At 45.0% G+C, this 144,179-nt stretch overlaps 3 protein-coding genes across 4 annotated transcripts; 2 read left to right on the top strand and 1 right to left on the bottom strand.

Annotated features, from left to right (window-relative positions):
• The first annotated feature begins 2,042 nt into the window (after positions 1-2,042).
• On the top strand, positions 2,043-63,194 carry LOC309553880 (prenylcysteine oxidase 1-like). The gene is made up of 6 exons (XM_082255362.1): positions 2,043-2,257; positions 13,725-13,931; positions 15,807-15,981; positions 42,021-42,232; positions 49,973-50,125; positions 62,505-63,194. Exons 1-6 carry the CDS (start codon positions 2,125-2,127, stop codon positions 63,164-63,166), a joined length of 1,542 nt encoding a protein of 513 aa, XP_082111488.1. The 5' UTR covers positions 2,043-2,124; the 3' UTR covers positions 63,167-63,194.
• A 35,011-nt stretch (positions 63,195-98,205) lies between these two features.
• SNRPG (small nuclear ribonucleoprotein polypeptide G) lies at positions 98,206-109,825 on the bottom strand. 2 transcript variants are annotated; one of them, XM_082255373.1, is made up of 4 exons: positions 109,737-109,825; positions 106,936-106,958; positions 102,024-102,145; positions 98,206-98,388 (listed from the first exon to the last, which is right to left on the bottom strand). In XM_082255373.1, exons 2-4 carry the CDS (start codon positions 106,952-106,954, stop codon positions 98,338-98,340), a joined length of 192 nt encoding a protein of 63 aa, XP_082111499.1. In that variant the 5' UTR covers positions 106,955-106,958; positions 109,737-109,825; the 3' UTR covers positions 98,206-98,337. The 2 variants fall into 2 exon arrangements, with proteins under 2 accessions (XP_082111499.1, XP_082111498.1); XM_082255372.1 differs by lacking the exon at positions 109,737-109,825 and adding an exon at positions 109,375-109,486.
• Positions 109,746-123,236, top strand: FAM136A (family with sequence similarity 136 member A). The gene is made up of 3 exons (XM_082255371.1): positions 109,746-109,901; positions 120,003-120,143; positions 123,029-123,236. The coding sequence occupies exons 1-3, from the start codon at positions 109,815-109,817 to the stop codon at positions 123,224-123,226; spliced, it is 426 nt and encodes a 141-aa protein (XP_082111497.1). The 5' UTR covers positions 109,746-109,814; the 3' UTR covers positions 123,227-123,236.
• The last annotated feature ends 20,943 nt before the right edge of the window (positions 123,237-144,179 follow it).

The following is a 144,179-nucleotide window of genomic DNA, read 5'->3' on the forward strand; positions in this document are numbered from 1 at the left end:
CCCGATGTAGGTAGACCATCTAGTAGGGGCATCACAGTGTATCCGAGAAGTGACCCTGTCACATAGAACATCAGATTTGCCATGCCACGCCGTTCCTCTCACTCTGCTATATCGCTGTGCTGGATGACATCATTTGTCTTGTCTCCCTCCTCGCTCAGCGTCAGTATCTTTCAAAGTTCCCGCTAATGTCGTCCATGACGCGTGAGTGACGTCAACGCATTTCGCTACCTGCTTGCGTAGCTTCTATATGGGCACCCGAGCTGCAGCTCCTTGTGTCCATTAAGACACAGAGCTGCCGTTTGGCCCCACCCCTCTCTCTCCTTATTAGCTGATTTTAAATGACAGCCACGGAAGCCAATATGGCCACAGCGGTGTCTTAGCCAATCAGGAGAGAGAGTACCGGACGGCCGAGGGACTCGTGGACATCACTGGCTAGAGATGGGGCACAGGTAAGTATTAGGGGTGCTGGGAGGAGCTTCTACACACAGAAGGCTTTTTATCCTAACGCATAGAATGCATTACGATAAAAAACCTTCTGCCCTTGCAACTCCTTTAACCACTCCCGCCCCGCCTAACGTAGATTTACTGCGGCACTCTGCCGCTTACAGGCAAAGCGACGTAGACCTACATCGCTCACCCACGAGACTGTAGGGGGCGAGCGCCCGCTCGTTCCCTGGGGAGCCAGCGCGTGTGACCGGTGGCTCCGATGGCCGCCGGCCACTCGCGATCTCCCGCAGGAGAGGGAGAAAGAAAAATGGCTGATGTAAACACAGAGGCTATGTGATCCTGCTATATAGGATCGGATGTCTCTGTGGTTACTTCACTAGCCATGCCCCCTGACAGTTAGAATCACTCCCCTAAAAATACACTTAACCCCTTGATCACCAATAAAGTTAACCCCTTCCCTGCCAGTGTCATTTTTACAGTAACAGTGCATATTTATAGCACTGATTACTGTAGTAGTGTCACTGGTACCCCCAAAAGTGTCAAAAATGTCAGTCAGGGATCCGATCTGTCCGCCGCAATGTTGCAGTCCTGCAAAAAAAAATCGCAGATAGCCGACATTACTAATTAAAAAAAAAAAAAAAAAACAATAAAAATGACATAAATCTTTCCCGTAGTCAGTAAACGCAATAACTTTTGTGCAAACCAATCAAAATACGCTTATTGTGATTTGTTTTACCAAAAATATGTAGCAGAAAACAATTTGGCCTAAAATGTTAAAAAATTTAGATTTTTTTTGAGAATTTCATATAAAAAATATGAAAAATAAAAAATTGTTATTTTTTCAAAATTGTCGCATTTTTATGTTTATAGCGCAAAAAGTAAAAATCGCACAGGTGATCAAATACCACCAAAAGAAAGCTCTGTTTGTGGGAAAAAAAGGACGTAATTTTCATTTGGGTACAGCGTCGCACGACCGCGCAATTGTCCGTTAAATTCACGTAGTGCCGAATCGCAAAATAGGGCCTGGTCTTTGAGCAGCCAAATCCTCCGGGGCTTAAGTGGTTAAACCCAAAAGTGCCCTTTTTACCACTGCTATTCCTTTGAAATGTACAAATGTAGAAATGTAGACATTGGATGAAAGGTTTAGCACCAGAAAACACTTTTTGGAAGATAAAAGAGGCATTTTATATACAACTACTGTATATAGTTCAGACCAAAATGAGGAGGAAAGAGGGGCACAGGGACTTTGTTGCAAATCAGGGACAGTCCCTGGAAATCAGGGACAGTTGGCAGCTATGCACACCCTCCACATAGTTGTGTCTTTGGAGTATCGCTCAGTTCTTACAGCTACATAAAACAACAACCGTAGACTGGCTATTGAGGAACAGTGTCTAAAATGGTGTGCCGCCCTGGCTGTGTGCCCATAAACATGGAAGGACCTGGGCACATTTCCAGCAGCTGTCCAAAGGTTTTTTTTTATAGGACTCCACCCCCCCCCCCCCCAGAGACCTCATCTCATATCTATCTTTCCTGAATTTCTCTTCACTCCTTAGCCCAGTGCCCGGTCATTGTATGAGATCAGTATACAGTACCCCTATCCTCTCTCTCACACACACAGCATCGGCCTGTGTACAAACACCACAGAGACACACGCGGGAGGGAGAGAGAATACGGCGCATGCGCAGAAGAAGTGACCCGTGGAGCAGCATGTATGTCTCCGCTGCCGTCCGCTCTTTGCTGACCGGGCTCATACTGTGCAGCCTGAAGGTTGCAGCGACCCAGGAGCTCCGACACCCTCCGACCAGAATAGGTGAGAACCGGCCGGGCTGTCCTGGGGAAAAGGTAGACACTAGAACTGCTCCAGAGCTGGCATGGAGGTGGGCACTAGAACGGCACTGGAGCTGGGGTGGATGTTGACAGTGGAACTGGGGTAAAGGTAGGCACTAGAACTGCTCCGGAGCTAGGGTGTAGGTGGGCACCGGATCTTGGGTGTAGGTGGGCACGAACTTGGGCAAAAGGTAGGCACTAGAACTGCTCCTGAGCTGGGGTGGAGGTGGGCACTGGATCTGGGGTGTAGGTGGGTGCTAGAACGGCACTGGAGCTGGGGTGGAGGTGGGCACTAGAACAGCACTGGAGCTGGGGTGGAGGTGGGCACCAGAACTAAGGTAAAGGTAGGCACTAGAACTGGTCAGGAGCTGGGGTGGAGGCAGGCACCAGAACTGAGGTCGCACTAAAATTGCACTGGTGCTGGGGTAGAGGTAGGCACTAGAACTGCCTTGGAGCTGGGGTAGAGGTGGGCACCAGAACTTGGGTATAAGTGGGCACTGGAACTGGGGTAGAGGTAAGCACTAGAACTGCACCAGAGCTGGGATGGAGGTGGGCACTAGAACGGCACTGGAGCTGGGGTGGAGGTGGGCACTAGAACGGCACTGGAGCTGGGGTGGAGGTGGGCACTAGAACGGCACTGGAGCTGGGGTGGAGGTGGGCACCGGATCTGGGGTGGATGTAGGCACTAGAACGGCACTGGAACTGGGGTAAAGGTAGGCACTAGAACTGCTCTGATGTTAGGGTGTAGGTGGGCACTACAACTGCACTGGAGCTGTGGTGGAGGTGGGCACCGGAACTGGGGTAAAGGTAAGCACTAGAACTGCTCCGGTGTTAGGGTGGAGGTGGGCACTAGAACTGCTTCGGAGCTGGGGTGGAGGTAGGCACTAGAACTTCTTCGGCGCTGGGGTGGAGGTGGGCGCCGGATCTGGGGTGGAGGTAAGCACTAGAACTGCACCTGAGCTGGGGTGGAGGTGGGCACCAGAACTGGGGTTGAGGTAGGCACTAAAACTTCCCTGGAGCTGGGGTGAAGGTGGGCACTGGATCTGGGGTGGTGACAGGCACTAGAATGGCACTGGAGCTGGGGTAAATATAGGCACTGGAACTGCTCCGGAGCTGGGGTGGAGGTGGGCACCGGATCTGGGGTGGCAGTGGGCACTAGAACGGCACTGGAGCTGGGGTAGAGGTTGACACAGGAACTGGGGTAAAGGTAGGCACTAGAACTGCTCCAGGGCTGGGGTGGAGGTGGGGACCAGATCTGGGGTGGAGGTGGGCACTAGAATGGCACTGGAGCTGAGCCCTGAAACTGGGGTAAAGGTAGGCACTAGAACTTCTCCGGAGCTGGGGTGGAGGTGGGCACCGGATCTTGGGTGTAGGTGGGCATGAACTTGGGCAAAAGGTAGGCACTAGAACTGCTCCTGAGCTGGGGTGGAGGTGGGCACTGGATCTGAGGTGTAGGTGGGTACTAGAACGGCACTGGAGCTGGTGTGGAGGTGGGCACCGGAACTGGGGTAAAGGTAGGCACTAGAACTGGTCAGGAGCTGGGGTGGAGGTAGGCACCAGAACTGAGGTCACACTAAAATTGCACTGGAGCTGGGGTAGAGGTAGGCACTAGAACTGCCTTGGAGCTGGGGTAGAGGTGGGCATCAGAACTGGGGTATAAGTGGGCACTGGATCTGGGGTAGAGGTAAGCACTAGAACTGCACCAGAGCTGGGGTGGAGGTGGACACCAGAACTGGGGTGGAGGTAGGAACTAGAACTGCTTCGGAGCTGGGGTGGAGGTGGGCATGAGAACGGCACTGGAGCTAGGGTGGAGGAAGGCACTAGAACTTCTGTGGCGCTGGGGTAGAGGTAAGCATGAGTACTGCACCTGAGCTAGGGGTGGAGGTGGGCACCAGAACTGGGGTAAAGGTAGGCACTAAAACTTCCCTGCAGCTGGGGTGAAGTTGGGCACTGGACCTGGGGTGGAGGTAGGCACTAGAATGGCACTGGAGCTGGGGTGGAGGTGGGCACCAGAACTGGGGTAAAGGTAGGCACTTGAACTGCTCCGGGGCTGGGGTGGAGGTGGGCACCGGATCTGGGGTGTAGGTGGGCACTAGAACGGCACTGGAGCTGGGGTGGAAGTGGGCACCGGAACTGGGGTAAAGGTATGCACTAGAACTGCTCCGGAGCTGGGTACCGGATCTGGAATGGAGGTAGGCACTAGAACAACACTGGAGCTGGGGTGGAAGTGGGCACTGGAACTGGGGTAAAGATAGGCACTAGAACTGTTCCGGAGCTGGGGTGGAGGTGGGCACCAGAACTGAGGTCTTACTAGAATGGCACTGGAGCTGGGGTAGAGATAGGCACTATAACTGTACCGGAACTGGGGTAAAGGTGGGCACCAGAACTGGGGTATAAGTGGGCACTGGAACTGGGGGAGGTAAGGACTAAAAGGGAACCAGAGCTGGGGTGGAGGTGGACACCACAACTGGGGTAGAGGTAGGCACTAGAACTGCTTCGGAGCTGGGGTGGAGGTGGGTACGAGAACGGCACTGGAGCTAGGGTGGAGGTTGGCACCAGAACTGGGGTAGAGGTGTCACTAGATCTTCTCCGGAGCTGGGGTGGAGGTGGGCACTGGATCTAGAGTGGAGATAGGCACTAGAACGGCACTGGAGCTGGGGTGGAGGTGGACATCGGATCTGGGGTGGGGGTAAGCACTAGAACTGCACCTGAGCTGGGGTGGAGGTGGGCACCAGAACTGGGGTAGAGGTAGGCACTAGATCTTCCCTGGAGCTGAGGTGAAGGTGGGCACCAGAACTGAGGTCTCACTAGAATGGCACTGGATCTGGGGTAGAGGTAGGCACTAGAAGTGCCTTGGAGCTGGGTTAGAGGTGAGCACTGGAACTGGGTAGAGGTAAGCACTAGAACTGCACCAGAGCTGGGATGGAGGTAACACCAGAACTGGGGTAGAGGTAGGCACTAGATCTTCTCCGGAGCTTGGGTGGAGGTGGGCACTGGATCTGGGATGGGGGTAAGCACTAGAACTACACCTGAGCTGGGGTGGAGGTGGGCACCAGAAGTTGGGTAGAGGTAGGCACTAGAACTTCCCTGGAGCTGGAGTGAAGGTGGGCACCAGAACTGAGGTTGCACTAGAAGGGCACTGGATCTGGGGTAGAGGTAGGCACTAGAACTGCCTTGGAGCTGGGGTAGAGGTGGACACTGGAACTGGGCTAGAGGTAGGCACTAGAACTTCCCTGGAGCTGGGGTGAAGGTGGGCACCAGAACTGAGGTCGCACTAGAATGGCACTGGATCTGGGGTAGAGGTAGGCACTAGAACTGCCTTGGAGCTGGCGTAGAGGTGGATATTGGAACTGGGGTAGAGGTAAGCACTAGAACTGCACCAGAGCTGGGGTGGAGGTGACACCAGAACTGGGGTAGAGGTAGGCACTAGAACTGCTTCGGAGCTGGGGTGGAGGTGGGCACGGGAATGGCGCTGGAGCTAGGGAGGAGGTGGGAACTGGAGTAGAGGTAGGCACTAGATCTTCTCCGGAGCTGGGCACCGGATCTGGGATGGAGGTATGCACTAGAACTGCACCTGAGCTGGGGTGGGGGTGGGCACTAGAACTGGGGTAGAGGTAGGCACTAAAGCTTCCCTGGAGCTGGGGTTGAAGGTGGGCACTGGATCTGGGGTGGAGGTAAACACTAGAACTACACCTGTGCTGGGGTGGAGGTGGGCACCGGATCTGGGGTGGAGGTGCGCACTAGAATTGCTCTGGAGCTGGATTGGAGGTGGGCACCAGATATTGGGTGTAGGTGGGCACTAGAACGGCACTGGAGCTGGGGTGGAGGTGGGCACCGGAACTGGGGTGAAGGTAGGCACTAGAACTGCTCCGGAACTGGGGTGGAGGTGGGCACTAGAACGGCATTGAGGCTGGGGTGGAGGTGGGCACTGGAACTGGGGTAAAGGTAGGTACTGGAACTGCTCCAGAGCCAGGGTAGAGGTGGACACGAGAACTGGGGTATAAGTGGGCATTGCAACTGGGGAAGGTAAGGACTAAAAGTGCACCAGAGCTGGGGTGGAGGGGGACACCACAACTGGGGGAGAGGTGGGCACCAGAACTGAGGTCGCACTAGAATGGCCCTGGAGCTGGGGTAGAGGTGGGCAGTAGAACTGGGGTATAAGTGGGCACTGGAACTGGGGGAGGTAAGCACTAAAACTGCACCAGAGCTGGGGTGGAGGTGGACACAACAACTGGGGTAGAGGTAGGCACTAGAACTGCTTCGGAGCTAGGGTGGAGGTGGGCATGAGAACAGCAGTGGAGCTAGAGTGAAGGTGGGCACCAGAACTGGGGTAGAGGTAGGCACTAGAACTTCTTACGGAGCTGGGTTGAAGGTGGGCACTGGATCTGGGGTAGAGGTAAGCACTAGAACTGCGCTTGAGCTGGGGTGGAGGTGGGCACCGGATCTGGGTAAAGGTAGGAACTGGAACTGCTCCAAAGCTGGGGTGAATGTGGGCACCAGAACTGAGGTCGCACTAGAATGGCACTGGAGCTGGGGAAGAGGTAGGCACTAGAACTGTACCATGGCTAGGGTAGAGGTGGGCACTAGAACTGGGGTATAAATGGATGCTGGAACTTGGGGAGGTAAGCACTAGAAGTGCACCAGAGCTGGGGTGGAGGTGGACACCAGAACTTGGGTAGAGGTAGGCACTAGAACTGCTTCGGAGCTGGGGTGGAGGTGGGCACGAGAACGGCACTGGAGCTAGGGTGGAGGTGGACACCAGAACTGGGGTAGAGGTAGACACTAGAACTGGGGTAGAGGTAGACACTATAACTACTCCAGGGCTGGGTTGGGGGTAGGCACTAGAATGGCGCTGGGGTGGAGGTGGGCACCGGATCTGGGGTAGAAGTAAGCACTAGAACTGCCCTAGAGCTGGGGTGGAGGTGGGCACTAGATTGGCACTGGAGCTGGGGTGGAGCTGGGCACCAGAACTGAGGTAGGCACTAGAATGGCAAAGGAGCTGGGGTAGAGGTGGGCACTGGAACTGAGGTTGGCACTAGAACTACACCAGAGCTGGGGTAGAGGTAGGCACTAGAACTGCACCGGAGCTGGGGTAGAAGTGGGCATTGGAACTGGGGTAGAGGTAAGCACTGGAACTGCCCTGGAGCTAGGGTGGAGGTGGGCACCAGAACTGGGTTAGAGGTTGGCACTAGAACTGCTCTGGAGCTGGGGTGGAGGTGGGCACCAGAATTGAGGTAGGCACTAGAATGGCACTGGAGCTGGGGTAGAGGTGGGCCCCCGGAACTGAGGTAGGCACTAGAACTACATCAGAGCTGGGTAGAGGTGGGCACTGAAAGTGGGCACTGGAACTGGGGTAGAGGTAAGCACTAGAACTGCACCAGAGCTGGGGGTGGAGGTGGGCACCATACCTGAGATAGAGGTTGGCACTAGAACTGCTCCGGAGCTGGGGTGGAGATGGGCACTGGAGCTGGAGTGGAGGTGGACACCACAACTGGGGTAGAGGTAGGCACTAGAAGTGCTTTGGAGCTGGGGTGGAGGTAGAAACTTAAACAGCACTATAGCTGGGTAGAAGTGGGCACCGGAACTGGGATAGAAAGTAGACACTAGAACTGCATCGGAACAGAATCATGTCAGAAAAAGGTCAATGGCAATGATGTACGTTGCAGCTTGCGTCAGGTACCATCATTTAGAGCATTTAGGGGGTGCCTACATGACCCAACTTTTATCTCTGTGACTATAAACAAAGTCTCCATTGGTCTTTGGGCAAGTCTAGGCTTCAGCGGTCAGCAGGTAAAGAGTGGAATCATGTATAAAGTGGAACTAATGTGACCTGTGTTTTTTCTGCACAAAATAAACGCAGGTTACCGATAGCGCACGCAGAAAACAATTGCAGCATATCTACATTTTTCCACAACACATTGGGTGGTACCAAATGTCTCCGTGGTGCCATGCAGTAAAATTAATGAACTGTTACTATGTGATACTTCAAAGAAAGTTAAAAAAAAAAAAAAAAAAGAAGCAGTGTGATACACTGAATGCATACTCTGCGGGTGCATGGGTCCAAACCTACATTGTCTGCATTCGGGGCCATGATCCTGCACCTGCATGAATGTTAAAGTGGTTCTAAAGGCAGAGAGTTTTTTTTTTACCGTAATGCTTTTTGTGCATTAAAGCGGAGTTCCACCTAAAACAAAACAAAATACATAAAAATACCCCCGGGACAATCAGGGCTAGTGCATTCCACAATGGATAGCCTATGAACTGTCCCAGGTTGCACTTACCTTTTAGAAGAAATACTTACCTTGAAAATGTATTGTCCAGCGCTGCCATCTCAGGTGTGGGCAGCTGAAGCCAGCGCATGCCCAGAAGCTGTTTAGCAAGGTATGATGGCGCCTGCACCGGAACTGACGTCAGGGCCGGTGCAGGTGCATTGATTCCTGGGAGCGATAACGTTCAGCTCCCAGGAATCATTGCAGGCCAGGAAGTGACGACGGGCCATGGCCGCAGAGGAAGGAAGAGGAAGTAAGGTGAGTATATTTTCTTCTAAAACAAGGTAAGTAAAAAAAAAAAAAATTGCGATTATCCATTTGTTTTTCAGGTGATCCGGAGCAAGAAGATGGACCGAAGTTAAATTTTAGGGTGGAACTCCACTTTAAGGTAAAAAATCTTCTGGGTGCAGCTCCCCCCTTTTATATTTACCTGAGCCCCTTCTCGATCCAGCGATGTGCATGAGAGCTGTGACTCTCCCGGGTCTCTCTTTCCTCATTAGCTCACACAGCAGTGGGAGCCATTGGGTCCTGTTACTGTCAATCACAGCCAGTGAGCCAATGAGGAAAAAGCAGAGAACAGTGCCGAGCCACGCTCTGTGTGAATGGGCATTTCTCATTCACAGAAGTGCGGTTCGGGAGCCCCCATATGCTATTGGAGGCACTCAGCAGGAGGGGGGAGCCAGGACCACCATCGGGGGACCCAAAAAGAAGAGGATTGGGGCTGCTCTGAGCTTTGATATATATAATGAATTGTCTGCCCAGTCCCTGTCCTCAGAGCAGTGTGGAGTATCCGCACACCTACAGTGATTTCCCAATTCAGCCTTCAAGCTCACCAGTCATAAAGAAACCATGTAGGCTGCCATGTGACCATGTAACCATGTGAGCTCCTTCACAAAATGCTATTTTTCTGGCTGCATCTACAGTCAGAGTTTCTGAAGCAGGGATGAGATCTGGTGTGTTGGGATTCTAGCCCAGGGGTCAGGAACCTTTTTGGCTGAGAGAGCCATGAACACTACATATTTTCAAATGTAATTCCGTGAGAGCCATACACTGTATTTCAGGGGTCAGGAACCTTTATTTAATGTTCATATTCATGGGCCGCAGCTATACAGTGAGCAGATGGAGCTGTGTGAAAGTGCCTGGAGTCCGGTCGGGAAGAGAGCAGAGCAGGCAGGTATGCAATGAGGCCGGAGTGGTGAAGCGCCTGCAGGCCTGTGAGTGATGGAGGTGAGTATAAGCCCTGAGAAAATGGCGGCCGGCTGCTGAAGACCTCAGAAGTGGATGTTAGAGGCAGCTCCCGCGGGTCCCTGGGTGTCAGAGGGGAAGGAGATTGTGTCTGTCAGGGCACAGGGAGCGGATGGCAGGTCTCCTTACCAGGCAGTGATTGCCAAGGCCCTCAGATGCACAGCACACAAGCGGGCGGTGGTACCGCGAGTAGGCCATGGGGTCTGTAGCGCAGCAATCCGGTCACCCAGAGAAGAACTGAGGGTAGCTGTGGGTAGCCCACAAAGTGTACCGTCGATGGGTGCAGAAATCTCCTTGGCACTGGGTACAGCGGATGGCACTGAATTTAGTGGTAGACGAGGCGGAGCTCTGAAACTACACGTCCAGCGCGACTTACGCCCCCCTTTATTAAAGATTTGTCTGCGAGCCGGATGCAGCCATCAAAAGAGCCATGTCTGGCTCGCAAGCCATAGGTTCTTGCCTGTATTGGGCCAATCAAAAGCGGCTTCACGTATACACGCTCACTGTATACACGTTGCTGCAGGCAGGGGATGCCCCAGCCGCAGATAATTGGCCCAGTACTGGTGATGGCTTCTTGATGGGGCCGCTTAGGTGGGTTCGAACTCGGATCTCAACACTCCTGAGCTTGTCCCTATTCTGAAGCAATAAGCTTCAAAAAGAACAAGCATGTAACCGATGAAAGGAAAGAGAATGCCTTATCGCTATTCTTGTGTCGGCTACTGACTCAACAGGCAGCCAGGCAATGCTAATAGATGGGTTCAGCAAGGGCAGACTCTATATTGCTTTCATCACAGGTTTCCTAAAGCACCAGTCAAGCATCTAAATACACAGTTTAAATCAGTGTTTCTCAACCTTTTTTTTTCAGTCAAGGCACCCTTTAAAATGATGCACAATTTTGAGGCACTTTATTCTAAAATGTAAAAGAAACTAATCATTTTACATAATGCAGTGGCATTGACACACAGGACACTCAACATTAGAGATGACTTTTTTCATACACCTTTGTACACTGGTACTGACTAGTATTCCAGTGTTTTTCCTCTCCCTCAGTTTTCCTCCCTCATTCAGCTTATGTGACCCCGGTGCAGAAGAAGGGCAAACAAGGACATCCTCAGGCGCTCAATATCATACTTATCAATTTATGACATAATCATTTATTAGCATTGCAACAGCTGGATGGCATAGTGCCCAAGGTTGTAATGCTGCACAAATTAAAACCTGTGGCTTTGTGTAACAAATAAAAAATGCAGATGAGATCCACCTGCCAGCATGCTGACAATTTTGGGCAGTTTAAGGCAATTCTTTTGCATTTTTTAAGGCGCCCCCGAGGAGCCAAGAAGGCACCCTAGGGTGGCATGGCACCCTGGTTGAAAAAGGCTGGTTAAAATGCATCTGTTTATTGATATATAAAAGGCAGCCTGCCCCAGATTTGCAGTGTATTGAGGTGCACCTTAGCCTGTTCATTTAGAATGGGCTGTTTAATGCAGTGTTTGAAGCTTAGTGTTCTGGTGTTAAAGGTAAGACTATAAATTAAAAAAAAAATGTGCAAATTTTTTTTTTTTTTTTTTTTTTGCACAACTGTTGCAAGTAATCCATGTAATGTGTCTAATATGTCTGAAATGTGATTTTCTATTTACAGTATACTCTTGTTTGTCAGTGCCATCTAGTGGCCATAATGCAGCATTTTCCTAATTGCAATATTTAACCACTTCAATACCGGATACTTTCACCCTTTCCTGCCCAGGCATCTTTCAGCTTTTAGCACTCTTAAACTTTGAATGATCATTGCAACACTGTGCCCAATTTCATTTTTTTATCATGTCGTTCACACGAGATTTCTGTTGGTGGTATTAAATCATCACTGGGGATTTATTTTTTTCTAAATTAAAAAAGATAAAAAAATGTTAAAAATAAAAAGCCTTTTTCTTTAGTTCTGTTTTGCAAGTAAATCTTTCTTCAAAAACGTGGTCCAAAATTCATTCTTCTACATTTCTTTTGTACAAAGAACCCAAATCAGTGTATATTATTTAGTCTGTAGGAAATTTATAGAATCTATAAACAATGCTACATTATCTCACAAAAGTGAGTACACCCCTAACATTTTTGTAAATATTTTATAATATCTTTTCATGTGACAACACTGAGGAAATGACACTTTGCTACAATGTAAAGTAGTGAGTGTACAGCTTGTATAACAGTGTAAATTTGCTGCCCCCTCAAAATAACTCACACAGCCATTAATGTCTAAACTGCTGGCAACAAAAGTAAGTACACCCCTAAGTGAACATGTCCAAATTGGGCCCAGTTAGCCATTTCCCCTCCCCATGGTGTCATGTGACTCGTTAGTGTTACAAGGTCTCAGGTGTGAATAGGGAGGTGTGTGTTAAATTTGGTGTTATCGCTCTCACTCTCTCATACTGGTCACTGGAAGTTCAACATGGCACCTCATGGCAAAGAACTCTCTGAGGATCTGAAAAAAAAAATTGTTGCTCTACATAAAGATGGCCTAGGCTATAAGAAGGGTGCCAAGACCCTAAAACTGAGCTGCAGCACAGTGACCAAGATCATACAGCGGTTTAACACAGGACAGGCCTCGCCATGGGCGTCCAAAGAAGTTGAGTGCGCGTGCTCAGCGTCATATTCAGAGGTTGTCTTTGGGAAATAGACATATGAGTGCTGCTAGCATTGCTGCAGAGGTTGAAGGGGTGGGAGGTCAGCAAGTCAGTGCTCAGACCATACGCCACACACTGCATCAAATTGGTATGCATGGCTGTTGTCCCAGAAGAGGTCTTCTAAAGACGATGCACAAGAAAACCCACAAACAGTTTGTTGAAGACAAGCAGACTAAGGACATGGATTACTGGAACCATGTCCTGTGGTCTGCTGAGACCAAGATAAACTTATTTGGTTAAGATGGTGTCAAGCATTGTGTGGCGGCAACCAGGTGAGGAGTACAAAGACAAGTGTGTCTTGCCTACAGTCAAGCATGGAGGTGGGAGTGTCATGGCCTGGGGCTGCATTAGTGCTGCCGGCATTGAGGGATCCATGAATGCCAATACTGTGACATACTGAAGCAGAGCATGATACCCTCCCTTCGGAGACTGGGCCGCAGGGCAGTATTCCAACATGATAACAACCCCAAACACACCTTCAAAACGAACACTGCCTTGCTAAAGAAGCTGAGGGTAAAGGTGATGGACTTGCCAAGTATGTCTCCAGACCTAAACCCTATTGGGCATCTGTGGGGAATCCTCAAACGGAAGGTGGAGGAATGCAAGATCTCTAACATCCACAGCAGTGCAGTGTTTTTGTAGTGATAATCCAGAGGTCCATATGGTCTGAGCACTGACAGGCTGACCCTCCCCCCCTCACCCCTTTAACCTCTGCAGCAATGCTGGCAGCACTCATACGTCTATTTCCCAAAGACAAACTCTGGATATGACGCTGAGAGCACGTACACTCGACTTGTTTGGTTGACCATGGCAAGGCCTGTTCTGAATGGAGTTCTTTGCCATGAGGTGCCATGTTGAACTTCCTGTGACCAGTATGAGAGAGTGAGAGCGATAACAGCAAATTTAACACACCTGCTCCCCATTCACACCTGAGACCTTGTAACACTAACGAGTGGGAAAATGGCTAATTGGGCCCAATTTGGACATTTTCACTTAGGGGTGTACTCACTTTTGTTGCCAGCAGTTTAGACATTAATGGCTGTGTGTTGAGTTATTTTGAGGGGACAGCAAATTTACACTGTTATACAAGCTGTACACTCACTACTTTACATTGTAGCAAAGTGTCATTTCTTCAGTGTTGTCCCATGAAAAGATATAATAAAATATTTACAAAAATGTGAGGAGTGTACTCACTTATGTGAGATAATGTATGTGTGAAGTTATCTTTTTTGAGCCAAAATAATTATTTTTGTATGTTTCGTAGCGATTGTTGGAGCCGGAATTGGAGGAACATCGGCAGCCTATTTCTTACGTCAGAAGTTTGGGAAAGATGTCCACATTGATGTATTTGAGAAAGGTGTTGTGGGTGGCCGACTAGCTACGATCGAGATTGAAGGGAATCAGTATGAGGCTGGGGGGTCAGTGATACACCCCTTGAATCTCCATATGAAAACTTTTGTTAAAGATCTGGGTAAGTCCAGTGTAATTACTGCATGTGTTCTAGATTATTTTGAACATCATTAAAGAGTAAGTTCTTTGATTTTTATAGAAGAGCTTCTAAATACAAATAAGCCAATCTCCTAGAACTGGACACCTAGAATGATTCATTGATTGTGGCCATCCTGGCATTGAGATTAAAGTTGGGTATACACCAACCGTTGGTTTTGTTCTCCCTTGCTGCGCTATTGTATTCTGACATCATGGACTCCACCTTTGTCCGTATACACTGATCATCACTGCGGACATTGGCTGCATACACTGATCTCTCTCTTGTTCTCTCTTCTTCCTCCTCCTTTCTCTTCTCTTTCTCTCTCTCTCTCTCCCTCTCTCTCTTCCCCCTCTCTCTCTTCCCTCCTCTCTCTCTCTCTCTTCCCCCCTCTCTCTCTCTCTTCCCTCCCCTCTCTCTCTCTTGCCCTCTCTCTCTCCCTCCATCTCTCTCTCCCCCCCCTCTCTCTCTCCCCCCTCTCTCTCTTCCCCCGTCTCTCTCTTCCCCCCTCTCTCTCCCTTTCTCCCTCTATCTCCCTTTTCTCTCCTTTCTCTCTCCCCCCTCTCCTCCCCCCTCTCTCTCTCTCCCCCCTTCTCTCTCTTCCCCCCTCTCTCTCTTTTCCCCTCTCTCTTTCCCCCTCTCTCCCCCAACTCTCTCTTCCCCCCTCTCTCTCCCCCCTCCCTCCCTCTCTCTCGCCCTCTCTCTCTCTCTCTCTCGCTTTCTCCCCCCCTTCACTCTCTCTCTCTTCCCACTTCCCCCCTCTTTCTCTCTCTCCCCCCTCTTTCTCTCTCTTCCCCCTCTTTCTCTCTCTTCCCCCCTCTCTTCCCCCCTCTCTCCCTCCCCCTTCTCTCTCTCCTCCTCCTCTTTCTCTCTCCCATCCCCCCCCCTCTCTCTCTCCCCCCCTCTCTCTCTTCCCCCCCCTCTCTCTCCCCCTCTCTTCTCTCTCTCCCACTCTCTTCTCTCTCCTCCCTGCTCTCTCCCCCCTCTCACTCTCCCCCCTCTCTCCTCTCTCGGCCCCCCCTCTCTTCCCTCTCCTCTCTCTCTTCCCTCTCCTCTCTCTCCCCACCCTTTTTTCTCCCCCATCTCTCCCGCCCATCTCCCCCCTCTCTCTCCCCCCTCTCTCTCTCTCTCTCCACCCCCCCTCTCTCTCTCTCCCCCCTCTCTCTCCCCTCTCTCTCTGTTTGGGATCGTAGTTCCATCCCACTGCCAGGAAGCCAATACTACCAGTCATATGCATTGAGGCATTTTCTGGTCCGCAGCTGCACAGCCTGGGAAGTGCCTCACTGCCTACCATTGGCGGTGTGCAGTGTCGGATTCCTGGCGGGATTGCTCAGGTGGGTTAACACTACAATCCCGAACATACCTGAACCCATCACTACTGGGAACAGATGTTTTTGTTAGACTCCAGGTGCTGCATACAGGCAGCCAATAAGTCTATTAGGATGCAGCAACTGCACAGACAATGCCTCTTGTCCTAATGTGACAGACGTGCGGGGAAATGGCCCTGAACGTACATGGTCTGCTTTTTGGGGCCAATTACCCGCAACTGCAAGCTGGTCACATTATGATAATCCACTATGTCCATGTGGATGTTGCGTCCTAATAGACTTGAATGGGCTGCCTGCATACAGAGCCTGGCGTTTAGAGACACTGCAAAATGGTACATGAACGAGGCCTGTTCCTCTATAGACCAGAGTTATTCATGTCTCGCCTCAACAATTTCCCTTTGGCATTATTAAAGTATTCTGTGTGTATTCTATATTCTGCTTAACTGGTTCCATCAGTCACCAGACTGTACGAGATGTTTGCTCAAATACAGACTGCTACTTTCTTAGCTCTGACTCTCTGCATTTGTTACAGGTCTGAGTTCATGTACATTATCTGCAAATCTGCTGGGAATTTACAATGGGGACGAGTTCGTTTTTCAAGAGAGTGAATGGTTCCTTATAAATATTATTAAAATGCTGTGGAATTATGGGCTGAATTTCCTTCGAAAGTACTTATGGAAGGAAGATATTTTGGAGAAGTTCATGAGGTATGTGGTAATAATTACGCTTTGCTAGGTTCAATATCTGCATGCAGATTAATTATTGTTTTGTAAAGTGCTGCACAAACTGTTGGCACTATATAAATCCTGTATGACAATTGTACTATATATTATGGTGTCAGGAATCAGTAAGAATATTGAAATCCCTGCTTTTCTTCCATGTAGAATTTGGTAGGCTTGCCTATACACCTGCTTAGATCCTGTAATTGAATGTCACCTCATCATATTAGTGAGTTTAGTTTTACATTAAATACTTTTAGGCTGTTATTAAAAATGGCAGTCAGAGTAGTATTTTCTTTTGTTAAAGACTTGTCCAATCTGTGGTGTAGCAGTTGAGGCAAAAAATTGGTGGGGCGTGACAAATAAAACTTGGGTAAAACAAGCTTAAAATGTAAGGCCTCATTCTCACAGCCGATTACATCCATGCCCTGTGCAGGGTCATGTTTTACCTCCATGGGGATGTACAGGTGTTGCTTGCATGTCTGTACCCGCAGTCCCATTGATAACTATTGGGACATGTGGCTGCACAGACTCAGCCACTGCTCCCAATGTAACATCAGTGGGGATGAAGGGCCATGAACACACCCAGGGTAAGTTTGGGGACACCCACTCACCCCTGCACGGCTGTCTGTGCAGCTGTGTGTCCCAGTAGACATCTATGGGACTGTCAGCAGGGGTCTTGGAAGTAATCGGCTATGTGTATGAGGCCTGTTATTTATCTCTGGCCTAAATAGTAACCTATAGGCATTCTATAGAGAGAATGCAGTATCAAGTAAATCATTTATCCTGCATATAAGTGTATAATGCCATAGAAATACATTCAAAAAAGTGTTATTCTCCTCTGCCAGATTTCCAATACAGGCACCCCTGACAGACACTATACATGGCCCTGACCATTTATTTTTCTCCACCGCAGCCAGAATAGTAGAGCTTAGTTACAGAATATGTAAACCTTATCAATGAACTATTTTGCTCTCTTTTCTTCTGTCTAAAATACCGGTAAATGCATTAAGGTTTAACTGCTTCAAAAGTTCAAAAATATCTGTTGATCCTTCCAGACGTCTAGTAATATAACGCCCTGTGCTCTCTGTTTCAGCTTCATTATTATCAGTTAGCATTGGTCTCAGCTCAGTTCTCTCTGAAATACAGAACATCTTTCCCTGTGCTATGTAGATTGGAGAGGGGGTAATGCTCTGTAGTCCTAACTAGACATATGCCGGTTTTCGGTAATTCGATATATCGCGGTATTGCATAGCCACGGTATTGTTATTGTGGCATTTTTAAAATACCGAGTTTCTCTGTCAAGTCTGCCTGACTTGTGAATTGATACATTTCAGTGAGCTGGATGACTCATTCACTCACACAGCTAACCCCTTTCAGCATTAAGTCTCCTAACTATAAACAAAAATGATTACATTTGTATCTTTTCCTTCCCTCTGCCAGGGAGAAAGGAAGTTTAACCTCTTAAAGACTGGATCTTTTTCTGACACTTGCTGCTTGCAAGTTAAAATCAGTTTTTTTTTTGCTAGAAAAGTACTTAGAACCCCCAAACATTTTATATATTTTTTTAGCAGAGACCCTACAGAATAAAATGGCGATTGTTGTAATATTTTATGTCACACTGTATTTGCGCAGCAGTCTTTCAAACGCAATGATTAGACTTTAATGAATAATAAAAAAAAAAAAAACGTAACAGTAAAGTTATCCCAATTTTTTTTTTTTTGTTACACAGAGAATCGTGAGAGAATCGTGATCTTTATTCCAAGCTAAAAAATCGTGATTCTCATTTTGGCCAGAATCGTGCAGCTCTAATATATATATACATATACACACACACACGCCTAGCAGCCCACATTACATTATTATATAGCCATCAAGCAGTGTCTGGCCTACCTGGTGATGACTGGTCCTGGCGCTCTGATCCGATGGCCTGGTCTTTAAAGGGGCAAATCCTTGCGATCCAGAAGTGGTTAAACCTGCAGGAGGACCGGTGTTTTTATCTATTAATGACTTTACTATTGCTTTAGGCCTGGTTCACATGTATGCGGGTTGGCGGTTCACATGTATGCGGGTTGGCGGCCCACATTTGCACAGGCATAGCAGCCCATTGATTTGAACGGGCTGCTATGCCCTCATTTTCCGCAGAAAAAAGGTGCATGCAGCATTTTTTTTAAATTCAGTGGCCTTGAAATCCATCCTGCTTTTGCACCATGCGACTAACCTGCAGTTCCTGCTCTGGCAAGCTTTCTGCATTTTTTGTATACGTGGGCACGGCATTTAAAAATAAACAGTTTGCGTGTGCAGCAACGGCAGGTAAGTCGCATGGTGCAAAAGAAGGATGGATTTCATGGCCACTGCATTTTTTTAAATTCTGCATGCACCTTTTTTCAGCTGAAAACGCAGGCATAGCAGCTCAAGCCCATTCACATCAATGGGCTGCTATGCCTGTGCAAATGTGGGCCCCCAACCCACATACATGTGAACCACCAACCCTCATACATGTGAACCAGGCCTAAAGCAATAGTAAAGTCATTAATAGATAAAAACACCGGTCCTCCTGCAGGTTTAACCAATTAATGACTTTACTATTGCTTTAGGCCTGGTTCACATGTATGCGGGTTGGTGGTTCACATGTATGCGGGTTGGGGGCCCACATTTGCACAGGCATAGCAGCCCATTGATGTGAATGGGCTTGAGCTGCTATGCCTGCGTTTTCAGCTGAAAAAAGGTGCATGCAGAATTTAAAAAAATGCAGTGGCCATGAAATCCATCCTTCTTTTGCACCATGCGACTTACCTGCAGTTGCTGCACACGCAAACTGTTTTTAAATGCCGTGCCCACGTATACAAAAAATGCAGAAAGCTTGCCAGAGCAGGAACTGCAGGTTAGTCGCATGGTGCAAAAGCAGGATGGATTTCAAGGCCACTGAATTTTAAAAAAATGCTGCATGCACCTTTTTTCTGCGGAAAATGAGGGCATAGCAGCCCGTTCAAATCAATGAGCTGCTATGCCTGTGCAAATGTGGGCCGCCAACCCGCATACATGTGAACCGCCAACCCGCATACATGTGAACCGCCAACCCGCATACATGTGAACCAGGCCTAAAGCAATAGTAAAGTAATTTATAAACAACACCTCCTTCAGGTTTAACCACTTCTTGACCACAAGGATTTGCCCTCTTAATGACCAGGCCATCGGATCGGAGCCGAGCGCCAGGACCAGTTATCACCAGTTAGGCCAGACACTGCTTGATGACCTATTTTAGGCCTGGTTCACAGAGTCTGTACTGACTGACTATAATAATGTGCATAAGTGAACCAAAGCCCCTAAATTCAGAAATGAAATTGAAGTGAGGTGGAAATTTAATAATTTAAATTTAATAATTGAATACCGTGATAATACCGTATACCGTGGCAAAACCTTAATCAATTAATCGCAGCATGAAAATCTGATACCGTCACAAGCCTAGTCCTAACATACTTCCTGTTCTAGAGACAATATGCAATGTGATCTGAATTGCATTACATTCAGTGGAGCACAGGGGGAGACATCAACCCTGGATGTCTCATTAAAGAGAACCTATCACCAAAAAATCATCACACAGGGGACTTTGTCCCGTATGTGATGGAAAAAAAAAAGTTATGTAAAAAAAATTAACATCATTTCCTGTTTGTGTGATTGGCTCAGCTTTTTTTCCAAAAGTCTGCACAAAGATACAAGTCAGATGCACCCTCCTAAGACCAAAAAAAAAAAAAACTCTCTAGCAAATCACAAAAAACTGAGCATGTGCAGTGTGACTCCAAAGGTTCTGTCTAATCAGGAGATAGATTGGGGACAGTGGAAGAAGGGGAGGATCAGAGAAGATGTGATCAAACAGCCTGTTTACACAGTGCAGGGGATTAACCCCTTAGGTTCCACAGTGCGTATAACCAGCATTCTTTACTGCACATACAGACTGATTTTACTGTTGTGGGTTTAGTAACACTTTAAGGTACAGTGCTTATTGTAGACTGTGAGCCTTGTGAGCTGAGCTGAGATCCCAGAACACTTCCAGCTACTGACCGTTCCTCCTCTGTCCAACTCCTTTTTCCTGTGGTAGTCTTCAATCAAAGCCTGTCACAACTATACTGTATGTTTGCACTGGACCTCCCACCCCTCCTGTGTCCTGTTTCTCGGTGCTTCTTTATTCATGAGCAAGCACTGAGCTCCTCCTATCTCTTATGTAGCACCCTACAATGTAGGTGCTAGGCAAAGTATAGTGGGCCTTGGCTGCCTAACAGTAGGGCCATGATTTTCAGCTGGGCTGTCATGTCTCCCAGGTGTGCTATTGAGAATGGGGAGTCTCCCCACTGGCTCCATGAGAAGGGTTCTCATTGGGCAGTGGAGGAAACCCAATCAGTAGCACATTAAGGCCTGTATCTACCCCTAAAAGGCAGATTCTGCCGCACAGGATTCTGGGAGTGGGTATATGTTTGAGTGGAGCTCATGACGCAGCGTCTTTGGCGGGAAGCAGAGTCGCAGGAGGCAGAGTATGGCTGTCTCTCCTGACAGAAGGATCGGGTGTCTTGGGCGGCTTGCCTGAGGGTACAGAGAGAGCTTAGCTGAGCTGCAGAGAGGATCCGATGTGCCGAGGACCAGTGGAGTTGAGGGGGCCCAGTTTCAGGAAAGCATTCCAAGTTTGTGACTACTGTAACTGCCCCTGGGGGTCTGCCTAGCTGAGCGGGGACCACTCCGGTGAAGGTCCAAGGGACTAGCGGTAAAGGGGGTGCCTAGTGAGAGGACCCTGAAGAGTCCCAGCTGACGCCTAGTAAGGAGAAACACGTCGGGGGTGGCCGCCACGCCATTACGACACGTGGACCGCGCTGCAGGCTACCACGTTTTGCTACAGGAACCTTGTCTTATCCATTTGATGCCATGTAAGTGCAATATCGCATTTAAATAAAGTGTTTAATTAAGGGTAACGCACTATTGGCCATTTTTCCTTTCCATCTTGGGGGAGCTTCATTTGAGACAGCTATATCCAGCCTCGGTCCTTAAAGGAGATTGATACGCCCCTGGGAAGGGATAGACATCTATACCTTATGGTCAGGAGCTGACTTTGGATACTGTCCACACTACCCATATACCAACAGAGGTTCCAGGCCTATCCTCTTTAGAATTCTGGTAAGAAGCCACGCATACCACTTGGGTGACACCAGACAAGTTTTGTGCACAATTGGAGGTTATAGTTTATTTCACCTGGCTCTTGTTACCAGTCGGTAATGGGCCATCTTATTCACGTTTGTGTCACAGATTTGTCGTCTCACAGTGGTCTAATTGGAAGACACTTCTTTCTTTAAAAGACTCTTTATGTGTTATCACGCTTATGCATTCTTTTGAGAGATTTTTTTTTAAAATGGACTTTTGATGTATTTATTTTTTATGTTTTTTATCACCATTGTGTGGTTCAGTATCACTATATGATTTATTGTTTTGGTTGTATGGTTGTGTGCCACATTGTAAGTGCACTATTTAATTTTTTCACTGTGATTTTCACCTTTTCTAGTGCAGCTGCATATTATTTAGGTTAGCGCACCCCTATTCATTTTTTCAATTTACATTTTTTAGTTTAGGGGTGGTAAAACCCCATAGATAAGATGTGTTTTTACCACCTCTGTCATGCCGTGTCATGGTTGGTGGGTGTAGCACCTGTCAAACATGACCCATTCAAGTGAATGAGGCCACTCTGCAAAGGCCCTACAATCTTGTGCAGTACAACAAACAAGAATTAAAGCAGGCAGCTTTGTGTTGCTTTCTAACCACCTACTTTAACCCCTTTGACCCTGCAGAAGCATGCAGTTGTGGGGTGCTTGCAGAGAGGCCCAATTTTCTTGAATGGGTCCTGACTGGCAGGTAGCAGCACCCACCAAAAGCAACAGGGGGTTAAATGCCTGCTGTAGCATGTTTACACCTTTGGCTTCTTCCTCAGCAGCTAAAGGGGGTAGGAATTGCATGCAGTAAAATCACGACTCAACTGGAGGGTTTTACCACCCCCAACTTTGTGTGAATGTTGCTGCCGGATGCAACGAAGAGCTCATTTACAAGTGCAGCAACCATATTGTTCAGGTAGATCTTCACCTCTTTAAGTTACCCCTGGTGTAGATCCATTGTCAGTCACAATGACCTCCGCCACATCCGACCCTGAGGAAAAAAAAGAAAAAGAAAGAAAGGTCCACATCCGACATGGGCTTCTGCCGTGTAACATCTCTGCTGCTGAATAAACTAAGAAACGGGGCCACCCAGTGATGTCACCGGGTGACCTCGCCCCTTATTTTTTTTAGCGGCGGGGGGTGGCAGAGCTGTCAGCGGGAGCCAACGTAGGGTGGGGACCTCCTTAACTTTTTTTTTTTTTTTCGGGTTAGCGGTGACTGCGGCGGTCATCATGATTAACGATAGATTGGGAAATTTTTTTTTTTTTTAATTACAGACTTGTCAACACTTTCTGCCTGTTTTTATTTATATAAAATAAAGTGCAGTGCAATCCTATGTTTACACATTACACAGTAATGGTTATATGCATTGTATATTGTATGAATCACATATAAATGTGAAAAAGTCCTAAAAGGTGCAAGGTAATATACCAAAAAGGAGAAACAGTCCTTCTTTATAGGTGATGGAAACAGAGATCCCAATAACAAGCTGGTATGGACTCCACGATGATGTAAAATAAGGTGCTCAAAACTTTCCACCACCAGACATTCTCTGCCTCTCACCTCAGAACATAGACCCTGCAGGGCGAATCAGCATTAAGTATCCAGACCAATCTCCACTGATACCAAACCCGGGGCCAGTCAGCAATATTCAGAAATCAATAAGATCTCAGACTCTTCATCTTATTTAGATGGTCAGTCTGGAAATCACTTCTCAAAGGTTGGTAGGTCTGGTGACCATACATACTTATAGAAAAGGAAATACTGTCTTTCTCTAGTTCCTAGAGAGCCACTGTGTTCTGTTTAAGCGGCTGCCTGCCATCCAGGAGCTTGCCCCGGTGTTTGCCAGGGAGGTCTTCCGTTTACACGGGTTGCCTAAGGAGAATGTCTCAGACCGTGGGAGCCAGTTTGTCTCCAGGTTCTGGCGCGCCTTTTGCTCCCAGTTGGGTATTCGACTCTACTTCTCTTACCATCCGCAGTCCAATGGTGCCGCTGAGCATTCCAACCAAGCTCTGGAGCAATTTCTCCACTGCTATATCTCTGACCATCATAATAATTGGGTTGATCTACTACCCTGGGCAGAGTTTGCCAGGAACTCTGCCATCAACTCGTCTTCCTGAATATCTCCATTCATGGCCAACTATGGGTTCCAACCCGCTGTCGATACGGGACGATCTCGGCACAGGACACCCCGGGTGTGGAGGATCATCTTTGTGCTCTCCGTTGAGTGCAGATTCAAGAGTCTTTACAGGTCTCTGCACAGCGTCAGAAGCTGCAGGCTGACCGGAGAGGTTTATCTGCTCCTTCATAGCAGGTCGGGGAGAGGGTGTGGTTGTCGATCCATAATCTCAACCTCAGGGTGCTTACTCCAAAACTGGCACCCCATTTTGTTGGGCCTTATCGCATCCTCTGTAAGGTGAACCCGGTGGTCTATGCCCTTGATCTTTCCCCTGGCATGCGTATCTCCAATGTCTTTCACGTGTCACTTTTGAAGCCACTGGTTTGCAATCGCTATACTTCTTCACTTCCCTGTCCTCGTCCCATTCCTGTGGGCAATCTTGAGGAGTATAAGGCTAGCAGCATCTTGGATTCTCTTCTGTTGGGTCAGGTTCAATCCCTGGTGCACTGGAAGGGTTATGGTCCTGAGGGGCGCTCCTGGGTTCCTTTCACTGATGTTTATACTCCCGCCCTTCTCCGTGCTTTTCATGCTCGCTTTCCTCAGAAAACGTTTTTTGCTCCGCAAAGGAGGGGCCATTGAGGGGAGGGTACTGTCAAGGTCTTACCTTGCCCTACTGTTGGCAGCCATCTTGGACATGTGCAGACTGCTGTCTCTTATAGACTGATTGCATCATCACTTCCTGCTGCCTGGGCGTCACACGTTCATGATGTCACACACCTGACTATATCTATCACCTGCTGGGTTGCAGTCATTGCCCTTGTGTTTGTGCTCCAAGGTACATCTCTGCTTGCAGTCTTTGGTTTTCTGTGTTCCTCCGTGCATGACCTGGCTTGGCTGACGACTCTCGACCCGGCATCGGCTGATGACTCTCCTGGCTCTCGACCTGGCATCTGCAGATGACCCGGCTTTGGCAGATGACATGGCTTTGGCAGACTACCCGCTTCTAGATCTGACCCTGGCTTGGATTACTACCTGCTCCTGGACTTGACCCGGCTTGTTCCTGCTCTCATTATTATTATTGTTGTTCCTCCAACTGCTTCATTTTACCTGCATTCCCGTGTGGTCTGGTTTCCTGGCACCCTGACAGCGGTCCCTTCATCAGGAGGTGTCGTGTCTCCGGTGGGGCATCACAGAGATGAATCTGTTGGTGTCTCGGCTCAACAGAAAGGTGCAGAGGTTTGTGGCACAGGATCCTCTGGCGGACGCTAAAGATGCGCTGGTGGCCCTGTGGGGTCAGTATCGTCCGATTTTTCGCCTTCCCTCCTCTCAAGCTTCTGCCAAGACTTCTACGCAGGATCAAGGCAGAAGGGATTCCAGTCATATTAGTGGACTGACCTCGCTGGTCTGGTACTGCTGGTCGCCAAGGTTCCTAGGAAGCTTCCTCTCAGGGAGGATCTGCTGTCCCAAGGGCCAATCTTCCATCCTGCTTTACAGTCGCTGGCTTTGATGGTTGGACTGTGGAACACCGGGTGCTGAAGGATAGAGGTTTGTCTGAGTCGGTGATTCCAACGCTGTTAAAAGCTAGAAAATCTACTTCTAGGAAGATCTACCATCGTAAGTGGAAGACATACAGTACATTGGGTGGTGTGAGTCTCTTGGGGTTCATCCTCGCTCTTTTTCGGTGGCTTTGATCTTGACCTTCCTTCATTAGGGGGTTGAGCAGAAACTGGCCTTGAGTACTTGCAAGAGCCAGGTGTCAGCCTTGGTGGATTACTTTCAACGGCCCTTGGCCACACACTCCCTGGTGTGTACTTTCCTTCAGGGAGTTTGGCACTTGGTTCCTCCAGTGCAGTCTTCGTTATACCACCTTGGGACCTCAATTTGGTGCTCTCAGTCCTCCAAAAGCCTCCTTTTGAGAATCTGATTATGCTGTCCCAGAAGGTGGCCTTTTTGGTGGCTATCACCTCTGCACGTAGGGTGTCGAAATTGGCAGCGTTATCCTGTCATTCACCTCACTTAGTGATTCACAGAGATAAGGTGGTTCTTCGCCCCGTCCTTCGTTCCTTCCAAAGGTTGTCTCTGATTTTCGTTTGAATGAATACATTATGTTGCCTTCCCTGTGCCCCAGGCCAAAACATCCAAACTAATTTGCTTTGATTGAATTGGATGTTGTCCGGGCAATTAGGGTGTACCTGGCAGCTACGGAGTCTTTTAGGAAATCGGACTCGCTATTTGTGCTCATGGATGGGCCTCGGAAAGGGTTGTCCGCTTCCTCTGAAACCTTTTCCAGATGGATCAGACAGACGGTGGATTCAGGCCTATTCCATCAAGGGCCAGGTTCCTCCTTTCCCTGTCAAGGCGCACTCTAGTCGGGCGCTCAGTGCCTCCTGGGCCTTCCATCATCAGGCGTTTGTGACGCAGGTTTTCAAGGCGACCACCTGGTCGTCGGTGCACACTTTCACAAAGTTCTATAAAGTGGATGTGTTGGCATCTGCGGATGCTTCTTTTGGCCACAAGGTTTTGCAGGCTGCTGTTTAGAGGACCTGGTCCTCTTTGAGGGTGTATTGTTTTTTTTTTTAGGTGGGCTCCAGTTGTTTTGGTTGAGCTCCTGTTTACCTGGTTGGCTATAGTTAGCCTAGGGAATTTATTTTTCATTGTTCCCACCCTTTATGTTTAACACTGCTTTGGGATGTCCCAATAGTTAAGAAGATCAGGAGCTGTGTTCATCAATGAACGAAAGAGAAAATGGGAATTTTGACTTACCGTAAAATCCATTCCTCTAATGTTCATTGACGGAGACAGCACCCACCCCTAGGTGGAGTTGTAATTCTTCTGACACTGCTTGTAACAAAACAGTACCTATAGCAGAGAGAGAGGGAGTATACCCCCTGGGACTGCCCATAGGCATAGCCAGACTTTTTTTCTGCCTAGTGTCCTATTCCTGTAGGTGGCAATGTAACCCCCTGGTTAAGAAGATCAGGAGCTGTGTCCATCAATGAACATCAGAGAAATGGATTTTACGGTAAGTCAAAAATTGCATTTTTTTACCTTATGCTATAAAACATACCCAATAAAAAATGTAAATAAATCAAATTTCTTCATTAATTTAGGCCAATATGTATTCTGCTACATATTTTTGTTACAAAAAAAATCCCAGTAAGCGTATATTGATTGGTTTGCCCATAATTTATTGAATTTTAAATTTATTTTTTACTAGTAGTGGCAGTGAGCAGTGATTTTTAGCGGGACTGTGACATTGCGGTGGACAAATCTGACACAAAGTGACACTTTTTGGGCACCAGTGACACTTGCAGTGAAAATACAGTGATCAGTGCTAAAAAAAAATGCACTGTCACTGTACTAATGGCACTGGCAGGAAAGGGGTTAACATCAGGGGCAATCAAAGGGTTAAATTCGTGCTTTCTAAAAGTGTGGGGGATGCTTTGAATGGGGGGGGGGGGGAAGACAAAGATCCATGTTCCTGCTTAGCAGGAACACAAGATCTCCATCTTCCCCTCTTACAGACCGCCGTTCTGCCTCTCCTGAGAACAATCCGCATGTCCCGGCGCACATCGCGTCAGCCAGACCCGCTTATTGGCTCTTGCTGTGTCCAATCACATCGGGAGTGGGTCTCCGACTACGCACACGCGCACCCCAGACCCAGTGCACAAAATCACATACAGGTATATCTGCATGGGACGGTCCATAACAGGTTAAATACTGCATGCCTGAAGCAATAATTAATTATAGCATCTATTTAACCTCTTGCCGACCACCGGCCGCAGATATACTGTGGCAAGGTGACTCGGCTGCGCGAATCACCATACCCATACGTCGCTCCTAGGGAGCGAGCTTGGGGGGGGGGGGACGTGCGTCGATTCGCGAGAGGGGAAGCTGATCTGTGGGGCCACCGGCTGCGATTGCCACCGGGCACCAACGATCACTCCCCTGGATGACAGAACAGCGGTCTGCCATTATAAACCAGGCAGACCGCTGTTCTGTCAGCAATCAACACAGGGCTCCTGTGTAAGCCCATCCCTCTCACAGTTAGAAAACACTCCCTAGGCATATATTTAACCTTTTGATCGCCCCTGGTGTTAACCCCTTCCCTGTCAGTGTCATTAGTACAGTAACAGTGCATATTTTTAGTACTGATTACTGTAGTAATGACACTGGTCCCCCCCCCAAAAGTGTCACAAATGTCAGTTAGGTTTCCGATCTGTCCGCCGCAATGTCGCAGTCCCGCTATAAACAGCTGATTACCATTACTAGTAAAATAAATAAATAAATAAAATGTACATAAATCTTTCTCCTAGTTTTGTAGACGCAATAACTTTTGCGCAAACCAATCAATATACACTTATTGGGATTTTTTTTACCAAAAATATGTGGCAGAATAAAAAATTGGCCTAAAATGATGAAAAAAATTGATTTTTATTTTTATTGGGAATGTTATATAGCAGAAAGTAAAATGTATGTATTTTTATTTTTCAAAATTGTCGCTTTTTTTTTTTTATAGTGCAAAAAATTAAAATCGCAGATGTGATGAAATACCACCAAACAAAAACTCTATTTGTGGGGAAAAAAAGGACATCAATTTATTTAGGTACAGCATATCGAAATCGCGCAATTGTCAGTTAAAATAACACAGTGCCGAATCGCAAAAAATTGCCTAAAAATGGTTAATTAATTCCTTCTGTGAATTGAGTTTAACGCCTGTTAATGCCTAGTCAATTCAGCGTCAATTTCAGCATTTATAGTGAATTGACAGTTTCAGTATCTCATGCTGTGTTTAGATATTAGGGCAAAATGTGTCTGGACATCTAAATGCTGAATGCGAGATGATTTTAAGAATGAAGCCCAGTGTCACTTCTGGAAGTGATGTCACTGGCCCTCAGTAAACACGCCCACTGACTGCTCTGGGATTCAGAAGGGAGAAGGATTGAAGTCATGTGACCAGTACTGGTTACTGTAAAATAAATGTATAAAAACTGTTTGTTTGTTTTTTTCAGTTTTTATTTTGAGACCTAAAGCTGAGCTTTACATCAATGATTACATGCCTAGATGATCTAACACTACAAACATACAATATGAGGCTCAATGCACATGAAGTGGGTAGAATTTAAAGCGTTTGTTACCCCAACACTTCATATTCCTGATATGTGCCTGCTTTACCAAGTACTTATATGAGAAGGTATCTTGTTCTATTTGTATTGCTTCTTTTGTGTGAAATCCCTGGTGCTCCTGCTAGTCCCCCTGCTTTCCTATTAAAAACTGACCACACTAAAAAGGAGAGCACATCGTGGTCAGTTCTCTAGCTATGCTGGGAACACCATATTCTCTCCTCCAATGATCAGAGTTGTCCTGCCATGCCTATGTTGCAAAGCCGTTCACTGGAAATCTCAGTGTGCTGCTGCTTTTTCTTGCCCCCCTCCCCCCATATGCAGCTGAGAACAGAGGGAATGTAACCACATATAAAAGAGGGAAAAGGGTATTTATAATGGGGCTTTTTATGTGTATACAAAAATGTTTTGCATTTAATTTCCAATTTAAACTGAATGGGTTGTTTTACAAGGTGATCGTTTACAATCACTTTAAGTTTAGTACATATATCTGTAGTTTAATGCTTGTAGGATGATACAGTGCCTTGCGAAAGTATTCGGCCCCCTTGAACTTTTCGACCTTTTGCCACATTTCAGGCTTCAAACATAAAGATATAAAATTGTAATTTTTTTGAAGAATCAACAACAAGTGGGACACAATCATGAAGTGGAACAAAATTTATTGGAAATTTCAAACTTTTTTAACAAATAAAAAATTGTAAAACTGGGCGTGCAAAATTATTCAGCCCCTTTACTTTCAGTGCAGCAAACTCTCTCCAGAAGTTCAGTGAGGATCTCTGAATGATCCAATGTTGACCTAAATGACTAATGATGCTAAATAGAATCCACCTGTGTGTAATCAAGTCTCCGTATAAATGCACCTGCACTGTGATAGTCTCAGAGGTCCGTTTAAAGCGCAGAGAGCATCATGAAGAACAAGGAACACACCAGGCAGGTCCGAGATACTGTTGTGGAGAAGTTTAAAGCCGGATTTGGATACAAAAAGATTTCCCAAGCTTTAAACATCCCAAGGAGCACTGTGCAAGCGATAATATTGAAATGGAAGGAGTATCAGACCACTGCAAATCTACGAAGACCTGGCCGTCCCTCTAAACTTTCAGCTCATACAAGGAGAAGACTGATCAGAGATGCAGCCAAGAGGCCCATGATCACTCTGGATGAACTGCAGAGATCTACAGCTGAGGTGGGAGACTCTGTCCATAGGACAACAATCAGTCGTATACTGCACAAATCTGGCCATTATGGAAGAGTGGCAAGAAGAAAGACATTTCTTAAAGATATCCATAAAAAGTGTTGTTTAAAGTTTGCTACAAGCCACCTGGGAGACACACCAAACATGTGGAAGAAGGTGCTCTGGTCAGATGAAACCAAAATCGAACTTTTTGGCAACAATGCAAAACGTTATGTTTGGCGTAAAAGCAACACAGCTCATCACCCTGAATACACCATCCCCACTGTCAAACATGGTGGTGGCAGCATCATGGTTTGGGCCTGCTTTTCTTCAGCAGGGACAGGAAAGATGGTTAAAATTGATGGGAAGATGGATGGAGCCAAATACAGGAACATTCTGGAAGAAAACCTGATGGAGTCTGCAAAAGACCTGAGACTGGGCGGAGATTTGACTTCCAACAAGAGAATGATCCAAAACATAAAGCAAAATCTACAATGGAATGGTTCACAAATAAACATATCCAGGTGCTAGAATGGCCAAGTCAAAGTCCAGACTTGAATCCAATCGAGAATCTGTGTAAAGAACTGAAAACTGCTGTTCACAAACGCTCTCCATCCAACCTCACTGAGCTCGAGCTGTTTTGCAAGGAGGAATGGGCAAAAATTTCAGTTTCTCGATGTGCAAAACTGATAGAGACATACCCCAAGCGACTTACAGCTGTAATCGCAGCAAAAGGTGGCGCTACAAAGTATTAACTTAAGGGGGCTGAATAATTTTGCACGCCCAATTTTTCAGTTTTTTATTTGTTAAAAAAGTTTGAAATATCCAATACATTTCGTTCCACTTCATGATTGTGTCCCACTTGTTGATTCTTCAAAAAAATTACAGTTTTATATCTTTATGTTTGAAGCCTGAAATGTGGCAAAAGGTCGAAAAGTTCAAGAGGGCCGAATACTTTCGCAAGGTACTGTATATGTATTAGTATTAGCCACTTGTCCCTCTACCAATGTGAAAGCCCAGTTAAAACTTAATAGGATATAATCATTGTCATAAACACTTTTTTAAATATCCAAATGCCCCGAAAATCAATAATACTGTTTGTTTTACTTATTTGTTCTGCTTGATTAAGTAAATAACTGCTTAGAAAATCACCTAATCATGCTGACACAAATATGTACTTTGAAATCTTATGTCACAAAACAATATACTTTGCTGAACTTTGAAATGCCGCTTTGCAAAGAATAGTCATCCAGAGTAAAGGAAAATATCATTATTAAAAAATTAGTGTTACTAAACCCACATAAAAGAAAAAAAAACTATCAAATGCTGTATTACATGCCTTGCATACTTGCTTACTTACTATGAGATTTGTTTTTTGTATTCTTCAAAAAACCTGGTTGATTCTGCTGTTCTTTCTCCAACTTCTGTCCAAGTCCCCAATTCAGCTAGGGATTTTGCAGAGCAGTGTTGGCTGTTCTGCAAATGCTCAGTTTTCAGTGATTTTCTATGCTGAGCATTTCCTCCCTACCACACCTGAGCAGCCCATGTGATTATAGTGTCACATTTGGGTGGTAAATGACGGCCCACTCCCTCCCTCTTTCTCCATGACCACTAAGTAGCCAAACACTGGGGGGGGGGGATATTACATCTTGATTGATGGTGGCTTCACCTCCCTATTATTCTAAGACACAGGCTGGAGGGGTGTGACACAGCCTGTGACTGACAGAAATCCGACCACACCATGTTGCCAAAAAATAATAAATATTTGATATCTAGTACATATTTGTATGGCTATTTAAAACAGTTTTTTTTATATTTTTACTCTGTATTTAAAAGGCTGTTTTTTTATTTTGAAATTGTGACCAGCAGCAGAGGACTCGAAGCTCCTCCTGCATATGTTTCCCTGCAGACAGGCTGGGAAAGAGCTGGGTCATATGACCGCTGTATATCGAATTAGGAAAAAAGTACTTTGATGTTTTTTTTAATTAAAATGATTACAGTGTCATCATCTACAGTACCTTGCGAAAGTATTCAGCCCCCTTGAACTTTGTGAACTTTTGCCACATTTCAGGCTTCAAACATAAAGATATAAAACTGTAATTTTTTGTGAAGAATCAACAACAAGTGGGGCACAATCATGAAGTGGAACGAAATTTATTGGATATTTCAAACTTTTTTAACAAATAAAAAACTGAAAAATTGGGCGTGCAAAATCATCCAGCCCCCTTAAGTTAATACTTTGTAGCGCCACCTTTTGCTGCGATTACAGCTGTAAATCGCTTGGGGTATGTCTCTATCAGTTTTGCACATCGAGAGATTGAAATTTTTGCCCATTCCTCCTTGCAAAACAGCTCGAGCTCAGTGAGGTTGGATGGAGAGCGTTTGTGAACAGCAGTTTTCAGTTCTTTACACAGATTCTCGATTGGATTCAGGTCTGGACTTTGACTTGGCCATTCTAACACCTGGATGTGTTTATTTGTGAACCATTCCATTGTAGATTTCGCTTTATGTTTTGGATCATTGTCTTGTTGGAAGACAAATCTCCGTCCCAGTCTCAGGTCTTTTGCAGACTCCATCAGGTTTTCTTCCAGAATGGTCCTGTATTTGGCTCCATCCATCTTCCCCTCAATTTTAACCATCTTCCCTGTCCCTGCTGAATAAAAGCAGGCCCAAACCATGATGCTGCCACCACCATGTTTGACAGTGGGGATGGTGTGTTCAGGGTGATGAGCTGTGTTGCTTTTACGTCAAACATAACATTTTGCATTGTTGCCAAAAAGTTAAATTTTGGTTTCATCTGACCAGAGCACCTTCTTCCACATGTTTGGTGTGTCTCCCAGGTGGCTTGTGGCAAACTTTAAACGACACTTTTTATGGATATCTTTAAGAAATGGCTTTCTTCTTGCCACTCTTCCATAAAGGCCAGATTTGTGCAGTATACGACTGATTGTTGTCCTATGGACAGAGTCTCCCTCCTCAGCTGTAGATCTCTGCAGTTCATCCACAGTGATCATGGGCCTCTTGGCTGCATCCCTGATCAGTCTTCTCCTTGTATGATCTGAAAGTTTAGAGGGACGGCCAGGTCTTCGTAGATTTGCAGTGGTCTGATACTCCTTCCATTTCAATATTATCGCTTGCACAGTGCTCCTTGGGAAGCTTGGGAAATCTTTTTGTATCCAAATCTGGCTTTAAACTTCTCCACAACAGTATCTTGGACCTGCCTGGTGTGTTCTTTGCATGCGGTAAAAAAAAAGATTATTCAGTATGTAACGCAAAATAAAAAATGTGCCGGTAAATATCCTAAAAAAAAAGGTGGAAAGCTGGCAAGAACAATTCACAAACAGAACAGAAAGTAAAAAAAATGCAATAGTTATCACTAGGGTTTTGCTGGCGGTATCACATGCGGTATTGCTCAGATCCAGCATGGGTGGTCCCCCACTGCTGCTTGTTAACTACTTCCAGACCGCCCGCCGCAGTTTTACTGCGGCAGGCAGCCCCTCCTGCGCGAACCGACGTTGGTCTACATCGGTCGCGTGCCTTCAGCCAGAGGGTGAGCGTCCCGCTCCCACTTGTCAGCCTTGACTCTGATACACAGGGCGGCGACTGGGATTGCTGCCTGCCACCCGTGATCGCTCCCTGCTGAGAGAGAGAAGAGCGGTCAGCTGTTGTAAACACAGCTGACCGTTCTATCTGGAATGATCACAGAGTGCCTGTGTTCCTTCTATGTAGGATCACAGGTGTCTGTGTTCATTTCACAAGCCCCGCCCCCATACATTTAGAAACGCGCCCCTAGGTACACATTTAACCCCTTGATCACTTACTGTTAACCCCCTTCCCTGCCAGTGTCATTTTTACAGTAACAGTGCATCATTTTAGTGCTGATTACTGTAGTAATGTCACTGGTCCCCCCCCAAAAGTGTCAAAAATGTCAGTTAGGGGTCCGATCTGTCCGCCGCAATGTCGCAGTCCCGCAAAAAATCGCAGATCGCCGCCATTACTAGTAAAAAATAAACAATAAAAATGACGTAAATCTTTCCCGTAGTTAGTAGACGCAATAACTTTTGCGCAAACCAATCAAAATATGCTTATTGCGTTTTGGTTTTTTTTTACCCAAAATATGTAGCAGAAAATAAATTGGCATAAATATTAAAAATTAATTTTTTTTTTCAGACTTGTCGCTTTTTTTTTTGTTTATAGCGCAAAAAATAAAAATTGTACAGGTGATCAAATACCACCAAAAGAAAGCTCTATTTGTGGGGAAAAAAGGACATCAATTTTATTTAGGTACAGAGTCTCCTCATCTATACCTTCTCTCCGCTCAAGCTCAGGTTTGAGATTCCTGTCTTTCTTGTGGTCCCAGACTGGCCTCACCATCCTGGGTATGCCAATGTGGTATTACTGGTTATGAATGCAGCTTGGTGGTTACCTCTACCTTGGTGTTTATAGAGTCAAAGAGTTGTTAGGCTCGATGAATCCTTCCATGCTGAAGACCTGTAATTCTATCTCTCAGAAGATTATTGTCTCAATTGGTAGGCTTACATCTCATGGTGCAAGGCTGTATAGCTATGTTCGTATTCCCTTTTCAGTGGCTCGAATTTTGGCCATTCTTCATCAGGGTATTGATTAATAGGCTTGCCTTAAATGGAAACCTCTGTCAAAAATGAAATTTTTCCTATTAATAGTATGTTAAATATCTTTATCTTTGATATTATTCATTTTCTACCTAGCTGCTTGAGTAGCTTAGGAAGTCTTATTTAAGCTGGACAAACAGCTTTTTCCTGTTCTTCACTGACAACTCTATTTCCTGTTATCTGAACTTTTGCTAAGGTGTATTTTACTTCCTGATAAGGTAGTCGGTCTTAGACAACCTTATCAGGAAGAGGCCTAGACCTGCCCAGCCCCACCCCCATCCCTCCTATCCTTCACCATGATCTCCTCCTGTCTTCATTGCCTTGTTTATACTAACAGCTTCTCCTGAGAGAGAGGGGGAGGGGGTTACGTGACCGGCACAATATATGAAAGAAAAAAGGTACAAAGGAACATTTGTGAAAGTTTAGAAGGATACAGATCCATTTCTATTCCTCATTACATGTCAGTAATGAGTTGTAGGCTCCGTTTCCACTAGTGCCACTTGTTATGCATTAAGTCGCATGAAAAATACCAGCCTATTGACTTCAATGGCACCTGTTCCCATCTATGCTACTTTGTATATGTGCCTGCACTACCTTGATGCCACTTTGATCCAGAGAGTGTAAAGTTGGATCGAAGCTGCACTCAGTCGCACTTTAAATCACACAACTTAAGAGTCGCACTAGTGGAAACATAGCCACTAGGCTAGAGTGTGACTTGTGAGTGCAACTTTGATCCAACTTTACACTCTCTGGATCAAACAAAAGTTGCATCAAAGTAGTGCAGGTACCTTTTCAAGGTCACTGATTTTCTAAGTCGCATAGATGGGAACGGGTGCCATTGAAATGAATGGGCTCTGACTTTTCATGCGACTTTGTCCAAAGTCGCATGACAGGTCGCACTAGTGGAAACTGAGCTTTAGTCTATGTTTCCACTATTGCGATTTAAAGTGCGACTTTGATGCGACTTCGATCCAACTTTACACTCTCTGGATCAAAGTTGCATCAAAGTAGTCAGGTACCTTCAAAGTCGCTGATTTTCAAAGTCGCATAGCTGGGAACAGGTGCTGTTGAAATGAATGGGTGGTGACTTGTCATGCGACTGTGTGTCTCCAAAGTTGCATGATAAGTCGCACTAGTGGAAACTGAGCTTTAGTCTACGTTTCCACTATTGGAATTTAGAGTGCGACTTTGATGCAACTTTGATGTAACTATACACTCTCTGGATCAAAGTTGTATCAAAGTAGTGCAGGTACCTTTTCAAAGTCGCTGATTTTCAAGGTCCTGTAGATGGTAACAGGTTTCATTAATTAGTTGCACTAGTGGAAATGGAGCTTAACCACCCTGGCGGTATGATTCTTTCGGATTTTAGGTGCTGAAAGCGGTACCATTATTTTGCATGTAATTCTTGAGAATGAGCAGCCCAAACCAGCTATTTACATTTTTTTTTTTTTTACTGTGCGTTCTTCTTTATAACATCTCGGGTATGATAAAGTTTGAGACACAAAATCATAAATTATAATATAATAAAAAACTATAAATAAGTTTATGTATGTATGTATATATATATATATATATATATATATATATATATATATATATACACGTGTGTATATATATATATATATATATATATACGTGTGTGTGTATATATATATATGTATATATATATATATATACAGTGGGTACGGAAAGTATTCAGACCCCCATACATTTTTCACTCTTTGTTATATTGCAGCCATTTGCTAAAATCATTTAGGTTCATTCTTCTTCCTCATGAATGTACACATAGCACCCCATACTGACAGAAAAACACAGAATTGTTGACATTGTTGCAGATTTATTAAAAAAGAAAAACTGAAATATCACATGGTCCTAAGTATTCAGACCCTTTGCTCAGTATTTAGTAGAAGCCCCCTTTTGATCTAATACAGCCAGGAGTCTTTTTGGGAAAGATGCAACAAGTCTTTCACACCTGGATTTGGGGATCCTCTGCCATTCCTCCTTGCAGATCCTCTCCAGTTCTGTCAGGTTGGATGGTAAACGTTGGTGGACAGCCATTTTTAGGTCTCTCCAGAGATGCTCAATTGGGTTTAAGTCAGGGCTCTGGCTGGGCCATTCAAGAACAGTCACGGAGTTGTTGTGAAGCCACTCCTTCGTTATTTTTTGCTGTGTGCTTAGGGTCATTGTCTTGTTGGAAGGTAAACCTTCGGCCCAGTCTGAGGTCCAGAGCACTCTGGAGAATGTTTTTGTCCAGGATATCCCTGTACTTGGCCGCATTCATCTTTCCCTCGATTGCAACCAGTCGTCCTGTCCCTGCATATTTACAGAGAATAGCGCACACATGCAAAAGAAATGACTATCAAATATAAAGGCAAAAAATGTCCCTGCAGCTGAAAAACACCCCCACAGCATGATGCTGCCACCACCATGCTTCACTGTTGGGACTGTATTGGACAGGTGATGAGCAGTGCCTGGTTTTCTCCACACATACCGCTTAGAATTAAGTCCAAAAAGTTCTATTTTGGTCTCATCAGACCAGAGAATCTTATTTCTCACCATCTTGGAGTCCTTCAGGTGTTTTTTAACAAACTCCATGCGGGCTTTCATGTGTCTTACACTGAGGAGAGGCTTCCGTCGGGCCACTTTGCCATAAAGCCCCGACTGGTGGAGGGCTGCAGTGATGGTTGACTTTCTACAACTTTCTCCCATCTCCTGACTGCATCTCTGGAGCTCAGCCACAGTGATCTTTGGGTTCTTCTTTACCTCTCTCACCAAGGCTCTTCTCCCCCGATAGCTCAGTTTCTGGTCGTCCCAAACGTCTTCCATTTGAGGATTATGGAGGCCACTGTGCTCTTAGGAACCTTAAGTGCAGCAGAAATCTTTTTGTTTTTGCCAGATCTGTGCCTTGCCACAATTCCGTCTCTGAGCTCTTCAGGCAGTTCCTTTGACCTCATGATTCTCATTTGCTCTGACATGCATTGTGATCTGGAAGGTCTTATATAGACAGGTGTGTGGCTTTCCTAATCAAGTCCAATCAGTATAATCAAACACAGCTGGACTCAAATGAAAGTGTAGAACCATCTCAAGGATGATCAGAAGAAATGGAAAGCACCTGAGTTAAATATATGAGTGTCACAGCAAAGGGTCTGAATACTTAGGACCATGTGATATTTCAGTTTTTCTTTTTTAATAAATCTGCAACAATGTCAACAATTCTGTGTTTTTCTGTCAGTATGGGGTGCTATGTGTACATTCATGAGGAAGAAGAATGAACTTAAATGATTTTAGCAAATGGCTGCAATATAACAAAGAGTGAAAAATTTAAGGGGGTCTGAATACTTTCCGTACCCACTGTATATATATACAAACATAAAAGTACAGTAAAACTGCAGGAAAGGGCACTGGGGGGCAATGTAATGTGAATTTATTTTATTTTGAATGGTATTAGTGTGTTTTACATTTGAATTTGCCGCCGGTTCCACCCCCCTGCGAATGTCACGTCACAGGAGACGGAAGCCGGGGCACAGAGAGGATCGGGAGGAAGATCCGCCGCCGCATACCGCTGAGATACATCGCTGGATCCCGGTGACAAGGTAAGAAACCTCTTTTACAGGATCCAGCGATGCTTCTGGCGGTACCCCGAGTGTGGCTCGGGGTTACCGCTTTTGGCTCTGAAATTTAACCCCGAGCCATGCTCGGGAATACCGCTAAGAAGGTTAAGGCCCTTTTCACACTTGTGCGGCCTAGAAGTCGCGCGATTTTGCTACGATTTTGACTGGACTTGAAGCAGTGCAGATGTCTTTGGACCTCAAAACGCATCAAAGTCAGACCAAAGTAGTGCAGGGACTTTTTTTGAAGTCGTTGCAACTTGAATTCACACAGATATGAACGGTACTCATTGGAAATCATGGAGTATGACTTGTCATGCGACTTTGCAGTCCCAAATTGCAGGACAAGTCACACAAGTGTGAAAGGGGCCTTAGTCGACTTTGATGCAAATTTGATCCACCTTTATACTCTCTGGATCAAAGTCGCATCAAAAGTTGCATCAAAGTAGTTAAGGTACGTTTTCAAAGTCACTGATTTTCAAGGTCACATAGATGGGAACGGGTGCCATTGAAATCAATAGGCTGTGTCTTTTCATGTGACTTTGTGTGTCCAAAGACTTAGTGTGGTTGCCTGTACTATGATCATTGTAGACTGTGAGCTGAGACCCCTGAGCACTTCCCCTCCCCCACCGTGTCCAGCTTCCTTCTCCTATGGGAGTCTTCATTCAAACCCCAGCACAGCTATACTGTGTATGTGCCCCCCCCCCCCCCCCCCCGGTGTCCTGTGTGAATTATTTCTTAATTTTCTCATGAATTAGGATGTACAATGCATCATTACTGATGAGTGAACACTGGGCGGGAACCTATATTCAGCTCCTCCCATTCTGTATACATCCACCGGCTACACAGGAACAATGCCCCTCCCTGGAATTGATGTCACTGGCTTTCAGTAACCACACCCACTTGCTTCTCTTGAAATCAGCAGGAAGTGGAATTGAAGTCATGTGACAGAATTCAGTTAAAAAAAACCTGGGATTTCTCTATTGTTCATCGACAGACGCAGCTCCATATCTTCTTAGACCATTGGGTTATGCTCCTCCCATCAGGAAAAGGGAACACTAGGCAGGAAAAAGCTTTACCACGCCTATGTGGGCAGTCCCTGCAGGCATAACCCCACACACTCTGCTACAGCCTCTAGTTTGTTTCTGCCTAGTTTAGAAATAGGACCTAGTTCCCTGCTGGGACTTCGGTCTTCGCTATTAAAAGGGGGCTTCTATGCAGGGTAGATAGAGGTGGAATGGATTCCGCGCATTCTGGTGGCTACAGACTGGCCTCGTCAGTCTTGATACGCAGACCTAGTAAGGTTGGTCGCCGATGCTCCTTGGAGACTTCCTCTCAGGGAAGATCTGCTGTCTCAAGGTCCAATCTTCCATCCTGCTTTACAGTCACTGGCTTTAACAACATGGTTGTTGAAAGCCAGGTGTTGAGGGATAGAGATGCACCCACGCTTGTTTTCAGTAGCTAGGGTTTTGGCCTTTCTGCTGAAAGGGGTTGAACAGTAGTTGACTTTGGGCACTATCAAAGGCCAAGTGTCGGCTTTGTTTATATATTTTCAACGCCTGTTAGCTACGCATGCCTTAATTTGTATCTTCATTCAGGGAGTGCGCCATATGGCTCCTCCGAGACGGTCCCCGCTACCTCCATAGGATCTAAATATGGTATTATCTGTTCTTCAAAAGCCTCCTTTTGAGAACATTTGGGAGATTCCTCTGCCTTCATTGTCTCAGAAGGTTGCCTTTTTGGTTGCTATCACTTCTGCCCGCAGAGTATCTGAATTGGCGGTGTTGTCATGCCACTCACCTTATTTGGTGGTCCACAGAGATAAAGTGGTACTCCGAGCAAATCTTTTCTTCCTAAGGTGGTTTCTGATTTTAATTTGAATGAAGACATTGTGCTGCCTTCACTCTGTCCCAAGCCCAGGCATCCCAAGGAAATTGCCTTGCATTCTTTAGATGTGATTCGGGCGATCAGGGTTTACCTGGGGGCCACTGAGTCTGTCAGAAAATCGGATGCTCATTTTGTCCTTACCGAGGGACCTTGTAAAGGATTGGCTGCGTCTGCTGTAAACATTTCCACCTGGATCAGGCAGACGGTTGTTCAGGCTTATTCACTGAAGGGTTATGTTCCTCTTCCTTTCCCAGTGAAGGTGCATTCTACTAGAGCACTGAGTGCCTCTTGGGCTTTTGCCATCAGGCGTCAGTGATGCAAGTTTGCAAGGTGGCAACTTGGTCGTCTGTGCATACGTTCACAAAATTCTACAAAACTGATGTTTTGGCATCTTCGGATGCCTCCTTTGGCCGCAAGGTTTTACAGGCTGCTGTTTAAAGAGAATCTTTATTTGTTCTCTTTGAGGGTGTATGTTTTTTCTAGGTGAGCTCCTGTTGTTTTTGGTTGAGCTCCATATTACCTGGTCGGCTAGGTTTAGCCTTTGGGGAGTTACGTTCTTCTTTGCGTTGTCTGCCCACCCCTCATGTAAATACTGCTTTGGGACATCCCAATGGTCTAAGAAGATATGGAGTTGCGTCTGATGATGAACGATAGAGAAAACTGGATTTTTGTACTTACTGTAAAATCCTTTTCTCTGAAGATCATCGACAGACATAGCACCCGCCCCTCTGCTTCTGAGTGAATGGGGTTTTTTGTCTTCTAAACAGTGCTTGCAACGAAACTAGAGGCTGTAGCAGAGTGTGTGGGGTTATGCCTGCAGGGGCAGCCCCCATAGGCCATAGGTGTGGTAAAGCTTTTTCTTGCCAAGTGTCTTATTTCTGATGGGAGGAGCATAACCCATTGGTCTAAGAAGATATGGAGCTGCGTCTGTCGATGAACTTTAATGAAAAGGATTTTACGGTAAGTACAAAAATCTATTTTTTTTTTTATTTTGACACATAAGGCTGAACTCCGCTCACATTAACGATTGCAGGGGAGAATTTAAGGTATTAGGCTGTACTTTTGCTTTAAGTCCTGTTACATGTCAGGTTTTTGTCCTGGTGATGATTTTTCACCGTCCTTTGACTACTTGCTCCTTGGTTGTTTATCTGAAGGGTTTTGGCAGGGTCTTGAACTTGGTTCTTTTGGTTCTTTAAAAGCCTCAGCTTGAGAATGTTAGCAATGTGCCTTTCCTATGTTTTATCTGAAGGTTGCCTTCTTGGTTGTCACTTTGGTGCATCGAGTGTCGGAGTTAGCCGCCTTGTCCTGTGCCTACCCCTATCTAGTTCTGTGCGGGGTATGGTGGTTATCCGTCCATGCCCCTCCTTCCTGCTGTAGGTTGTAACTGTTTTCACCTGAAACGTATCTTCCTTATGTCCACACCCTGAGGCGGTTGCGTTAGATTCCTTGGTTTGAGAGGTTTGAGTGTGCCTGTCTGCTACGGCTTTCTTCTGGGAGTTGCATTTTCTGTTTATGATGGCGGATGGTCCACAAAAAGGCCTGACGGCCTTCTCTGCCTCCAGTTTTCATGGGATCAGGCAGACTGTTTCGGCTTATGCCATCAGGGGTCGGGCTCATCCCTTCTCTGATATGGCACCCTCTATCAGGGCGCTTTGGGCTTATCTTGCATTCCAACATCTGGGGCCTGTGTCTCAATGGCCCTTAGGTTGTTTGTGCATACCTGTGTTGATGTCTTTGCATTTTTGAAAGCTTGTTTTGCAAGCTACTGTTTGACAATTCCGCTTCCCTTTGCAAAATGTTTCTTGGTGGTTACGTGGTTTGCCGGTATTACTTCTGCCCCCCCCCCCCCCCCCCATTGGGATACTGCTTTGGGATGTTCCTATGGTCCGGATTTATAAGAACCGTGTCCATCAGTGAATTCAAGAGAAAACTGGATTTTTTGTTACTCACCATAAAATTATTTTCATAGACACAGAACCAGCCCCTCTTGTGGGTTTATTTTTTTTTTGTACTGCTTTATTACTAGGATGCCTATAGCAGAGAGGGTTTATACCAGCTAGGACTGCCCATAGGCGGTGCTGAGTTATTTTTTGGCCTAATGTCCACTCTTGTAGGTGGCGCTATAACCCTATGGTTTAGATTTAGACACACTGTGTCTGTCAATGAACTCAGAGAGAGTGATTTTATGGTGAGAAACAAAAAATCCCGCTTTTCCCCAGCTCTACAGAGTAGCTCTATAAGTAAAATGTGATTGGGTGTAGCATCGTCTTTACTAAGTTTTGCTTTTTTTCGTTGGCAGGATTTACCGCTATCAGACGTTCGATTATTCTTTCTCCACCACGGAATCCTTACTGCATGCCATGGCTGGGGATGACTTTGTATCAAAGCTGAACATGTCCATGGGGGAAGATCTGCAGAAATATGGCTTCACACAGAAGTTTATTGATGAAATGGTGGTCCCAGCTATGAGATTCAACTACGGGCAAGGAGTTGAGATTAATGCCTTCGTTGGTAAGAATCTGTTATGCTGATGAATGATTTTTCTGATTGTTTTCTGTACAAAGCTAGGGAGATGTAAAGAAGGAACAGTTGACTGGAATGTTTCCCTTGACTGATATGGTGAAAGGGAAATTCTAATAGTTTTCTATACAATTATATATTTTAAAAGCTTATAATTTTTTAAAACTATTTATACCTTACAAAAAAAACATTTGGTAAAGGCGGCACCTGATGCCACTGTTGTCATCTGGAATTATTAGGTTTCTCTATTGTTCATTGACGGACGCATTCTCTGTTCTGCATAACAGTAGGGTTATACTGCCCCCTACAGGAGCAGGACACTAGGCAGAAAAAAAGTTCTGGCTACCCCTATGGGCAGTCCCAGGGGGTATACCCCCTTTCTCTGCTATAGGATGTCAGTTTTAATCTGCCTAGTCAGGAGTAAGGACCTAGTTCCTTGCTGGGATCTCTGGTCCTGGCAAAAGTTTTTTTTCTAGTTAGTCTTTAGCTTTTTCTCCAGATTTTTTTCCTGTGAGATCTACAAGCAACTAAGCCGGATCTGGGCGACGGGCTGGTTATATAGATCCAGTGGTCACCCCAGCCTGCCAGCGCGCGCGCCTAGACCCCAGCTTCACGCTAGGTCAGCCGTGACATAGTCCCAGTGGACGGCGACTGGCCCTGTGAGTTGAACGTCTCGCCAGGTCGCATTTGACTGAGTCTAGGCCCGAGTCGCAGCGTTCCTATTGGCCGACAGCTGCCCACTTCAGCAGAGAGGGGTTCTGTCAGGAGATGGCACCCGCCTGTTCCAGGTATGGTAAGGAAATGTTCACCCCTGGTGGGTTTTGGGGTGGACGCCCCAAATGCTCCCTCCCTCCATGCTCCCCCGGGTTCTCCTCTGTCCTGTCATGCACCTCCCCTTACCTGTCCCCCCTCCTCCCCTCACTACTGGGGCTATAGGACGCTTAAAGCTGCTCCTGGGGGCTGGGACTGGGCTTCAGGCCGACGGTGGGGGCAGGGGGGGTGCGCCGCCAGCGACCGGACGATCGATCGTGCGAGGGGGGATTCACTTGTCACTTCAAGGGCCCCCTTTCATGTCGATCCCGTCCAGGAGGCAGGGGGGTCCCCTCGAAGGCCCCCAGAAGCTCCGTAGGCCGCACGGGGCCGCCATTTTCTTGTAGCCCATATGCTATTGAAGATCGACGGCCATGTTTGTGTAGCCCTGTGGCCATTGTGCGGTGGAACCCCATTGAAAATCAATGGCGGTAATTCTTTTGGAGTCCCTAGAGGCATTTTATTGGTGGTGGAGCCCCTCCCTATACCCTAGCGCTGACACTTAGGTTGTTTTCTTCTGATCAGGATCGCTGCATGTACATGCTGTATAGACATCCTGGGCCTTCCTGGTGCGGATGGTGAGTCTGGGGGGTCTATCTCTCTCTGCTGGGGGGTCTTCAGTGCATTGTGCCTGACCTCTTGGGGGCGCTTTAGAGCGGTGAGACGTTCTTAAAAAAAAAAAGAAAAATAAATATTTTTTTCAACTTTTTGCTGTGGGTTCCCCTGGTGCAACATGGACCCTGTGGAACACATTTCCCCATCTGACCCCCTCTTGGAGGCCGCAGGGCCCTCCTAATAATCCCAGCCACCCATAGATGCACTGTAGGCGGTCCTGAAATGCTTTGTGTCCCGGGTGGAGGCAGCCTTTATGGGGCAAAGTGCCAAAAAACGCCCTCCGCCTACCCCTGCCTCAACTGAGGGGTCACATTCTGAATCTGATTCAGCCACCGCAGACGTGGGTCTCCCTGCTGGGTCTACTACCTTGCACCCTGTCTCCTCTGATAGTGAGGATGACAACTCTCCCTCCGCCACCGTGAAAGAAAAGGCGCTGGTGGGCGCACTGGTTGTATCTGTGCGTGAGACCCTAAAGATGGAGAACGCAGCTACGACTGCGGCTGAGGCACATGTTACTTTTGGCACTCAGAAGCCATCCAGAGCGGCAAAGGTTTTCCCCTTTCCCGCGTATTTTGACAACATGGTCAAAAAAGAGTGGGACCGCCTAAAGCGTCCCCCTGGTGTGCTTAAGCAGATTGCTAGACGCTGCCCCTTTGAGGAGTCCCTTGTTAAAAAATAGACTGTGCCACCTACAATGGACCCTCCAGTCTCCAGACTGAATAAAGCTACCATGATTCCAGTGGAGAATTCCCTGTCCTTTAAGGATCCGGCAGATAGAAAGGCAATATGTACTCCCTGGCGGGGTCTGCATTAAGACCATTGTTTACTGCTGACCTTGTGTCACAAACCTTGACTGAATGGGCTAAGTTACTCTGCCATGACCTTGGGGGGAAACAACTCCCCTCTGCCTTTGCGGAGCTGACGGACCAGTTGGTTGGGGTGCTGCAATTCCTTCGCGATACCTCGTTGGATGCGGTTCCACTAGTGGCCCGACTGTTGGTTTCGACAGTGGTCCTCCGGCGTATACTTTGGCTAAAATACTGGTCTGCGGATCAGACCTCAAAGAAGGCCTTGACTGATCTACCTTTTCAAGGTGATCGCTTGTTAGGGGCTACCCTTGATGACATTATCAAAGGTCTTACAGGGGGTAAGAGTACCTTTCTCCCGCAGGCTAACAAGGGTAAGAACCCTCGTCATAGACGGGGTCCCTCCTTTTCAGTACACAAAAGGTTTTTTCTTCCCTCAGGGATAAGTAATAAAGGCTCAAAGTCCTTCAAGGCCTCCTCTGGTGGCTCCAAGCGACCCTGGTCTGGCAAAAAGAAATCTGGTTTCTCAGGATCTGCGGATAAGACCCCTTCAGCCTGAAGGTGCGCCCTCACCCGTATCTGGGGTGGGGGGGGGGAGGGGCGTCTTTGCTGGTTCCCAGGCCTGTGGCTATCCCGGATACAAGACAAGTGGGTTCACGAGGTGATACGGACCGGTTACAAGATCGATTTTCGATCTGTCCCCTGCCAGTAAGGTTTTTCCTTTCCAATGTACAACTGTCCCCAGATCGCTCTTTGGGGCGGTACAGGACCTATTAAAACAAGGAGTAATAGTTCCGGTTCCATACTCTGAACGTTTTCAGGGCTTTTACTCAATTTGTCCCAAGGAAGGAGGGCAAGGTGCGTCCAATTCTGGACCTAAAGGTACTGAATTGCTTAGTGCGAGTTAAAAAATTCAAGATGGAATCCGTTTGCACGGTGGTGGCCTCCCTACACCAGGGGGATTTCTTGGCCTCCACAGACACCAAAGATGCCTACCTTCACATCCCGATATGTGCAGGACATCAATGGTTTCTCAATTTTGCCGTGGGGAGAGGATCACTATCAGTTTGTGGTGTTACCCTTTGGTCTCGCCTCTGCTCCTCGGGTCTTCACAAAGGTGTTGGCTCCGGTCCTGGCATTGTTATGCCAGCAAGGGATATCGTTACTGGGTTACCTGGACAAAATGCTTCTCCGTGCAGAGTCTCCCACGGTGCTGGTGACAAACTTAGAGATCACCATGAGAACTCTGGGGGAGTTGGGGTGGATTCTGAACCTTCAGAAGTCATCCCTGGTTCCTTCCATGAGACTGGACTATCTGGGCCTGACTTTGAATTCGTCCTCAGCCAGGGTTTTTCTTCCTCCGGACAAACTTCAAAAGCTCCAGACTGCGATTCAGCTATTGCTGTCCAGCAAATGGTCGTCCCTTCAGACTTGTATGAGAGTTCTGGGGCTGATGGTGTCGTCCTTCGAGGCGGTCTCTTTCGCTCAGTGCCACACGAGAATCCTCCAGAAGGAAATTCTTCTCAAATGGAACAAATATCCAAATTCTCTGGACAACCAGATCCAGCTCAGCCAGGTGACCAGGGGGTCCCTGATATTGTGGCTTCGGTCCCCGATGCTCAAACAAGGACAATTTTCCTCCCCCTATATTGGCCAGTTGTCACCACAGATGCCAGTCTGTCTGGGTGGGGAGGTATTCTCGGCAAGCTTTCTGCTCAAGGGGTCTGGTCCCTGGAAGAATCCAGGTTACCGATCAATGTTCTGGAGTTGAGAGAGATCAGACTTTGTCTAGTCCATTAGACAGAGTACCTACAAGGCTGTCCAGTGTGCATTCAATCAGACAATGCCACGGCCGTGTCTTATGTCAGTCACCAAGGGGGCACCAGGAGCATCCTTGCGGCCTTAGAGGTGGCAAGCTACCTTTGATGGGCGAAAACGCTTTGTTCCAGCTCTTTCCACCATTCATATTTCATGAGTTGAAAATTGGCAGGCGGATTACCTCAGTCGGCAGACTATGGATCAAGGGGAATGGTCTCTCCACCCAGAGGTGTTCCAGCAGTTGTGCCTTCGTTGGGGCACTCCAGAAGTAGATCTGTTGGCGTCTCGGATCAACAGGAAAGTGCAGAGGTTTGTGACCCAATCTCGGGATCCTCTGGCAGACACCACAGACGCCCTGGTGGCTCTGTGGGGTCAGTATCAGCTGATGTATGCTTTTCCCCCTCCAAGTTGCTGCCAAGACTTCTACGCAGGATCGCGGCGGAACGGATTCCGGTCATCCTGTTGGCTCCAGGCTGGCCTCGCCAAGCTTGGTATGCCGACCTTGTCAGGCTAGTCACAGACGATAATTGGAGGCTTCCTCTCAGGGAGGATCTACTGTCTCAAGGGTTGATCTTCCATCCTGCTTTACAGCCGCTGGCTTTGACGGCTTGGCTGTTGAAAGCCAGGTGCTGAAGGACAGGGGATTGTCTGCTTTAGTGATTCCCACTTTGCCTAAAGCGAGGAAAGCGACTTCTAGAAAGATCTACCATTGTACATGGAAGTCGTATATTGCGCGGTGTAAGTCTATTGGGGTTCCCCCTCGCTCTTACTCGGGGCTCGGATCTTGGCCTTCTTTCAACGGGGAGTTGATCAAAAATTTACCTTTGGTACTATAAAGGGTCAGGTTATGGCATTGGCAATTTTCTTCCAGAGGCCACTAGCCACCCATTCCCTGGTGCGTAACTTTATCCAGGGGGTGCGACCCCCGTTGCCGCCTTGGGACCTTAATTTGGTGCTGTCGGTTCTCCAGAAACCTCCCTTCGAAAATATTTGGGAGATTTCCCTGCTTACCTTATCCTAGAAGGTGGCCTTTTTGGTGGCTATTACTTCTGCGGGTAGGGTGTCAGAACTGGCGGCGTTGTCCTGTCATTCTCCCTATCTGGTGGTTCACAGGGATAAAGTAGTACTTCGTCTGGATCCGTCCTTCCTTCCGATGGTGGTTTCCAGTTTCCACTTAAATGAGGACATTGTGTTGCCCTTCTTGTGTCCTAAGCCTCAACATCCCAATAAATTTGTACTGCATACTTTGTATGTGGTTCGGTCAATTAGGGTGTGCTTGGCGACGAGTCTTTTCTTAAGTCAGATTCGCTCTTTGTACTCACGGATGGACCAAAGAAAGGGCTGTCTGTGTTTCTGCTGTGACTCTTTCCAGACAGATGGTTGTGCAGGCTTATTCAATTAAGGGTCAGGTTCCAGCTTTCCCTTAATAAAAAACAAATTTATGCAGCGCTAGCATCAATATGATAATCAGGTGAAAAATGAACAATGTTATATATTAAATACAACACACAAAAAATTGACTCTAAAGGTGATCAATAAGTGCTCAAGTGCTGTAATCTTTCAAGGAAATTTCTCCATAAAGCCTCCAACAGATACAAATGGAGAAATTTCCTTGAAAGATCCGAACAAACAAGGGCTACTGTGCAATAATTCTTAAGGCTTCTATATATTGGCAATTTGGTGAGTGGGGAACCGAGAGGGGCACCTATCACTTTTGGAGCACTTTATGTATTTGGCACTTCAGCACCTTATCTTGGATCACGTTTAAGGACTATATATATTTGTAATTTTTTACATGGCATCAATTATTCATATGGACTTATTATGATATTTTACAGCACTTGAGCACTTTTATTGATCACCTTTAGAGTAAATTTTTTGTGTGTTGTATTTAATATATAACATTGTTCATTTTTCACCTGATTATCATATTGATGCTAGCGCTGCATAAATTTGTTTTTTATTGTTTTACCTAAGATTTACTTAGTGTTGCAGCAGCTGCATATATTTTTTTTTTTTTATATCACATTTTTATATCAAATTTAATATTTAATCACTTATTTATTCAGTAGCGTGGGTTTAAATTAGTTTTATCCAGCTTTCCCTGTTGAGGTGCATTCTACTCGGGCGCTTAGTGCTTCCTGGGCTTTTCGCCATCAGGCATCTGTGGTTCAGGTTTGCAAGGCGGCTACCTGGTCGTCTGTTTATACCTTCACAATATTTTATAAGGTGGATGTGCTGGCATCTGCAGATGCCTCCTCTGGCCGCAAAGTTTTGCAGGCTGCTGTTTAAGGGTGTTTTTAGTCTCCCTTGAGGGTGTTTAATGTTTTTCAGGTGGGTCTCATCTTGTTGTTTTGATGAGCTCTATGTTGCCTAGTTGGCTGTGTTTCAGCCTTGGGGAATTATTTTCTTCTGTTCCCACCCCTCATGCTTTATGGCACTGCTTTGGGACATCCCTAGTCCTACTGTTAAAGAACAGAGACTGTGTCCGTCAATGAACTATAGAGAAAATTGGATTTTTGTCTTTCCGTAAAATCCTTTTCTCTGAAGTTCATTGACGGACGCAGGACCCGCCCATCTATTTTGAGTTGGGTGGTATTGTTTTCTCTGACACTGCTTTGATACAAAACTGACATCCTATAGCAGAGAGAGGGGGTATACCCCCTGGAACTGCCCATAGGCATAGCCAGAACTTTTTTTCTGCCTAGTGTCCTACTCCTGTAGGGGGCAGTATAACCCTACTGTTATGAAGAACAGAGACTGCGTCCGTCAATGAACTTCAGAGAAAATCCAGTTTTTGTAAGGGGAGTGTAGAGCAGAAGCTGTTTGTTTTTCAGATTGTCACTGTACTTCAAGGACTGACTTACAATGGGTGGGGGAAGGGGAGTTGTGCCATTTCCTTGAATAAATTTGCATTTTTTTTTAAATACTATTATAACTAATATTTTAACCACTCCAAATGCATTTTTGTAGATGTTTTTTATTGTGCTACTTGGAAGTAAGTGAAAGAGCAGTGGCCGGTTGCACAGTGCTAATAAATCACTGCTCCTTGCAGCTTTAAGATTACACCCAGGATAAAGTAATTGATCTGGGGGGATGAGTATGCATGTTCATTTTGGAATGGAAAGGCTGGAATCAGAGACAGATGGGCAAACTTTTATATGAGGAGGACATCATTGGCTAAAGGGTACTATTTTAGTTTGGTTTTCTTTGACTTTTATGTTAATCTGTCCACCTTTCTGACAATATCTGTAAGGGTTGCACTGATACAATTCGTGTCCAATTCACATGCAGTTTCTCGCACCACTTCTGTGTGAACCCAGGGTGAAGTCACTATGACATTCCTGGGTTCACACAGGAGCAGTGGGAGAAACTGCATGTGATTCAGACAGGAATGCCACCGCAATCCTGTATAAATCACATGTGATTCTTTCCAGTGCAATTTGAGCCTATTCATTTTGTATGGGCTCAGATCGCACCGCAAAAGGTATCGATTTCCTGTATCGGAGTACTCGTGCAAATGTTTAGTATCGGCATCAATATTGGTGCAACCCTAATATCTGTACATATCCATTGTTAGGAAAGATGCCTAGGGTCGGAGCCATGAGACTAGATTGTGTTTAGCCCAATGATAATTTCTGTCACACTGACACTGTTCATAGTGCATCATTTTTTTTCCTAGGTGCTATCTCTTATGCTTGGATTGACCCTGGAGTGTGGGCAGTGGCAGGTGGGAATAAACTGGTTTGTAATGGCCTTTTACATGCTGCAAAAGCCCAGCTAATTCAGGGAACTGTCACTTCTGTGCAGGAGAAAGTTCACTCCACAAAGCCTGGTGAGTGTGACTGGCATGACTTCTGATCTACAGAGTCCAGATAACACTGTTCATCTGCTTTATACTTCAATATTTTTCATGTTACAGCAAGCTGGCATGAGATCAGAAATGCTATAAATGTGTAATTCTGTGTCCCAGTGACCCCTAATCCCTGGCTCAGGAACAAAATGTGGTTCTCAATTACTTTGATCGTGCACATAACATATGTCAAGTACATGTCCAGTTTTGAATTAGTGATATACTATACACTTGATTTAATTGTAAACCTGCACAAATAATATTCAGTTGAAATAATTATCATTATCATTAAAGAGGTTCTTTTACTTTGCCCTTTTAGAGCAAATTGGCAAAGTCTCTTGAAAGCGCTGACACCTCTACCCCACTTTCAGAGTCACTTGTATTCGCCTTGACTACTATCTCAAGTTGTTGAGCCCAGACCCTTAATAAGCACATTCTAACTGACTGATCTTGGGGTATAGCGAATAGTGGTGTTGGATTTTTATGTGATTGCCAATTTCCGATGGGAAAGCCTGAGAAGATAAGTGCTAGAGGTATATTTGTTTTCCTACCCACCTGCATAGCACCCAACATACATGCATAGGTGATCTAATTGTGCATGTTATGTGACAATACACAAAACCGTCACGTGTCCAACAACTCTCTTAATGTCTGTGGTCAGCTAACAAGTGATTATAAACCCCATAAGCTTAAATAAAGTGTGGAAATTGCCTAAAATCATTGTGCATGCGCAACTCCAGAAAGGCAGGGGGATTGGACAATTGAATGCATGGCTAAAGACCTAGTGTAAGAAGGAAGGAATTGAGTTTCTAGAGCACTGGACTGACTTTTCATTGGGGTACAACCTATATGCTAAAGATGGTCTGCACCTAAATGGAAGGGGGTCAGCTGTGCTGGTGTGAGAGGTTTATGGGAAGGCTGAAGGAGTATTTAAACTAGGTTTGAGGGAGGAGGAAAAATTAGATTACAATGGGGTAGATAGGTCAGACAGGGGTCACTCCCTATTGGTGGGTGGGATGGGGGGGGGGGTATGACAGGTGATGAGAAGGTTTCCATGTTACAAACAACCATTGGAAATGGTAGTATTTGGAATACAATAAAAAATATACAAAATACTTGTACAAAATGTGACAACCTATTAAAGTTATATTGAAGTCTGCCAAGTAAAATAGGTTAGTTAGAAGCTTTGGTGCATGAAGAAAACTATGATTTAACTGATTTTGCTGAATCCTTGCTTCATTCTTCACACGACTGGGCTATAAAAATGTATGGCTATACTCCCTTTTGGAGAGACAGGGTAAGATAGAAAGGTGGTGGTATCTGTCTCTATGTGTGAAGTGAACTCAAAGTGAGTGTGAGGGTCCATTCACACTAACGCGACTTGTCAGGCTGACAAGTCGCGGTCGGTCGCCTGCCATTGATTAGCACAGGACCTGTTCTAATAGGAGCGACACAAGTCGCTCCGACTTAGAAAAAGGGTCCTTTACTACTTTGGGGCGACCTGGAGGCGACTTGAATTGACTTCAATTATATGAAGTCCGTGCATGTCGCGCCGAGGTCGCTGTGCACTTCACAGGTCGCCCCAGCAAGTCGTGTCGCCCCTGTCTGAATGGGCTCTAAAAGAGGACCTAGTTGATGGAGAGTCTGATGAGTCTGAAGCATTATGGGTGGAACTGTACATGGGTGTGCCTACTACAATGGTAATTATTGGAGTTTGTTTATACACCACCCAATGGTAATGAGGAGGTAGAGACCCAACTCCTTGCACAGATTGAAAGGGCTGGCACAGTGATTATAATCAGAGATTTACCGGGACTTCCTGGAAATTGACTGGAGTAATGGCACTACAGGAACAGTTAAAGGGCAAAAATGTTTAAACCTATTACAAGACAATTTTATGGTACATTTCATAGAGAACCCGACTAGGAATTATGCTCTGCTGAAGCAGTTAATCTCAAACCATGCAGAGGTTTTTACTAATGTTCATATAAAAGAACTGCAAATAAAAACAAAGAAAAGGGCGCACCAGCCTAGCACATTATCCTCAATGGGCTTTTATTAAAAAAGTGTTAAAATTCAGCTACTCACAAACATGCGGTATATTCCAGCATATCAATTCCATAGAGCAACGTCCTTGTTATAAGTCCAATATCTTGTGAAGACTAAGGACTGACGCATTTCGAGGCCATGCCTCTTCCTCAGAGCATCTGGGTAGCAGTGACCATAACATGATTTCATTTATTGTTAGCTGTAAACAACAAACACACACTGGAAAAATAAAAACACTTAGAGCCCATTCAGACCAGCGCGACTTGTCAGGCGACTTGTCAGCCTGACAAGTCGCGGTAGGTCGAGGTCCATTGAGTAGTACAGGACCCGTTCTAATAGGAGCGACACAAGTCGATCCGACTTAGAAAAAGGGTCCTGTACTACTTTGGGGCGACCTGGGAGCGACTTGCATAGACTTCCATTATGTGAAGTCCCTGAAAGTCGCGGTGCACAGCGGTGCACGCGACTTCACAGGTCGCCCCCCGAAGTCGGATCGCCTCAGTGTGAACAGGCTCTTAACTTTTAAGCCCCTTTCACACAGGGGAGTCCGTCGGCGGACTCCATTTTTCTCAGTGGGGGATCGATCCGCCGATCCCCCGCTAAGCAGCTGTGTCTCCGCGCTGTGTGGGGAGACACAGCTGTCAGGTCCCGCTGTTCTCTATGGGGGGATCGGATGGGAACGGACCATCTGTTCATTCTCATCCGATCCGCTAGACGGATGGAAAATAGGGTTTCCATCAGTCCAGATTTGACGGATCGGATGTCAGCAGACATGTCTCCATAGAGATGCATGGGGCATCCGTTCAGATCTGCCAAAAAAATGGACAGGCGGATCTGAATGGTCCGCCTGTGTGAAAGGGGCCTAAGAGAGCAAATTTTCAAGGGCTGAGGGCTGCTTTCCTAGACTTAGACTGGGAGGGAATATTGGCATCGAAGAACGCAGAACAGAAATGAGAATTCTTCAAAATGACTGTATGCAAACTTACTGCAAAGTATATTCCCATGGGCAATATGTTTAAAAAGCTATAAAAAAAAAGGGCTTTTAAAAAAATATAAAAAATAATTGTTTAAATGTTACAAAGAATATATCAGAATACTGCAATACCTTGGTTTGTGAGCATAATTCGTTCCAGCAGCATGCTTGTAATCCTAAGCACTCATATATCAAAGCAAATTTTCGCATAAGAAATAATAGAAACTCAGATGATTCGTTTCACAAACATTTTTGGTATAAATAAAGATATGCTGCTATCATAATCTAAAGTACAGTATAAGCATGCCATCCACTCTGATAAATAACATTGTAAAGTACTGTACAGTATAAGCATGCCATCCACTCTGATAAATAACATTGTGTCCCTCTGTCTGTACTGTATATAAAAGATGCTGATTTCTACTGTATCAGAGCGTCTCCCGGTGCTCACGTGACTCTTTGGCTCTCTGCTTCTCTCCTCCTACCCGGATGACATCAGCGGGAGTGCTCGGCCCAGCCCGCTGGGGAGAGCAGTGAGACGAGGAGTCACATGAGTGCAGGGAGATACCCTGATGCAGTAGAAATCAGCATCTTTTATATACAGTACAGGGACACATAATGTTATGTAACAGAGGGGATGGCATGTTTATACTGTACTAAACCACTTTAGCATTGCTAAACCACTTTAACATTGTGAGTCTAATACTGCTCGTATATCAAGATTGCGATCGCATAGCAAGGCAAAATTTTTCAAAAAATGTTGCTAGTCTTTCAAAACGCTCGTAAATCAGGTTACTTGCAATCCAAGGTATTACTGTACGTAAAATGGAAATCAAGGCTGCAAAAATTCATAACGAACGACAGATTTCAAAAGATAGTAGGACAAACCCCCAAAAATTCTTCAACTGTATTAATAGTAAAAAGGTCAGGTCTGAGCATGTAGGCCCTTTACAAAATAATCTGGAGTGGGTGACTGAGGACAAAGACAATGCAAATTGATTTAATACCTTTTTCAGCTCTGTGTATTCAAAGGAGCATGGGGGAGCTCCTGTCCATAATGGAGATGGTATTAACACAGCCCCAAATGATCCACAATGGCTCAAAATTGATACGGTCCAGAAATATTTAGACAGAATAAAGGTGGATAAAGCACCTGGAACAGATGATATACACCCACGGATTGTAAAAGAATTGAGCTCTGTCATTTCAAAGCCTTTGTTTCTAACTTTTAGGGACTCTTTAAGGACTGGAATAGTACCACTGGATTAGCGTAAGGTCAATGTGCTGCCTATATTTAAAAAGGGATCAAAGTCTTTACCAAGAAACTATAGACCTGTTAGTTTAACTTCTATAGTTGGAAAGATACTGGAGAGTTTATTAAAAGACCACATGGATGAGTTCTTGCTGGAAAAAAATATTTTAAGCAACAGACAGCATGGATTCATGAAAGACAGAAGTTGTCAAACAAATCTGATTTCTTTTTATGAGGAGGTAAGTAAAACCTTGGACAGAGGGGTGGCTGTGAACATAGTATACTTGCATTTTGCTAAAGCGTTTGACACAGTTCCCCACACACGGCTAATGTGTAAGGTAAAGTCTACTGGCTTAGAAAATCCAGTTTGTAAATAGATAGAAAACTGTCTAAAAGACTGAATTCAGAGAGTGGTGGTTAATTATTCTTACTCTGAATGGTCTAGGGTTGTTTGTGTTGTACCCCAAGGTTCAGGGTTGGGACCTTTGCTTTTTAATATATTTATACATGATTTATGGTCTGGGATTAAAAGTACCATTTCAGTCTTTGCAGATGACACCAAGCTATGCAGTTGAATAAAAACCTTTCAGGATTTTTCAAACTTACAAGCTGACCTCAATGCACTGTTTAATTGGACAGCTATGTGACAAATGAGGTTTAATGTTGATAAATGTAAAGTTATGCACTTGGGGGCTAAGAATATGCATGCATCATACATACTAGGTGGAGTAAAACTGGAGGAATCAATGGTGGAGAAGGATCTGGATGTTTTGGTAGATAATAAGATTAATAATAGCATGCAATGCCAAGCTGTGGTTTCCAAATCAAGCAGGGTACTTTTTTGTATTAAGAGAGGTATGGACTCCGGGGGGAGAGATAGATATATTTTTCCCCTGTACAAGTCATTAGTAAGACCTCATCTGGAATATGCAGTTCAGTTTTGGACACCAGTTCACAAAAAGGATATTAGGGGAACTGGAGAAAGTGAAGAGAAGAGCAACCAAACTGATAAGAGGCATGGAGGAGCTCAGCCATGAGGAAAGATTGAGGAACAGAATTTATTCTCTCTTTAGAAGAGGAGATTTAGGGAGAATATGTTCAACATGTATACATACATAAGGTGTCCATATAGTGAACTTGGTGTTGTTATTCATTTTAAGGTCATCACAGAGGACAAGGGGGTACTCTTTACATCTGGAGAAAAAGAGATTTAATCTCCAAATACGGAAAGGTTTCTTCACAGTAAGAGCTGTGAATGTGTATTAAATGTGTAATAAAATCCCTCCAGAGGTGGTTTTATCCAGCTCAGTAGATTGCTTTAAAAAAGGCCTGTATTCAACTGTAGGTTATTTATTTTTTACTTTTATTGGTTAAACTAGATCTATTTGTGTGTGTTTTTTTTTTTTCAACCAGAGCCATCTTCCCTAGACAATACAAAACTGTATAGAACCCTGGGAAAAAGAACACGGAAGAAAAATGGGTGTGCTTCAAGAACATACTAAATAAAAGTATTGACCAGTGCATTCCAATGGGAATACGTTTAAAAGAGCTAAAATAAACCCTGGGTGGCTAAACTCCAACATAAAAATGCACATTAAAACTAAAGAAAAGGCCTTCAAAATATACAAAGCTGAGGGCTCATTGGTAGTATTCCAACATTACAAAGAGTGCAATAAGAAAAGCAAGGGCGCAATCAAGGTGGCTAAAATAGAACACGAAAAGCGCATAGCGGAAGAGAGTAAAAAAAACAATCCAATAAATTCTATAAATAATAAGAAAGTGAGGCCAGAACACATTGGCCCTATAAGACAATGAAGGGAATCTGGCTACAAAGGACAGAGAGAAGGGGAAGGTGCTAAAAAAATTCTTCTCCTCAGTCTTCACAAAAGAATTGGGAGGCTACACTAACCCAGCTTGTACTGTTAAAACTATTACTACATCACAGGAAGCACCCTCATGGTTAACAGAAGACAGACTCAGAACTAGACTTGAAAAACTTAACATAAATAAGTCTTGCTTACACCCGAGGGTCCCTAACCACTTCCTTACCACTGGACGCCATATGACATCCAGGGATTTAAGTGGGGATATCTGAATGATGGCTGCAGCTGCAGGCATCATTCAGATATCATTTTTTTCAGCCAACGATTCCCTGCACCATAAAAACAATCATAGCGGCTGTTCAGCCGCTTGTTTATTCTTACAGGCAGTGGGAGGGGACATCCCCCCTTCCCACCGCCCTCCTGTGCTTCTACCGGCTCACCCGTGCAATCAGCGAGCCAAAGAAGGAATCCGCCGGCGGCGGAAGTACACCATAGAGACTGGCGAGGACCAGATGGTCTCCGGCAGTCTCTGACTCTTGGAAGCCCGGTCGCGACGTAAAAAAAAAAAAAAAATTATTATTATGTCAGGCACTATTTCTATTACAAGGGATGTTTACATTCCTTGTAATTGGAATAAAACTGATAAAAAAACATAAATAAATTAAAGGGAAAGTGTAAAAAAAAGAAAATAAATAAAAATAATATAAACAATAAAAAAAAAGTGCCCCCCGTCCCCGCGTGCTCGCACGCAGAAGCGAACGCATGCATACGTCGCGGCCACATATGTAAACGGCGTTCAATCCATACATGTGAGATATCGCCGCGATCGTTAAAGTGAGCGCAACAATTTTAGCCCAAGACCTCCTCTGTAACTATAAACAGGTTACCTGTAATATTTTTTAAAGCGTTGCCTATGGAGATTTTTAAATACCGAAGTTTGGCGTCATTCCACGTGTGTGCGCAATTTTAAAGTGTGACATGTTAGGTATCTATTTACTCGGCATAACGTCATCTTTCACATTATACAAAAAAATGGGGCTAACTTTAGTTTTGTTTTTTTTTTTTTTAATTCATAAAACTGTTTTTTTTTTCCAAAAAAAACACATTTGAAAAATTTCTGCTCAAATACTGTGTGACATAAAAAGTTGCAATGACCGCCATTTTATTCCCCAGGGTCTCTGCTAAAAAAAAAATATATAATGTTTGGGGGTTCTAAAAATTATGATTTTTACATGTAGGAGCAGAGTGCCAGAAATGGCCCAGTATGGAAGTGGTTAAAGAACTCAGCCAGGTGATAGCCAGACTAATGTTCCTAATTTTTATGGATAGTCTACTGACGGGAATGGTGCCAGCTGATTGGAAAAAAGCCAACGTGGTACCAATATTTAAAAAAGAGCCTAACCTCAGTAGTCTGCAAGATACTGGAGGGGATGATAAGGGACTATATACAAGAATTTAGTAGTGAAAACGGTATTATTAGTAGTAATCAGCATGGATTCATGAAGAATCGTTCTTGCCAAACCAATGTATTAACCTTCTATGAAGAAGTAGGCTGCCATCTAGATAAAGGAAGGCCTTTGGATGTGGTGTATCTGGACTTTGCAAAGGCATTTGATACAGTTCCCCACAAAAACGCTTACTATACAAACTAAGGTACCTAGGTATGGACCACAGGGTGAGTTTCTGGATTGAAAACTGGCTCCACCGGCAAGTCCAGAGGGTGGTGATAAATGGGGAGTACTCAGATTGGTCAGGTGTGGAAAGTGGGGTGCCCCAAGGATCTTTCCTGGGACCAATCCTGTTTAATTTATTCATAAACGACCTAGAAGGTGGGATAACCAGCACAATCTCAGTATTTGTGGATGATACTAAGCTAAGCAGGCCAATATCTTCTATACAAGACGTAGTAACCTCACAAGCGGTCGTGAACAAAATTATGGGGTGGGCAACTACATGGCAGATGAGGTTTAATATTGAAAAATGTGTGTCAGAAATACGAACGCAAGTTACTCACTAGGGGGTGAACCTCTGGGTGAATCTAAGATAGAAAAGGACCTAGGGGTCCTAGAAGACAACAAGCTTGGCAATGGCATGCAATGCTAAGCAGCTGCAAGCATAGCCAACAGAATACTGTCATGTATAAAAATGGGGATCCACTCCAGAGATAAAACGATTATTCTCCCGATCTACAAGACTCTGGTCGGCCACATCTCGAGTATGCCGTCCAGTTCTGGGCATCGGTCCTCAGAAAGGATATGTTGGAACTGGAGAGAGTTCAGAGAGTTCAGAGAAGGGCCACAAAGATAATTAGGGGAATGGAGGATCTCAGCTATGAGGAAAGACTACAAGCATTGAACTTATTCTCTCTGGAGAAGAGACTCTGGACTGGATTGGATAATAAACCACTTTTTTTTCTAAAATTAGGAAGCTTATCCTGCTGTGTTAGGCTTGTGAATTGGGATTGTGTTATTCTGAGATCAGGCATTTAGTGTAGCTCTCACTGATCTCTAACCCCAGAATACAGCCATCTTTGGACAGTGCAAGTTGGGGAAAATGTATACATTGCACACAGAAGCCTGCTTAGTTATAGTAAAGACTTTAGAAATGTTGACTTTTTTTTTTTACCATACTTAGAGTCACTGTGATCCTATTTTCATATAAATTCTCAGTCTAGATCATGAATTATATACAAGTGGAGTCCAAAGGTCCACAGGGTGCTCATATGAATATGTAGCTTCAATCGTGTGCTGTGCAGTGTGCTCAAAACAAACATGCAAATCCCCAATGCCAGCCCAAACGCTTCTCTCCTCTGTGGACCTCAGCACATTATTGGGGTCCCAGGCAATGTTCTATCTTCCTATGCAAGCATCATGTACATCCAGGGCCGCTGATAGGGGGGACCACCAGCCCTCTTGTAGGGGGCCCAAGCACACAGAGGGGCCCACACAGGGAGGGGGATTAGTGATGGACAACAAATACAGAAATCTTCCTCCAGCACCTGAATCTGATCTGTCCCTCTCCCTGCTATCAGCTTTTATCTGTTGAGAAAGAGACAGTTGTCCCTCACTAATCCCCCTCCATTGTGTGGGCCCCCCTCCCAGCACTTATCTCTGCTCAGGAGTTTATTTGTAAATTGTAACTTTGTTTCTCTCTCTCTGTCACTCTGATCACTGAGCTCCAACTGCCAAGCCTGTATATTTTTCTCATCTCATCTTCTTTTTTTTAACATAGTTTTTTTTTTAGATTTAGCAGGAATTATGCAAGTTATATTTGTGTCTGATAATAGTGATTTTGTTGTAATTTTAGCTAAATATATCTTTAATGTTTTCTTGGGGGGGGGGCCCTGCCAGGTAGTCTGTACGGGGCCCCGCGATTTCTAACAGCAGCCCTGTGTACATCAGCACATCCAGGGTTAAACAGGAGGAATCCTAATGCACCTCCCAGATTACATGTAATCCATAAACAAAACGCCCAAAAATGTGTGCTCTCTGAATTTATCAAAAAAAAAAAAAGCACACAACGCTTAACAACATTTACATAATCAAAAGACAGAAACCGCCAGAAGGTTTCATCCCATATGTGTTACGCCAAAAGGGCTTCTTCAGAGGGTGTATTACGTAAGTGACGGAGCCAGGGCTGGTGCAAAGATTTATGTCTACTTAGGCGATACCCTAAAAATATAATTTTTTGTTTATTTAAAGCAAACACCCTAGAGAAAAACATTTTGGTAGTTCTATTTTTGTAATGTTAAATGACATTAGCGCAACTGTTTAGGAAAGGCAGCATTTCAGTAAAAAATACATTAAAGTTAATTTCCGAACACAAATGTAATTTGTTACCTAATTTTTTGGGGTAAAATATAAAAGATGACGGTACCTTTTTTATAGTTGATATAACAAACATCATATTTTCATATAAAAGATGTAGTTGTATGAACTAAATTGATACCCATGTCAAAACCTTAAAATTGCATGCGCCCACAACATTTTAAAAGCCCCTACAGGACATCAAATTAAAATTACGCAGGAGCACTGGTGCTAAAATTATTGCTCTCATTCTGGGATGCGCGCTGATATATACCATGTGTAGGACAATTGCCGTTTTCATACAACGTTCCCCAACGCACATTTGTTTTGTGGGGGTGGCTCTAAAAAATGTTAATTTTTTTATGTCTCATATAATTAAAACGAACATTTTTGTTTTAATTTTTATTTATTTTTATGTAACTTTTATTGCTATCAGTAAAATAGCCAATAGCACCTATGTTATAGCATACAGGTGAGTATTATGGAGACACCCATGGTCTATTACACCCTTGATGTCTCCTCTCTAATCCACTGCAGCTGATGGAACACAGACCATGTTCAATCAGCTTATTCCCCCAGCACTGATCCCAGAGAATGACCGCTCTGGTCCAGGAAGTGACGTCATACACGTCACTTCCTGGTCTGTGTGCTGGAGGGAGGTTGAGCGGATGGAGGTCTGCTGAGCTCCCTTTGCCCTTCCCACCGACACCCACTAACACAGGGCCCGCAGGTGGGACAGCAGAGCCTGGTGAACATGGTGGGGGGTGGAAAATTGTGGTGGAAGTGATAGGTGGCCCCACAGCCACTTATATCACTTCCACAGGAAAGCCGACAGTTTATTAAAGTACACACGCTCCTGGCTGCTATAGCAGCTGTGAGTGTATAAACAAAACACATGTCTGCTGCAATGTAAAAATTAGAAGCAAGTGGCTGGGGGTTCAGGTTTTACCACCCCCTTCTATCCTGGCACCCTAAGGCCGCTGCTTAAACTGCCCTATATTGGCGCCGGCCCTGGACAGAGTATCACAGACGCTGTTACTCACCAATATCCTTCTGACTGTGGGACTCTGACGTTACTGGCACCTTTCAGATGACAAGCTCTGCAGTTAGCGACACCTTCTGGGCACGGGCAGTTTTTTTATATATTTTACAATGTTGATGCAGTGCAAAGGGACAGTGCCTCTGCATAGGGCATCCCCCAGGCTTCCTTATATATACTTGCCTACCTTATTCTCCCTCACCATTCCCTCCTCTGCAGCCAGCGCTGAAATTGGTGATGACAGTGACCCATGGGAGTGATGATGTCTCTCGCTTAGTCATCATGTGGAAGTGTTTGCGTCTACCAATTGGCTGCTAGCACCAGGACACTGCTGCTCAAAACCCAGAAGTTTTGAGCTCCTCCATGCCTCTTATCAACTTCTCTGCACTTTCTCCAGTTCCCCAATATCTTTTTTGTGAATTGGTGCCCAAAACTGAACTGCATATTCCACATAAGGTCTTACTAATGATTTGCACAGGGGCAAAATGATCTCTCTCTCTCTGCAGTCTATACCTCTTTTATACAAGAATGGATTTTGCTTGCTTTGGAAACCCCAGCTTGGCATTGCATGCTATTATTAAGCGTATGATCCACTAGAACAGCGTTTCTCAACTCCGGTCCTCAGGGCACACTAACAGGCCAGGTTTGCAAGAAAACTGAAATACATCACAGGTGATATAATTTGCTGCTCAGTGATTGCAGTATTCTAGTCTGCATCTCCCCAAGGTAATACTTAAAATCTGGCCCGTTAGTGTGCCCTGAGGACCGGAGTTGAGAAACACTGCACTAGAACACCCAGATCCTTCTCCACCATTGACTCCCCCAGTTTTACTCCCCCTATATTCATATTCTTAGCCCCCAAGTGCATAACTTGACATTTTTCAACTTTAAACCTCATTTGCCACATAGTTGCCCAATTAAACCTTGCATTGAGGTCAGCTTGTAAGTTGGAGACATCCTGTAAGGACGTTATTTCACTGCATTTCTTGGTGTCATCTGCAAATGGTACTTTTAATCCCAGACACTATATCATTTATAAATATATTAAAAAAACAAGGGTCCCAACACTGAACCTTGCGGTACACCTCTAACCACCCTAGACCACTCAGAGCAAGAATCATTAACCACTACTTTCTGAATACGGTCTTTTAGACCGTTTTTTATCCATTTACAAACCAAGTTTTCCAAGCATGTAAACTTTACCATACATAAGTACTATTGTATTGGAAATTAAACTTTTTCATGTGATCACTTTTTCAGATGGATTTTGGTGGAAATTCTATGAAGATTGATCTACCCTACTTTATTCAATTTTTTGGTCATTTGTATATCACAGTATTTGTTATGTACATTAAGGTTTAGGGAGGCACAATGGGATATATTTGTTTAATTTTTAATAAAGTTTTTTTTTAATTGCAGGAAATACAGTGAAGCTGTATGAAATAAGCTATGTAACAGACGCAGGACCTGGGTTGGACTTGTATGACATTGTAGTCATTGCAACACCACTGAACAAGAAACTTAGTAACATAGAGTTTTTGGGCTTTGACCCACCAATCGAAACCTTGTCCGAACCTTACCAGCAGATGGTGACCACATTTGTTCATGGACGGCTCAATGCTTCCTTCTTTGGATGCTCCAAACCATGTCAGTTACCATTATCAGATATATTAACTATGGAAAACCCCAATCTTTTTATTCACAGCATTTCAGGCGCGTCTCCGGTCAATCCAATCCCAGAATCTGACGCATCAAAAGCTTCAGGGCTCAGAGTCTGGAAAATCTTCTCCCCGGAAGTCCTAACCGATGAACAGTTGCATCAGCTGTTTGAATCTTACAATGCAGTTAAAGCGAGAAGTTGGTTGGCTTATCCAAGATACAGCCCACCAGAGAAAATACCACCAATAAAACTTCATCGCGCAATTTATTACCTGAATGGTATTGAATGGGCAGCCAGTGCCATGGAGTTGTGTGCCATCTCTGCCAAGAATGTGGCTCTTTTATCTTACCATCAGTGGTATGGAAAAGATGATCACATTGACCAGCAGGATTTAGCGGAACGTCTTAAGTCTGAGCTATAGATTTTTTTTATTTTTTATTTTTTTATTTTTTTTTGCCTGACATAATTATCAATGTTATAACACTACTGAAGACAAATCCACCTTATTTTGAGATATTTACTTTTTTCTTTTTTTTTTAAACATACCTAAAACCTTAGTGCAGTGGAGCCAGATTCTACTCCATTGCTGGGTCCCCTCCGAGAGTTGAAGGGTCAGGGTATACAGAAGAAACAGGAGCACCACACATCCAGAAAGGTATGTTTATTTCCTTATATTTTTTTAGGAAATAAACATATATTTTTGGGCTCCAGGTTTAGTTTCACTTTAGTTTGTTTAGGCCAATTTGGCTGAAATTCTTTCCTTTACTAAGTGATGCATCTGCTGTTAGTGTTGTGTAAACTGTATGTAGCTTTCACTACATACAATATACAGCTTTATGTTCTGGCACCAGTACGGGGACTTCCAGTCTGCTGCTGGAACAAAACTGGGTTGAGTGCTTCTCAGCCACTCACAGAAAGCCTCGTATTTTTAGCAGTGAATACAAAGCTTCCTTTGGTTGGCTGAGGTGGAGATCATGATGTCATGCGCCTGCCTCTCTACCTCAGCCTACCAGAGTAAACCTTGAAATTATTCTACAAAATACAAGTCTTATTTTGAATGGCTGAGAAGCACTCACCCTGACTCGATTGTGTTCTGACAGCAGATGGGAATTCCTTGTACTGCTGCTGAAACACAGCGCTGTATACTGTATGTAGTTAATGCTACATACAGTTTATGCAGTGCTGACAGCCGCAACATTTAGAGAAAGAAAATGGCCTAAACAAACAATTTAACGTGAAAGTAAACCTGCAGTTTTACCCTAACCACTTGCCGCCAAATCACGTACCTGTACGTCATTGGCTTCAAGTAGTTGTACTGGAGTGATGGCTGCAGCTGCAGGCATCACCCCGGTACCGTTTTTTAGAGCTGACGGCCGGCTCTATAGTAATAACCGATGTGGCTAATCTGCATAAGGTGGCACAGATGTCTATGCAAGTTGCACCTGATCCTATGGAAAGATACTTTTCTGCACACAGTTTACAGTATCTCACAAAAGTGAGTACACCCCTCACATTTTTTGTAAATATTTTATTATATCTTTTCATGTGACAACACTAAAGAAATGACACTTTTCTGCAATGTAAAGTAGTGAGTTTACAGCTTGTATAACAGTGTAAATTTGCTGACCCTTCAAAATAATTCAACACACAACCATTAATGTCTAAACCGCTGGCAACAAAAGTGAGTACACCCCTACGTGAAAATGTCAAAAATGGGTCCAATTAGCCATTTTCCCTTACCGGTTTCACGTGACTTGTTTGTGTTATAAGATTTCAGGTGTGAATGGGGAGAGTGTGTGGTAAATGTTCTGTTATCGCTCTCACTCTCTCATACTGGTCACTGGAGGTTCAACATGGCACCTCATGGCAAAGAACTCTCTGAGCATCTGAAAAAAAGAATTGTTTCTCTACATAAAGATGGCCAAGGCTATAAGAAGATTGCCAAGACCCTGAAACTAAGTTGCAGCTCGGTGGCCAAGACCAAACAGTTGTTTAACAGGACAGGATCCAATCAGAACAGGCCTCGCCATGGTCCACAAAAGAAGTTGAATGCATGTGCTCAGCGTCATATCCAGGGGTTGTCTTTGTGAAATAGACATATAAGTGCTGCCAGCATTGCTGCAGAGGTTGAAGGGATGGGAGGTCAGCCTGTCAGTGCTCAGACCATACGCCGCACACTGCATCAAATTGGTTTGCATGGCTGTCATCCGAGAAGAAAGCCTCTTCTAAAGATGATGCACAAGAAAGCCACAGTTTGCTGAAGACAAGCAGACTAAAGACATAGATTACAGGAATCGTGCCCTGTGGTCTGATGAGACCAAGATAAAAGTATTTGGTTCAGATAGTGTCAAGCGTTTGTGGCGGCAACCAGGTGAGGAGTACAAACACAAGTGTGTTTTGCCTACAGTCAAGCATGGTGTTGGGAGTGTCATGGTCTGCTGGCACTGGGGAGCTACAGTTCATTGAGGGAACCATGAATGCCAACATGTACTGTGACATACTGAAACAGAGCATGATCCCCTCCCTTCGGAGACTGGGCACAGGGCACTATTCCAACACGATAACGACCCAAAACACAACTCCAAGACGACCACTGCCTTGCTAAAGAAGCTAAGGGTAAAGGTAATGGACTGGCCAAGCATGTCTGCAGACCTAAACCCTATTGCATATCTGTGGGGCATCCTCAAAGGGAAGGTGGAGGAGCATGAGGTCTCTAACATCCACCAGCTCCGTGATGTCATCATGGAGAAGTGGGGGGAGGACTCTAGTGGCAACTTGTGAAGCTCTGGGGAACTCCATGCCTAAGAGGGTAAAGGCAGTGCTAGAAAATAATGGTGGCCGCACAAAATATTGACACTTTGGGCCCAATTTGGACATTTTCACTTAGGGGTGTACTCACTCTTGTTGCCAGCGGTTTAGACATTAATGGCTGTGTGTTGAGTTATTTTAAGGGGACAGCAAATTTACACTGTTATAGAAGCTGTACACTCACTACTTTACATTGTAGCAAAGTGTCATTTTTTTCAGTGTTGTCACATGAAAAGATAGAATAAAATATTTACAAAAATGTGAGGGATGTACTCACTTTTGTGAGATACTGTATATTCTTCACACAATCGCAGGACGCTATAGATGGCTTGATCCACCATGCATGCTCCTGTGCTTGGAAGGATGGCACCTGGATCCTAACTGGCAAACGCGTTTCAAGGGTAGTACCCTCTTCTTCAGAGCCAAACTGTTCAGATCCCTAAACATTACCCTGTATATCCAACTAAAGATGATATGAGAGCAACAGGAGTTGATTGAGGCCATCAAACAAAAGTCATTTGTGTCACATCAAGCCAGCCACTGTAGGGGAAGGAGCTAGGGCCTCTCATGTCATATAAAAAGTAATGTGTAGGGATCTGAACTGTTTGGCTCTAACAAAGGGGGTACTACCCTTAAAATTCGTACACCAGTTAGGATCCAAGTGACAGTTGCTCTTGCACTATTCTTTTTCTGATTTTTACTTTCAGTTAAATGTTGCCGAATCAGCTACTGTCACTTTTCCACTTTTGTTAATACCTACTGTATCACTAATTCTCAATAAAAAAATGACCACTATTATTTACAAAACTAATTTGAACATCTTTATTAGACTGGAAGATCTGAAAATTGGTTGATGCATGAAATAATGTAAAATTAATCATAGGCTTTAAGATGTACAACGTATTTACTTAAAACATTTTCACGGCTAAGATGCAAGATAAAACCAAAAAAAAAATGGCAGCTGGGTACTACCATTGGGGACACTTACTGCGCAAAAAAAAAAAAAAAAGTTTTTAAATGCAATACAGAGGTAAGAGTGGCCTTTTTAATGTGACTTTAAGGCCTCTATTAGGGCGTTGGGGAGAGGTAAAAGCGAGTAGTTGAGCTCCCTCCAAAAGCCTACCATAAAGCTGGAGGGGGCTGTTCACATGCTGCCAAATTGACCCCTCATTAGTCCTATGAAAAATTGACATTCTTCAGAAAACAAAATAGGCATTCAGGAAGCTGATGGATCACCTCCTGCATGCATGACAGAAGCTGCTTAGCCCCAGTCTGAAGAAGGGATCCACCACGGATTCAGGGAATCAGCAAATATGAACTTAGCCTAAGGGCAATAGGAAAAACACCAGTCCTTGAATTGACATGCTTGGGAGATGCCTTTCAGCCAACTGTACATGGTAATGTAACAGTACAATTTTCACAGTGACCTATATTCTGGCATCACGTTATGGATGTGTACCGTATATACTCGAGTATAAGCCGAGGCCCCTACTTTTACCACAAAAAGATGGGAAAAATGATTGACTCGAGTATAAGCCTAGGGTGAGAATGCAGGGTGGCGGGCATGGTACAGGAGAATGCAGGGTGGCAGGCATGGTACAGGAGAATGCAGGGTGGCAGGCATGGTACAGGAGAATGCAGGGTGGCTGGCATGGTACAGGAGAATGCAGGGTGGCAGGTATGGTACAGGAGAATGCAGGGTGGCTGGCATGGTACAGGAGAATGCAGGGTTGCTGGCATGGTACAGGAGAATGCAGGGTGGCTGGCATGGTACAGGAGAATGCAGGGTGGCAGGCATGGTACAGGAGAATGCAGGGTGGCAGGCATGGTACAGGAGAATGCAGTGTGGCTGGCATGGTACAGGAGAATGCAGTGTGGCTGGCATGTACAGGAGAATTCAGGATGGCAAGCATGGTACAGGAAAATGCAGTGTGGCTGGCATGTACAGGAGAATTCAGGGTGGCAAGCATGGTACAAGAGGATGCCCGGCCTGTCCCGAGCGGTGGCGGCGCATGCGCGGTGACATGTATACGCCGGGCGGCGCCATTTTTAAATCTTAAACACGACGGAGAGGCCGGGAACTTTTTTTTTTTTTTTGTTGACTCGAGTATAAGCCGAGGGGGACGTTTTCAGCACAAGAAAATGTGCTGAAAAACTCGGCTTATACTCGAGTATATACGGTAATTGATTTTTTAATATTTACTTGGCATAAAAAAAGTAGCAAGGCTGCAATTTTTTTTTTTTTTTTTTTTTTATATATACAGCAGTAATAGGCCTGAAAAAATGGTGAAAGTAGGAACCACAACAGATGTAAAAGCTATAGGAAACTTTACTCCTTTAATAAAAAAAAATATATATATATTAAAGCTAAAGCCCACAACTTCATACAAATTGGCCAGTTGCAAAAGAATTCAACATTATAGTTTGTGAACATTCTTTTTTTTTTTTGCAGTACCAAACTGTATTACCTTAAATGTTTAATAAAAATGTCAAAATGAAAATCACAAAAGCTGGATGATACTTAAAAGTTTAGTCTATAGGATCAGCAACAGGGCTTTTGTAGTCCTTTGTAATACAAAAATGGTTCATGTCAAACTGAGCCAGCCCATGCTGTTGAGGGACAGGCTGATTTTCCTCTCTCTAACAAAACCACCTGCTGTGCTGAAAGTAATGCCCTGTACACACTATCAGATTATCTGAAGACTTTTGTCTTCAGATTTACCTTTTCTATGTAGTGCAAGGGCCTGCCGGATTGCATACAAATTGAAAGTGTTTAGGTTTGACCTCATATTATATGGTTTTGGTAAGTCTGCAGACAAAAGTCTTCAGATAATCTGATAGTGTGTACAGGGCATAAACACACTGGCTGCAGGGCAAGCCAGAAGCTCCAGCGCATACTGTGCAAGCTCTGGCCAGTGGTTTAGCCTGGGCACCCAGTAATCCAATCCTCATTTCTTAGACTGCTTCAGCCTTTGACCCAATGTAGTTGGCAATCATATGGGTTGAGTGCTGCCGGCAGTCAGGCCTGGCTGCTATGGTTTAAAAAAAGCTTATAAAAGCACTCGCTGCCACTGCTGTATAGTACAGGATTCAGCACTGGTATTAATAGAGCATGGATTATGTGCAGGCTACTGCAGATAAATAGGACACTGGCAACGACCTTTTACTAGGGTCACCATTAGTGCATGCTCATACAACCTCACCAGCTCCATGACATTCCAGTTTTTCTTTTTTTTTTCTTTTTGTTTTTTAACAAGAAATAAAGGAGTGACCACAGGAAACAAAGAGGAGGGTCCTGTGCTGCTCTTCATGAAAAGGAATTTACAGGTAAATCCAAACTCCATTTATCCTAATTGCAGAGTGCAGGACACAAGGCTTGTAGTCCTTTTCCAGGGGACGTGCCAAAGCAATAAACTGAGGGGTGGGTAATACATAAAAAACAGAATTGCCAATAGGCCCACAAGCAAATGGGAAGGACCTGAAAAAAAAGTTTCACTTCAGCTGAGGCCTTAATATCTACCTGGTAAAACCTGAAGAATGTTTGCACAAAGGATCGGGTGGCAGCCTTGCAAATCTGAGATGGACATTGAAAAGGTCTTGGTCTCAAGACCACCTTGTCTCTGTACAATACAAAAAACTGCACTTTCCAAGAATGAGCCACTAGCTCAGCCACATGGCTAACAAACATAATTACCATTAGAAAAGAAACCCTACTTAAAGCGGAGTTCCGGCCACAAAATCAACATAGTCTATTTTGGCCCATCCGCTTGCTTTTGGTCACCTGTAAAAGAAATGGATAGTTACGATTTTTTTTGTTTACTTACCTTGTTATTGAAGAAAAATATACTCACCTTTCTTCCACTTCCTCCCTCTGCGGCCCGCGCCATCACTTCCTCTTTGCGATGATTCCTGGGAGCTGAACATCATCGCTCCCAGGAATCAATGCGCCGGCACCGGCCCCGCTCGTCACTTCCGGTGCGGCGCCGCATTCCCTGCTAAACAGCTGCTGGGCATGCTGTGGGAAGCTGTGGAGGAATGCGGCGCCGCACCAGAAGTGACGAGCGGGGCCGGTGCAGGCGCATTCTGGGAGAAGAGGACACGGAAGAGGACGCAGAAGAGGACGCGCTGGCTTCAGCTGCCCACATCCGAGATGGCAGCGCTAGAGAAGAAATTTTAAAGGTAGATATTTCTTCTTGCAGGTAAGTGCGACCCGGGACAGTTCAGAGGCTATCCATTGTGGAATGTACTAGCCCTGACTGTCCCGGGGGTATTTTTATTGAAAAATGTTTTTTTGTGGCCGGAACTCTGCTTTAATGTGATGTCTTCAAAAGGGATATCTCTAATCAGCTCAAGGGGGAGTCTCTAGAGTACAAGGAGCACCAGGTGACACAGAAGGTTGAATTGAGGGAAAAATATTAGCAACTCCCTGAAAAAAAGTCTTGAATAACCACTTGCCGTCCTGCCACAGTAGATTTACTGTAACTGGGCGGCAGAAACAGGCTCAGCAAAGTAAATAAATGTTGCAGTCTTGCTTCTGGGGCCCACTGCTGAACTGCATTGTGATTCGCTACAGCACATTTGTCAGCAGGTTCCAGCCAAGGATTTTGGCAATGAACCTACTGATCGACTGTAGCCAATCACAGCACAGAACTGTGTGGTGTTTGTAGACACAGACAGGTTCTGCACAGATTTTCTCACGCTGAGCCCTTTCGGGTCCAAGAGAAAAGATAGCCAGACGTATGTGAGTAGCAGCAGCACACTGGCATACACCTTGTTAGGCACAATTAAGCCTTAGATCTCCCTCCAGTTAACCTTTTGATTGCCCTGTCACCAGTGGCATTACTACAGTGTACAGAATATAGTCAATGTATTAGTGTCACTAGTGACCTAAAGATTGTGTCAGACTCAGCGCCAGATTGTCCGGTACACTATCCTTGATCACGAGTGAACTATACTAGTGTCCACAAAAATGCATTGTTAGGAGCAGCCCTGATAGCTGCCAGCATTTGTGTTTAGTACCCCCCCCCCCCCAAAAAAAAAATTATCGCAATGTCAGTATAATGTTTCTGATCACCGCCACCTCCAATATAGTGTCTTGAAAAAGTATTCACACCCCTTGAAAGTCTGCACATTTTGTCATGTTACAACCAAAAACATAAATGTATTTTATTGGACTTTTTTAGACCAACACAAGGTGGCACATAATTGTGAAGTGGAAGAAAAATGATAAATGGTTTCCAAATGTTTTTACAAATATCTGAAAAGTGTGGCGTGCATTTGTATTCAGCCCCAAGTCAATGCTTTGTTGTAGAACCATCTTTTGCTGCAATTATAGCTGCAAGTCTTTTTGAGTATGTCCTCACCAGCTTTGCACATCTAGAGAGTGACATTTTTGCCCATTCTTCTTTGCATTTCTTCTTCTTTTCTTTGCTCACGCTCTGTCAGATTGGATGGAGTGCATCTGTGAACAGCAATTTTCAAGTCTTGCGACAGATTCTCAATTGGATTTAGGTCTGAACTTTGACTGGGCCATTCTAACACATAAATATGCTTTCATCAAAACCATTCCATTGTAGCTCTGGCTGTAAGTTTAGGGTCGTTGTCCTGCTAGAAGATGAACCTCCGCCCCAGTCTCAAATCTTTTGCAGACTAACAGGTGTTCTTCTAAGATTGCCCTGTATTTAGCTCCATCCATCTTCCTATCAACTCTGACCAGCTTCCCTGGTCCTGTTTAAAAACCCCCACAGCACCATGTTTCACGGTGAGGATGGTGTGTTCAGGGTGATGTGCAGTGTTAGTTTTCCAGCCACACATAGCGTTTTGCATTTAGGCCAAAAAGTTACATTTTGGTCTCATCTGACCAGAGCACCTTCTTTCACGTTTGCTGTGTCCCCCACATGGCTTCTCGCATACTGCAAATGGGACTTCTTATGGCCTTCAACAATGGCTTTCTTCTTGTCACTCTTCCATAAAGGCTAGATTTGTGGAGGGCATGGTTAACAGTTGTCCTGTGGACAGATTCTCCCACCTGAGCTGTGGATCTCTGCAGCTCCTCCAGTTACCATGGGCCTCTTGGCTGCTTCTCTGATTAATGCTCTCCTTGCCTTAACTGTCAGTTTAGGTGGCCAGCCATGTCTTGGTAGGTTTGCATTTGTGCCATACTCTTTTTCATTTATGGTTGATGGATTGAACAGGACTCCGTGAGATGTTCAAAGCTTGGGAATTTTGTTTATAACCTAACCCTGCTATGACATTTTCCAACTTTATACCTGACCTGTCTGGTGTGTTCCTTGGCCTTGATGATGCTGTTTGGTCACTAAAGTTCTCTAACAAACCTCTGAGGGCTTCACAGAACAGCTGTATTTATAATGAGATTAAATTACACACAGGTGGACTCTATTTACTAATTAGGTGACTTCTGATTTTAGTTAGGGGAATCGGAGTAAATGGGCCTGAATACAAATGCATGCCACACTTTTCAGATATTTATTTGTACAAAATTTAAAAACCATTTTACCATTTTCCTTCCACTTCACAATTATGTGGCACTTTGTATTGGTCTATCACATAAAATCCCAATAAAATACCTTTACGTTTTTGGTTGTAACATGACAAAAATTGGATTTTTAACTTACCGTAAAATCCATTTCTCTGATATTCATTGATGGACACAGCTCCTGATATTTATAACCATTGGGTTATACTGCCCCCTACAGGAGTAGGACTCTAGGCAGAAAAGAATTCTGGCTACACCCATGGGCAGCCCCAGGGGGTATACTCCCTCTCTCTGCTATAGCAACTCCATTTTGTTACAAGCAGTGTCAGAAGAATTATAACTCCACAGAGGGGTGGGTGCTGAGTCCATCAATGAACATCAGCAAAATGGATTTTACGGTAAGTCAAAAATCCCATTTTCTTTCGTTCACTGACGGACACAGCTCCTGATATTCATAACCATTGGGACGTCCCAAAGCAGTGTTCAACATGAGGGGTGGGAACAACTACAAAAATTCCCAAGGCTAAACATTAGCCAACCAGGCAACAGGAGCTCAACCAAACAACTGGAGTCCACCTGGAAAAAAAGAAAACCCTCAAAGAGGATCAGGTCCTCTTAAACAGCAGCCTGCTAAACCTTGCGGCCAAAAGAAGCATCCACAGATGCCAACACATCCACTTTATAAAACTTTGTAAAAGTGTGAATGGACGACCAGGTGTCTGCCTTGCAAACCTGTGTCACTGACACTGGATGACAGAAAGCCCAGGAGGCCCTAAACGCCCTAGTAGAGTGCGCCTTGACAGAGAAAGGAGGAACTTGACCCCTAATGGAATAGGCCTGAACCACCATCTGTCTGATCCATCTGGAAATGGTCGCAGAGGAAGTGGACAACCCTTTTCGAGGTCCATCCGTGAGCACAGAGTCTGACTTCTTGAAAAACTCAGTAGCTGCCAGGTACACCCTAATTGCCCAGACCACATCAAAGGCATGCAAGGCAATTTCCTTCGGATGTTTAGGCCTGGGACACAGGGAAGGCAACACAATGTCTTCATTCAAATATAAATCAGAGACAACCTTTGGAAGGAACGACAGACAGAATCGAAGAACCACCTTATCCCTGTGAATCGCCAGGTATGGAGAACGACAGGATAACGCCTCCCTGATGTTCTTTAAATGACTGAACCACGCTCTTTGGGGGCCAGTATGGGTGATGAGAATGACTGTGGCCTTCTCCTTCTTGATTTTTTGGATGACCCCAGGGATCAGGATCGTTGGGGGGGGGGAAGCATAACATAGCGGGAACGACCAGTCTTGTGCCAGGGCACATACCCCCATGTTCCATCCCTTGGGGAGAGAGAAAAGAACCTCAGGAGCTTGATGCGAATTAGGTCCACCGAAGGTGTCCCCCAGATCTGCGCGATCCAATCAAAGGTTGCCTGGTCTAGGGACCATTCCGTGTGTCGCACCATGTTCCTGCTCAGGTAATCTGCTAGAACATTCTCTGTCCCTTTCAGGTGTATGGCGGATAACGACTCTAAGTTTGCTTCTGCCCACTTCAGGATTGTGTCTGCAGTAGACATGAGTTGAGGGGATCTGGTGACCCCCTGTCTATTTATGTATGCTACAGTTGTAGCCTTGTCTGTATTTGGACATGTTTGTCCTTGATCAGTGCTTGGAAAGGATTTTATTGCTAAATGTACTGCTTCCATTTCCCTCATATTCGATGAGGTAAGTACCTTGTCCTGCTAAGTGTGCTCCCCAGGCTGAGGAGCTGGCATCTGTGGTGATGCGGATCACATTTGTTTGTTTCCACGAGCACCCCTGGCTGTGTGTGTGTGGTTTTAGCCACCATTGCAGTGCCGATCTGATCTCTTGTGGGATTCTGATCCAGAATTCCATGGATTATGGGTTCCTGTCCCACTGCGCTAAAATTAAGTTCTATAATGGCCTTGTGTGCAGTTGTGCCCACGCTGTGGCCGGTATAGAAGACGTCATGAGGCCCACTACCCCCATGCTTTTTCTGATGGTGGCCGCATCGGGGAGACATAAGGTCTCGACCTCTTTCATTAACCTTACCATCTTTTCTTGAGGTAGAGAAATCTTTATTTTCTTCGCATCCAACACATACCCTAGGTAATTTACCTTTTGGCTGGGGTTTAGGTAGGATTTTTGTTAGTTCATTGTCCATCCTAAACATTTTAGATAATTGATACTTGAATAGCGGTTGTCTGTCAGGATTTCTTTTGTGCTGGCAAAAAAGAGGAGGTTGTCCAGGTAAGGTACGACTCCTATGCCTTTTAGCTTTAGGCCTCTGCCAGGATTTTGGTAAAAATTCTGGGTGATGATGAAATGCCGAATGGCAAGGAGGTGTACCGAAGTGCAGGGTAGCTTTTGGCCCTTGTATCACAAATCTTAGAAACCTGTGGGGCTCTCTCTTTATTGGTATGTGCAGGTAGGCATCCTGCAAGTCTACCGTTGCTATGAAGGCTTCCATCGGTAGCAAGTTTCTTACCGAATAGATGGACTTCCTGGCAAAGATGTGCGAGTAGAAACCTTCGCCTATTTCGTTCTCTAGGACCGCAACAATGACTTTCTGTGTTAGGAGGTTTTCCAGGGAGGACAGAAACCCCTCTGCCCTCGGTTTGACTTTGGAAAGTGAGGTCACTAAGAACCTGGTTGGGGGTGTTGGAGAATTCAATGTTGTAACCGTGTTCTACTTTGTGAAGGACAAACTTGTTTTTGGTGATTTCTCGCCATTGTGTGTAAATGAGGAGAGTCCGCCCCCACCTTCTGAACATCGTCTTTTGGTGTTGGACCCGGTAGGCTTACAGAAAAGGTCTTCCCTATTTTTTTCCCTTTGGAAAGGACCATCGCTTCCTGGTTTCCTTCTGCTTGAAACTTTTTCTCCCCTGCCGAAAGGGTGTCTTGCTTTGTTTATTTCTTCATCTGCAGAAACCCCTTTTTTCCTATCCGCTGACCTGTAAAGTACCTGCTCCAAACCTGGTCCAAAGAAAAAGTTGCCTGTGAAGGGGATACTACACAACTTGTTCTTGTAGGAGACATCCCCTGTCCACTCTTTAAGCCATAGGGCCTTCCTGGCAGAGTTTATCAGTGCCGTTGCCCTGGCTGAGGTTTTGACAGCCTCTGCCAAAGCATCTGCTACAAAAGCCGCCACCCTTACCAGGGTGGGCATGGTTTTTAGCAACTCTTCTCTGGGAGTATCCCCTTCTAAGAGTTTTTGCATTGCATGTGGATACAATTGCCGGGTTAAGATTTGATGATCCTGCTTACAATGCTCTCTTTAGCAGTGATTCCGCTTTCTTATCCATGGGGTCTTTGAAGGTACTGGAATCTTCTAAAGAAAGATCCGACTTGCTTGCTATTCTTCAAGTGATGCAACTACCTTGGGGCATTTAGCCCAGGTTTGCATGTCTTCTTCCGCAAACAGGTACCTGCGTTTTATTGCTGATAGTATGAACAATCTCCTCTCGGGTTCTTCCTTTATGATGTCTTTTAAGGATTAATGTACAGGGAATGTCCTGGGTTTCTTTGGTTGCAGTACCTTGTACATTTTCATCATGTAAAGACAATTCTGTTTTTTTGTTCTTTTATTCCTAGTGTGTCTGCAATTGCCCTCAATAATTGCCTAGGTGTCCTCTGTCGGAAAGAGTAAACTTTGAGAGTCTTCCTCTTCAGAATCTGAGCATAGTCCTAACTCTGGTTCAGAGGCAGAGGATTCTGAACTTTTTTCATGGTCAGACCTGCCTGGTTGTTCCTTGCTCGTGAATGGGGTGGCTGTCTGACTGGTGGCAGGGTTGCTCTGGCTGCTACTTTGGCGGGGTTTTGGAGGTTTTTAATCGCTGTGCGCAAGGGGTTAAAAGTGTCCCACATTTCCTTTTTGAAAGTTGACGTAAGGCTTTTATAGCACCCTGTGACTCTTTCGCTACCAGCTTGCTGATACATTTTTGGCAGAAGGGTTTCATCCAATTTGACGCTAATTTGTGATCGCATGAAGCGCATGCCTTACTACTGGTCCTGACTTTTCTCTCTTCTGGGGCTTTTGTCTGAGGGTAAGAAAAAAGGATCCAGCGTGAGGAAGGTGTAGCCTGCTGCATACCACTACAATGCCAAGGGCTAATAGTGGTTAGTAAAAACATAGGTGTCCTTGTGCATGCTCTGGTTTACCTTGGAGCGGTCCTGTCTCGCAGGATCTGCAGGGCAGGGTGATGCAGCTTCCGACATGATTAGCCCACAGAGCTTCCTCCAGGTGCTCTTTTTAAGGCTTCCCTGCCCCCCAGCCGCCCTGATAGAGGTATGGATGGACACATACCTCTCCATGTGTCTGTGTCCTGAAGAGATGTATCCAGGTTGCTGACCGTGACAGAGGTGCTTCATTGCTGTGCCTCATTTTGCTGTCCCCCTCCGTGTTCTAGTGTCCACAACAAAGATGGCGCCCGACGGAAGTGCGTCACTGGAAGGATCGCCCACAGGAATAGACATGCTCGGTGTCCCGAGCCGACGCCATCTTGCTACACCCCTCTTTACACCAGCAGGGTGAGGAGAGGGGAGAGTGGATGGTGGCCTGCAGATGCCCTGTGAGTTGCTGCACCCCAGAGGGGGACGCAGGGAGGCATTGTCGGCTGGGGGGGGGGCGGACGGTTGCTTACCCCCCCCAATGGGAGCAAAACCTTAGACAGACGGGATCTGTGTAGGTCCCTGGCCTGAATCGCCTGACCCCCTCAGAGGCAACTGAAGCCGACCGGCCAGGGAGTCCCCTGTAACTAGCACAGGGACTGGAGGTGTGCTGATCTTGTTGCTCTGGAGGAAACACAAGAACTGAGGCGGGCAGGTATGTGCAATCTTTTTATAATGGTGAACATTGTCTTTCCTGTTTACAGGTGGGAGGAGCCTCTCTCAGATGCTGCCCTGGAAGACGACTAGAGAAAAAAAAAAAAGAACATTACATGTATGCCCAACACCATTTTGGGAAAGGCAGCCATCTTAGGGACTCTGGTAACAACAATTTTAAGCCAGCAGCCATTTTAAAGTGGTAAATATACATTGCTGATTATGGTTTCCTATTGGTTATTGCTTTCCTTATATACTCTGAATCTTATGCTAAGGGTAACTAGATTACATTCCCAGTCGTATCAACCATAGTAGATTTTTCTCTAAAAACTGATTTTTGTTTTTCTACATTTTTTATTATTACCAATTTAGCGCAATATTAGCGATTTAGTCTCCTGTTTTGCATAGCCTATTCTCACTCCAACTGCAGCAGAGTGACTTGTTGGCTGCGTAATTCGCAGACAATTTTGGTCTGATATCCAGAACACTTGTCTATGGTTTTTACTATTCCTGGGAAAACGTAATCCTGATTTCTTATTTTTATCACTGAGCCAAATATCACATTTGCATTTATCGCTTACGTTTGTGTTTTACGTGAAGTTATCTTTTTTTTTTTTTTGTCACCCCACATCTATTTATTGTGAATACATGTCTTGTGAATAAATATACTTATACATTCTTTACTGTAGTCTGTATTCACTATGATTGGTATATGCTTTTAAAAAAATTGATTAAAAAATAAGTCGTTATATTCGTTCAGAATAATATTCTCAAACGTGTAATGCACTTAACACCCCACACACCCTGCTATCATCAAGCAGTTTAGTTGCAAGCAGTGTTTAGAATAGAAGAAACCCCATTCACTCAGAAGTAGAGGGGCGGGTGCTGCGTCTGTCAATGAACTTCACAGAAAATGATTTTACGGTAAGTTCTTACAAAATTCCAGTTTTCTCTATCGTTCATCGACAGACGCAGCTCCATCTAGTCAGACTATAGGGATGTCCCAAAGCAGTATACTCATGAGGGGTGGGAAGACAACACAAACGGAACTCCCCAAAGGCTAAACTTACCCAAAGGTAACATGGAGCTCAACCAGGAACAACTGGAGCTCACCCTGAAAACACAATACACCCTCAAAAAGGAAAAAAAAAACAGTTCTCTTTAAACAGCACCCTGCAAAACCTTGTGGCCAAAAGAAGCATCCGAAGATGCCAACACATCTACTTTGTAGAATTTTGTAAACGTATATGTACAGACAACCAGGTTGCCGCATTGCAAACTTGCAGCACCGACGCCTGATGGCAAAAAGACCAAGAGGCACTCAGCGCTCTCGTAGAATGCGTCTTCACCGGGAAAGGAGGAACCTGTTACCTGACCCTTCAGTGAATAAGCCTGAACTACCATCTGCCTGATCCATCTACATATGGTCGCCACAGAAGCAGCCAATCCCTTACGGGATCCTTCAGTAAGGATAAAAAGAGCGTCTGATATTCTAATAGACTCAGTGGTCTCCAGATAGACCCAGATCGCCCGAATCGCATCCAAAGAGGGCAACGCAAATTCCTTAGAATGTTTAAGCTTAGGGCAGAGTGAAGGCAACACAATGTCTTCATTCAGATGAAAACCTGAAACAACCTTAGGAAGAAATGACTGATTAGGTCGAAGTACCACTTTATCCCTGTGTATACCCAGATAAGGTGAGCGGCAGGAAAACGCCACCAGTTCAGATACTCTGCGAGCGGAAGTGATAGCCACCAAGAAGGCAACCTTCTGGGACCAGGAATGCAGAGAAATCTCCAGAATTTTCTAAAAAGGAGGCCTTTGAAGAACAGATAATAACAGATTGAGGTCCCACGGAGGTAGCGGGGACCTGCTTGGGGGAGCCATATGGCACTCTCACTGTATAAAATCAAATCATGCATAGCTAACGGGCGTTGGAAATATATAGCCAAAGCTGACAATTGGCCTTTGATAGCGCCGAAAACCAACCGCAGGAAGGCCAAGACCCTAGCTATTGAAAAAAAAAAATCGAGGGTGCAACTTCAATGATTCACACCATGAAATATACGGTTTCCACGTACGATGATATATCTTCTTAGAAGTTGACTTCCTAGCCTTCAATAGCATAGGAATCAGAGTCAGAAAGACCTCTATCCCTCAACACCTGGCTTTCAACAACCATGACGTTAAAGCCAGCGACTGTAAAGCCCCGTACACACGTACCGATCGTCGGCCGACAGAACGTCCTACAAATGTTCGCGGCTGGTGTGTTTGTTGTTTGTCTGTTGAAAAGTGCTCAAAACTTGCCCAGGACATTTGTCTTCCGACAGAAAATGATGTCACTACGTTCCACGCACGTTCGCCGCTACAAAAGAGGAAGTGAGTGTTTGGCCGTGACCCTTCTGGGCATCTCGCGCTGATTTCGGTAGCATTTGTTTGGTTGACGACATTTCGCTATTTTCCGAGACATCGTTCGAGAATTTATTATGGCGACCGTGAATTCGTCCGTTGCTGTCGTTAGTGTTGGAGTTTTGGCTCTGAGACGACGTACGAGCAATAGGAAGAAGAAGCGGACCTCCTGGACGAAAAATTGGTTGCTTAACCGTGATCAATTTTCTCATATGTCCTTGCTGAGGGAGCTCCAGGAAAATAATCCTGATGACTTCAGGAATTATTTGAGGATGACGGATCCCATCTTTTACCGTCTTTTTGCCCTGGTGTCCCCCTATATTCTGAAGCAGGATACTTGTATGCGGCTTGCAATTACTCCTGAGCAAAGGTTAATTGCGACGTTGAGGTATCTTGCAACAGGGAGAAGCCTGCAGGATCTGAAGTTCACCACAGGCATCTCCCCCCAAGCACTTGGTATCATCATCCCTGAGACCTGCTCTGCCATCATCAAGGTCTTGCAGAAGGACTATATCAAGGTATGTTTGATTTTTTACATTACATTACATGTATTACTAGTTTCACCCGAATTATGATGTTTTTGGATGTACAGCAATTGACACAGGCCATTATTTGTAAACTACCCTCTGTCCGCATGCACATAGTAGTAAAGATGTAGATTATCTTTAACCATTTGTAAAATTACCCACTAACCACCCCACCATTCTCTCCTATGTGTCCCTAAACGCATTGCCTGTTAACAGTATTTTGAATTTGGGTCATTTTATTGCTTTCCCTCAAACAATTATTCCTTGGCCAATGTTTTAGTACCTAGTTAATGATTTATCTAAAATACATCAGTCCATCCATTCCCACCTATGATTCTGTATGTTTATGTAATGATGTTAAAACCTTCACTGACCACAAGCCCTTATTGATGTATAAATGCCCAGTTTTACTTACCCATCCCCCACCCACATGCTAAATCTCAAAGTCAGCATATACCAAAGCTCAAGTTCAGAGGTCTTCAAACTATGGCCCACCAGTTGTTCACGAACTTCAATTTCCATCATGCCTAGTCATGTCTGTGAATGTCAGAGAATTACAAGGCCTCATGGGATGTGTAGTTCTGCAACAGCTGGATGGCCGTAGTTTGTAAATCTCAGCTCTAGCTGGTGAGTATAATGGGCCATACACACTAGAAGATTGTCAGAACAATTTATCCTTCCGATTTACCAAAACCAAATAATATGAGGTCCAACAAACACTTTCAAATCCTATGCAATCTGGTAGGCCCTTGCACTACATAGAAAAGGTAAATCTGCACGAAAAAGTCTTCAGAGAATCTTCTAGTGTGTATGGCCCTTTACAATATAAGAACAATAGGAGGTTGAAAATAAATGTATGTAGATGTTACATCCCCATATCCAAACCTTTGCCTTCCTGTTGTATATTTTTTTAGCAAGTTGCATAAGCATTTAACAGACAACTGTGTGTGTAATTAATAATGTGATGTGCTCAAGCACTAATTTTATTTTTTTTATTTTTTCCCCACAGTTTCCTTCAAACGCAGAGCAATGGCTGGAGATTTCTGATCAATTTCTGGAGAAGTGGAATTTTCCCAATTGTGGGGGTGCTATTGATGGGAAGCACGTCCGCATTGTCCCCCCTCCGAATTCTGGCACATTTTTTTATAATTATAAAGGTTTTTTTAGTATAGTCATGCTAGCCATAGTTAATGCAAACTATGAGTTTATTTTTTTGGATATTGGCAAAAATGGCCGCAATTCGGATGGGGGAGTTGTTGATCAGACGGAGTTCGCTCGTCGTCTAAAGAACGGCACTCTGAACCTGCCATCCAGGGAGCAAACTGTTGAGGGTATGAGCTTTGTGTTTATCGCAGATGAGGCTTTTGCGCTTGGGGAGCATCTCATGAAGCCCTACCCTCAGAGGAACCTCACCCCAGACCAAAGGATTTACAACTACCGGTTGTCCAGAGCTCGCAGAGTTGTGGAGAATGCCTTCGGGATAATGGCCAACCGGTTCCGGATATTCCTGACGTCCATAAACCTGGCACTGTACAAAGTGGATAATGTGGTCTTGTGTTGCTGCATTTTGCACAACTTCCTACGCAGGAATGCACAAAATTATGTATTGCAGCAACTGGATACTGACCCTGCTATGCCAGGTACAAGTGGAGAGGCCCAACCTTCTAACCAAGTGGAGTCCATGACGTCAATGGAAGTTGGACGGTCAGCATTGGCATCACACAGGGCCCGTCAGATCCGCCAGGAATATCTGGACTATTTCGTGGGGAGAGGAGCTGTGTCCTGGCAGCAATCACTGTCACACACCCATTAATCTTGTTAAAGATTGGACACACAAGATAAATGTCAGAGATATATTATTTTTCAACACATTAAACAAAAATTGCAATGATTCTGTATTGTGGATTATAATCATTTGGGCACATATGCCAAACACAATTATTTGGGTTAATCATGTGTTATATATGTGTGACTTTGGAAGGGTTAATACATTCATCAGTGTGTTTCTTGACTGTAGTCTCTCACCAGCTGATCCAAAGTGATGATGGCCATGTGTTATTTTTTAGCCAGTGGTGTAAATACAAGGGCCTTCTGCACCCCACAAAATGTACACAAACCCTGTCACATTGAGAACTAGGTCACACCCAAGGTTCATCTAATGTCACCTTACATTGGTGTTCATTGTCCAGAAGTTGCCCATACTATATATTTCATATAATACATTAGGGTATTAACAAAGTACCTACACCTGTTATGTTGTGTTCATTTATGACATCCTTCTCACTGCCCACCAATGTTAGGATATGTCAGTGTTATGTGAAACTTGATCATTGTTCATCTCAAAGTGTTATATATATAGGTAATGGAAAGTGAACTAGAGCAACGAACAAGCAATACACTATAGATTACACTGATCTCCCTACACTGATTGCTACTGGCAATATCAATGCCATATTGAATCCTAGGACTGCTAGTACCTTGAGTGTTGAGTCACACTTATGCGATGCGGGAAGTCTGCGACTTTGCAGCCTTCCAGCATTGCATAAGGGTGACCCGCCACTTACTTTTTGCACAGGATTGTATTCCACAAGTGTTAAGCACTGTGCGATCCAATCCAGATACATCAGAAATAAAGGGTCATGTGCGACTTGTATGCGTGTTCAGTGCGAATGTAGCCATACAAAGTGTATGTCTCAATTCACACTGCACATCTGATGGCATGTAATATCGTAGCGCACTGCTCCTTTATTACATGCGATCAGATGTTCATGCGAAAATCAGCTATACAGTTTGTATGGCTCAATTCGCACTGCACTCGCACAAAAGTCGCACATGATGCATTTATTCAGCCGCATCAGGATAGGATCGCACAGTCGTTCAAACTTGTGTGATCCGATCCTGTGTGAAATGTCAGATCGCACTGTGATATGCGTTAAAACTGGGGGTATCTTTAACATTTCATTGACACCTCCAGCAACTCGCATATGGCAGTGTCCAAAATGCTTTCATTAACATGTAAATATGGGAATAGGACAGCCATCATACATTTAGTGCTTCTTTACACAGCTTTAGACCTCGACCCCCCAACGAAAGTCTAATAAAGAATTGAACACACATTGTTGAATGTAAAAACGTTTTAGTATCAAACATTCACAGGGTTAGGGTTAGGGTTAGGGTGTTGTAAAGTGCTTTTCCCAAACTTGGGTACACTCTTTAACATCTGAGTGTATTTAAAATGCCATAAAACATTATAAAAAATTTGTAACATCAGGAACCAATACAAACATTAAAAACGTAGTAAAATTGTGGCTTAAAATTTGCCAATCATGTCCACAAAATTGCGCATTTTGATTTGTAATGCCGTTGCAGTCTCCTTTATTTGTTCCAGGTCTGCGCAGCATTGGAGAGCCTCACGGGTCAATTTGGCTAATGTGCAACTATGTAAAACATGGTCTGTAAAAAATAAAAAAAAATGAGTCAATGTGAATCACCTACATGAGGTCATAATAATAGAGAAACATTTGGTGTCCAGGTAATCTTAAATTCCTCTCGAGTTAATACCTACCCTGTTCTTATGCTCTTTTGCCCTAGGCTCTTCTTCTTCCTCCTGTCCTCCTCCGATGCTGTTGCTGATGATTCTGCCGGTCTCCTGAGCTTACTATAGATTTATTAGGGGTGTGAACGCATGATGACGTCATTGTGAGGGCATGGTCGTAATGTATATATATTAAGATGCAGAGACCAGAGACGGGCAGAATGCACGGCAACAGCATCGGAGGAGGACAGGAGGAAGAAGAAGAGCCTAGGGCAAAAGAGCAGACAACATAAGAGCAGAAGATTGGACAGCAGAAGAGTGGAGAGGAGAAGATCCAAAGAGCAGAGTGGAGAAGACCGGATGAAGATATTTAAGAACATTTCATAAACGTCTCCTGTCGTTATTCACATACACTTCCATTTATGTGGTTAATGTGTAGGGGTACTATGTACCCCATACCCATTCACATAGGGATTGGGGTCTGGGATCTGGGGGCCACCCTTTGTTAAAGGTTGCTTCCAAAGTCCTAGGAACCCCCTGGCCGCATGACCCCCCAAAACCACCAGACAGGGTTGTGGGGATGAGGCCCTTGTCCTCCTCTACATGGGAGCAAGGTGCTTTTGTGTGTGCGGTGCAGAGGCCCCCTGGCCCAAAGCAACAAAACCCCCCCATGTTGAGGGCATGTGTCCTGCTGTGGTCCAGGGGGTGTTTGGTCCGCTTGCTCGTTCTCTTTCCTGGCCTGACAAGCTGCATGCTTGGATAAGGGTCTGGTAGGGGTTTTGGGGGTAACCCACGCTGTCTTTTTGTTGTGGGCATACCCTCAAACTCAATACCACACACAAAAGGCCTGGTTGTAAACTTGGGGTGGACACCCACGGTGGGTTCTTCAATTTGTCTGTGTACTTCCCCCTCAAAAATCTTCACAGCGCAAGTGGCCCCGCAAGTCAGAGCATCCTGATCCGACTTACGGTGCCACTTCCATTCAAATAAAGAGGCTCCCATAGGGAACTAGTGTTGACAATTGGAGGCTAAAAAAACACTGATAAAAATCATTATGAAAAAACCTACGTGGGCACACAATTGGCTCTCTGACACTTGGTCCAGGATCGTCCACATTTTCGGAAGTGGCTTCCACGCTGCTTGGCAAGTTGCCAGGAGATCGGGGTTCTGACATGGCTGGGGATGCCACATCCTGGCATGATGCAACATCTGCAATGTAAATTTGTAAGGGAATACAAGAATATAAGGTTAAACAATCATTGCAAATACACATATTTCTATGATCCCACTACACAAAAATCTGTGCCTACAAACCTTCATGTTGCTCTGGTGTCTCATCACTTGTTGGCTCCACCAGAATAAGTTCAGGAATAATGTCTTCATCTACATAATACAAAACATTGGCCGTATCATAAAAGTCACAAGAGGTACATTTGTTAGGACATGGTGCCCTGCTTGATAGCTCTTTTAGTAACAAATATGAAGACATGTACATGGTTATCTACGAAAAATATGGTACATTAATGTTTGACAGTGCATAGGAACCAATTACCTTTAGTGGAATCTGTGCCACCTTCTGTGCCCATGTCCTCATCTTGTTCGGCAACTGCCGATGGAGCTGCCAGACCTCTCCTCCTCCTTTCCCATAGTTTGGCACGGAGTTTTCGTTTTTCTCCTATTTAAAGGTTTAAATAATAATCTGTGATTAATAGGAATGTTTGCTGAGAAGATTCGTGCAGGAAAGAACGTTCGTTGCAACACAATACATATATTTTTAACTATGGCTTCCTGACTTTTAATGTCATATACTAAAACATCATCAATAGATCGATCTAATCACGACATGACAGCTAAAATGAGTAATCTAACTTTTTACATAGACATTATAATCTAGACATGTTAATACAACATACACCAAATTATAAAAAACATATTGCATGATTAAAAAAAAATTAATAAATAAAACTTACTTTTTTTCAAAATCCGATGGATTTGGGAAAGCTGATCCTGCTCACGGTGTTTCAGGTCAGACCACCGTTTCCTAATCTGATCTTTCGATCGCTCCACAACGAATTTTTTTACCAAACAGGCCACCACCTTATCCATGATGCCATCTTTCCTGGCATTGGGCCGATCGTAATTTGCCAACTTGCCATCATAATCCATTTTTTCTAAAATGGAGACCATCTCCACCATTTCTGGCTTTGACATGGGTGTAGCCCTTGATTTTCTGGTGGCCCAATCACTTCGGCCCCCACTTGATGAACTCTGAGATCTTTCAGACATTCTTCTTGATTAAAAGATTGTTCCTCTGCTTCAGGTGTGAGTGTCGCATGTAGGCCTGATCTTCGGCACGTACACACCCCTGCACAAGCCCGCCACTGGAGGAGGAGTTGACGCCTGCGCTGTATTTAAAGGACGCCAGATCGTTCGGCCGACGATTCGCTAGCCGACATATCGAGAGTTGGAGCACGATCGAGCGGCGAATCACGACTTTTCCCCACAAACAAAGGTACGACTCTTTTAATAGAAAGTGTGTGTTTTGGGCCCTATACAGCTTTTATTAGGAATATCTTTATTATGTGCCAAAATACATGCTATTTTAATATGTTTTGTGTTGTTTTGTGTCTTGCAGGCATATACTGTCCTGCAATATGGTGGACAATTACACCACCCACAACTTTCTCATCAGTTTCATTGATGAGTTCAGGCAACTGCCGTGTTTGTGGCAAGTGAAGTCCGCAGATTATAAAAATAGAAAACTCAGAAAACAGGCCATGGAACATTTGGTGGCCTTCTACAAGCCCGTCTGTCCTGGGGCAAATTTTAATTATATCCGCAAAAAAATAAACAGTATTCGCACTGCCTACAGGCGGGAGTTAAAAAAAATAGAAGATTCCACCCAGTCTGGAGCAGGTGCACGGAATGTATATGTACCACGGCTGTGGTACTATGATAACATGCGGTTCCTGGCAGACACCTTGGAATCCAGGCCGTCAATTTCTACGCTGCCTTCGACTTCGGCAGAGGGCTCAGTGTCTGTAGATCCAAGCCAGGATGAGGATTTCCTGGAGGAGAGTTTTACTCAGGTATGGCATTTCACAATATATTGTCTGCTAAAATGTAATCATGTAACAAAATTATAAGCTAAACCATAATTGACCCTTTATGTAAACGGGCATAGCAAGGGGTTGGCATGACAGGCAACCGCCAGGGGCGCAGGCCAAGGGGGGTGGGTCACAAAAACATTGGCATTGTTTTATTGTTTATTTTAACAATCCACTCAGCCTGCACACCCCAGAACCCCCAGTTTGCAGGCGGATTCATGCAGGTGTAAAACATTGAGAGCTGCTTCATGCAGGTGTAAAACATTGAGAGCTGCTTCATGCAGGTGTAAAACATTGAGAGCTGCTTCATGCAGGTGTAAAACATTGAGAGCTGCTTCATGCAGGTGTAAAACATTGAGAGCAGCTGAGCCAAAAGACCAGGAGACTGAGACTGCCTCTCACTGCATCCCCAGCACACCTCTGGTCTTACAAACACTGCTGCATCCCCAGCACACCTCTGGTCTTACAAACACTGCTGCATCCCCAGCACACCTCTGGTCCTAACAAACACTGCTGTAGCCTCAGCATTCCTCTGGCTCAACCTTTTTTAATACAAAACTAACAGCTCCTGCAAATGATCCATCCATCCTTGCTTCCATGTCTCTGGTCTCTCACTCTGGGTCAGCAAGGCAGGTGGCTTCCTTATTCCTGTTTCCCTGCACTGCTTCACCCTCAATGCCCTACATCAAGCCCTCTGCAAGTTCAGGCCCCTCTCTCTCTGCAACCCCCTCCTCTCTCTCTCACACCCCCTCTTTCTCTCCCTCTCTCTATCTCTCAACCCTCTCTTTCTTTTTCACACCTGAGACAATGATTGCCCACTAGAGAGCTCTACACTGGGCAAACAAGGGGCAAATTAGAAACTTTTAATGCCCTTTAATTTTTTTTTGGGGGGGTGGGTTACAGTTTTACATTGATCTTGGGGGGGGGGGGGGGGTTGTTGCCAAATACAGCTCCTCAACAAGGGCACTGGAGACCCTAGATACGCCACTGTATGTAAAGTCTGCTATTTGTTCACAATAATATAACAAACATGACTTTTTATATACACTATAACATTCTAATCAATTGTTCATTTCATCAACAGGGAAGTGTCACTGAGGAGGAGCCAGGTTGCAGCCAGGAGCCTGGGGAGCCTGCGGAGCCTGAGGAGCCTGTGGAACTATTTCCACCACCACCTCCTCCTGCCAAACGGAGGCAAAAGAGGAAGCACGTGGATGATATCACAGACAAATTTATCCAGGAGGCCACCATAGCCCTACGTCGGAAACCGGAGGCCAATGAGTCCTTCGGCAACATGACGGCAAAAATTTTGGATAAGGTGGACCCCAGGCAGTGTCAGTATGCCAGAAAAATTATTCTTGATGTGCTGCAAAAGGCTGAAAACGGCATACTTACTGAGCACAGCCATGCATGCCAGGAGCACCCGTGCCCTCCACCTCCACCTCCACAACAGCCACCACCTCGCCAAATGCCACATGGCCAGTGGCAATATGGCCAGCAGGATCCAAACCTGCCCTCATGGCAACCTGATTACAGTTACCAGCAACTTTAATTTTTGTAACCCCCTATTATTTATTTTACCCCTGTTTGCCAGTTTCTAGTTTAATTTTGTCCAAATGGACCTTTTTTATGTTTAGTTTATTATACGGAAAGTATTGATGTTTGCTTTGGTTTTTTTTGCTGAGATACAAAAAATAAAGAAAATGAAAATAAAAAATGGCCTATCTGAATTTGTTAACATGTTTAATATTGTGCATAACCTGAAAAATATGTTTTAGACATTAATTCATACAAGAATAAAGGGTCATATCAATAGTTAGATCTTTGGTGTGAAAATACAAAAATAATGGTGAAGAGTTCTAATTATTTAATTATAAAATTTGATAGAACAGATAGAATAGACAAACATTATCTTCATCATAACAGAACACATGCCTTTTTATTAGAAAAGTATGGCATTATGAGCAGCATCTTCCTTCTTCTCACATTTATCAAGATGAGCATGTGCTCCGCATTTCACCTATTTCTTGGACTTCCGCGAGCCGAAAGTTCTTTCTGAATAAAATGTTGAGTTTACTAGAGAAAATTCTTCCGGGAACTCATTTGGTTTGATCATGCGTGTTGGGATTTGTAGCTGTGTGTCGGCCGAATTGTGTACTGACAGGCGAACAATCGTCCGTTCTGGTGTCGGCATACAAAAATTTTCATGTTTGCAAGAAAGACTTTTGTCCGCGGATTGTGCGCAGACATCTGTCGGAGGCACCATACTAACACGCGTACAATCGGCAGATCTTTCGTCCGCCGTTTGTATGCCGACGATCGGTACGTGTGTACGGGCCTTTAAGCAGGATGGAAAATTGGACCATGAGACAGCAGATCATCCCTGAGAGGAAATCTCCAACCTTACTAGGTCTGCTTACCAGGACCGGCGAGGCCAGTCTGGAGTCACCAGAATGACCGGAATCCCTTCTGCCTCTATCCTGCGCAGAAGCCTCGTCAGGAGTTAAAAAGGAGAAAAAGACATAAATTAGCCGATACTGACCCCAAGGAGCCACCAGGGAACCTGTGGCGTCGGCCAGAGGATCCCGAGACCTGGCTACGAACCTCTGAACCTTCTTATTGAGGCGAGAAGCAAACAGATCGACCTCGGGAGTCCCCCACCAAACACATACAGGAGATGAAACACCTCCGGGTGCAGAGACAATTCCCCTAAATCCAACACCGGACGGCTCAGGTAATCCGCTTGCCTGTTCTTCACACCCGGAATGTGTACCACAGAGAGGGCTGGAATAAGTTTTCTTGGCCATCTCCTTGGCTGCCAAGACACTCTTCATGCCCCCCTGGTGACTGATGTAAGCCACAGCAGTGGCGTTGTCTGAGTGAATCCGAACCGGACAATCCTGCAGACGAGTCGTCGAATGGCTCAGACAAAGCTTTATTCCTTTGAGCTCCAAAACATTTTTCGTTAGTTTCGACTCTTCCATCGTCCAGGTACCCTGGGCACAGAGCTTCCCCGACACCCTCCCCTAGCCCGATAGGCTGGCGCCTGTGGTCACCACCGTCCAAAACAACAGAAGGAAGGACTTGCTGTGGCATAGTGCTGCTGGAGACTGAATCCACCACAACAGAGCAGACTTTTTGTTGTGGCTTACCCGAATCAGAGTCCAAGGACTTTGGATCCTTGTTCCATTTGACAAGGATCTCCCTTTCTGGTATGGAACTGAGCAAACGGAACCGCCTCGAAGGTTCATACCATCAGGCCCAAGGCCTGCATGCAAACTCGAGAGGACAGATTGTTCACCAACAACAACCAAATCGCCTCCTGCAACTTTTTCCGGGGGAAGAAACACCTTGGCCAAGGCTGAATCCAGAGTCATGCCCAGATAATCCCGTCTCAAATTTCTTGAAATTGATGTTCCAACCGAAATCCTGCAGAGTTCTGACAGTGACCGTCAGATCCCCCAACAAGACTGAAGGGGAGTCCGTTCTCAACAGGAGATCGTCTAGGTACCCCAATCCCCCGCTAGCGCAGCAATGCCAATACTGGTGTCAAGACCTTGGTAAACACTCTGGGAGCTGAGACCAAAGGGTAGCGCCACAAATTGATAATGCTCCTCTGTGACCGCAAAGGAAAGAAACTGCTGGGGTCCAGTGTAAATGGGGATATGTAGATATGCGTCCTTGAGATCTATGGAGGCTAAGAAATCTCCCTGGTGTAGTGACGCCTCTAACGTGCAGATAGATTCCATCCGAAACTTATGTACCCGCACAAAGCGGTTCAGGGCCTTGAGATCCAGGAAGGGACGCATTTGCTTTCCTTCCTGGGCACAGTGAAGAGGTTTGAATAAAACCCCTGAAAACGTTCCTGAAAAGGAACAGGTACAATCACTCCTTGCAACAGCAGATTGTGAACTGTCCCTCGCAAGTCCCTTAACTGGACTGGGGATAGTTGAAGATTGGATGGGAAGAACCTGTCCGACGGGCGAGAACGGAATTCAATCTTGCACCCAGATAGGATCAGTTCGCAAACCCAATTGTCCTGAACCAAGGAGGTCCAAGGTTCCAGAAAGAAACGAAGACGTCCCCCTACCCGAGAATCGGGTGAGGGCGTCCCTTCATGTAGGCGAGGACTTCTCTGCAGGACCAGTTTGGCCGGTCTTTGCTTTCCCTGACCACGGCTTCTTGGAACCCCCAGAAGACCTGAATGATTTACCTTTCTTTTGCGACCCGAATGCACAAAAAAGACATTTATGAGCATTAAAGGACGAGGCGCCTTGCCCTTAGAGGATTGGGGAAGATGATGCTCTTATCCTCCGTGATACCTTTGATCAACTCGTCCAGAGAGGATCCAAACAGCCTCTCCCCTAAGAAGGGAAGATCAGTCAAGGCCTTTTTAGAAGCCTAGTCCACCGACCAGCTTTTTAGCCACACCATGCGCCTAATAGCAATCCCCACTGCCAACACCCTGGCCACCAACGGGGCTGAATACAGGGACGTAGCACACAGGAACACCAGGGCTTGAGCCAACTGGTCCAGTAGTTTCAACACTGCAGGGGGGAGCCTTTCAGCTTCCAAGTTACTTTTAAGTAACTTCACCCATTCCGTAGCAGTGTGCGCTACCAAAACATGCACAAAGGTAGTCTTTAATATGTGACCTGCTACCACGTGTAAATGGCAGGACAAGGATTCCGCCCGTCTATCCATGGGATCCGCAAAAGTTAGAGACTCTTCCCCCGGTACCAGAGTCGCTTTATTCAACCTGGACACCAGGGGATACACTTGGCGGTACAGTCCACCTAACAGACACTGCCTCCATAAAGGGGAAACGGCGTGCAAAACGCTTAGGCACCACCAACATGTGCTTAATGCGCCACCATTGTTCATCCACAATAGAATGAAACAATTCTGGCCAAGGGAACAGCTTGCCCAATTTACGGCATTTGCGGGAGCCAAAAGACACCTTCGTACCCGGCGCTGTGGATTCATCAGCCAAATTTAAAGTTTCCCGCACTGAAACTATCAGAGCTTCCACCAAAGCACGTTCCCGCACAGCGGCTGATGAGGACAGGTCCTCTTTACCGTCAGAATGTGACGACACCAGCCCTCAGGGTGGTCTGCGTCTGCCATGTCTATCCCAGAGTCCGGAGACCCTGCTGACGGAGGTGAGGGCGGAAGGCGTTTGCGGCTGGCAGCATTAGCAATGACAGAATCTATCTTCGACATAAAATTTTGCAAAAAAGCTGCAATCTCTGGCTGAGACTGAGAACCAGAAGGTCCCGCAATCGCTCCCAGGGGGTCTGCAGGTGAAATATTATCCTGGGACTCCATGGTACACTTTTTAAAATATTCGGCAGTGTCCCACCGCTATAAGTGCGGGCTCACAATTCCTGGTTATTATAAGATAATACAGTAAAACCTTGGTTTGAGAGTAACTTGGTTTGAGAGCGCTTTGCAAGACAAGCAAATTTTTTAAATAAATTTCGACTTGATATACAAACGATGTCTTGATATACAAGTAGCATCATGTCACAACTGGGTATAAAAGAGAAGAGAGGCGCCTCTAAGTGTAGCAATATGGTTACATTTAATGAAGGTTCAATATTTAGCAGCTCACATGGTTGATGATTAAAACATGCACATCTAAGTACGCAGGCATCCGGGGTAAAGCTGTGCACATAGACCATCCTTCGCACTACCATCTTCATCACACCCTTCCACGCTGCGCTCCATGAGCGATTCAAAGTCTCTCTTTCAGATCACTCTACTGCAGGGTAGTCTTCCCAATGACAATTGCAGACTGACATCGGTGAGAGCCAGTGGTTCAGAAGATGGTCTATGTGGACAGCTTTACCTCGGATGCCTGCATACTTAGATGTGCCTCTTAAATCCTCAACCATGTGAGTTGCTAAATGTTGTACCTTCATTAAATGTCCCCATACTGCTACACTTAGAGGCGCCTCTCTTCTCTTTTATACTCTGTAGCTCCTGCTGGATTTTGCTTCTAATGCCCTTGTGGAGGCACCATTTGTGGATGGACATTTTATGATGACACAACCTTGCTCTATTGCTATAATCTTTGTATATAGACTATAAACTGAAAGACTTATGAATAAATGGTTGTGGAACGAATCATCTGAGTTTCCATTATTTCTTATGGGAAAATTCGCTTTGATATAAGAGTGCTTTGGATTACAAGCATGTTTCCGGAACGAATTATGCTCGCAATCCAAGGTTTTACTGTAGTAGAGTGAATGAAAAAAACCCCACAGGGAACCCCAGGAAAAACGTTACCAGACCACAGAGGAGACGATCCATCTCGATCTGTGCAAAAATTAAACGGACACTGTATGTACAGGAAGAGGAAACGCAACCTCTATATGTTCAAAACCATGCTGCATGCCTGTCCAGCCTATGGACCTCAGTAAAATTGCCTTTCATGCATTCTCAATGGGGAATTATAGAAAATGGCTGCCCATATAATCTAATGGGAATATAAAATCATGATCCACAGCAAAATGGCGGCCCCCACGGCACGTCATACGGTCTCCAGGACCCGCAAAAGGGGTCCCAGAACAATAGGCATCAGGAGGTCCCTGCCTAGGGGCCCACACAGGACAGGACACCTCCCTCAAATAAGCACCACAACGGCCGCATTATCGCCCCCCCCCCCCCAAGGAAAAAACCTGCAAGGGGTAGGGGAATGCCGAGGGGTACACAGGACTAGTCCTCCGAGGTGCTAGTGGAACCGAGGGAGCCCCTAAGGTCTGACTATTCCAGGGAAGGACCCACGTCCGCTCCGAGACCACCAGGGGTTTATGAGGAGACAATTTACTCAATCTACCACAGTACCAGGTGGGCGCCATTCCGAAACAGATCACCTCCCACCTGGGATGGGTGTGCTGTCAGCCAAGGGGAAGCTGCAACTCAGGGCGTTCCAGGTCGTGTACATCCCAGCAAGGCGGTCCACTCACAGGCTCGCCTCTGTCCGTCGGGGCACTGTCGTGGCGAGGCCTAGTTCTGGACTATAACCTGCTCACGCTCGCTAGCCAGGCTGGGAGGCCTTAAGGATCTATATTATCCAGTGCGTAACCTCAGCGGGCTGTTACTTGTAGTTTCTCTGGATCTTGGTCCTCGGGAACTAACTAGTGAAAACAAAATATCACAAACTAACAAACTTTCCTATAATAGCTAAGGCCAAAGTCCCAGCAGGAAGCTAGGTCCTATTCCTTAAACTAGGCAGAAACAAACTGCTTGATGATAGCAGGGTGTGTGGGGTTATGCCTGCAGGGACAGACCCCATAGGTGTGGTTAAGCTTTTTTCCTGCCTAGTGCCTGCTCCTGATATGAGGAGCATAACCCTCTTACTATATGGAGCTGCGTCTGTTGATGAACGATAATTATTTTTTTCCTCTATCGTTCTTTGACGGATGCAGTCCTCTGATGCACATCAGTAGGGTTATACTGCCCCCTACAGAAGTAGGACACTAGGCAGAAAAAAAGTTCTGGCTACGCCTATGGGCAGCCCCAGGGGGTATACCCTCTCTTTTCCTGCATAGGATGTCAGTTTTAACCTTCCTAGTCAGGAGTAAGGACCGCGGTCTGTACTTACAGGGCCCACCTGCTGATCAATTACGTTGTGGAGTCTGGGGGGTCCCAGTGAGGGTCCTCGGATTCTCCGCCGCCATTTTCTTGTAGCTACATGTGCTGCAGAGATTGGTAGCCATCTTGGTACACCTGGTTCGGCCATTTTGCGGTGGATTCTCTGCTAGGAATCTGTATGGGAGTTCCTGGAGGCGTTGTTCTGTGGGTGGAGCCCCTCCCTTTACCCTGGGCAGTTTCTGAGCTCATTTCCTTTTGGAGAGCTACTGCTGACACGTGCAGACATTCTGGGCCAGCTGCTGCATTTTGGGACAGCGAGTCTGGCTCTCTCTCTCTGCTGGGGGTCTTCAGCGCATTGCCTGACCTTCGGTGGGGAGGTGTAGCACATTGGGGCGATGCAATTACGGCGGTTCTGGAAGCAATTGTGTCCCGCGTGGAGGTGGCCTTTAAGGGGCAAGGTGCTAAGAAACGCCCTCTGCCTACCCGACTCATCTGATGTCTCAGATTCGGAGTCTGACACAACCACCGCAGACACGGGTGTCCCTGCCAGGTCTGCTACCTCTGATAGTGAGGATGACATTTACCTCCTCCTGTCGCGCAAGATGAGGCGCTGGTGGACGCACTGGTTGTTTCTGTGCGTGAGACCCTGAAATTGCAGGACGCAGCTGCGGGTTACGTTTGGCACTCACAAGCCATCCTGGGTGGAAAAGATTTTTCCCTCTCCCGCTAGAATGGGACCGTCCAAGAGGATTGCTAGACGCTACCCTTTTGAAGAGTCTCTGGTAAAGAAGTGGACTGTGCCACCTAAGGTGGATCCACCGAGCTCCAGACTGAATAAAGCTGCCATTATTCCAGTGGAGGAATCCCCATCCTTTAAGAACCCAGTGGATAAGAAGGCAGAGGCTGTGGCCTGCAATATGTACTCCCTGGCAGGTACTGCACTGAGACTAGTGTTTACAATTGCCCTTGACACGCAGACGTTGACTGAATGGGCAAAGGTACTACGCCGTTGACTTTGGGGAGCTGTTGGACCAGCTGCAATTTGTTTGCGATGCCGCGCTAGACACTGCTCCCTTATTGGGCCAACTGTCGGTTTCCGCAGTGGTTATCTGGCGTATACTTTGGCTGAATTGTTGGTCTGCAGATCAAACTTCTAAGAAGGCTTGGACGGATCTCCCATTTCAAGGAGATCGCCTGTTTGGCACGACCCTGAATGACATCATTAAGCGTCTCACAGGGAGGGGGAAGAGTACTATTCTTCCTCAGGCTAACAAGGGTAAGGACCCTCGTTGCAGATGGGGGTCCCTCCTTTTCGGCTCGGGGTCAGTCGATAAGGCAAAGTCCTTCAAGACTCCCCTCAGGTGGTTCCAAGTTACCCTGCTCTGGCAAACAAGTCTTGTTTCTCCAGACCAGCAGACAAGGCCTCCTGGTGGGGGGCCCTCACCCGTGGGGGGGGGGGGGGGGAAGACGTCTTGGCCGGTTCTCAGACCTGTGGCTGGCCTGGATCCCAGACATAATGGGTTCAGGAGGCCATACGGTCCAAATACAAGATAGAGTTTTGATCCGTCCTTCAAAAGGTGGTTTCTAGTTTTCACTTAAACGAGGACATTATATTGCCATCTTTGTTTCCTAAGCCCAAACATCCTAAGGAATATGCTCTGCATACTCTGGATGTAGTTTGGGCAATCAAGGTGTACTTGGCAACTACCGAGTCTTTTCGTAAGTCAGATTCGCTCTTTGTGCTCACAGATGGCCCAAGGAAAGGGTTGCCTGCATCTGCTGTGACTATTTCCAGATGGATCTGACAGTGGTGCAGGCTTATTCAATTAAGGGCCAGGTTCCACCTTTCCCTGTTAAGGCGCATTCTACTCGGGCGCTTAGTGCTTCCTGGGCTTTTCACCATCAGGCATCTGTGCTTCAGGTTTGCAAGGCAGCTACCTGGTCGTCTGTTCACACCTTTACCAAATTTTATAAGATGGATGTGTTGGCATTGGCTGATGCCTCTTTTGGCCGCATAGTTTTGCAGGCTGCTGTTTAGGGGATTTTTGGCGTTCCTTGACGGTGTTTACTGTTTGTTTCAGGTGAGCCTCATCTTACTGTTCTGAGGAGTCCTGTGTTGCCTGGTTGGCTGTGTCTAGTATTGAGGACTTGTTTTTTTCTGGTGTTCCCACCCCTTTTTTTAGGATACTGCTTTGGGACGTCTACTGATATGCATCAGAGGACTGTGTCCGTCAATGAAGGATAGAGAAAACTGAATTTTTGACTTACTGTAAAATCCTTTTCTTTTAGGTTCATTGAAGGACGCAGTACCCGACTCTCTATTTTAATTCGGTATTGTTTTCTCTGACACTGCTTTGATACAAAACTGACATCCTATGCAGGAAGAGAGAGTATACCCCCTGGGACTGCCCACAGGCATAGCCAGAACTTTTTTTTTCTGCCTAGTTTCCTACTCCTGTAGAGGGCACTATAACCCTACTGATTTGCATCAGAGGACTGCGTCCGTCAATGAACCTAAGCTAAAAAGGATTTTACGGTAAGTCAAAAATCCATTTTTTTTTTTTAAAACAAACACAAAATTGTTATTTTAGATTTCTCACAAACGACATGTGTATATACGGAATTACACCCAAAACACATTCTGCTACTTCTCTTGAGTATGGGGATACCACATCAGACTTTGGCAGCCTAGCCATCTACAGAGGCCCAAACTCCAATGAGCACCTTCAGGCTTTCAAGGGGTGTTAATCACGCATTGGATTTCCTAACTACCCATCACATTTTCAGAGGCCCTGAAATGCCAGGATAGTACAAAATTACCCCTTTTTTGGAAAATAGGCACCCCAAGGTATTTTGAGGCAGGAGTTGTCCCATTACTGATAATTCTCACACGTGTCATGGTATACACCTCAAAACACATTCTAATTAAAGTTCTTAGGTAGGAGGATACCACGTGAGACCTTTTGGGAGCCTAGCCACGTACAGAGGCCCAGAATAAAATGAGCATCTTCAAAAGGCGTACCTTAAATATTTGATTGTCTGACTACTTATCACAGGTTCAGAGTCCTGAAAATGCCAGGATAGTACAAGCCCCTCCTAAATTGACCCTTTTCTGGAATGTAGGCACTCCAAGATATCTGCAGACCTTATTTGTTGCCACAAGTTTTTGGAAAATGAAAATAAATAAATACACATTTTTATTTGTTGTTTGTACCCATAGTAGGGTTAATAAAAATGGAGTGCATTTTTTTTATCCTGCCTAAAACAATTTAAAAAGGTTTTTTTTTTTTTTAATTCTACACAAAATATACTGACCTTTGACACTGACCCCAACACTAAACCTTGATCTTTTAATTTTTTTCTCTTTATTTACATCTTTCTCTCCTGCAAGAAGAGAAAAGATACAATGTATCTTTCTCTTCATTCAGAGGTGGAAGTACACACAGGGGAGGTCTTACAGCGAATGATCCTTGTAATAGCCAAGCAGGAGGATATCACAGCGATTAGGTGACCCAGAACCAAGAGTCCCTGGTCCCGGTCGTTTGTGAGAGCGCACTCCCAGCACAAAGATACAAATATATGCGGCCCCACGGGTAAGGCTGCATTCACACTTGAGCGTAGCGTTTTTTACCGCGATTTTTTCAGGCGTTTTTCATTGACATCTATCAAAAACGCTGGTAATCAGCCCAAAAAGAAGCTCATGTACTTTTTTCAGCTACAGGCGTTTTGCAAAACGCTCAGATGTGAACAGGGGCCATTTAAATGAATGGGGTTTTACTTGTTGGGCGTTTTGGAAGCATTTCTTTTGAGCGTTTTTGGAGCTGAAAACGCCCAGGTGTGAATGGAGCCTTAAGATCCTGTCACCACTTACCTTTCACCCTGGGAGAAAAAAAAAAAAAAAAAAAAAAAAAAAAACAGTACTCCAAGGGATGAAGAATGCGACTCATTCCCATTCCCCCCGTATAGGAGGGTGATTTGCTTGACAACTGGTTACTACCGAGAACTGTAGTATGGGGACTTGGGGAGGGGAAGTCCCTTGCGCTGCTAAAGTTTCAGGCTGCAATTTGAAGCCTACAAAGGGCTTCAGTAAAGCAGAGGCTCACTTTAAGAGACAGACAAGCAGTGTAAGTGAAAAACATTTTAATATAAAAGAAAAAAAAAAAAAAAATGAACAGCACAACAAATGGCAATGGGTATGAAACCAGTAGGATGACTAATTGAGGGTTGAGATCATGGGGAGGTTAGGCTCATCATATCCTAATACTATACTCGTTCCAAAGCTTCCAACATGATTATGCTGTTCCCTCGTATGACCTTGAGGGGAAAAAAAAAAAAAAAACTAATTAAAAATGACAATTCACAGTTCACATACCATTGTAGTTTTGCCCTCTGTGCAAAGATATCCAGTAATCATAAAACTATAAAGTAAATTGGGAGGCTGCCACATACAATACCGTGATAGATGGTATAAAGAATCTTTTTAAATAGAATATTGCAGTTCCACTTTAAATCATACCAAAATATTTACCAAACCATCAAAACATTGTGCAATAACTTCATTCACCCAACTCATGGGTTCCATACTTTTTGGTAAGGGTCAATTTTTGTTACAGAAAGGAACATGGAATGAAGCCAGGTCATGAATAAAGACTAAATTCAGCTTTGTGAAAAAATGCACATTTTTTTTTTTTTTTTTTTCTGCTAAAATAAGTGGTGCGCTTTTTTCTACAGGAGCCTGTAGAGCATTGTAATGTCAGGCTCCTGCAGACAAGCCCTACAGCTTTCTGTGCATAACTCGATACGGTCTGTCAGTCTGAAAGCTGCAGGACTTGTGAATGAACTACAAAAGACACTCATTACTACCCTCAGTTCGAGAACTACAAACCCATCTGCCACAGTGGCAGACGGGACTTGTAGTTTTCTCAATTAACAGACTGCATGTTGCACCCAAAATATGGATGTAAAATGTAACATGGTCTGGCGAACTTATTCTTTATTCACTACTTTCAAATTTGCTGATTTGGGACTTTGATATGTGAATAGGTTTTTAACATTCACTGAATTTATGCACAATGCCTGAAGATTTGGTGATCACATAGGTATGACTTTATAATAACAGGCCTATAGTCGTTTTGGTGAAAGAAATGCAAACCACCAAGGTCATCAGCTCAAGAGGTTGATATAGCTCCTTCACAGCTACATTTTGTTAGGTAGATGCAAAAAACTCCTAAGGAGTGTTCATAATTAAAATGTATTTCCCCTAACTGACCTGTCTAAAAGCACTGTGAAAATTTCTGAGCACACAAAAGTTAACGGATACTCAAAGTAAAACGTTTACATATTCTGCTTAGAAGCAGACATCAGAAAGTGCCTCCCTACATCTTTATTTGCTTAAAAATGTTCTTCTGTGCTCCTCTCTGAATTAGTTTCACTTTGCTACAAGGACCTGATCACAATCCTCCTGTCCAATGAGACTGTCCCAGTAAGAGCACTATCAATTGACAGTGAGAAGACAACTTACAAGAGTAGTTATAAAGTCAGGAACAGTAACAAAGGTAGACTAAATCAGGGAGAGGCACAATAGAGCCTTTTCTTGCACATACTAGGAGGAACGGGCATCTCAAGGTGTCCGCCCTCAGCAAGACTTTCAAAAACCTGAAATAAAGTACACTGCTCAAAAACAATTAAAGGAACACTTAATCAGCGTATAGCATCAAGTCAAGTAAACACCCGGGATATTGATCTGGTCAGTTAACCACTTAAGCCCCGGAAGATTTTACCCCCTTCCCGACCAGGGGGTATTTTGCGATTCGGCACTGCGTGACTTTAACGGACAATTGCGCGGTCGTGCGACGCTGTACCTAAACAAATTTGGCGTCCTTTTTTTCCCACAAACAGAGCTTTCTTTTGGTGGTATTTGATCACCTGTGCAATTTTTTGATCATGCGCTATAAACAAAAAAAGTGTAAATTTTGCAAAAATAGCAATATTTTTCACTTTTTTTTATATGAAATTCCCCCCAAAAAAAATGTAAAAATCAAAATTTTTTAACATTTTTCGGCCAATTTGTTTTATGCTACCTATGTTTGGTATATAAAAAAAAAAAATCGCAAAAAGCGTATTTTGATTGGTTTGCGTAAAAGTTATCGCGTTTACTAACAAAAGGGAAAGATTTTTGTCATTTTTGTGGTTTGTTTTTTTTAACGCGTAATGGCGGCGATCTGCGATTTTTTTTGCAGTACTGCGACATTGCGGCGGACAGATCGGACCCTTGACTGACATTTTTGGGGTTACCAGTGACATTACTGCAGTAATCAGTGCTATATATTTGCACTGTTACTGCAAAAATACACTGGTAGTGAAGGGGTTAACTTTATTTGAGAGGGAGGGGCTGTGTGTGTCCCTAGGGGCGTGCTTTCTACTGTGATTGGCTGTGGCTTGAGCTGTAAGGACACTGATCAACGGATCTACATAGTAGATCCGTGTGATCAGTGTCTTTACACCGAGGAGAATGACAGGCGGCTTGTTTACACAAGCTGCCTGACTTTCTCCCTCTCCCCCGCCAATCGCAGAGTGGCCGGCGGACATCGGGTCCGCCGGTCACACGCGCGGGGGGGGGGGTCCGTGACCACGCGGGAGTGCGCCTCCGGCGGCGCGCGCTTGCTCCCTAGACCCTCACAAGCAAGCGACGTAGCCCTACGTCACTTTGCCTGTGAGGGGCTGACCGCCGACGTAGATAGTCATGCGGCGGTCGGCAAGTGGTTAAGTAGCAAAAAGGGGGTTGTTAATCAGCCAATTTGGTTTTAAATGAAATTAACAGCAGTTGCAATTGATGGGCAACAATAAGTCGACCTCCAAAACAGTAATGGTTTTACAGGCGGAGGACACTTAAATTTCTTTTCCTACTCATCTTTTCTGACTATTTTTAAATAGTTTTGCATTTGGTTAGGGTCATTGTCACTACTGGTAGCATGAGGCGATACCTGGACCCTATAGAGGTTGCACAGGCAGTCCAACTCCTCCAGGACAGCACATCAATACGTGCCATTGCCAAAAGGTTTGCTGTGTCTCCCAGCACAGTCTCAAGAGCATGGAGAAGATTCCAAGAAACTGACAGTTACTCTAGGTTAGCTGGCCAGGGCAGTAGAAGGTCCTTTACCCATCAGCAGGACCGGTATCTGCTCCTTTGTGCACAGGATGAGCACTGCCAGAGCCCTACAAAATGAACTCCCAGCAGGCCTCTGGTATGTATGTCTCTGACCAAACCATCAGAAAGACTTCATGAGGGTTGTCCGACGTCCTATAGTGGGCCCTAAGCTTGATTGGCATTTGCCATTGAACACCAAAATTGGCAAGTCCGCTACTGTCGCCCTGTGCTTTTCACAGATGAGAGCAGTACCATTTTTAGATGCTGCCATTACATTTCAGTAAAATGGACTAGCCTGCTGCATCATTTTTCACTTTGATTTTTGGGGTTTTTTTTTTTTTTTAATTCAGCCCTCTGTAGGTTGATAATTTTCATTTCCATCAAACAATGTGGCATCCTTTCCTTCCTAACATTACCCAGTCCATATCCGTAAAGATATCCTGAATTATATTTTTCTCCATTGAGAGCTGATGTGTTTTCAAAGTGTTTCTTTAAATTTTTTTGAGCAGTGTATATTTACTTCAAGCAAATAGTATTATATACGTACTAATATAGTTGCCTTTACTAATCTAAAGATAGCCTTGTATTGTTGTAAAAGCAATGATCAAATTTACAAACCAAATTCACGTATGCTGACCATACAGAATGGATTTTCATTGGTTACTTAGGAAGGCAACATGTACATCAATAAATAAGTCACTGTTGGGAGGAAGAAAAAAAAATGCACCGGGGCACCTATCATTTACATTAAGAGGATGTTCAGCTTCAAAACAGACACTATATTCCTGATCTGCATACTTACCACCATGCCAATATTTTGCTGCCCACTTGGTGACACTTCTGTGCATTCATCTACCACAAGATTCATGAATGGGTCAAATCCTCGAAGTATTCCCTGAACATGTCTCCCTCCGTTTAACTTTACTAAAACACATCAAATTAGAGTTAATAAAGTGAAACACAAACAGTGTATAACACTTCTAAGTGTAAAATTTCTTAGAAACCCCAAATGTTATACATTTTGTATTTAATTTTGCAGAGGCCCTAGAGAATAAAATGGTGGTTGTTGCACACTGTTTTTTCTAGAGCATCTTTTTTTATTTTAAACATGCACTTTAATGAATTTTAAATGCAAAAAAGTATAGAATATATAACAATTTTTGGCAAAATATAAAAGATGTTACAGTGAGTAAATAGATACCCAACATGTCATGCTGTCATTGCACCCCAGTCTAAGGGCTTGTTCACACCAGGAGGTGCGTCCAAGCATAGGCGCTTTTTTGTGTGTTCATGCACGTTACAGTTTTTAACGGGTGCAAACATGCCTATTTTGCTAGATGCGTAGGGGTGTCAAATATTATTGACACCCAGGTGTGACTGCAAAAGGCAGCACATTTTTGTGCAGTACAGGGAAACATGCGATTTTGCACATTACCGCACTACACTTTGTGTAAACTAGCCCTTAAATGTAATCTGTGCAGCAGAGTTCAGTGATCTTAGGGTATATCTCCCCCCCCCCCCCAAAAGCCCTTCGCAGCATGGAAATCTGATACCGTCACATGCCTACTTCTAGCACAAATCCACCCCCCCCCCCCAGCACAAAACTCCACAAACTCCTCTTCCTAGCACAAACACCCTACTCCTATATCCTCACTCCTAGCTGCTCCCTACCCCCCAAATCCACTTTCCTACTGCCTGTACAGGAGCAGTGTGGGGAGGAAATAGGGGGCAGTAATCAAACCCTGCACTCTGATATATGTTAGTGTGACCCCCCCCAAGTTCATTCCCTTGCACAGAGGAGGGAGAGTGCAGCCCGCACCTCCTCCTCCCTGCTGATTTCTATATTATTGCCGGCAAAACAGAAAGCCGTGCAGACCACCTAACATGTCCTTTGCAACTGACAGTGTCATCTGTTGGTAGGACGGGGCAGGCGGCCCACACAGCTTTTTGTTTTGCCAGCAATGGTACAGAGAGGAGTTTCTGGGCAAGAGAGTCAACACAGGGCTGAGCTCCAGACCAGGATGTTGCCGCAGCACCCCAGTTAAAAAACACCGACTAAAGCCTGGTACATATTACTAGTTTTATTTAACTCAGCAGGTTGTACGGGGAAAAAAAAAAAAAAAAAAACTGACAGCTCAGGTCAGAGCCGCTGTACTAACAATCAGATGTTACTACAGCAATTTCCCCTGCTGAGCTTTTGTATTGTGAGGGGTAGCATGGTCAGCACTCTTAAGTCATTGACAGAGATAGATCGGGAGCCGGTCGTTAGACCTTTTTTGGTGATGATCCTTCAATAGAAGCCGGCTTCTCTCAGAACCAGCTGCTGTACACACGGGTCGAATGTCGGCTGGTTTCTTTTGAACAGGCCGATATTGCCTGACATCAAAACAGGTGTACTAGGCATTCGACTATACAGGGCTAAGTAAATCTTTTTAATGTCCATCCCAACCTATTTAGACTCTATGACTAAGCTCCTGACAGCATAACAGGAGCACTTTCCCTGTATTGGATGACATTAACCTTCCTTGCGGTATTCCCGAGTGTGGCTCGGGGTTATTATTCAGTGCCAAAAGCAGTAACCCTGGGCCACACTTGGGATTACCCCAGAATGATACTCCCCTTCCCCTGCGATCCCCGCTGTGTGTTTGGCCGATGCCGGCACCTTCTTCCGGTTCCCTTACCTACGAGCGCCTCATCGCAGCGGGTGGAAACGGCTGGAGATTCAAAAGAAAAAAAAAAATAAATGTAAAAATAATGACATGATACAGTGTAATCTGTTAGGATTACCATTTTGTATCATGCCATTTCACCTAGAGGCTTCTCCGATGCCCTGCCTGTACTTTGTGCCTGGAAAATTGATAACGTTCATGGCGTCCAAAAAGCGTTCTTTTAGCTCAAAAACGCTTTTGGACAAACTGGAAAACTGAGACGGTGAATCGGAAATATTTGAAGAACTGAGCGATAGCGATTCGTGCGAAAATGTGTCATCAGGTACTAAAAGTGACTACAGCGACGATTCTGCGACTGAGCTCAGCGATGTGCAGACTTGATGCTCTATTGACTGCGATACGGATCAGGCAGCGCCCCCCAAGATTCCCCCATTTACTGGAGCATCTGGTATGAAAGTTGACATGGACCAAGACAACCCCTTAGCATACCGACAATTATTTCTGACCGATGAGGTTATTGAAAAAATAGCTACTGAGACAAACCGGTACAAAGAGCAACAATTGGCTACGCATCGGAAGTTTGCATAATGCAGAAAGTGGAAACCACTGACCAAAGATGACATTTGTAAATTTCTGGGCCTTATAATTCTTCAGGGAGTGGTATTGGACAACCAATACATTACTTGCCACTCCATTCTCTGGCACAGTCATGTCAGAGTACAGATTCTCCCTCATAATGAAATATCTCCACTTCGAAAACAATGAAGAATTTTGATGAAAATGTATTATTACATTATAATTTATGATTTCGTGTTTCAAACTTTATCATATCCGGGATGTCTACTAGACTTGTTTGGACAGCTTTAAGCGAGTTATTCCTAAGAATTACAGGCCTAAAATATAAAAACCTATTTCCATGCAAAACAATGTACCGCTTTTAGCACAAAAATTTTGACAATCAGACCGCCAGGGAGGTTAAACATACAGTAATACCTTGGTTTGCGAGTATAATTCGTTCCAGCAGCTTGCTTGTAATCCAAAACACTTGTATATCAAAGCAAGTTTTCCCATAGAAAGCATTGAAACTCAGATGATTCGTTCCACAAGCATTTAATGGTATAAAAAGATATGCTGTTATATATAAAGTACATTCCTGTACAGTAAAAGTATGCCATCCCTGTGTCTGTATTGTATTTAACAGTTGCCAATTTATACTGTATTAGAGCTTGTCTGGCTGCTGTGTGACTCATCAGCCCTGCTTTGCTTCTCTCCTCCCCTCCTCCTCCTCAGAGGACGTCAGCAGGAGTGATCGGCCCCTCCCCCTGGGGAGAGCAGAGAGATACAGGGGGACGAGGAAACGTACACAGTAAGCACAGGGAAACACTCTGAAAAGTATACATCGGCATCTTTATATACAGTACAAGCACTGGGACACATAATGGTTGTGACAGAGGGCATTAACAGAGGGAATGGCATGCTTATAGAGTATAAAACTGCTTGTATATCAAGACAGATTTTTTAAAAAAAATGTTGCTCGTCTTTCAAAATGCTCGTAAACAAAGGTACTCGTAAACCAAGGTTTTACTGTACTCAAATTTTGAAAGCAGAGCCGCTACATCCTTGTTTGTAATTGATTTAGGCAGTTTCTGGAGCCTGCATCTTTAAAGCGGAGTTCCACCCAAAAGTGGAACTTCCGCTTTAGGTATTTTTACCATTTGGCATGTCATTTTTTTTGGGGGGGGGGAGCGGATACCTAGTTTTGACAGGTACCCGCTCCCACTTCCACTCGGAGCGCCGCGGCGCCCTGAACGGAAGTTCTCCTCTCCCCCTCCCTCCCTGCAATCTTCTGGGACATGTCAGAGGTCCCAGAAGATTGCCGGCCAATTTAAGACGCGCAGCGCGACTCGCGCATGCGCAGTGGGTACCCGGCTGTGAAGCCGCAAACTGTCACAGCCGGGTGCCCACAGCAGTGATGCCGGCACCGAGGGAGAGGATCGAGGCTTCGGGTGGCCGCATCGGTGGACCGTTGGACAGGTGAGTGAAATGGCTGGAACTCCGCTTTAATTAGTGGAGCGGTGAGAGGAGGCTTGTAGCAAAGTGGTTTGGATGATTTACATGCTCAAAAAAGTTTGTTTTAATGTTTACATTCATACAGCATTTGACGTAAATGTGCACTGCCTTAAAGACCAAGGGCACCAAGTTGCTGTAGCTACCCATGTCCTCATTTGCACGGTATGCATTTAAATGTTAGCACAAACATTGCATGCATACAGTTTAAAGACAAGATTTCACCTGGGATCTTAATGCCAAGATCCTGAGCAAATAAAGTGAAGTGTGGGTGCAGGCACTCCCCCCCCCCCCCCGAAAAAAAAAAACAAAACTTTTTTTTTTAGAAGTTAGCAGCTACAAATCCTAGACACTTACCTGTCTAAGGGCACACCATCCAATTATCGGATTGGCTCTCAGGTGCTGCTGCCGCCATTCCTTGCTTCACAGCTGGTTCCCTACTGTGCATGCACGAAGTGCGCTGCGCTTTCTAACTGGCCCGGTGGCAGAGGAAGGAGGCCGAACTTCCGAGGGACTTTCATGCAGTGGAGTCTCATGGAAGTGGGGACAGGTACCTGTCAAAATCAGGTACGCCCCCCCCCCCCCCGAAAGGTGCCAGATGTGGCACTAGAAGGGAGGGGAGGGGGGAGCAGACAAGTGGAGCTCCCACTTTTGGGTGGATCTCGGCTTTAAAATACAACCATGTAAGTGAGCTGTAATTATGTAACTCAAGTCAGAAGCAAGTGCCCTATTCACAAACCCTGACGGTTTTATTATGTTTATTTGACCTGCTATAGATACAAGTAATAATCTAGGGTTTTATGAAAGGAATATAAGAATCCTTGGTGAAAAAGCACAATTACAGTTTGAATTCTTGATAGTGCCTATGGCTTACTACACCTTTCACAATACTGCTCTCTTTATAGGTCACAAAATAAATTCAATTTAAAACCATCCATCTTATTACTCTCTTTATTATCATCATAGCTAAATACTTACAAGATAATTTTTTGTCCATGAACCTAAAAGGAAAAAAAAAAAAAGAAATATGTTAATTACCCCAAAATGATAGCCTGACCAGATTGTTCCCATTTCTCACTGATAGCAATAAACTTTTCTCACAGTGCAGAATTCTGGGTGCTAAGCATTATTTGTTTCTTATGTTTACATTAGTCAATAAAGATCAGCTTTCTAATGAATGGAATCTGAAATGTGCACTTTGTCATTCAAACCAGGGCATTTTGAAATTGTGGCGATTCTGCCCGCAAGTCAAAAACACCCAGGTGTGAGTGCAGCATCAAAACTGCTCCCACCCCCCTCCCAAAGGCCCTTTCACGTGGCGCATGTTCTATTCTAATCAGCAGGGGGGATCTGTGAGCTGAGCAGATGACAGCCGTGTCTACTAAGTTTATGCAGAACAGTGACGGACAGAACCCCGCTTTGCTCTATGGGCACCTGGGTGTAAATTGACTCTGCTGTCCATTTACACCTGGCTGCCTCTGATCCGGTCCACCCAAATGGAAGAGGATGAAGTCCTCCATTTTTTTTTTTTTTTGCAGGCCTGATTGGACCAGGAATTTAGCAGCTGAAGACAAGCCAGTTTACATCTGCCAGTCCCCAAGAATGCTTGGGCCTGCCAATCAGGTCTGTCTGAAAATCTGACAAGGGGACCTAATTAGATTGCCCGTGTGTAAGGGACCTAACTCCCATTCTAACTACCCTTAGGCTCCGTTCACATCTAGGTGTTCTGGACTGTGGAGTGGGGGGGGGGGGGGAATTGCCGCTATTCTGCCCGCGATCCCGAATAACCGCAAACTGCGGGACACACTTGCTTTCCCTGTAATTTCCAATGGCATCCCAAACGTGGCTTGATTTTGCCGCGATTGTCGCCCGACAATTAGCGGTAAAATCGTGCAAACCGAATCGCGGGACGCCTGTTGCTCAAAAGAAGTTCTGGAAGCTCTTTTGAGCAACAGGCACCTAGCAATTCTACTGTGATTCATCAGACAATTGCAGGAAAATCAAGCCACGATTGTGGTGCCACTGGAAAATGACAGGGAAAACACAAATTGCAGTGATTTGAGATCGCGGGCAGATCATGTCGATTCCATGGGCGATACAGGAAGCCTAGATGTGAATAAAGCCTAATATTTGCCTATGGTGAGTGCTCTGATCCGGTCACAATTGGTTCCCAGCACCGGCTCCAGTATAGAGAAGGGACAGCCAACGCAAGCGCATGGGCGATGTTACTGCAGCCGTTGTCGATCTCTTCTCTGAAGCTGGATGATGGGGAGATCATGGGATCCTGAGAATAGATACATACAATATACACACACATACAAATACAGTAATACCTTGGTTTGCGAGTAACCTGGTTTACAAGCGTTTTGAAAGACTAGCAAATTTTTTTTGTTAAATGTTGCCTTGATATGCAAGCGCTGTCCTAATATACGAGCAGTATTAGGCTCACAACGTTAAAGTGGTTTAGTATAGTATAATAAGCATGCAACCCTCTCTGTTACATTAACATTGTGTCCCTGTACTGTATATAAAAGATGCTGATTTCTACTGCATCAGAGCATCTCCCGGCGCTAACGTGACTCCTCGTCTCTCTGCTCTCCCTGGCGGACTAGGCCGAGCACTGCCGCTGATGTCCTCCAGGGAGATGCAGAGAGCCGAGGAGTCACGTGATCGCCGGGAGACGCTCTGATACAGTAGAAATCAGCATCTTTTATATACAGATACAGGGACACAATGGTATTCAACAGAGGGGATGGCATGCTTATCCTGTACAGTATTGTACTTAGATATGATAGCAGCATAACATTATTATTATACAGGATTTATATTGCGCAGCGCTTTACAATGTGAGGGAAGACAATACAGGAGGATTTAGAGATAACTTTATATCAATAAATGGTTGTGGAAGGAATCATCTGAGTTTCCATTATTTCTTATGGGAAAATTTGATTTGATATAGGAGTGCTTTGGATTACAAGCATGCTGCTGAAACAAATTATGCTCGCAAGCCAAGGTATAACTATATATATATATTCATCTGCAGGGTGGTTAGTATAGGAGTTATTAGGGGGGTGGAGCTGGTTTAGGCTTAGTTCTAGCCTGGATTTCCCCTTTAAACTCAGAGTCCATTGTATTCCAACCCGCCATATTCCTGCAGCTAGAAAGCGGTTTGGCTGGAGTTGTGCTGGAACCCCCATACTATACAATATACCCGTACACTGACTGAGTAAGAGGCTGCCCCAGCACACTGCAGCCCATCCCAGCATGTAACATGAAGCTCTATGCTGGGACTCTGCACAATGGAAGAAATGCAGGGAAGGCCGCAGCCCGATAGATATAAGTTCCCGGACTCGGCCCTATGAAAGCCCCTCCTGAACTCAGCCCGCCCCAATCCTCCACCCCCAGTCCCCGGCTCACTTCTTTAACTCAGGCGGGTGCGCTTTGCTCATGGTGAAGCCGTTCCTTCTATCCGCTCCGATCACACAACGTTCTTAGCACACGGTGCAGCGCGCTGAATCAATGGGAACCCACTGATGACGTTCTAAGTAGGCGGGACTTCCGCACGAACGCGGCCATCTTTGTGTAGGTCGAAGCTAATTTGAGCAAAATTCATTTCCCCACAGTGACTGTGTACTGTATATGAATGCGCTCAGAACTCGGTGAAGTTATTAATTACTAGGAAGCTGTCCTCTCTCTGATTTACATTTTACTAAAGTTAAGTCATATACATTACAGTACAGCTTGCCCAGGAGAAAGATGGCGTCCCAGGAAAGGCTTACCTGCTGTTCTGGAAATGACGTGCTAAGGGCGGAAGAAGAGTCTCATGCCCTTGGAGCGCATGCTGCTGAAGCGGAGAGATGGCAGAGGAAACTCAGACTCGGCTACAGAATGCGGTGGATGGGATGGTGAAGAACCTGGAGAGGGAGAACATCAGGAAAATGCAGGTGGGGCTGTGTGCAGAGGTCACTGTCCCTGTGTGTGGGGGCCTGGCCTGCATATACATGGTACTAGAGGCCATGAGCTGCCATGGAGACTGCTTTTATTAATTCATTTTCTTATTCTCCAAAGATAATCCATACACATCATCTACTTAATGGCTCTGTAATCTAGTTTTCATTAAATTGTCTCTTAGTGTGTGTTTCTGCCCCCATGAGCCCCTGGACTTCTCCTTCACCCCCTCACTTCTATTTGCTTGGAACTAGCAGAGCACATACATTATCTCACAAAAGTGAGTACACCCCTCACATTTTTGTAAATATTTTATTATATCTTTTCATGTGACAACACTGAAGAAATGACACTTTGCTACAATGTAAAGTAGTGAGTGTACAGCTTGTATAACAGTGTAAATTTGCTGTCCCCTCAAAATGATTCAACACACAGCCATTAATGTATAAACTGCTGGCAACAAAAGTGAGTACACCCCTAAGTGACGATGTCCAAATTATGCCCAATTAGCCATTTTCCCTCCCGGTGTCATGTGTCTCGTTAGTGTTATGAGGTCTCAGGTGTGAATGGGGAACAGGTGTGTTAAATTTGGTGTTATCGCTCTCACACTGGTCACTGAAAGTTAAGGGCAAAGAACTCTCTGAGGATTTATAAATTAGAATTGTTGCTCCACATAAAGATGACCTAGGCTATAGAAAAATTGTCAAGACCCTGAAACTGAGCTGCAGCACGGTGGCCAAGACAATACAGTGGTTTAACAGGACAGGTTCCACTCAGAACAGCCCTCACCATGGTCGACCAAAGAAGTTGAGTGCACATGCTCAGCGTCATATCCAGAGGTTGTCTTTGGGAAATAGACGTATAAGTGCTGCCAGCATTGCTGCAGAGGTTGAAGGGGTGGGGGGGGGTCAGCCTGTCAGTGCTCAGACCATACGCCACACACTGCATCAAATTGGTCTGCATGGCTGTCGTCCCAGAAGGAAGCCTCTTCTAAAGATGATGCACAAGAAAGCCAGCAGTTTGCTGAAGACAAGCAGACTAAGGAGATGGATTACTGGAACAATGTCCTGTGGTCTGATGAGACCAAGATAAACTTATTTGGTTCAGATGGTGTCAAGTGTGTGTGGCAGCAACCAGGTGAGGAGTACAAAGACCAATGTGTCTTGCCTACAGTCAAGCATGTTGGTGAGAGTGTCATAGTCTGGGGCTGCATGAGTGCTGCCGGCACTGGGGAGATACAGTTCATTGAGGGAACCATGAATGGCAACATGTAATGTGACATACTGAAGCAGAGCATGATCCCCTCCCTTTGGAGACTGGGCCGCAGGGCAGTATTCCAACATAACTACCCCAAACACACCTCCAAGGTGACCACTGCCTTGCTAAAGCTGAGGGTAAAGGTGATGGACTGGCCAAGCATGTCTCCAGACCTAAGCCTATTGAGCATCTGTGGGGCATCCTCAAATGTAAGGTGGAGGAGTACAAGGTCTCTAACATCCACCAGCTCTGTGATGTCATGGAGGAGTGGAAGAGGACTCCAATGGCAACCTGTGAAGCTCTGGTGAACTCCATGCCCAGGAGGGTTAAGGCAGTGCTGGAAAATAATGATGACCACGCAAAATATTGACACTTTGGGCCCAATTTGGACATTTTCACCTAGGGGTGTACTCACTTTTGTTGCCAGCGGTTTAGACGTTAATGGCCGTGCGTTGAGTTATTTTGAAGGGACAGAAAATTTACACTGTTATACAAGCTGTACACTCCCTACTTTACATTGTAGCAAAGTGTCATTTCTTCAGTGGTGTCACATGAAAAGATATAATAAAATATTTACAAAAATGTGAGGGGTGTACTCACTTTCATGAGATACTGTATGTTGTGGTCATATGCATGCCACAAATCCCACAGTCCATTTCAGAAATGAGCAAGAGGATCTTCAGTATGTTTGCAAAAAATAAGTCAGCAGCTACAAACACTGTACTAATACTGTAGCTGTTGACTTTTACTAAAAGGACACTTGCCTGTCCAGGGATCCAGCGCTGTCCTCACCTGATTCAGTTCTTTGCTGGTCTTCAGCTTGGGCATGTTTAGTGTTGGAAGCCGGTTGTGACTCAATGCAGCTCCACACTGCGCATGCACGAGCTGCGCTGAGCTCTGTGATTGGTTCTGCAGGCTCCTAGTACCTCTGAAGACTCCCAAAAGGTTGCAGCAAGGGAGAGGGGGGCGAACGTCCTGTGGAATGGCCTGGGCGATCCAAGCAGAAATGGGAGTGGGTATGTGTCAAAACTAGGTACCCACTCCTCCCAGCGAGGAGGAGGACATAAAGTTCACCTTTAAAGGGATATTATAGCAGTTTTTTTTTTTTTTTTAACTCCTTGGCGCCAACAGTATGCATATATGAGGCCCTGTGTAAGCTACTTACTGTGCTGAGAGCACTCTCCCAGCATGGAAGGCGGTGGGGATCAGTAAGCTCCAGATGCATACTTTCTTCCATTCATGTAACCGCTGTGATAGCCAATCACAGCGATCACATGCCCCAATTGCCTGCCCCCACTTCTCGGCTTTTTAGAACTTTTAAAGAGCCTGGAGGCGGTTGGTGCCAAGGGGTTAACTAACAAACATGTTACACTTACCTGCTCTGTGTAATGGTTTTCCACATAGTGGCCCAGATCCTCCTCAGTGCCCCCGTCGACGCTCCTGGCCCCTCCTTCCTTCTGAGTTCCCCCCCATAACAAGCAGCTCTCTATGGGGGCTCCTGAGCTGCTGCTCTGTGTGTACATGAAGCATCGCTTGGCCTCTCCCCAACTTTCATTGGCTCCTGCTGTTGTCTCAGCCAGTGAGGAAAGAGAGTCCTGGGAGAGCCGAGGCTCCCGTGCACAGCGCTGGAGGAAGATTGGGCTCGGGTAAGTATTGAGGTGGCTGGGGGAACTGTTGCACACAGGAGGTATTTTTTATCCTTAATGCATAGAATGCATGAAGGTAAAACAACTTGAGCCTTTACAACCACTTTAGGAATACAGTGGGTGTAGAAAAGAATAACTCCCTTTAAAATAATCACGTTTTGTTGCTTTGCAGTCTGAAATGAAGACACACAATTTGTTTTATCCAGCTGTATTAGTGCAAGTTATAACATCCAATTGAAAGATAGAACACCAGCATGTCAGGGGAAAAAAAAATTAAAAAACAGAATTACTGAGTTGGAAAAAGGATCCCCGCCTCCCCCACTTATGTCAGTATTGTGTTGAACCACCTTTTGCTTTAATTACAGCCTTTAGTATGTTGGGATATGTCTCTACTAACTTTGCATAACTGTTCAAGTTCAGTTTAGGCTTCTTTCACACGGCCGCTCCGTGTGAAAGGTCCGCTGCGGGACAATTTTCTTTTTTTTTCACGGAGCGAATGACATTTCTGTCATCCGCTCCGTGTGCCCGCATATCATCCCATCCGTTTGCGGATGATATGCGGACATAATGTAAGTCTATGGGCATAGCGGATGACACCGCTGACATCCGATTTTCCCTCCTTTCCGTTTTTTACACGGATGAAAAAATAGGGTTCTTTTCCGTTCCAAAAAACGGAACAGAACTGAAAGGAGGAAAATCGGATGTCAGCGGATGGTATTCCGCTGACATCCGCAGTGCCATTCACTTACATTATGTCCGCAAATCATCCGCAAAAAAATAGGATGATTTGCGGACAAGCGGAGCGGCCGTGTGAAAGAGCCCTAAATTTTATGGTGACCATTTGTGGACTGCAGTCTTCAAGTCATTCACAGATTTTCAACGGGGGTTTAAGTCTGGGACTGGAGCACTTGTCAGGATAGAAGAAAAAATTGATGGGGCAAAAAACCATCAAATTGTTGAGGAAAATATGCCCTCTGCCAGGAAGTGGTCAATGAGAAGAAGATTTACCTTCCACCATGCCAATGACCCAAAGCACACAGCAAAAATGAGCACACAGTGGTTGGATGTCCTTGCATGGCCTAGTCAGAGCTCAGACTTTAAACCACATCGAAAACCTGCAAAATGACTTGAAGGCTTCAATCCACAAACGGTCACTATTACATTTAACTGAATTTGAACAGTGCCTCAAAGAAGAGTGAGCAAATATTTCAAAGTCCAAATGTGAAAAGTTAGAAGAGACATATCCAAACAGACTACAGGCTTAGGCGGTTCAACAAAATACTGACACGGGGGGGGGGGGGGGTGTTGGTGTGATTCTTTTTCCAACTCGGTGATCCTGTTTTTGAATTATTTTTTTTTATTTATTTTTTTTAAACGTTGATGTTATATCTTTCACTTGGATGTTATAAGTTGCACTAGTAAATACCGCTGGATAAAACAAAAACTGGCTTATTTTTTAATTTCAGGCTGCAAAGCGGCAAAATGTGATTATTTAAAGGGTGGTGATTCTTTCCTATACCCAATGTACATACTTGAATACATTTATTTTTTTTTTTTAACTGGAGTTTAACATCACCTTAAGACAAATAAATGAAAAAGGAATGGCCCATCTTAGTCTTCGTTCACATGTGTAAATGGGGCCATTAGCTATCACAGTCTGGAGACCTAACAAGTGTTCCTGGTGATTACCTGTAGGCAGATAGCCCCATTGAGGCACTGTGAGGCTGACCACTCTTGCAGCTATAAGGCTCTGGTCACACATATGTGATTCTATAAAACAGGGGATGCGTTTGCGATGCCATTATTTCCTAATTGCACCCTAAGCATTGTGCGATTCTGTCCCGAAACATTTTTTTGGGCAACACGCGTCACACGATTTTTTTTGCCAGATTGCAGCGGGACAGAGTCCCATTAAGAATGAAAGGCATCGCAAATGAGTCCCTCGTTTTGCCATCATTCTGGAATCGCAGGCGGAATTGCCATGATCCTGCCCATTATTCAATTAGCCTATGTGTGAACGGAGCCTAAGCAGCCGTGCCGCTTATGGAACCATTACCTGCAAATGATCAGACTGTCTGCGTCCAGGACCAGCACCAGAGACCGACCCATCACCTACCGTGTTGGAAGGGAGAACTGCCTGTTGATTTACAGCTCTACCCATTCATAGATTTGGTAAGAGGCTCAACATCCCCACCCCTCTTGGATGGTGTTAGGGGGTCACATCTTCCCAACCTTTTTGGTGTTTGATCTCTGGAGCGGAATCACTTGTACATATGCCCTAAATTCTCATCTTTCTGGTAAGAAGCTACGCTGGTGGTGGGACATTGAATTTAGTCACGTGATCTTCACCTCTTTCGTTTAAAGGCTTCATCACAACAATATTTAATTGGACTATTTTTGCATATCATTTGGGACTTTATACATCACCATGCACACCTGAGACACACATGGGTGTTTTCACTGTGATTGCTGTGGTTATGTGGCAAGTTTATGTTTATGATACCCTTCCAATGTTTAAAGCACATTTTGTTGTACACCTTCATTTGTCTTTGATTTTTATAATACCAGGTTGAAGTGTATCAAATTCCAAAGATTCTTCTGCTGCGAGAGCTCTCAAGAGATCAAAAATCCAATGTACAGGAGAGAGTGTGAGATCCAATACACATTTATCTCTCACCCATTGAGATGCCCTATGGCCACCTAAAACCCTCAGCATTAGCTGCTTGGGTTCTTTAGTACCTGACTTTTTTTTCTCAGCTACTGGGGCACACTGCCTGCAGAGGCTCTAAGCATACCCCAGCACCACCTTTGCAAAATGTTTATTTCACCATCCTTAGTCTTTCAATTAAGCTGTGTCTGTGGCCTCTGTCAACATCTCTCTCTCTTTCATTCAGCCACTCAGGTTTTATGTACACTAGCAGCTCCTAAACTTGAGTTTAGGAGCTTTTGCCTTCGCTCCTAAACTCAACTCCATAAAAGCCTATGTGTCAATGTACACATGGGTTTTAAGCAGAGTTTAGGAGCTACTGCATTTAGGTGAGCATCAAAGAATCTCATTTAGGATAAGAACCGCCGGTCTTAGGAAACACAAAACGTGGCAAAATCGCAGCGAGAATATGCCATTGTAAATTTAGGCAGGGTGCACACGAAGCCTAAGGAGTTTTTCAGAAAGGCTGGTCAATTTGGACAGGTAGGGTGGTTTTACCCTAATGCAGGAAATTAAAAATATGTTCTCGTAAGAGGGATCTCAGCACCACCAGGGTGGACCCTGTTTTCGTAGAGGCTGCAGAAATTGTCCGGAACCTTGTGCTTCAGTTGTGATTGCTTGCTATAAGCATCTAATTTTGTGTTTTACATAGGACTGATATCCCTACAAATGGACAGTGCACTCTGGCTTGGTTAGAACGCTAATGCTGCAATCAAGGAGTATCTGACTTGATTATCTTTTGAGTGACCTGTCACAGGGGCGCCCCTGTGTTACGGATTCCACTTGTTTAGCGGGGGTTTGCTCCGCTGATCCCCCACTGAGCAGGCAGATGATAGGTCCATGGCCACTAACTGTGCAAGGCTGACACGGACACAGTCGCACTCTCCTCTATGGGGAAATTGGATAGATAGAGGATACTTGAGGGTTCGATCAACTGACAGGCGGACCTGATCAGACAGCCCTTAGGGATGGGGTTTCTTGAATCCTGCGGTGGCCAAAGTGTGCACTTGCTGAAATTCAGGAGGTCTCCAGAGGTGTCAGAGGAATCCTACATCTGTCTTTGATCTTCTTTGGCACTAAGCACTTTTGGACTTCAGAGCCAAACTACCACTCAGCCCATAGGGCTTAAAGTCAGGGGTCAGATATCCCTCTGAAAAGCCTTCGGCATGAATGTGTGCCTCCGTCACTTTTGCAATTGGGGGGCTATTGAAACATCTGAATGGGTCCTTGGGTAGTTTGCCTCCCCAGCACCTCTTTTAGTCCACAGGCCCCTTGCTATATTTTCTGTGCTTTTGCACAAAGGAATTCAACTTTCCAGGTCTTCCTGGGTTCCCCATACGCTCTTACCCTTTGTCTTTGTCCAATGGGGACTGCTTCTGGAGTTGTACCCCATCAAGACTCCCACTTTTTCAGGAGAATCCTATATTCTTGGGTACTGTTGAATTTCTTGTACTGGTTCCCCTCGGCATCCCTTTCCTCTAGAGGGACCTTCCTGAATTACAAGTTTACCTGGGACCAATTTTGATAGCATTAGACTAAAGGAACTCTCTGCTCCAAGCAGCTGCTCCCCGGTGCCACTGGAACCCCAGGTGCAGGAGGTAGTCTGCGTTGTCTGCGCTTTTTAATCAGGAATAGAGAGGAAAGTAACCTATCACTCCTGTCACAGGCATCCACGTTTATTATACAAACCGTCCATAAACATGGCACAGACAGTCTCCTACCTAGGACTGCCCCCGCTAAAGAATTTCACCCCATCCGGGCTTAGTTGTAGGGATCTCTACAACTAAGCCCTGTTTGGGTAAAACATTTGGAGGGGAAGTGCTAGGGTAAGGACTGTCTATGCCATGTCTATGGATAGTTTGTATAATAAATGTGAATGCTTTATCCAGTGTGCAGTGACTTTTTTTTCTCCACTCCTGGGCCAGTTTTGTTTGTTACCTACCTTTACAAGTGCCTGGTCCTTCAGTGTCTATTGGAGGCAAAAGGTTGCGCCTGGTGTCTACCCTATTGCCCTTTCCTGGCATTACTGTTGTGGGATGCTTGGCCTTCCTCCCCTAAAGAGAGTCCGCTTTTGGTTAGAACCCTTCTAAAGGGCCTAACCCCACCTGTGAGTTTGACTGGTTAGGGCGTTGCAGGCATTTATCCCTGGTAGCCATTAGGCCGCTTTTGAATATCCTGATTCTGAATTCCTGTGTCCCGCAATAGACAGGAAAGAACAGAAGTGTGTTTTTTTTTTTCCTTATAAAATCGAATTCATGAAATCCATTGAGGGACACAGGTCCCACAATTGTTTCTTGCTTTGTCCTTAGTACTTATTTTCAACAAAACAAAGGTTTGCTGGGTAAAGTAGAGGTTTTATGGGAACCGGCTTACAATTTTGTGGTTTGCCAGTGTCCTAAAATCCTGTAGATGGCAGTAGAATATAAATGTTTTTGAATTCTACACCTCTTTTGTCAACCTGTATTGAATTGCTTTATTCTCCTTGTATGCATGTCAGAAATGAATCCATTATTACAAGTGTTAACTGTGGCTTTAAATAAAAAAAAAAAAATAATGGAGTGCTTAAAGAAATCTCGTTAGCTGGTCACCTGGGACACTTTTTTCCAGGCTGTTCTACGTTCTGCTATCGCTGAAAATTATATTTAAAGTAATTCTAGGTAGGATTAGTAGATGAGGTCCCTGCAGTTTCCAGTCAGATTGCAGCTCTCATTCTTCTAGGGCAGGTAAGAAAACCAAAGTTGGCTTCTGTCTTACATGCAGGGCCGGTTCACGGATTTTTGCTGAACTAGGCAAAATAAAAATTGCCCCCCCCCCCCCATATGCTCGGCCCAGGATGTGCCATCACAATCTGGCAATTGGTGGAAATTAGGTGTTTTCCCCCATTTGGCTATTGGGACGTTCACTTTGATTCCCAGAAATTTTCACTTTTATAAATGAACCTGATAAAACATAATTCAAATGTTACGTTTCATTAAGTGCCCCTCTCTCCCTCCCACCCCCATCCCAAGTTGTTCAAGGGGTTAAAACCCCTTAAGTGACCTACCTCGGCACTGGGTCAGGCTCCACCTACTCTCCTTTGCCACGCATGTGCATTAAGTCTCCTCCGCTGGCTGACGTCGGCGGGGGAGACCTAATGCGTGGCAATGGCCGCGCACGAGCATTAGACCTCCACATAGGAAAGCATTATTCAGTGCTCTCATATGGATTTCGGCGACACTGGAGCCCTCACATAGCGTGACTTGCTGTAGCACTCAGGCGGCACAGCATGAGGAGTGCCACACCGGCTGGCAGTCCATTACTGATTCCGGGTGCAGGACAACGGCACCCCCTGCTAAGTTGTTCCCTAGGCGGCTGCCTAGGTCGCATTACAGGTAGCACTGGCCCAGCTTACATACATCACCTGATAAACCCATCCCTGTCTGAGCCGGCTATGTGGTAAATCTGACTGCTTGCCCCTGTCTAATAACCCTTTAAAATGTGTTCAAATGTTTGGACAGTTGATTTCAGGTCATGTGTGTTTTTACATTTCCTTTTACATTAAACGTTCATGTTTGAGTAAATGTTTCAATCCTGATTGGCTTGAAATCTGTCATTCATCTGCTCTGGTTTTCCTGGTAAATATGGAGCAATGCTTTAAAGCAAAACTCAATGTAATAAAGGAAAAAAACACCCTCCACCTTGTGGCCCCAGGGATCAGTGTAGCAGTAGAGGTAAGTATAGGCACTGGAGGGTGCCCCCAGTGTGAGTGCAAGTGTACAGGGGATTACAGAAAGAAGATAAATAAATACAGATGCAGGTATTTCTGCTGGTTGCATGCAAAAGTTAACATATGTACAAAGTAGGGTAAACGGGTAAAACGTGAATTTAAAAATGTAAAAAAAGCTGTTTTGCTGCCTTCAATCTGGAGCTCTCACACACAGTAAATCCTTTCTGCCACTAGATGTTGCCATTTTGCAGGGTTTGAATGATGGCCAGCATTATTTAGCCCACTTCATTTGGGCCTGGACTTTAATAGTACTGCACCCTGGGGGGACACTATTCTTCTGGTGGGGGAGGGGGGGGGTGTTAGCACAGTGGTTTATTGTCACAAAGCAATTCCAGGGAAGTATGGTGCAATGATGTTGACGTGTACAGCTAACCATAGAGATTGCAATCTTCTAACTGCCCCCGACTCTTCTGCACCCACCTTCAGCTCTACTACATAAAAAATCCAGACAAGGAGAGTGAATTGGTCAGTATAGGTATGTAGACCTCAGAACATGGGTGTAGCTCTAGCTGCTATTGGGTGGATTGAACTTTAAAGGGTAATTCCACTTTTGCAGCCAACTTGAGATAACACCTACTTTATATTTGTTACTTGTGTTACATGTGATTTAATAAAGGATTGAACTGGGATTTTCTCTTGCTAAAGACTTTTTATCTTACATGTTTAAAAACAGAATATTCAGTTCTGCATGATGATGATTAACTCTTTCTGTATCTTGCAGGGGAAAATGTTTCGGTGTAGCGCTAAGTGCTGTGATAATGAAACTGCTTCTATGCAGAATGTGCACAACTGTATAGAGCGTTGCCACATGCCACTTGCACAGGCACAAAGTCTGGTCACCAGTGAACTTGAGAAGTTTCAGGTGAGTGCTGCTAATTATAGGCCTTTTAGCACTTTCTATATTTATCCCTAGGTCCATCTAAAAATATTGCAGTGCTTCCATTAATCCACCAGATGGCAGCAAATCACCATTGTTAAATGAGAACTGCAACATACAGTATGCATTGGCTCCAGCATTATCACCGTGAAGACTTGCAGTGACTGTTAAAGTAAGTATTTGAGGAAAGAGGTGTATCCCAGAGCAACCAGCAGTCACTTTTCAGTGTAGCCTAGATGGTTATAGGAATAGGGAAGAGTCTTGTATACTTAGGAACATTTCTTATATATTGATAAAAGTATAAAGCTGCACTAGTATCTTCCAGGTGAAGGGCCCTGCTGCAAAGTAACCACATTCAGCTCATGCATCATTCACAACCATGCACAGCTTTCTCCGGAATGGATGTGAAGTGGCCGATGATGTTACGATCTCCACCTCATCCAATTAGAGAAGACCTTTCATTCACTGAGAAAATACAAGGCATTTTGTGAAATTCACATGTGCCAAATGAGCGACACCCTGTGGTTACTATGCAGCAGGGAAGCCATTTTGCACAGGATCTAAAAGACAGCTGTAGTAGCAGCAGAACTACTACAGTGATTCTCCACCTCCACAGTGATCTCACAGGTATGGCATAGGCATGCTTATATTGGCTCATAATTGACCAATGTCACTATGCAATGAAATCCATACCTGGAATTCAGCTTTAAAATTTAATCAGATTTTCTAATGCAGAGCAAAGCAATTAGTTTACTCCTTAGCGGTATTTCAGAGTGTGGCTCGGGGTTAACTTTCAGTATCAAAAGCGGTAACCCTGAGCCACACTCGGGATTACCCCGCAATGTTACTCGCCTTCCCTGCGCTCCCCCGCCTTCATCCACTCACTCCCCCCTGTGTGCACGGCCGATTGCCGGCACTTGCCTTCCGGTTTCCTACACTGCGAGCGTTGTGACGAATGGGGGTGGAACCGGCGGCAAATTCAAAAGTGTAAATACACTAAATGACATGATACAAAGCTGTGATCTTAACGGATTAAACTGTATCATACCATTTCAGCACAGGATTGCACCTGGTGACTTTTGCAGTGCACTGCCTGTGCTTTTCCAGTGCTTTGTGCCTGGAAAATTTTGAACGACCATGGTGTCCCAAAAAGCGTTCTTTTTGTGCAAAAGCGCTTTTAGATGAACTGGAAAACAGCGAAACTGAGTTACATGAAGAACTGAGCGAGAGCAATTCGTGGGAAAATTCATCATCAGGTACGGAAAGTGACGACAGCGATGATTCTGATGTCTCTTTCTGGTACATAGTTTGTGGAATTTGGGAATTATGTCAAATGGTTCTTCAGAATTTCCAACGGAGCGATGTGCCAGAAAGGTACATCCGAATCGTCGCTGTCGTCACTTTCCGTACCTCATGACAAATTTTCCCATAATTCGCTATCGCTCAGTTCAAGTAAATCCGTATCGCTGTCGCTGTTTTCCAGTTTGTCTAAAAGCGCTTATACGCAAAAAGAACACTTTTTGGACGCCATGGTCGTTCAAAATTTTCCAGGCACAAAATTGGAAAAGCACAAGCAGGGCACTGGAAAAGTCACCAGGTGCAATCCTGTGGTGAAATGGCATGATACAGTGTAATCCGTTAGGATCACAGCTTTGTATCATGTCATTTAGTGTATTTACAATTTTTAAACTGCCGCCGGTTCCACCCCCCCTTGCGTCGCAACGCTCGCAGGGAAGGGAACCGGAAGACAGGTGCCGGCATCGGCCGAGCTCACGGCGGGGGATCGCAGGGGAAGGTGAGTTTTTTTAAAATGTAAAACAGATTTCCATGCAAAAGAATGTACCGCTTTTAGCACAGAAATCCTGACATAATCAGACCAGACCGCCTGGAAGGTTATCTCAGTCGTCCCCAACAGCATAATCTTATCCTACTTTTGCTCCCCTCCTGCTGTGTGCAGCTAGTGAGAATGAAGGAAAGCCCTGTGTCAGTGTTCCTACAGGACTGTCTCATGGAGTTAGCCACATGCTGCTCCATTCCCAGAAGTACCAGGTATGTCCTTCAACTCCCAGTGTTGTTCAGAATGGCAGGGGAGCAAAGGAGAGGTAAATATTTGCTGGGAAGGGGTGGGGGATTAAAGCAAACCCTAAGTGAGTGGAGCACAGAATTGCTTTAAAACTGGCTGGAAGGATGCAACTTTTTTTTTTTATATGTACGTATACTATCGATTTTCAATAATACTTGTGTGCTGTCCTTCCTTCTTTCCTTCTTTTTTTTTTGCAAACCCTCAGTTTAAATGTTTAAATCAGCTAAATATATTCCAGGTGCATCACACTTTCAAATGTACCTGACAGCAGGGTTCCCCAGGAGGCAGCCCAATTAAAAACAGGATGGTTTAGGAGGCACTCTGCACACGCTCAGTTTGGTGTGTTGCTAGTTTTTTTTTTTTTTGGGAGGGTAGATGTGATGAGCACAGGGCCAATCAGCACTATCCAGATAGAGGGTCAGGGGTCCTGCAGCCTCATATGCCAAGCAGGGGAGGATGAAAACTCCTCCTACAAGCTTTAACCAGTGCTTAGCTGGACACTTAGAAGTCATAAGACTGCTATAAACTGCTGATGAGAAAAGGTATTTAGCAGTTAATATTTACTGAAATTATTTAATTTCTATGTTGTGTGTACTGTGGGAGACCATATATAATGAATACAGGCTCCTGGGTTTAGTAACATTTCTTCTGACTCCCAAACAGGATTGAATGGTGCCACATATTCTGCATGTATTTGAGAGCCCCGGGCTTATCTGAAGCACTCGCCTAAATCATCATACAATGATGCTGTATATTATGCTACAATAACGATCTCATTTCTTGTTAGGATCGCCTTGGTCGGTGCACCATGCACTGTAATGACAAAGCTAAGGACTCCTTTGATTCCGGCAACAAAGAAGCAAAAGTGAGGGCTCAGTTGGAGAGCTGTGTGATAAAGTGCGCAGAAGAACACATGAACCTCATCCCCAGTATGACCAAGAAACTAAAGGAGGCTTTAATTGAGGCTGACAAGAAAACATCTTAGGATCTGGAAATGTTTGTTCCAGCCAACCTTCCTGCTGGAGTGGGCAGCGGCAACAGTGTTCTGAGACAGCCGAGGAACGCAGACAAATAGATGGGGACTAAAACCTCCTTAATCTGATAGGAAACTGGATGCTGTCATGCCAGAAAACAACAGCATCATCCCTCCAGCTCAGGGACCAAGCTAACAGCCAGTCTTTTATGGATTTTTACCTCCTCAAAGCTTAAATGTATAACTTTGGGTGTGCTGACATATTTTTAGAAATTATGAAAGCTCAGAGTAATCAAGTAATCACCCCAGAAAAGCTCAAATACCAATAATGTGAGACGGACCGCAAAAAAGCAAAAGAAATTTATAGTTTGGGGTCTTGATGAATGCATTGTGTGATGTAATGTGAAGTATATGAAAAAAGATCATATCCAGTGGAAGAAATACATTATATGCCCTATCAAGAGTCTGCAGTAGATTTTTTAGCAAAAAGGTTTAGTTTTAGGGCAAAATTTTCTTACCCTCTCCCTCTACATTTTGTTTATTTCAGTGTTTTAAATTCTTTCACCCCGGCAAAAATGCATTTTTAATTCCAGCATCTTTTGACATCCTGCACATATAGTAATGGCCATTTCCATTGGTACTTCAGCACACGTACCTGGCAGATAACATTCTTCTTTATGACTAGGCCTGGAGCATGCCCAGAATGTCAGAGGTTGCTGGAAGCACCAGAGGTGAAACCACTGTGCTGGCCCTAAGCAAAGGAGTGTCCTTCAATATCCATGCTAAGTTTCTAAAACATGACAACTTTCGGTGCATAAACCGTAAAGAAGCCGCTTTAAAAAAAAAATAAAAAATGTACCCTTGCACATTACTGGGTGTATAATGGGAGCACAGGTTCACAAGGTCAGATCCTAACCTTATTTATCATGCTAATCTTTAATAGAAAAGCACAAAGTCATTAAAAGAAATGTGTTTTTTTCCATGAAGAACATGACAACATGCTTACCTGCTACCTCTTGAAAGGGAAGTAAACCTTTTTGGCTCTGTATGATCAGAGCACTAGTTATTTTAACACAAAAATACAATAAATATATATATATATATATATATATATATGCTGAATATATAAAAACAAGTCCAGAGATTCCTGCACTTGTAATTTATTGAAAGCGAAAACAAAAAATGACATACAAAATAGCTGCATAATGTTCTGTGGAACTAAGTGAAGCAATCCTTGGACTCATTTTAATATATGGCTGTTGGGAGGGCCAGATTGCATGCACTGGAAGAGTATCGTAGTGCTGTTTACCTCACCTGTAAAGATGTGTGTGTGTGTGTGTGTATATGTATATATATATATATATATATATATATATATATATATATATATATATATAGAGATACAGTATCTCACAAAATTGAGTACACCCCTCACAGTATTGTAAATGTTTTACTCTATCTTTTCATGTGACAACACTGAAGAAATGACACTTTGTTACATTGTAAAGTACTTTTGCTGTCCCCTCAAAATAACTCAACACACAGCCATTAATGTCTAAACCGCTGGCAACAAAAGTGAGTACACCCCTAAGTTAATATGTCCAAATGGGGCCCAAAGTGTCAATATTTTGTGTGGCCACCATCATTTTACAGCACTGCCTAAACCCTCTTGGGCATGGAGTTCACCAGAGCTTCACAGGTTGCCACTGGAGTCCTCTTCCACTTCTCCATGTTGGCATCATGGAGCTGGCGGATGTTGAAGACCTTGCGCTCTTCCGCCTTCTGTTTTGAGGATGCCCCACAGATGCTCAATAGGGTTTAGGTCGGGAGACATGCTTGGCCAGTCCATCACCTTTACCCTCAGCTTCTTTAGCAAGGCAGTGGTCGTCTTGGAGGTGTGTTTGGGGTCATTATCATGTTGGAATGCTGCCCTGCGGCCCATTCTCCAAAGGGAGGGGATCATGCTCTGCTTCATTATATCACAGTACATGTTGGGATTCATGGTTCTCTCAATGCACTGTAGCTCCCCAGTGCCGGCAGTACTCATGCAGCCTCAGACCCTGACACTCCCACCTCCATGCTTGACCGTAGGCAATACACACTTGTCTTTGTACTCCTCACCTTGTTGCTGCCACACACACTTGACACCATCTGAACCAAAAAAGTTTATCTTGGTCTCATCAGACCACAAGACATGGTTCCTGTAATCCATGTCCTTAGTCTGCTTGTCTTCAGCAAACTGTTTGCAGGCTTTCTGGTGTATCATCTTTAGAAGAGGCTTCCTTCTGTGACGACAGCCATGCAGACCAATTTGATGCAGTGCGCGGCGTATGGTCTGAACACTGACAAGCTGATCCCTACTCCTTTAACTTCTGCAGCAATGCTGGCAGCACTCATACGTCTATTTCCCAAAGACAACCTCTGGATATGATGCTGAGCATGTGCACTCAACTTCTTTGGTTAACCATGGCGGGGCCTGTTGGAGTGGGCAACGGCAACACTGTTCTGAGACAGCCGAGGAACGCAGACAAATAGATGGGGACTAAAACCTCCTTCATCTGATAGGAAACTGGATGCTGTCATGCCAGAAAACAGCATCATCCCTCCAGCTCAGGGACCAAGCTAACAGCCAGTCTTTTATGGATTTTTACCTCCTCAAAGCTTAAATGTATAACTTTGGGTGTGCTGACATATTTTTAGAAATTATGAAAGCTCAGAGTAATCATGTTGGGTATCCATTTACTCTGTGTAACATAATCTTTCACACTATACAAATAAATTGGGCTAACTTTAGTGTTTTTTTTTTTTTTAATTCATAAAACATTTTTTTTTTTCCAAAAAAAAAAAAGCGCTTGAAAAATTTCTGTGCAAATACCGTGTGACATAAAAAGCTGCAATGATTGCTATTTTATTCCTTAAGGTCTCTGCTAAAAAATATATATAATGTTTGGGGGTTTTGAGTAATTTTCTAGCAAATATATGATGATTTTTACATGTAGGAGCGGAGTGGCAGAAATGGCCCGGTATGGAAGTGATTTAAAACAAAGCATTGAAAACGTTGCAAATCACATCAAAAGCGCAACCGTGTTGCGCTTTTGATGCAGTTTTTGAGTCGCAAGACAAAAAATGCACCGTTTTCTGTCGGCCATTATCTGCACTTTTTTTTGTTTTTTTTGCTATCTGCAAAATGCTGATAACCTACTTTTTGGCCTATATATCTGTGCATCCCTACTTCCAGAGTAAAGCTGACCATACCTGTATAGATTTCTTTTTTGCAGGCTGAACAAAAGAAATCGAACAGATTCCACATCCGTGCTAAACTGCACGGATGTGTTTTGCATCTGGATTTTTTCCTAAAGGTGACTTTTGTTGATCCAGGTGTTACCTACACTACCACACACAGAGTTGAATTCACTACATGTATGGCTAGCCTAAGATAAGCACAGTTGTAATTGTCATTCTTTCTGGTTAGCAGCATATAGCTTTTGTCTGTATTCTCCTTATCTCTGCCATCTGTGTATTCAACTGTATCACAGTGGTTTCTTGTCTTCCGGATGCCGCCCTTGAGTGGGCTCTTCTAAGATCCTGAAACTCTGTGACTCTTCTGTTGCCCACGTGGATTCTGGTTCCTAACATGCCGAGATATGAAACTATTGCATTCCTCCATGCTCCTGTCACCCAGTGGGTGAGTCATACGGATCTCATTCCCTCTCTGTAGTTAACCTGCTACTTCCCTGCAGCAGAGGAACGTAATGTGTACACTGTATGCCTGGATAAAGCGCGGATTCATTGTTTTATTTGGTAAATGATGTGTAACTGTGTACATACAATGAGGTGGAAAATGCTGCAGAGTAACTGCCATCAAATTAAAGCACTGAACCGAAAGATCTTTACCATAAAAAGGTTATATATGTAACACAGGACCATTGTATGGAATAGACCATGTTTGAAGATCTCTTCTGTTAGTTCAGGGTTCCAGATTGACTGCCTGACCGACATATTTTATCTATTTCCAAATCACAACAAAGGGCTCCTACATTCTGTGACTGCTGCATTCATGTCCCTTCTGAGTGTGTAAAGGCAAACAAAAAGACCGAATTACTACATTTATTCTAAAGTTAGCCATTCATTAGTCATTTCTTTGTTGTGTTCAATCAGCGAGTTGATGGAGGAAAAAAAAAGGACTGAGTTCTGCAATCTATACACTCTATGTGTATGTGAGAATCCACATCCCTAAGCTATTCTGTTCTGGGAGCAGGGAGACTTTTGTGCCATCAGAATACACTGATCAGTGCTGCTGGGTGTACCCGGAAGTGCAGATTTAGCGGACATTTTCCAACAGGGCAGTTGCCCAACTTCCGTACAACCTCCCTGCCTATACATGAAACAAAATTCATACCATTCCTTCTGAACTGGATGCATTTAAGTTTGTGTATGGCCAGCTTTAACTAAGTTATTGACCAAAAAAGAGTTGAAATACGTTTTTTTGAACAGTTTAATCTGTCGCAATCTTTGTAGGGTGGTCTCGCTTTTCTGTATAATATATGGGCAGTATAGCCTGTTGCTCCCTCTTTCCAGCCTGAAAACTGGAGGATAAATGTAGGTTCAGCCTAGGGTGATGTGTTTGCGTGCTCACGTTGTGGGTACAGCAGCCTGTGAATTTGAATGAGCTGCTGTACCTGCGAGAAAATTATTTTTCTCTTACGTCCTCCGACAGTCGCCGCCACTTCATATTCATCACTAATGGGGTTATTGACCTTTGCTCCGCAGGAGTAGCTAGGCAACAAAATGTATTAATATCAAAGCTTTTAGCATATCCCACCCCTAGGGGGTGGTCCCCTCACTCAATACCTCCCTGCTTTCTGCATTCCCAATTTCTAATGCCTAGCTTAGGAGTAGGCTGGCTGTTCCTGTGCTGGGGCTCTCAGTCTCAGCTTCTTTTCTCTTTTTGATTTTATTTTGAGTCTTTTTCTCTTTCTTTTACTTAGCTGTTGATTTTCAGCATTAGTTAGCTTCTTCGGATGAAGATGATCGTGCGGAGCTGGGTCTCGGACTGGCCACCCTGGATCCCAGGGCTCAGGGCCAGGGGCTTCCCAGCCTGCCATCGAGCGTTCAGCGCAGGTTTCCCTGGCAACGACCCATCCCTGTTCGCTGCAGGGATGCTATCTGTGAGGTGGCTACCTCACTGGACGCCATTGCGGTTTCGCACCGCAGTTCCACTGCGTCCTGGCTGCGACACTCCCTGTCCTCCAGTGCAGCGGTTTGATTGCTGGAGCAGCCTCCCCACGCCATCCGGACTGGTAAGTGTAAATCTATGTGGGGACCTGTCTATTTGGGGGTCAGTCTGGGACTGTGTGACCCTGCATGTCTGTGTGAATGCTGAGCTCCCTGTCAGATTCCTGTGTGGAATAGCTGCCTGTCTGTGGGCTGCGAGGGGGGGGGGGCTCTCCCGCCCTGCTGTGTGAATGAATGAAGCAGTCTGGGCTTAGGCATGCTGTGCGGCGATCGCTGCTGCGACCCGCCATTTTTTTGCGGCAAATGTATGGTGACCGGTCCAGTGTGGTACAGCGCGGCGTTTTGGCGCCAAACGCCGCCATTTTGGCGGCGATCGATCAGGCCACATGTCGGCGCCATTTTCCCTTTGCCTAAGGAATCCTCAGCCGAGTGGCCATGTTTGTGTAGCCTTACATAGGCTTTATGGGGCGGTCAGTCTTGCATCACTTCCTTTTGTTCTGGGACAGCGATCGGTGGCAGCAGCCTGTGTGATCTCTCCAGGTTTTTACCTTTTCCTTTTCCTGTATTCCTTGCCCAGTGTTCTTATCCCTGTGGGGGTCAGTGTATTCAGTAGGGTGCGGTGGGCTGCGGTCTTAAATGGGCAGTACCCTTTATTACTTATTTTGCTGGGGCATGGATTCTCAGGATTGCAAGTTTCCTCCCACCTTGGTGGGGGGCCAAGGGGCTGCTGCATCCCCCGAGGGGGCTGATCTGGCTACTATTGTGGCGAACTTAGCTGCTCAGGTGCAGATGCTGGTGGCTGATCGATCCACAAAACGGCCCAGAGTGTCTATTTCCTCTGATTCAGAGGGCGATGGGGCTGCTATGGCTGGAGTGCCCTTCTCAGGGTCTCACTCATCTCTAAACCTTGTGGGGTCTGAGGGGGAGGCTGAGGTGGAAGGGGTTGATAATTCTCCCCCTGGCTCGTCTGAAGAGCTTGCACTCATGGATGAGTTGGTTGCTTCTATCAAGCAAACGCTGCATTTGCAGGATGAACCATGTCCTCCTGTTTTGATGTCCTCTTATGGGACGCAAAGGAAACACAAAACATCGCAGGTTTTTCCTTGCTCTACAGAATTTCAGCGCGCAGTTGATGAGCAATGGCGCTATTTAAAAAAGCCTTTTGCTGTGCCGAGTAGGTTCAAGCTGCGTTATCCATTTACACCCACCACTGATGAGCGTTGGTGTGTGCCGCCTCAGGTGGATCATGCAGTGGCGATTTTAAATAAATCCACTGCGATCCCTGCTGAGGATACCCCGGTGTTCCGGGACCCGACGGACAGGAGATTGGAGTCTCTGGCCCGTCATGCTTATACGGTTGCTGGTTCTATGCTGAAGCCTATTTTTGCTTCCATTATGGCAGCCCAGGCTATTGCGGATTGGACGCAGGTGCTCAGGCGCACCCTGGTGGCTGACTCTGCCCCGCCGACAACTTTAGCTATGGTGGATCAAATTCATCAGGGTGTCATGTATTTGTGTGATGCGGACTTAGATTTGGTCCCTTTGGCTGCGCGTCTTTCAAGTGTGGCGGTATTGAACCGGTCCCTTGATATGGCTGAAATGTTGGTCTGTTGACCAATCTTTTCGCAAGACTTTAGCTAATTTGCCCTACGCGGAATCCCGCCTTTTTGGCGAATCTTTGGATACTCTGATAAAGGGAATTTCTGGGGGTAAGAGCACTCTCTTGCCCCAAACTCACAAGAATAAGTTTGTTCGTGGTAAGAATACCTCGTTTAGGCCCTCTCAGGGGTCCTTTCGGGCCTTTCGGTCGCACTATAAGGGCAAGCCCTTCAAGGGCCAAGGCTCCCAGAAGAAGCCGTGGGCAGGTAAGCAGAAGTCCGGCCAGTCCGGGTCCGCTGCCCATAACAATACGGCCTGAAGGGACGCCCTCACCCGGTTCTGGGGTGGGGGGACGTTTGCTCGGTTTTCTTCAACCCTGGCTGGACCGCATTCGGGACAGGTGGGTTCAGGAAATCGTTCGATCGGGATACAAGATCGAGTTTCTCTCTCGGCCGGCGGGCAGATTTTTCCCCTCAAACCTTCAGCTGACTCCGGAGCGCTTGCAGGATCTGCACCTGGCGGTGCGAGACCTGCGGGCCCAGGGAGTGGTGGTTCCGGTGCCTCATCGGGACAGATTTCGGGGGTTCTATTCCAATGTGTTCACTGTGCCCAGAAAGGAGGGCAAGGTACGTCCGATTCTGGACTTGAAATCTCTGAACCACTTTGTGCGGGTTCGCAAGTTCCGCATGGAATCCCTGCGCTCGGTGGTGGCTGCCCTGGTTCCGGGGGAATTCATGGCCTCCATCGACTTGAAGGATGCGTATCTTCACATTCCCATTTTCGAGGGTCACCATAGATACCTTCGGTTCGCCATTGCGGAGGATCATTACCAATTCGTGGCGTTTCCCTTTGGTCTCGCTTCGGCTCCGCGGGTTTTCACCAAGGTGCTCGCGCCGGTTCTGGCTTTATTGAGAGCCCAGGGCATTTCTGTCCTGGGGTATCTGGACGATATCCTGATTCGGTCTGCGACCAGTCAGGGCCTGGTGACCGACCTGTCCATCACGATGCAGACTCTGCAGGAGTTCGGGTGGACGATAAATTTTCCAAAGTCAACTCTGTGTCCGTCGGTTCGTCTTCCCTACCTGGGAATGATCCTGGACTCTGCTCAAGCGAGGGTCTTCCTGCCGGAAGACAAGCTTCGGGCGCTTCAGGATGCAGTCCAGTCCCTCAGGGACAATCAGTACTCGTCCCTCCGGACGTGTATGAGGTGTCTGGGGTTGATGGTCTCGGCCTTCGAGGCGATTCCCTTCGCCCAGTTTCACACGCGGGGTCTCCAGGCGGAGATTCTGGCTGTGTGGGACGGGCGACCGCAATCTCTGGATCTACGGATCTCATTGAGTCATCATACCAGAAGGGATCTTCTGTGGTGGCTCCGGTCCCCGGCGGTGTCGGGGGGCAAGTCTTTTCGCCCTTTCTCATGGACGGTGATCACCACGGATGCCAGCCTGTCGGGCTGGGGTGGTGTTCTGGGCGTTCTGTCCGCCCAGGGAACTTAGTCAGAGGAGGAATCCTCCCTTCCGATCAACATTCTGGAATTGCGAGCAATAAATCTCTGCCTTCTGCGTTGGACGGACAGGCTTCAAGGCCGTCCAGTTCGGGTGCAGACGGACAATGCCACAGCGGTGGCCTACATCAACCACCAAGGGGGCACCAGGAGTGCCCGCACGGCTCGGGAAGTAGCCGACATTCTGTCTTGGGCCGAGACGCACGTCTGCAGACTTCCGAGACTGCAGTTCACATTCCGGGAGTGGAGAACTGGCAGGCGGATTATCTAAGTCGCCAGACCCTGGACCAGGGAGAATGGTCCCTTCACCCGGATGTCTTTCAGATGCTGTGCGCGAAGTGGGGGTCCCCAGATGTGGACCTGTTCGCGTCTCGTCTAAACAACAAGGTGAAAAGGTTCGTAGCAAGGACGCGCGATCCTCGGGCAGACGCCTCAGACGTGTTAGTGACGCCCTGGCGTCAGTATCGTCTGATGTATGCCTTTCCACCGATTCAGCTGCTGTCCAGGTTCCTTCGCAGGTTGGCCTAGGAACCGCACACGGTGATTCTGGTGGCGCCAGACTGGCCTCGCCGGTCTTGGTACGCAGACCTCGTGAATCTGGCGGTCGACGCTCCGTGGTGTCTGCCACTTCGAGAAGATCTCCTGTCTCAAGGACCGATATTCCATCCTGCTTTACAGTCGCTGGCTTTAACGGCCTGGCTGTTGAAAGCCAGGTCCTGAAGGATAGGTGTTTCTCCCCTTAGGTCATTCCCACTTTGATCAAGGCCAGGAAGGCCTCTTTGGGGAAGATTTACTACCGTACTTGGAAGGCGTATTTTGCCTGGTGTGAGTCCAGGGGGTATTCCCCTCGCTCATACTCGGTATCGAGAGTGTTGGCTTTCCTTCAAACGGGCGTGGACCAGCGTTTGGCGTTGGCCGCGATTAAGGGTCAGATTTCTGCGCTGGCCGTTCTTTTTCAACGCCCTGTGGCGTCTAATTCTTTGGTTAGCACCTTTGTTCAAGGGGTACGACACTTGGCCCCTCCTCGGAGGGATCCTTTACCTCCATGGGATTTGAACCTTGTTTTGTCCGTGTTACAGCATGCTCCCTTTGAAACGATCAGGGAGATCTCGTTGTCTCTGTTGTCCAAGAAGGTTGCCTTTTTGGTAGCGATCACTTCGGCTCGCAGGGTGTCGGAGCTGGCGGCCTTGTCCTGCAGCTCTCCCTCTTTGGTGATTCACTTGGATAAGGTGGTCTTACGACCTAACCCTTCTTTTCTTCCGAAGAGGATCTCGTAATTTCACCTCAATGAGGACATTGTCTTGCCTTCGCTTTGCGCGAAGCCTAAGCATCCAAAGGAGGTGGCTTTGCATTCCTTGGATGTTGTTCGGGCGATCAGGGTTTACCTGTCATCGACGAAATCCTTTCGCAAGTCGGATTCTCTATTTGTCCTTCCAGAGGGTCCTCGGAAGGGCATGGCAGCGTCGGCTGCGACCATCGCCAAATGGATCAGACAGACCATTGTGCAAGCCTATGCTTTGAAGGGGAAGGTTCCTCCTTTCCCTGTGAAGGCGCACTCTACCAGGTCTCTAAGTACGTCTTGGGCCTATCGTCATCAGGCTTCTGTGGCCCAGGTGTGTAAGGCGGCGACTTGGTCGTCAGTTCACACCTTCTCCAAATTCTACAAGGTGGATGCTTCCTTTGGCCGCAAAGTTCTTAGTGCGGCAGTGCCTTAGGGTCCCTTGTTTTGGGTCCTTGGCTGTTGGGATGTCTTTATCCCTAGGTTACTTGTTTTCCTGGGTTGTTGCTCCTGTTGAGCATGTTTTTTTCCTGTTGCCCAGTTGGTTTCCTTACTTGGCAAGGTTCCTTTCTCTGATGTGGGTTCTGCGTTGCTTTAGGCGCGGCTGCGTTTTTTCCCACCCCTCATGTCTACACTGCTATGGGACGTCCCCATTAGTGATGAATATGAAGTGGCGGCGACTGTCGGAGGACGTAAGAGAAAACAGAATTTTTGTAAGATCTTACCTGTAAAATTCCTTTCTCTGAGTCCTCCGACAGTCGCCGCCCCTGCCCCTCTTTTGGGGTTTGTTTATGTACTCTACTGCTATGCTACTGAAACTGAGTTGGGAATGCAGGAAGCAGGGAGGTATTGACTGAGGGGACCACCCCCTAGGGGTGGGATATGCTAAAAGCTTTGATATTAATAAATTTTGTTGCCTAGCTACTCCTGCGGAGCAAAGGTCAATAACCCCATTAGTGATGAATATGAAGTGGCGGCGACTGTCGGAGGACTCAGAGAAAGGAATTTTACAGGTAAGATCTTACAAAAATTCAGTTTTTTTTAATCGCGTGAGGCTGCAGCACCATGCAATTTGGCACGGGTAGTATTGCATCATGGGTGCCAATGCATGCGGGTGCCATTAATTATTGATGATTTCTGCAGATCTGCTTAAGTGAAGTGCGCCTAGGTGCAGGGCAGGAACGCACTACATAGTTCTCCCTCCCCTTCTGTATGTAGGCTCCCAGTGTTATCATGGCCACACACAGTCAAACTATTTTTCAGAATAGTGTAGTGTGAGGTTCTATCCAAGTAATCCATTCATTTGTCTCTTATTAGGTACACCCTTTTATTACACAGTTTTGGTGGAATTTATAACATATTTGAAACAGTCTGGCAGTGGTCAAAGTTAAGCAGGCCAAACTGCTCTTGTTGAGCCCCACAGGCTAGACAAGCAAAATCTATCAATTGTCCCACCTATGGTAAAGAGCATGCATGGAGGAATCTTCCTCTGCTGACTATTGTATTCTGCTGTCAAGCTGTTACTTGATTAGGAGAGTTTAGTAATGGTTCTAATTTATATGTGTGAGGTCACTTTTCTCTGTCCATCCAGGTTTTATCTTGTGTTGAGCCCCGATAAATGGGGAGGGGTGTTGCTTCTGGAAGATGTTTGATGTATTAACAACATTACTTTTTTTTTACCAGCATTTAAAATGATCTTAGACTCTTTCATCCAGTCCAATGCTGGCCATACACTAGCCGAAAAATCGTTCAAACTAGTTTTCGTGTAACGACCACTCGGCCGTGAGTACAAATAAGTTTGCCTTCATGTCCTCAAATTTTTAGCAATAAATTTTTCAATGGACATGAATCAGTTTTTCATTTGTTTTGTTACATATGCCTAGTGCAAACAGTTCGGGCGAGAAACACATTAACCTTTCAAGTTATCGTTCGTTTGGCAGAATTTTCCAAACTGTTCCTTCGATTTTTCAGCTCTGAAAAGTTAAAACCGATTTTCTAATTGTACCCATTAACTGGACGAAAAACGAACGAATGGACCAAATGACAGATTTTTTGCTTAGTGAATGGCCAGCATTAGTCTGTAGCGCTCCTTTCTACATTTCTATAGCTATTGTATTCTGACAGCAGGCGCCTGCATCTGACAGAATACCTAAACAGTGGATGCATCTGATTCTTTGGGTGACAACTTTCTGCCCAGCTCCTTCCATTTTCAAATTGAAGGATGTAAGGTGGGAGGATGCCGACGGCTACCCACAACTTGAATTTTGGCAAGTTTATTAGGAACTAGATGAAACTCGCTTCTTTCATGACCAGCTTTGATAGGACTGTGCAAATAAAAACAAACTTTCTATCAGTGAAGGCCTGATAAACTGTATTTAAAATTATAGAGATTGGATGGAGAGAAAAACTGTGAAATTCTGGCACCGTCCCCTAAAAATATAGAAACTATGTGAATATAGCCAGGTATGGTGGGAAAGAGAAGAGGAATGGAAGGGGGGGGGAGGGGAAGGGCGGGAGGGAGGGAGGGAGGGAAAAATGGGGGTTGTAGCAACCAATCCTGGATATGGGGATTTAAATGTGCCCAGACATAGACCACAAATAGGTTAAAAGGAGTTATTCCATATTCACAATATAAAGGTACGTATAAAAAGAACACAGGTATGACAATACATGCATATAATGCATCACATGACCTGAAGAGTGGACCAAAAGATCTGAGCTGTGGATCTACGCATTTCACTCACAAATGTTGAGCTTTTTCAGGATCCAGTTATGCATGCATAAAGATAAAACCTTTATAATGAAACAATATCTGTAATAAATAACAGTACATATCAATACCAAATCAAACAATATACACAATAGAAAATACAATACACTTTATTTATAATATACATCAGTAATGGGAGTGAAGATGGAGGAGCAGGTGGAGAAAAGAGAAAAAAAAAAAAGGGGGAGGAGGGAAGGATTTGCCTTTCCTCCTCCCTTCCCCTCTCTCCACCCCCCCCCTTTTTTTCCTTTTTTTTTTATTTTTCTCCACCTGCTCCTCTATCTTCACCCCCATTACTGATGTATATTATAAATAATGTGTATTGTATTTTCTACTGTGTATATTTTTTGATTTGATATGACTTTATGTACTGTTCTTTATTACAGATATTGTTTCATTATAAAGGTTTTATCTGTATGCATGCATAACTGGATCCTGAAGAAGCTCAACATTTGTGAGCGAAACGCGTAGGTCCCCAGCTCAGATCTTTTGGTCCACTCTAAGTCATGTGATGCAATATATGCATGTATTATTATACCTGTGTGACTGTGTTATTTTTATACATACCTTTTTATATTGTGAATAAATATGGAATCACCCCTTTTAACCCATTTGTGGTCTATGTCTGGGCACATTTAAATCCCCATAGCCAGGATTGGTTGCTACATCCCCCATCCCCCCCCCGCCCTTCCTGGTTTCCCCTTCCATTCCTCTTATCTTTCCCACCATACCTGGCTATATTCACATAGTTTCTGTATTTTAAATAATTCCTAAGCGTTTCTTAACCCAAAAACAAAAATTTTACTTTCATATTGCTGCTATCCAGCCTGAGAGGTGGTGCCTGTATTTTTTCCCCAGGATTTTTACCTTTGTTTTGACCTGTGACCCTGCCATTACCGCACACTCATCCTGTCCTAGGGTGACAATGCTTATGCACAGTACTGTATGGAGGAACAGTAATGTCACCCTATGACAAGTAGTGTGTTAAGATTACAGAACATCTCTCCTTTCCTCATCTCCATAACATAGATGGAAGTGTTCTGTAGTCCGCAGAGAGAACATAACTGACAGCAGCCCAAGTTTCAGGTAGGATCAATGGTTACTGTATATTTTGCATTCATCAGACCGGTACAAAAACCCCTCTTTAGTGCTTTAAAAGCCTTTTTTTTTTTTCTAGGAGGGCCTGTCAAGGTTTTGGGGGAAAAAGTTACCAGAGTCAGCAATTAAAATACATTTGCTGCTTTTCCCCACATGGACAAAGCCCATGTCTACTTTACATGACATATTAATTATTTCAGAACCTTTCATAACCAATGTATAGTCAGATACATGATTGGGTTGTTATATATAAGTTACCCCAAGGCTGATTCAAGTTTAGGCTTGATTATGTAAGATTGCATATTCTATGCTTCCTGTTTGATTAATGTGTGGCTAAATGTTTAACCTGCAAGTGGCGCAAAAGTCATGGTCTGTAAGGTTTCCTCCCACCAAAGTAATTACAGACTATAGGAAAAGGATCTCCGCTGCCTGGACCTAAACAAAGGTGTGGTTCAGCCTACACTGTCTAGGCCATCCAGGGAACAAATAACACACGACTACGTGCAGCAGCTGTGCTGATACAATACACTGTCCCGTCTTGGCTTTCTGCTGTACATTTATGGTCATCTACCCACTGCCTGGATTTTTAGCCTATATATCAGATTCATCATTTTCCGTCTCAGCAGACGTACCAGGTGGCCCTGGTGCATGATGCAGTCACAAATAAATAAATGTTTTCCCCCAGGGTGAATAAGCAAATATTTCCTGAAATTCACAAAGAAGTTATTGATAAGAATTTATGTTTGTAGCCTATTCTTAGATGGGGCTTTTGGTGATTTTAGGAATTTGTCAGGGGACTTTTGGCAAGCTTTATCTCACATTGTGCTTATCTGATTCTTCTGAGTTTTGTTCTGTCTTTTTATTGTAAATTTATACAGTGAGGGAAAAAAAGTATTTGATCCCCTGCTGATTTTGTGTTTGCCCACTGACAAAGAAATAATCAGACTATAATTTTAATGGTAAGTTTATTTTAACAATGAGAGACAAAACAACAAACAAATCCAGAAACACATTTAAAAAAAAAAGTTATCAAATTGATTTGCATTTTAATGAATGAAATAAATATTTGACCCCCTCGCAAAACATGACTTAGACTTTGGTGGCAAAACACTTGTTGACAATCACAGAGGTCAGACGTTTCTTGTAGTTGGCCACCAGGTTTGCACACATCTCAGGAGGGATTTTGTCCCACTCCTCTTAGGACATCCTCTACAAGTCATTAAGGTTTTGAGGCTAACGTTTGGTAACTCGAACCTTCAGCTCCCTCCAAATATTTTCTATGGGATTAAGGTTCGGAGACTAGACCACTCCGGGACCTTAATGTGCTTCTTTTTGAGCCACTCCTTTGTTGCCTTGGCCATGTATTTTGGGTCATTGTCATGCTGGAAAACCCATCCACGACTCATTTTCAGTGCCCTGGATGAGGGAAGGGGGTTCTCACACAAGATTTGATGGTACATGGCCCTGTCCATCGTATATTTGATGCAGTGAAGTTGTCCTGTCCCATTTAGTAGAACCCCCACTAAAGCATAGTGTTTCCACCTCCATGTTTGACGGTGGGAATGGTGTTCTGGCAGCATTCCTCCTCTTCCAAACACGGCAAGTTGATTTGATGCCAAAAAGCTTGATTACAGTCTCATCTATCTGTCTACAACACTTTCACCCAGTTCTCTGAATCATTCAGATGTTCATTAGCAAACTTCAGACTGGCCTGTAAATGTTCTTTCATGAGCAGGGGACCTTGCAGGTGCTGCAGGATTTCAGTCCTTCGCGGCGTAGTGTGTTACCAATTGTTTTCTTGATGTCCTGGCTGCCTTAAGATCATTGACGAGATTTTCCTCGTGTAGTTCTGGGCTGATTTCTCACCATTGGAGTCCCAGACAGAGGGAGATTTAGGCTGGCCATACACTATACAATTTTCTTATTCAATTTCCTTTAGATTTACCTTAAACTATGTAGTGTAAGGGCCTGCCTGACTGCATACAAATTGAAAGTGTTTAGGTTTGACCCTATATTACATGGTTTTGGTAAATCTAAAGGAAAGTTGAACAAGAAAATTGTATAGTGTATGGCCAGCCTAAGAGTTATTTTGTTTCTTCCGTTTGCGAGTAATCGCACTAATTGTTGTCACCCTCTCACCAAGCTGATTGGCGATGGTCTTGTAGCCCTTTTCAGTCTTGTGTGGGTCTACAGTCTTGTCCCTGACATCCTTGGACAGCTCTTTGGTCTTGACCATGGAGGAGAGATTGGAATCTGATTGATTGATTGCTTATGTGGACAGGTGTCCCTTTAAGACAGTGCTCCTAATCTCACCTCGTTACCTGTATAGAAGACACCTGGGATCAAGAAATCATGCTGACTGATAGGGGATCAAATACTTATTTCACTCATTAAAATGCAAATAAATTCATAACTTTTTTGAAATGCGTTTTTCTGGATTTTTTTTGTTGTTATTCTGTCTCTCACTGTTATAAAAAAAAAAAAAAAAAAAAACCTACCATAAAAATTTTAGACTAATCATTTCTTTGTCAGTGGGCAAACGTACAAAATCAGCAGGGGATCAAATACTTTTTTCCCCTCACTGTAGCCACTTCAAGACCACAATACATGTGTGTGTGTGTGTGTGTATATATATATATAATAAATTAAAAGTGTAGCGCTAATCTAAAGTATGCAAGTCCATTATTACGGAAAGTCCATAGTGTGTTAACAAACACCTCCACACCAACGTGTAAAAAGGTAGTATAAATCCAGATTCCAAGACCACCACCAAGTTGAAAAAACACACTGCCTCTTACCGGATAACATGGACCCTCATTACAAAGGTCATGTTCAGCCTTCACATAAGTGCACAATCAGTAAGTCTCCGGACTGTCAGAAACACAATCAGCACATCTCCAGACCCTCAGGAGCAAGGGCCTCCAAATGTGTCCCGGTAGAATAAAGCAAACATATGCTCATAGCGTAACATGTACAACATGTTACATATTGCGCAGCAATAATCCCTATTTTATATATATATATATATATATATATATATATATATATATATATATATATATATACACACACACACACATGACGTTTTGTAGAAGTTTACCAGAGTTATGGCTGAAGCTATTTTTTTTTCAGCCGGCAATTCTCTCTCAAAAGCAATCCGAGGGTCTGACTAGCCACCGTATCACTTTTAGAAGCAGGTCATCCCCTCCCTCCCGCTGCCCACCGGTATTTCTTGGACTTAATGTCCTCACCGACGTGCCCGGAAACGATCCCGCAACTCGCGTGGCTGACCACAGAAGTGAGGAGAGACCAGATCATCTTTCCTCATCTCTTATGATCTAGGACCAGAGCGACGCAATAATGTCACTTCTGTTCTACGGCGGATGTAATCCATTTTATTTTATTTTTTTGAAAGCATCAGATCAATGTGTTTTTCTTTTTTTAAACTGATCCTTTCAAGGGTAGAGGAGAGATCTTGGGTCTTATAAATAAAACAATGATAAAAAAAAAAAAAAAAACTGAAAATTTACTATCAAATACTTACTGTAATTTTCCTTTCCTGATGGACTCTATGGCAGCATACATTTGAGTAGCTCCACCCTCGCTCCTTCGCTCCTTCCCAATAGGACCCCACTCCCATGAATTTTCAGGTGAGCCTGAGGCTGTGTTCTGTAACTAACCTACTCATTACACTGGGAGGGAACTCCTGCTGCCATGGAGTCCATCAGAAAAGGAAAGTTACGGTAAGTATTTGATAGTAAATTTTCTGTTTTCGTTGCCCCTTTTGGTTTTGAATCCAACATTGGGATTAGGACTACTAGCTATGGAACGAAGGTCAAGAATGGCTCCTTGCACCCCAGAGATGCAATCTCCGACACCTTCTTTGCCGAGGAGATGGCCAGGAACGCTAATTTAGCGGACAAGTCCTTAATCAAAGCCCCCTGGTGCTGAGACAAGGTGGAATGCGAAAGGAAGTCAAGAAAGAGAGGAAGGTCCCACCTAGGAAACCTTGGTTTTCTCTGAGGCCTTAGTCTGACTGCCCCTTTGAAAAACTGGACCACCAATGAAAGATTTGCCCATTCCATGCTGACCTACCCAAGGCTGTGGCAAATTCCGCAAACTTCATCCAGATCCTGCAGTAGACCCTGTTGGTGCTAGTTCTTCTAGCGCTCATCAGGGTGGACGCGACTCTGGAAGAGCAACCCAGCGCCTCTAGCCTCTTCCTTCAAGAACCAGACCCTCAGGTGGAAGCGATCTGGACACAGGTGTAGGTATTTGCCCTGCAGGAGAAGATCTAAACTGAGATGCAGAGGTATTAGAGATTTATAGCTGAGCTGCAAAAGAAGGGTAAACCAAGGCCAGTGTGAAACTTCTGCAATTTGTAATTGCATGGGGAGGCAAATGGATCCACCTCGGGGCTCACTCCCAGCGTGAGGATCCACTTGAAGAGATCCGCATGAAGGGACCACTTGTTCAGTGAAAAGCGGGAGAGAAAATCCACCTGGGAGTTCTGAACCCCCTGGTGCTGGATCTATTAATCACTAATGACCCAGACCTAATCTCAGAGGTAGGAGTCCAGGACAACCTGGGCTCTAGCAATCACAGAATGATCACATTTAGCGTAAATAACAATATAACAAGGCAAGAGGGGAACATAAGTACCCTAAACTTCAGAAGGGCAAACGTTCCCAATTCGTGCTCAATGATGGAAAGGGTAAACTGGGACCAAACCTTAGGAACACTGACCACTGAGGAAAAATGGGAATGTTTTAGGAACATATTAAACAAATGCATCTCGCAGTGCCTTCCTATGGGAAATACATTTAGAAGAGACAAAGCCAAACCTGGCTGGCTAAACCGTAATGTTAAAAACGTATTAGGGGGAAAAAAATTACCTTCAAAAAATATAAATCAGAGGGCACAGTATTGGCTTTCCGGTAATACAAGGAGGCAAATAAGAAATGTAAATACGAAATCAAAATGGCTAAAATCAACTTCGAGAGACAAATAGCGGAGGATAGTAAAAAGAACCCTAAGAAATTCTTTAAATATTTTAACAGCAAAAAACTAGGGCAGAGCATATTGCACACATAATTAACGATGATGGGAGGATGGTTACAGAGGACACTGAAAACGCAACCGTGCTTATTGCTTTTTTCTCCTCAGTCTTTACACAGGAAAAGGAGGGGTACACTGACCATGACTGTATGGTCAGCAGTAATTCACAGGACTTGCCGCTATGGCTAACAGAGGGTGAAATCAGGGAAAGGCTGGATAAAATTAACACAAATAAATCACTAGGCCCGGATGGAGTACATCCGAGAGTACTCAAAGAACTTAGTAAAACTATATCTAAACAACTGTTCCTGATCTTTGCTGAAAGTATTATGACAGGAAATGTACCAGGGGATTAGAGGAAAGCTAACGTTATATCGATATTCAAAAAAGGGCAGAGGCATGTCCCGGGAAATTATAGGCCGGTCAGCCTGACATCGATAGTATGTAAACTTCTGGAGGGGATGATAAGGGACTATATCGTAGAGTTTGCTAAAGACAACATCATCAGCAGTAATCAGCAACAAATGGGCGTTCTTGTCAAACCAATCTGTTAACATTCTACGAGGAGGTGAGCTGTGAGCTAGAAAGGGGGAGACCAGTGGATGTGGTGTACCTGGATTTCGCTAAGGCGTTTGATACAGTTCCCCACATGCGCTTAATTTGCAAAATAAGGTCTGCAGGCATCGACCAAAAGGCTTGCTCTTAGATACGGAACTGGCTAAAAGGGCGTGTCCGAAGGGTGGTAATATATAGTGCATACTCAGACTGGTCTGGGGTGGTAAGTGAGGTCCCCCAAGGCTCAGTCCTGGGACCAACCCTGTTCAATTTATTCATAAACAGCATTGAGGACAGGATCAGTAGTTCTATATCAGTTTTTGCAGATGACACAAAATTGGGCAAGGCAATAACTGCACAGCATGAGGCAGATATCTTACAGAATGACCTGAACAAAATAGCAGAGTGGGCAACGACATGACAAATGAGGTTTAATGTGGAGAAGTGTAAGGTTTTGCACTTGGGGTCTAAAAACATAAAAGCACAATACACTTTAGGGGGGGGGGACCTTTGGGGGAATCAAAAATGGAGAAAGATCTGGGAGTCTTGGTAGAGGATAGACTAGGCAATAGCATGCAATGTCAAGCGGCAGCTGCCAAAGCCAGCAGAATATTAGCATGCATAAAGAAGGGGATGTATTTCAGAGATAAAACTATAATCCTTCCACTTTTTTAAAACTGGTCCGACCACATCTGGAGTATTCTGTCCAGTTCTGGTCGCCAGTCCTCAGGAGGGATGTGTTGGAGCTGGAGAGAGTCCAGAGAAGGGCAACTAAACTAATTAGGGGATTGGAGGATCTTAACTATGTAACTATGATTGAGGCCTCACCCAGAAACATCATTGCCAACTTTAGCTCTTGAATGGGCAAGGAACATAAGGGGCTTAAATTTCAGGTGATTCTGCTGAATCAGACAATATTCAAGCCATGATCTGGTCCTGTCGGCACCATCCAGCTCGATTTTTTTAATTGACCAGGTGCAAAATTGTCAGCCAAACTGTGACTATCCAGCCAGGATTGTAAACCGTTGATTCGTTTTTCTCAACAGACTGTCCTTGGACAGTTTGTGGTATCCTCAATGTCTATTGCAGTGCACTGGCATATGCTTGTTTTGGTAAGGCCACCCATTAATTTGAATGGGCTACCCAATGCACCAATACATATATATATATATATATATATATATATATATATATATATATATATATATATAGCATTTTTAGCAGCACACGACAAACCACATTACACTCGCCACATTAAATTTTGAAAAGAAGTGCAACTATAACCATGAAAGAATTATGCTGCCTACACCAGCTTCTGAAGCAGATGCTTTTCATTTGATGTTACTAAAATACCCTTCAGGGTCATGGTACAAATATTAGTACAGTGTAGGTTTCCCTCCTGCAATAATTGCCAAGCCCTGCTGAAAGGAGACCCTTTGAATCCCTGAAATGCATTGTATTCTATGGAATGTGACTTTTAATAAAAACTACTTCTGCACCTTACAAAATGCTTCTGGCACTTACCTTCCTGCACAGTAGTCGATTCAAGATGCACACAGGCCCATGGCTGGTACTCCTTGGAAAGCTGCCTAAAGCATTATTGTTCTACATCAGATGTCAGTTCCAATTACACTATTCTATATAACAATGTTCTCCAAACTGCGACCTGCAGGCCGGATGTGGCCCTTTGCTTGCATTTATGGCCCTTGGGGCACTATTCTTTTGACATCAACAAAAAAGCACCACTACCAGCAATGATTGGGCACTATTCCTCCCACCGATACCAATGATGGAGCACTATTCCTCCCACCGATACCAATGATGGAGCACTATTCCTCCCACCGATACCAATGATGGAGCACTATTC

The sequence above is a fragment of the Pelophylax lessonae genome (genome assembly GCF_965119305.1).
Source record: "Pelophylax lessonae genome assembly, chromosome: 4".
Classification (NCBI taxonomy): Eukaryota; Metazoa; Chordata; class Amphibia; order Anura; family Ranidae; genus Pelophylax; species Pelophylax lessonae.

Bases quoted from the DNA above. Each gene is read 5' to 3' on its own strand.
- SNRPG (XM_082255372.1), bottom strand. From the start codon at position 109,406: ATGAGCAAAGCGCACCCGCCTGAGTTAAAGAA. The intron at 102,146-106,935 runs GTAAGTATTTAG...GATGTGTTTTAG, and splicing joins CATGGACAAAAAATTATCTT to TAAAGTTAAACGGAGGGAGA. The intron at 98,389-102,023 runs GTAAGTATGCAG...TTTCCCCTCAAG, and splicing joins AGCAAAATATTGGCATGGTG to GTCATACGAGGGAACAGCAT.
- LOC309553880 (XM_082255362.1), top strand. From the start codon at position 2,125: ATGCGCAGAAGAAGTGACCCGTGGAGCAGCATGTATGTCTCCGCTGCC. The intron at 13,932-15,806 runs GTAAGTCCAGTG...CATTTGTTACAG, and splicing joins AACTTTTGTTAAAGATCTGG to GTCTGAGTTCATGTACATTA. The intron at 50,126-62,504 runs GTGAGTGTGACT...TTTTAATTGCAG, and splicing joins AGTTCACTCCACAAAGCCTG to GAAATACAGTGAAGCTGTAT.
- FAM136A (XM_082255371.1), top strand. From the start codon at position 109,815: ATGGCAGAGGAAACTCAGACTCGGCTACAGAATGCGGTGGATGGGATG. The intron at 109,902-120,002 runs GTGGGGCTGTGT...TGTATCTTGCAG, and splicing joins AGAACATCAGGAAAATGCAG to GGGAAAATGTTTCGGTGTAG. The intron at 120,144-123,028 runs GTGAGTGCTGCT...ATTTCTTGTTAG, and splicing joins GTGAACTTGAGAAGTTTCAG to GATCGCCTTGGTCGGTGCAC.